Source organism: Natrix helvetica (genome assembly GCF_964273705.1).
Source record: "Natrix helvetica genome assembly, chromosome: 1".
Taxonomy (NCBI): domain Eukaryota; kingdom Metazoa; phylum Chordata; class Lepidosauria; order Squamata; family Natricidae; genus Natrix; species Natrix helvetica.
Window position 1 is genome coordinate 340503875 of NC_138548.1, and position 117546 is coordinate 340621420.

The following is a 117546-nucleotide window of genomic DNA, read 5'->3' on the forward strand; positions in this document are numbered from 1 at the left end:
CCACTGCACCATCATGGCTCATCAATGCCATACTATATCATGTTGTTCTGTAAATTTAGAGTGTATTATGTTAAGTATACTCAGAAATGAGGACATTCTTTGGGAATATCTTTATTTGCCAGGTTCCTGTGACATTGGCTACTTCTTGTCCAAATCCATACATAAGACAGCTGTCAGCGTTCCAAATATCATGCAGAATTAAATCAGAGTCCAAGGCAGCTCCTTAAAGTTCCAATTTAATAAAACAGACATGTTGGCACATCTGTGAATCCCAATTCTGAAGAGCTTTCTGGGATTCCACCCAGTTGAAAGTTCATGATCTTATGACCACATCCATAAATCCATCACATGATCCAATCTTCTTCTTCCACGCTGGCATCGCTACCTCGCTGGTTCCGGTCAGGTGTCGAGATGCAGAGACAACAGATGACCTTGGCTTCTATAAAGAAATGACAACAACACATTCCACAATTGTACTCCTTTCTATTCCCCCCTCCCAACTACTACACTAATGAAACAGCATAGGAAAATAATAGAAAGTGTGGCAGGCCAAAGATCCTAAAAGGAACATACAGGCCTGACAACAGCCTTAAACTGTCTTTAGATGTAGCAGTGTCATACTGGTGATACAGAAACATGCACCTGTTTCAAGGTGTATAAAATCTGATATTATCTGATTTGCCAACCATTTTTTCCGCTTGAAGGAGAAATTATGTTGTGGCCCACCAGCAGCCAGCAGAGCTGGCAGCAAATTCAGACAGTGAGGAGGTTGGGGAGGAACATGGGCCAGTCCTGGAGTCTGGGGAAGGCTCTGATGAGGGCTCTGTGTCGGAGGCAGAGAGGGGGCCAGGGCCGCATGCCAGTTATCAGCTGCCTTCGGAGTCAGACATCAGTGAGGCAGACAAACAGCTGGAGCCTGTTCCCAGTGTGTGCATGCACAGAGTTGCCAGACAAAGGGAACAGCTAAAGGAGTCAACTTAGGAGTAAGGCCACAGGTAGATGATGAATGGCCCCTCCCAGAGGAAATAAAAGAAGAGCGAAAGGGGAGTGGAGTTTGCAGGAGACAATTAGTTTGCTTAATTGGTTCCTGACTCTTTGAGACTCCTTGCCAACTCTTGCAGATATCAGCCTGTCAGCTCTCCAAGCCAGATAAGGTCTGTGACTGTAAATCCTCCCTTAAAAGACTTTGCTGGATATGAATGAGCAGAATTCACAGTAAATTAATAAAAGGTTTTTTTTGTCGGGACAAGGAGTTTGCTTCATGCTCTTGGGAAGCCTCAGTCAGAACAGGCTGGTTTCTTCCGTGCTGATAACCACCTTAAGAGAGATTTCCCGAATATAACATTTCACTGGAGGCAGAGTCATTTCCCGATCCCAACTTGTATTGAAGTCGCAGATAAAGAGAGAAGCAGCAACATTAGCCACAACAATGGCTAGAATATGAACAGAACAATTCACATATTCAGAATACAGCTGTGAACGCTTCAAAATGACTTGGAGGAAATACTTCAAATGTCAGGCCGTTAAGAGTCACATTAATTTTAATGAGCTGGCTCCATAAAGAAGTCACAGCAATATTTTATGCCCCCTGCAGAAACCTGAAAAAGGTCTGGTGGCTTTAATGAACAGGAGAGAGGTGCAATTCCTCCTCATTGTTTTTAAAGGATGCTGCTCAGCTTTATTTCATAACTTTCCAAGTCCGGAAATTTCCAATCAAGCTGTTAAATCTACAGAAATTTAAGCCCCTCTTAGCCATGACCGGCGTTCCCTTTCAAAGGTCACATTCAGCCATGTGTCTTGATATCACCGAATTATTTCTGGCTCTGCTTTCGACAGTGCAGGCAACTATAGAACTCTAGAGTAGACAGCTGCAGTCTTGGGAAGAATGAAAACAGACTCTCTTCTTGATCATATAAAGCAGGGGTGTCAAACTCAATTTCATTGAGGACTGCATCAGGGTTGTGTTTGACCTCAGGGGGTGGGGCGGGGTGGCCAGGGTGGGAGTGGCCAGTTCAACGCTACTCATACTGGGGGCACGCGGCCTCCCAAGCTCCATTTTCACTGGCAGAGGGCTGCAGGTGGCTGTCGTGGCCAGAAACAGAGCCCAGGAGGCATGCATGTGCCTCCCGAGCTCCGTTTTCACTGGCAGAGGGCTGTAGGAGGCTGTCGTGGCCAGAAACAGAGCCCAGGAGGTCTGCATGTGGCCCTCCCAAGCTCCATTTTCACTGGCAGAGGGCTGCAGGAGGCTGTCGTGGCCAGAAACAGAGCTCAGGAGGTCCACATGGCGTCCAAGCTCGTTTTTGCTGGCAGAGACACCACGGGCCAGTCCTTTGCTGTTTCCAGGGTGGACCAGTGGGCCAGATCTAAGCACCCTGCAGCCTGGATGCAGCCCGCGGGTCTTGAGTTTGACACCCCTGATGTAAAGGGAGGAACATCAGAAGGGTGGAGAAAGTCCACCTTTCCTAAATATCTATGGAGCTTCTCGGTCATCCAGGTCATGGTGGTCCCAAAGGTGCTTTTTCAAGAGGCAAATGTACTTTGTGTTGTTTTTTTTCTTTGAAGAGGTTTCGCTTCTCAACCAAGAAGCTTCTTCAGCTAAACAACTTCATGTTCTGACCCAATCTTAGCAGAACCAAGAAACAGACTCCTTCTCCCTTGACCCCCTCTTTATTTAGCTACTGTGAATTCATGGCATTGACACACAGAAGTCCAGGCAATAATTCTTCCAAGCAGTGGTGAAATTCAAATTTTTTTACTACCGGTTCTGTTGGTGTGGCTTGGTGGGTATGGCAAGGGAAGGATACTGCAAAATCGCCATTCCCTCCCCACTCTGAGGTCAGCCAGAGGTGGTATTTGCCAGTTCTCCAAACTACTCAAAATTTCTACTACCGGTTCATCAGAACCAGCTGAATTTCACCACTGCTTCCAAGGGTTAATTGTAGTAACAGACCTTATCAGTCCTTGGATAATTGCTGAGAGCTTCCAGTCACAAAGCTGTAAATTCCTGTCAAGCAGTCTCTGAGGCACGAACCATGATAAGCAAATCTTCCAAAAGAAATACGAACTGTTGTCTCCTGCAACCCCCACTCGTTTTTGCTCCTATTTATTACCCAGCCAGGGAGGGGCCATTCAGCATCCATGTATGCCTTTCTTCCCACGTCAGCTCCTGTTCCTCAGTTGTTCTCCTCTCCTGACAGCTCTGCACATACGTGCATCTGGAACAGGCCCCAGCTGTTCTTCTTCCCCACTTATCTCTGAGTCTGAATGCAGCTGGGAAATGTCGAATGGCCCTGGCTCTATCTCTGCTTCTGACACAGAGCATCCATCAGGTCCTGCCCAAGTTCCTCCCAACAGGGGTGGGATTCTACCGGTTCGGACCGGTTCGGGTGAACTAGTAGCTCTGACAATCAACTGGGAGCGAACCGGTTTACTCCAACGATCAAGTGGGCCCGCCCCTGCGCTATACTGACCTACATTCCCTTTTTTGAAGCCCAGTTGATAGGCGCGGCAGAGCGGATTGCTGCGCCTCAGCTGTTTTGCACCGAGGCTACAGTAGAAAGTATGTTTTCAAATGCACTGCGCGCGTGGGGAGCAAACCGGTTGTTATACTGGTTGAATCCCACCACTGCTCCCCAACCTCCTCATCGTCCAAGTCTACCGCCAGCTCCGCTGGCAGCTTGCGTGCCACAACACTTCAAAGCAGGGGTGGGTTTCAGCCAGCTTCATTGCCGATTCGCTTGTGCGCATGCTTTCCGCGCATGTGCAGTTCAATTAAATTTTGCATGCTCAGAAGTAAAAAACAAGATGGCGGTGGTGGCGGCAACCAAGGAACGGTTCGGTGGCATGGCAGGCCTAGGTTGCTGCCAGTTCCAATGACCCAGGCCACCATACCACTACCAGTTTGGCTGAAGCGGGCCGAACCGGTAGGAACCCACCACTGCTTCAAAGAAAATAAACCAGAAAGTCCAGTTGCCTCTTTGGTCCATCTTTCCTAGAAAAGGGATTCAGGTAGTCTTTGACTTACAACTGTTTGTTTAGTGACTGTTCCAATGGCACTGAAAAAAAGTGACTTATGACCTTTCCTCAAGCTTATGACCACTGCAGCATCCCCACCGTCATGTGATCAAAATTCAGCTGCTTGGCAACCGGCATGTATCCTACAGTTGTAGGATCCTGGGGTCATTCAATCACCATCTGAGACCTTCGCAGCTTGTTTCCGGCAAGCAAAGTCAATGGGGAAGCCAGATTCTCTTAAAAACAGTGATACATTTAATACTACCACTTTATAATGCCTTGGTAAGGCCACACTTGGAATACTGCATACAGTTTTGGTCGCCACGATGTAGAAAAGATGTGGAGACTCTAGAAAGAGTGCAGAGAAGAGCAACAAAGATGATTAGGGGACTGGAGACTAAAACATATGAAGAACGGTTGCAGGAACTGGGTATGTCTAGCTTAAGAGAAAGAAGGGCTAGGGGAGACATGATAGCAGTGTTCCAATATCTCAGGGGTTGCCACAAAGAAGAGGGAGTCAAACTATTCTCCAAGGCACCTGAGAGTAGAACGAGAAGCAATGGGTGGAAACTAATCAAGGAGAGAAGCAACTTAGAACTGAGGAGAAACTTCCTGACAGTTAGAACAATTAATCAGTGGAACAGAAGTTGCCTCCAGAAGTTGTGAATGCCCCAACACTGGAAGTCTTTAAGAAGATGTTGGATAGCCATTTGTCTGGAACAGTATAGGGTTTCCTGCCTAGGTAGGGGGTTGGACTAGAAGACCTCCAAGGCTCCTTCCAACTCTGCTATTGTATTGTGCAATAACTGTGGCAAGAAAGGTTGTAAAATCAAGCACGACTCGTTTATCAGCCGCCTTACTGAGCAATGGAAATTCTGGTCCCAATTTTGGTTGTAAGGCAACGACTACCTGCACAGATGCTACATTATGTCATGTGCTCAAATTTGAGATTTTACATGAGTTCCACAAATCCCTCTTGAAGCACAGAAGGGGATTTTTATATAGAATATATAGCATACTGTATGGTATTTTCAGTACCGTTGATGGCAGGATCCGTTTTCTCTTTATTTAGACTCTTTAGATGGGCTTCAAACCCTCTACTGGGAATTGAACTCATGGACCTTCATACTTTAGATGATGGTACACAATGCATTAGCTTTTAAGAGACATCCAGGACCTGTGACTCAAGCGGCCACAGAAAAGGATATCCACAAGCTGTTCAGAATTGTACATACAGTCCAGAGGTGGGTTCTGGCAGGCATTACTGCCAGTTCGCTTGTGTGCGCGCCCATGCGCAAGTGCTTGATATGCAATGTGTGCGCTTGATGCACACCATGCATGCGGTGCAGTAAAAAATGTTCTGCGCATGCACAGAAACGAAAAACAAGGTGGCGGCGCCTAAGGTGCTGCCCGGAGAACCGGTTTGGGGGCATGTCAGCTCTGGGTCACTGCTGGTTCCAGCGACCCAGGCTGCCAAACTGGTCCAAATCGGTAGGAACCCACCACTGATACAGTCCCACCTTCTTGTAAGCTCCTGGAACAGAGAGATACAGATGTTACAGAGGGGCCAAGCCCAGTGGTGGGTTTCAAATTTTTTTAGAATATCTTCTGTAGGTGTGGCCTGCTTTGTGGGAGTGGCTTGCCAGCCATGTGATCGAGTGGAAGTGGCTTGGCAGTCATGTGATTGGGTGGGTGTGGCCAACTTGTAAAATGTGGTGAAACTCACTTAACAATGCTCTTGCTTAGCAACCAAAATGTTGGCTCAGAAACTCTGGCATTTGAAGTAAGCAAGTCTTAAAGCTGTCAAGTTACAAGATCCTTGCACCCCAAACCCCAGGGGTGTTCAAATTTAACAGCTTTAAGACCTGTGGACTTCAACTCCCAGAATTCCTCCTCTCGCTCTTCATCTTGATGTTGTCTGGAAAGGCAGGGGAAGGGAGCTGGAACCGGTTCTAAACGGCACTGTAGATTTGTGGAACCTCTTCTCTAGAAGAGGTTAGAACTGGCAGGAACCCACCCCTGGTCAGGCCGCCATATAGGGGTTTTTACGTGACTCTCTTCATCTGAAGGGGATCAATAAAGATGAAACCCATCATGCAGTGCCTCCTGGTGGTCAATGTAAGTGAAAATACCACATAGGACAGCAATGGCAAACCTTTTTTGGCTTGCGTGCCATAAGTGGGAGGAAGGCAGGGGGGTCGTGTGCGGGCGTGCAGCACCCATAATGCGATGTGCGACCCCCAGTGCGCATGTGCGCACTACAGGCGCGACCCCCCATTTTTACATGCTTTTTTCAGGCTCCCCAGGCTCCAGAGGCTTTATAGGAGCCTGGGGAGGGCGAAAACAGCCTCCCCTGCCCCCCCCCGATGCCCTCCGGAGGCTTCAGGGACCGTCAGGAGGCTTTCCTGACGCCTTCGGAACGCTTAAAACGACCCTCTGAGCAAACCAGAAGTGACTTTTTAAGCGGCTCCCCTGAAGCCTCCGGAGCAGTCAAAACGACCCTCCGAGCAAACCGGAAATCCATTCCTGAACTTCCGGTTTGCCCGTAGGGGCAGTTTTTTGCTGTCTGGAGGCTTCACGGAAGCTCATGACGCCTCCAGAGGGCCTCGGGGGGGGGGAGGCTCTTTTCATCCTCCCCAGGCCCCTATAAAGCCTCTGGAGCCTGGGGAGGGCGAAAAATGGCTTTTAAAAAGGGTGAACTCAGCTGGCCAGCACACGCATGCGCGCTGGCTAGCTGACAGGGCAGCGCCTTGCGTGCCCTGACAAATGGCTCCACGTGCCACCTGTGGCACACGTGCCATAGGTTCGCCATCACTGACATAGAATATGCAATGGGTAAAAATAGAGAATTTCCACCCTGCTCTGAGAGGTACTAGAGTGTGACAGTCATGTAAAACAGAGAATAGAAAATGAACAAATCCGTCCTCCCCACTATCAATGTAGCATATATAAAAGTGAAATTGACTTTACATAGGAATAGTCATTCTCTTCCTTCAACTTCATTCTCAAAGTGAGCCTTCCTGGAGCCCCAGAGATTGCCTAAATCTTTTAAATATGACTTCCGATTTGTATCCAACTTCTGTTTGCTCAACTAATGTTGTTTCACATCTGTCTAAAGATGGGGGGAAAGCCTATAGGTCAGTGATGGCTAACCTTTTTGTCGTCGTGTGCCAAAAGCGCACAAAAGTGCATGCACCCATAATGCAATGCACATGAGACCCCTCCGTGCTTTCCCTGCCCCCTCGCACATGTGCAAGTGGCCCCCGGAGCTCCCCAGCCCCCCTGTGCATGTGAGTGACAACCCTCGTGCCCCATTTTGGGCCTAGTAGGCCTCCCTGCAGCCTTCTGTGAGGAAAAACAGGCCACAGGGGACACCCCGCACCTCGCGCATGTGCACATGGCCTCCGCGCATGCACTCTTCCCCCGGGCATGTGCGGCAGACCCAAAAATTAGCTGATCGGCACGAGGCACGTGGACATCAGCAATGGAGCTGAGCTGGGGGGACAGCTTGCATGCTCGTACGGAGGGCTCTGTGTGCCGCCTGTGGCATACATGCCATAGGTTCGCAATCACGGCAATAGGTCTTCTCCAATGAACCCATACAGCCTTCTAAGATGTTTGGAGGAATCTTAAGCCATTATTTTTAGCTCCACAGCTGCTACACACATCGGAGCCCTTTGTGTGACTTCGTTTCCACTCTGCTTGGGATGCCTCTGCCAAAGGGTCAGAGAGGGTCAACTATAGGCGCCAGCACTGGCCAGCCTCTGCTGAGGGACTTCCTGATGCCATTTCTCTTTTGTTTTGAGGAATATGGAGGGGAAATGCCACGGCTAGGATACCCAGGCATAGGGCTAGAGGGGAAATTCCTGCAGGGTAGCAAGGCATCTTCTCTGTGCTGGCTAACAATTAGACACTCGGTGACACGAGACTGTGAATAATGTATAGTAAGGCGAGCCTTTATAAACATCCTTCTGTTCCAATTCTGGCCACTTTTATCTACTTCCTGCAAAAACAAGGGCAAATCTATCCTGTCTGTCTGTCTGTCATTCTTTCTCCCCATCCATCCATCCATCCATCCATCCATCGATCCATCATCTAGCTATATCTATCTGTCTGTCATCCCTCCAGCCAACCAGCCAGCCAGCATCTAATAGCTTTCAGCTGCACCTATTTTTCACTGGTGTCTCTTCCTGCGACTTTTTACCACTGTCAAGAGAGCCAAACTTTTACTCCCCTGTTTCTCAACCTTAGCAATTGTAAGCTATGTGAACTTTAACTCCCAGAATTCCCCAGCCAGTTTTAAGGAAATGAGAGCCATCTTTGTTTTTTTTCCAGTATTATGGTAAGAGCTGAGCTCCAAGAAGTAAGTAGGAACAAACACCAACTAGATTTAATTTCAATTTCATTAATATTAAATTAAGCACAACTTGTACTCTTGATGGCATATATTTTATAACCTTTAGCAATTTCTATCACACTGAAAGCAGGGGTGGGCTTCAAAAATTTTAGCAAGGGGTTCTCTGTCTGGTTGTTGGATGGGCGTGGCCATGGTGGGAGTGGCCTAGTCAGCCTCCTGCACCACAGCAGCGGGGTGGGGGAGTTTGCCCTCCCCGGGCTTCAGAGGCTTTCCTTGAGTCTCCGGGAGGGCAAAAACGGCCTCCCCAGGCTCCGGAGGCCGGAAATGGGCCCATTTCTGGACTTACCAAACTTCCTGTAGACCCGTTTTTCGCCTTCCACGAGCCTCCGCACACGCCCTGCACTTACCTGCATCCAAAACGGACCGCGTGGGAACTCCTGGGAGGGGCAGGGTGGGGTGGGCAAGACCAGCCACGAGTGGGATTTGGGGGTTCTCCAAACTGCACAGAATCTTAGCTAGAGGTCTGAAAGACACTATGAGATTGGTGATAACTTTGCAGTGGCTTTGTGCCTTAGCTTTGACTTTTGCCGTTTCCCAACCTGCACTGAGGCATCAGCTGGCCTTGTAATCTCCCGAGTGCAGTGAGCACCTAATGCTATTGGCTTTCACTTAACCATGATATGAATGGATTGGGGGGGAAATGTGATTGCTTGAAACATTCTGAGCAGTCTGGAAACCCTGGCCAGCATGGAACGTTTTCGGCTGTTCCTGCCAAGGGGAGAATGAAACATTGGCTCAAGTACCTCGTTCTTAAATTAATGGCCTGAAAAATGCCTAGGCTGGCTTTTTGATATTCTAGAAGTTAAGAAGTGGAATCCATAATATGCGTGAGTCAATGCTAATTTTATAATGCAATGCTTATAGATAAGTATTGTGTTGCGTGTTGTCTGAGCTCCTAATGATCTCGTAAGCCCGACAGAATTGAAATTAGTCTTATACTAAATTGGAATTGCTCCTATATATCAAAAGGGCAAAAACTGTGTTTATAATCAATAATATTTCGATTATATAAACAAGGTTTACAGCATTTAAAAAAAACCCTCACAAAACGGATGAAGAGAAAAATACACTGATAAATGTTATCAAAGAATTTGTCTTAAAGTGGTTCAGAACTCACTGACTTGAACAAATAATATACGCTAATTGCAGTGTGTATATGTGTGTCAGTGGTGGGTTTCAAATTTTTTTAGAATCTCTTCTGTAGGTGTGGCCTGCTTTGTGGGAGTGGCTTGGCAGTCATGTGATTGGGTGGGTGTGGCCAATTTGTAAAATGTGGTGAAACTCACTTAACAACGCTTTTGCTTAGCAACCAAAATGTTCGCTCAGAAACTCTGGCATTTGAAGTACGCAAGTCTTAAAGCTGTCAAGTTACAAGACCCTTGCACCCCTAACCCTTTAGAAAAAAAAATCCAGGGGTGTTCAAACTTGACAGCTTTAAGACTTGTGGACTTCAACTCCCAGAATTCCTCCTCGAGTCATGTTGGTTCAGGAACTCTGGCATTGAAGCTGTCAAGTTACAAGACCCTTGCACCCCTAACCCTTTAGAAAAGAATCCCAGGGATGTTCAAACTTAACAGCTTTAAGACTTTAAGGTTTAGATAGGACTCTTAGAGTTGGGTGGGGCGATTGGTGAGCCAGCCAATCAGTGAGCCCACCGGGGCAAGCATTTTTAGGATCCACCACTGTGGATTTTTTAAAAATGCAATTTAAATACAGTACAAGGAGCAATTATGCTAATACAAGCTCCCCACTATCAGTGGATATATGTCCTCTCTTGTTGACTTTACTTCCCACAGAATAATAGAGTTATGGAAGGGACTTTGGAGATCAAGCAGGAGACCCTATACCTTTTCAGACAAATGGCTATCCAACATCTTCTTAAAGACTTCCAGTGAATGTTGGGGCATTCACAACTTCTGGAGGCAAGCTGTTCCACTGATTCATTGTTCTAACTGTCAGGAAATTTCTCCTCAGTTCTAAGTTGCTTCTTTCCTTGATTAGTTTCCACCCATTGCTTCTTGTTCTGCCCTCAGGTGCCTTGGAAAATAGTTTGACTCCCTCTTCTTTGTGGCAACCCCTGAGATATTGGAACACTGCTATCATGTCTCCTCATGTCCTTCTTTTCATTAGAAGATGAAACAGGAAGATGCATTCTCCATCAAACATCCTAATTAGGGTCATCTGTGGGGAGGGCAAAATGGTTGAGGACAGCTGTTCCTGCATGATGGAAGTCCAGCCTTCTTTTTATTTTTGATCGACCCCTAAGAACACCCCTGCATCCTGTGTAGTGAAATGGAGCAGGGGTCTCCAACAGGGGTGGGTTGCTGCCAGCATTATCGCTGGCTCGCAACCCGTGTGCAACATGTGCATGCGCTTCGCACACGTGCGCTCTTCAAGGTCAATTGTTCTGCGTGCAAGCGCACAACAATTTACAGTGAGCTGCGTACGCGCAGTCAACGAAATCCAAAATGGTGACGGCCAAGCAGCAGCAATGGAACCAGTTTGGGGGTGTGGCAGGCCTGGGTAGCTGCCAGTTCTGCGACCCAGGCCTAAATTCCACTACCGGTTTGGCCGAACTGGCAGCAACCCACCTCTGGTCTCCAACCGTGGCAACTTTAAGCCTGGAGGACTTCAATTCCCAGGGAATTCTGGGAATTGAAGTCCTCCAGGCTTAAAGTTGCCAAGGTTGGAGACCCCTGAAATGGAGGTTCTCTTCAGTATTATTCAGAAGCCGAGCAAGTCCGTGCTTTACAAGATAACATTTGTTTTATGATATACTGTTTGTTTGATTGTTTATATATCAAATTTCCTAACCGCCCATCTCCCTCACAGAGGGGGTTCAGTTGTTACATTCACTTGATTCTCCTTGCTATCCTGGCTGGTTAATTAAAGATGCAGATAATTAAAGTGGTGGGCAGAGGACATGCCGATGAATTGAGGAGTATCCAAAGATGTAACTTCTCCAGCCTGAGGTTCAGACCTCTTCCTTGGGAATCTCTTAATTGTTTATCAAAGTGGGTTGGGTATTATGTAGCTTAAACCTTCCTGAAAGAAGAAGGCCACATATATCAGGGATCGGTGTCAGATAAAGCAGGGGAAACTGTCTGTTTATCCAAAAAAAAAATCAATATGAGCTAGGAATGAGTTATGGCCACCACTATGTGATTAAGGGAGAACATTGGCCTTGCCAAGACGTTCTGGCAACATTGCAAACAACAAATGAGAAAAGCACCAAAATTCTCTTTACCAAGGAGATCTCATGGTTTCCTTCCTTCCCTCCTTCCCTCCTTCCTTCCTTCCTTCCTTCCTTCCTTCCTTCCTTCCTTCCTTCCTCCCTCCCTCCCTCCCTCCCTCCCTCCCCCCTCCCTCCCTCCCTCCCTCCCTCCCTCCCTCCCTCCCTTTGACTTTGAGTCAGTGTTGACTCTTAGCAACTGCCTGTATTGGTCCCAACACTGGGATTAAAACAAATACCTACACTTAGACATTTTAGCAATAGCAGACTTATATACTGCTTCAGCCTGATGAGATTCGAACTGCTAAACTGCTGGCAGCCGGTGATCAGCAGAAGTAGCCTGCAGTTGGAAAGAGCATTCTGAGGTCATGTGATCACCATTTGTGACCTACCAATGGTTGAAGCTGAACTCACTTAATGATTGCATGATTCATTCAGCAACGGCAGTGACTCGCTTAACAACCATGGCAACTGATCGTAAATTCAGACATGGCTCACTTAGCAATCACCTCACTTAGCAATGAAAATTCTGGCCCCAATTATGATCTTCAGTCAAGGAAGGTGGAGTAAGGTCCAGGTGGAGGACCTGAACTAGATCGATGGGGGAAAGTTATTCCAAAGGGGAGGTGCTCCCATTTTCCAGGTAAAAGCTACTTGCATAAGGCTTCCTTGAAATGAAGTCAAGCGCACTCCTGTGCCCATAAGAAGGGCACCTACCTACATTCTGATCTGGAGGGAGTCACTCAGTAAATTAGTCTCTTCCCTTAAAAATACTGAGCCTTTTAAATATGACTTCAGATTTGTATCCAGCTTCTGCTTGCCCAACTACTGTAATGTTGTTTTAACATCTATCTAAAGGTGGGGTGGGGGGAAGCCTATAGGTCAGTGATGGGTAACCTTTTTGTCATTGTGTGCCAAAAGCGCACACACGCACAAAAGTGTTAGCACCCCTGCACCCATAATGCAATGCATATGAGACCCCTGTGCTTTTCCTGCCCCCTCGCACATGCGCAAGCAACCCTCAGTGCTCCCCAGTCCCCCTGTGCATGCGCGCGACACCCCTCGCGCCCTATTTTGGGCCTAGTAGGCCTCCCTGCAGCCTTCTGGGAGCAAAAACAGGCTGCCGGGGAAGTGGGGGGTATCCTGCACCCTGTGCATTGGCACACGGACCATTTTAACCCCGCTAATTCTTCCAAAAGACACTTGGAATGCAAGTTTTGAGAAAGCTGGAAGCTTGAACAAACTGAGCAAGGTTGTGTCTCTAATAAAACCTCAGGCCAAAGTAAATGGGCTGCCTTGGTGTTAATCTCATGAGATATCTATCAGCGTTCTCCTTCATCCAAAGTCCTGGTTAGAAATGTACCTGGAAAGAAGGGATAGGAAACCTTGTCTTGGCTGGTGGAACTTGGGGATGTCTGTTGTTTGCAGGACTGAGCTTACCTTCCCCCTCTTGGATGGTCTCCCTCCTTGTCTTTGGGAAGTTAAACAGAAGCTAGACAGAAATGAATCAAAACGTAATTTAGGATTTTGTAGCTCATCCCCTCCACACTTTGGGGAATCTCCAAAGTTCAAAATAATGCAAAGGGAAATATAAGGGAAGATGATCCCCCAAGATAAACATATGGCTATTTTCAGTTGTTTAAAATATTGAATGTTGCCAAACAAGTTTTAATTCAGACGCTATAATTAAGACACAGCAGGAGACATCAGAGCAGAGTTAGCGCTACAGAGATGGGAGAACACTTTGCAAAATCATGCAAATTGTGTTTGGGTCCTCTAAAAATCAGAGGACCAACATGCCCAGTTGCCAAGAAAGGTCTCTGGTTTCAATGGGGGCGAGGAATGATTGAAAGTCATGAATGCAGCAGAACTGGGAAATAAGAAGTGCCCAAGTTTGATGTTCTTCGTTATTGTCAGGGTTCCCTCAATAAAGGAAAAACAAACAAGACTATTGCATCTGAAGGTAAAGACTGCCTACGGATATAAGAGTTGCACAAATATAGCCTCTTGTTTCCAGAATAAAGTATGGTAGTTTGCTAGTTTCTCCAATATCTGATTGAAAGCCCATTGAGAAGTTTATTGTCCAAATGGGGAGGGGGTGATGAATAGGAAAAGACTTTAAGAAACAAACCACTGATTGGAGAAGGTAAATCCCAGGAGAAAAAGGCTGGATAAAGATTGACTAGTGATTAGGAAAGTGTGTGCCCAACGTTCTCCCAAAAACACCCAGTCCCATTTACAATAGGCCACTGACTACACCTACAAGAGAATGGGTGGGAAAGTGTTAGAGATTTTCACGTACCTTGAAGCTGTGAAATGACATTGTTAGATTGAAGAGATCTACTACGACTGGTAGGAAAAGGTCCCATTTGTGAGTTTCACCTGGCAGGACGTGGGAAAAGTGAAGAATATGGCTCCGCCTTCTGAGTCCTTTGGGAGAAGGGCGTCATATAAATCCAATAAAACTCAAACTCAAACTAAACTCTGCCACCATGTTTGGCGGTCCAGGAATGGTGAGGAGATTTTACAACAATAGTGTTGAGTTGATGTTGAGCTAGTATGGTTTAGAGCGGGAGTGGAAAACTATGGCCAAGAAGTCTGGGAGTTGAAGTCCACAGATCATAACTGGAAGACTGGGAGTTCTAATCCCATTTTAGGCATGAAGGCAACTGGGTGACTTTGAGTCAATCACCTGACAGGGTCGTCGTTATGGGCCAAATAGGAGGAGGAAGGAGCATTACGTATGTTCACTGCCTTCAGTTATTTATAAAGTAATAAAGGTGGAACAGATAGCTCATAAATAAAATGAAATAAAATGTAAGAATGGATTGTGCTGCTGACCATTGTTATTGTTGTTTTAAAGGTTTGGTATGTTTGTGTGTTGATATAACAGGTTATGACAATAACCTTGAGAGGCAGGAGGAACAGCCACAGCCCAGACAACGGTCCGATCAATGAAATCTGAGCTCAAGACGGAAACGTCATTTTGAGAAAGCATCTCAGAATTGGCCAGAGTTGAGTTGCATAGATGAGATGAGCAGCCATACAAATTGAATCAATAAATTAATACAATGAGAATACAGGTAGCCCTCAACTTATGACCGCAGTTGAGCCCAAAATTTCTGTTGCTAAGTGAAGACTCCTGCGAGTCCCTTGGACAGTCCTAGAGGAGATCAACCTTAACTGCTCTTTAGAAGGCCAGATCCTGAAGAGGAAACTCAAATACTTTGGCCACCTAATGAGAAGGAGGGACTCACGGGAGAATAGCCTAATGCTGGGAAAGATTGAGGGCAAAAGAAGAAGGGGATGGCAGAGAATGAGGTGGCTGGATGGAGTCACTGAAGCAGTAGGCGTGAGCTTAAATGGACTCCAGGAGATGGTAGAGGGCAGGAAGGCCTGGAGGAAAGCTGTCCATGGGGTCGCGATGGATCGGACATGACTTCTCAACTAATAACAAGTGGGGACATTTGTTGAGTGAGTTTTGCTCCATTTAACGGCCTTTCTTGTCCCAAGTACAGAATCACTGCACTCGTTAAATTAGTAATACGGTTGCTAAGTGAACCTGGCTTCCCCATTGACTTTGCTTGTCAGTAGGTTGCAAAAGGTGTCCACATGACCCCAGGACATTGCAACCATTGTAAATATGAATAGTTGCCTAGTATCTTAATTTTGATCCCATGACAATGGTGTTATTATAATGGTTGTAAATATGAAAAACAGTCATGTCACTTTTTCAGTGATGTCGTAACTTCGAACGATCACTAAACGAACTGTTGTAAGCCGAGGACTACCTGTATAAGGCTGCAACTCAACAGCCTGGAGGAACGTTGTCCATGGGGTCGCGATGAGTTGGACACGACTCTACAAGTCCTGTGTAGAACTCCATATCCTCTGAATTGTTTACAGAGGGACGCTGCCAATTTCTTTTGGTTTAGAAAGCCACATTTATTTTTTGTACAAATCTGGCAGACAAAGCAAAAATCATCCATGTTTGAAATTAAACTGTAAAAAAAATCCAGAATTTTCCTTTAATGAAGCAAATTTTAATAAATGTGTTACTTTGTAAGATGCAGGTAGAGTGCTGTTTTTGCCCCATGTCGTTTATCCAGTTTGTGGTTGTTTGACTGCAGGGGAAACTTAAAGTCACATTATTATTATTATTATTATTATTATTATTATTATTATTATTATTATTATTATTATTATTGCATCAACAGAATTGTATCACAGCGGCCAGTTGTTTCGCCGGATTTGGCATTGATTACTAGTCGGGCTCCACCCAGGGGCCTAGGACGTCGTAACGTATTTTCGTAATATACGTGCAGATCCAAGCAGTGCAGCTTTTTGCATTTGACTGATGGTGGTTTTGTCAAGTTTTAACTGTTTTAAACGTAATTCCAGTGCTTTTGGAATAGCACCCAGTGTGCCAATTACCACTGGAATTACCACTGCTGGTTTGTGCCATAATCGTGGAATTTCGATTTTTAAGTCCTGGTATTTTGCGATTTTTTCATGTTTCTTCTCGTTGACCCTGCTATCACCTGGTATTGCAATGTCTATGATTGTAACCTTATTTTTCTCAACCAGTGTGATGTCTGGCTTGTTATGCACCAGCATTTTGTCCGTTTGTATATGAAAATCCCATAGGATCTTGACCATCTGATTTTCGGTGACTTTTTCAGGCCTATGTTCCCACCAGTTTGTTGTTGTTTTAATATTATAATTTTTGCACAAATTCCAGTGGATCATTTGTGCTACTGAATTGTGCCGCAATTTATAATCAGTCTGTGCAATTATTTTTACAGCAGCTGAGTATGTGGTCAACAGTTTCATCAACTTCTTTACAGAGTCTGCATTTGGCATCATCATCATCATCATCATCATCATCATCATTATTATTATTATTATTATTATTATTATTATTATTTTAAGAAGAGACTAAGTGGCTCAGTGGCTAAGACACTGAGCTTGTTGATCAGAAAGGTCGGCAATTTGGCGGTTCGAATCCCTAGTACAGGACTGCTGCATGAGTAGGGGGTTGGACTAGATGACCTCCAAGGTCCCTTCCAACACTTACTGTTACTTATTTAGATTGGACAGCCATTTGTCGAGAACGGTATAGGATCTTTTGCTTGAGAAGGGAGGGTTGGACTAGAAGATCTCCAAGGTCCCTTTTAACTCTTGTTGTCCTGCAGTGCCTTAAATGCCAAACTGATCCCCGTCTTATGTGCTCTGCTGAAAATTAAGCTTCCCCGTCATGGAATGCGTTTGAGGGTCGTTCCTTCCAGGGCTCACTAGAGGGCGCCAGTGCTTCATTTAGCCTAAGACATTGCCCTAATTTTTCCAAGCTATCGCCCGAGTTCTCCCGCTGAAACAGAAGTAATTGTAGACTCATCAATAATGGAAGGAAGTAGCTTTTGTCGTTATCTTGCCCTTTCATTGCAAGAACGTTATGGCATTTCTGACTTGCTACAAGGCACAGTCAGACATCCCCCCCCCCACCTCCCACCCGCTTAGCGCCTCACTAAATTGACACCACAGCCATAGAACATTGCTATTTTAAAATGTTTATTTATCTCGTTGATTAAAGTTTTGGATGTCTGAGTGGGACAAGTGAAAGGTGGTATTTACAGTGTGTGTGCGTGGGGGGGAACCGCTTGGACCTGTCCAGGGGAAAAAGTGTCCACACGTCTTAGTTTGCAGAGGATTGTCTTCTATTTAAAGCATCCTCTGCTGGAAGAATTGTCCAGACCGAGGCAGGTGGAAAAGAGAAAGCCAGAAGGAAATGCAGAGACCCTTGAAGGTGACTGTCAGCCATTAGCATTTGCACATCTTATTCAAAGCTGGGCTTCTGATGAATTCACTTTCCAAAATCACCCCTCTGGGAATGTCATTGTCGCTCGTCATTGTTGCTTCCATCCAAAAGGCATATTCTATGTGTTCCTTCCACATGCTGCCAATGCTGTAAAAGGAGGGAGTCGGAGTACGTAACCAAGAGAGCAGGACAAGCACGTAACTCTTTTCCCAATGACCACAGAAACCCTGGAAGGCAGCTTGTCTCAACCATCTTCCTTGACTCCGTAAGAAGGAGTCCTCTACTTATGACTTGGAATTGAACCTGGAATTTACACTTGTAAGGTATGTTGGTCATTAAGTAGGTCATCATGTGATGTGACCGATTTTATTTATTTATTTGCAGTGGTCATTAAGCAAATAGGGTAGGAAACACATTGTCCACAAGGGTTGTTTTTTGCTGGAAACAGGAAGAAAATGCCAGTTTCCGGCAAAAAATGTCATAAAAGGTTGGCAGGGCTGCAAATGGCATTAAATGCAAAATGGTTGTCGAGTATCAAAAATTCAATCACGTAATTGCAGGGTTCCCATCCACTGGAACTTCGTATCTGGCTCATAAGTATTTTTGGTGGGGGAGATCCATTGTTAACTTTTAACTAAACCAGGGGTGTCCAAACTTGGGAACTTTAAGACTTGTGGACTTCAACTCCCAGAATTCTGGGAGTTGAAATCCACAAGTCTTAAAGTTCCCAAGTTTGGACACCCCTGAACTAAACATATGTCCCAAACATAAATATGCAGTGAGGTATTGGAAATACACAGGTTTTATTAAACCATTACCAAATGGAAAGTAAGGTGTTGTTTTTTCCCTTCCTAAAATTTACCTGTGAATTGTTGGGAACAGACATCTGTACCGGTTATGAATAGAAACTAATCAAGGAGAGAAGGAACCTAGAACTAAGAAAAAAATTCCTGACAGAACAATTAGCCAGTGGACCAACTTGCCTCCAGAAGTTGTGAATGCTCCAACACTGGAAGTTTTTAAGAAGATATTGGATAACCATTTGTCTGAAGGGATGTATGGGCTCCTGCTTGAGCAGGTGGCTGGACTAGAAGACCTCCAAGCTCCCTTCCAACTCTGTTATTCTATTCTATTTTAACATTTGCTGACCAACTGGTGGTAAATCAAAAGCTACCAATTCATCTGAGCAAAATGGTGTCCCCCTATTCCTGTTCCACCAGTTCTGTCTCTTTACCCATTTCCTAGTCAAATGAAGTTCTACTTTCTTCCTTGCTAAGCCCTAAGAATCTTTTGGCCTGCAGTGTCTGCCTTCCCTAAATGATGAATACTTGAGACGAGAAGCCCTCCCCCCTCCACCTGAGAGACTTGCTCTTTAGCTTCTCTCTCATTCATCTCATTTGATGAAACTAGGGGCAACAGGACACGGCGGAAAGCATTCTGTGCCACCTACAACAGGTGGGTCCTTAGGGGAGAGATCAACCTTAAAACTGTATCTCCCCTACAGTATTTTACACTAGCTCAGAGTTCCCCAACCTTTTTGCTGATCGGGCAGGGCTGGGGAGGGGGGAGTGGATTGCCCACATGGGCAGCTGGCAAGCATGCGCAGGTCCATTTGTACAAGCAGTGGGCACACTTGTCTGTTGCTCATGCAAATGGAGTGCACACACTCGCACATATGGAGGCGCTCATCCACTACTCACACAAGTGGCGAAGAGGCATACTCACTCACTACTGTTGCGGCCTGGTTCCAAAGAGCTCACGGCCCAGTAGCGGGCCGCAGCCTGGGTGATGGGGACTCCTGCTCTTGATAATCTTAAAAAAGGCAAATAAGAAGGGAGGGAGCATGTAGTACGGAGAAGGTGAATAACAGGGTAATTATTATTATCCTAATACCACTTTACCCCACAAAGATGAATGGTGGATGATTCAGGCCATTGGAAAAATAGCTTAACACCTAAGCTAGTGAAAGTGTGGGATTTGTTGCCTCCCGCTGTAGAGGTGGCTAATGTAAAGAGCTTTAGGAGATGTAATTCAGCTGTTGGTGGCTATGAGCTCTGATGACTGTTTATCAAAGAGACAGCAAGACACTTCTGGATACCTGTTGCTAAACATAGAAGAGTTATCGTTGCCCTTTGGGCTTCACAAAAGGCCTGCTGGCCACGGTGGGAAACAAGATGCGGCAGCCCCAGACTTTGGTCTGACCCCAGCAGGGCTCTGCTTATGATTGCCTTCTCCTTCCCATCCCCATCTCTGCACTTCCAGGCGCAGAGTGCAGACGAATTTGACTCAAATGACTACCAGAGCTACGGGAGCAGTTAATTCTGCTGCAGTTGTGCTCAGAACTCAGAAGTGAAGGCATCAGGATAGAAGCCAGGAGACCGGGAATTCTAGTCCTGCCTTAAGAGCCGAAGTCAGCTGGATGACCTTGGGCAGGTCACTCGCTCTTAGCTCTAAGAAGAAGGCAAGGATAAACATTTCCAAAAATATTGCTAATAAAAGTGCATGCATTTCTCCAAGCAGTTGCCAGGAGTCAAAACTAACTCAAGGATGCGCTCACACACACACACATAGGTCTCCTGAGGTCTTTCCCCAAAGCTTTAGAGATGGTGTATGTATCTGGGGGCTCTGGGGATCCATCTTGGCCTCAAAGAACTGACTAACAGACTGACATCTGTCTTTGTAGAGGCTGAATCCATAGTGCCAGTCAAATGCCTGGAAGGAACGGAATACAAGCCCAGTCACTCAGATGCAGAAAGCACATAGCTCCAAATTACAATTAACTGTTCCCACTTTCTTTCCTTAAATAAGAAACCTTTGCAAACCTCTCCATTTGAAACTTCATAATGAGCAGTCCAAAGCAACATGGACTAATAATCTGCAGACTCAAAACCAGGTGGCTAAGAAGAAGGAAGAGCCCACCCGATGAGATGGGGAATGTCTCACAAGCAATTTCTAGGACATCAATTTGAAGGACTGAAGACCAAGATTGTTAGAACTAAAAGGAAGAAATATAAAATGGGTTTATTTAAGCAAAGTTAAAACAGATATGTTGTTGTCTGTGGCAACCCCTTAATAGACTTTTCCTGATATCAGCACTGAAATTAGGGTTCTATTTGTTTATAAATAAGAGATGGACTATAGGAGGAAGAGAACATTTGTTGTATTTTAAAAGGTGGTAATTTACTAAAATTGTTAATTTTATATTTTCATGAAGGGGAAAGTCACTTCTTTATATATTACTTTCTTTACTATATTCTTATTTTTCTTTTCTATTTTTCTCCCCCCTCTTCTGCACCTTCTATTGTTTCTTTTTATTCTTTCATGTTTTGAGCTTGTATTAGTTTTTATTGCAAATTGTAATCTTTATTAAAACTACTATATACACTGTAAAAAGAAAAAAACCACATCTGTATCTTAGAATGTTTCACAAAGATGATATTTTCAGTGAAGATTTAAGAGCGGGAAGGAAAACAGAAGCCTACAAAATGAAAAGGCATCAAGCTAAATCTTCAGACTTTGAAAAGCTTTGCATCACCTCCGAAAGATTCAAGGATTTATTTTTCTCTGGTGGAAAGGAATAAATGGGGTCATCCACCATGCTTGGCCCGCTTGTACACAAAGGGAGCTCAGAGAGGATTTTCATCTATCAGTGGAATATAGCAGAAAAGTAGAGAGGTGAGAGGGCTTGATAATTGTTTCTGCTGCTTTCTTCCTGTGCAACTCTCCCTGAGCAATTGTTAAAAACAATCCATGATCACCAAACTGATTAAGGTATGTCCTATCAGGATAAATCAATACGTTTCAACTTTATCCAAAGTGGCAGCGACTAATTCACATGGCAGCATCTGGTTCTTTCTCCAGAAGTTCCCTTTGGTTTGGACAAATTCAAAGGTTTAATTTATCAACTACAGTCATGTGACTTTTCAATTTCCAGAATAAGACGATTACAGCTAGACACACACACACACACAGAGACAAGCACTGCATCATCTTCAAACTCTTGAAAGCAGAAATACAGATGCACTGGAAGGTAGGATATCATAAGTAGTTGTCTCCAAAATGGAATATTGCAATTTGTTTTATGTGGGCTGCTTGTGAAGATAATTTGGAAATCTCTACCATGTGGTGGATCAGAGCAACTGGCTATCGGCTCGTTACTAGGCTAAATGCTAGTTCACTGAATCGTGTGAGGTAGGGCCTTCTCAGCAAATCCACTTAAAATAATTCCTTCTACCTGGTTTCTGTTAGCCTCTCTATCAACCTGTACATAACCCTGGGTGTAGTTTCTGTCATTCACAACCATTTCCGTTAGTAACAGTACACTTCCCTGAAGTATCACATAGAACAGTGTTTTTCAAACTTGGCAGCTTTGCAGACTTCAACTCCCAGAATCCCGCAGCCAGCCATGCTTGAAAAACACTGACAGAGAATCTTCCAACTTTCCATTGTGTATGCCACATTGTGAAGCTTTGCCCTGAAAAGCAGCTTATAAACACTTTCAGTGACTAATTATTTCTGACATCATCTTTGTCAGGTGCATATATCCGGTATGTCTAAAGGGAGACCTTTGTAAGGAGACAGACTACTACTAGTGAATATGTATGTCCATGTGGAAGATTGCTATAGTCTACAGTGCTTTTCAGTTATGGTAGAATGGCAGCTCTGAATATTTCTACCTGAAGGGTGCCAAAGGAAAGGAAGACTCATCTAGAGAATATTAAGCTCAAACCAAAAGAACTGTCCTAAGCACCCATTGACCCAACATGACTGAAACCATCACTGGTTCTTTAAAAGAGGTTCTCAGAGCTCTTCTGAAGGATGACCTTGAAAGAACAGAGTTGCCTGTTGGGTGACCTTATTATTATTACTTATTATTACTTACTACTGAAGCACTTTCGGTTACCTGTTCAGACTACTCTTTTCCTCTCCTACTTCTACCCCAGTAGGCCATCTTCATGCAGATGAAGTAGCTGTGAGGCAGTGATGTGCGGTGAGGTTTATGGATGGTGAGGCTGGTGACGTCATCAAACCACGTGGTTGCTCCGATCGCACAGGCGCAGCCCGACCGGAGAAGTTTCTCTTCTCAGAAATGTCAGAAATGGACAGGCAGGCTGCCACAGCTCCACTGAGAAGACATTTCTGAGAAGAGAAACTTTTCCTTTCTCCTCCTTCCCCCTCCCCACTCCCTTGTAGCACTGATGATGTTACCTAGGCATTTTTTGCATCGGGCGAGCCTGGGATCCTTGCAAGGGGAATGGGACCACATGTGCAGGAGGCTCCTCAGCGCACAGCCTCAGATCAGTGCGAGCCGCGGTCTCCTTCCTCTGCACACGTGGTCCCATTCCCCTCCTTCCTGAGCCAACATGAAGGGGACCGCGGCTGCACTGATCTGAGCTGGCGCTGAGGAGCCTCCTGCACATGTGTTCCCATTCCCCTTGCAAGGATCCCGGGCTCGCCTGATGCAAAAAATGGTGAGATTGGCGCACTTGGGGCTGCGATGTCCAGGGAGGCTAAACCAAGCCACGCGCCTCTCCCAGCCACTTTCGTGGCTTCCCAGAATAATTTTTTTTATTTTCATGATGAGAGCTGTGAGGCTCTGCCTCCCCTGCCTCCCCTGACTGCACATCACTACTGTGAGGGTACCTATCACTTGGGCTCCTTGGGAAGGCTGAGATTTTGAAAAAAAACAAAACCTGTCAGTGCCATCCTAGGTATGTCTCCCCTAGGTTCTGGGTGAGATTTACTCCTTATGGCTGCAGCCTAAATCTACTAAGTGTTTGAGGAAGCCCAGACAAAAATGGTAATGAAGGATGGGCCTCCTTTGGAAAAAAGCTACCTTTTTCCTCTGAGGAAATTCTTATGGTACTCCAATTCTCTTCTTATTCAGCGGAAATCTAAATATCGCAAAATCATTGGACCGGATCCAATTTTATGATTTTTTTTTTGAGACGGTCATTAAGCAAACACAGCAGTCACGAAGCGAACCCATTATTCATTATGGGATGCTTTTTGCTGGAAACTTGGAAGTAAATGTGGGTTGTATGACAAAAAAAACGTCATAAATTGGGGTCACGTGACTGTGAGGCATTGCAAACAGCCATTAATGCGGACCGGTTGCTGACACCCAAAATGCGGACATGTGACCAGGGGATAGCAGAACTTGGAAACTGGGTCTCAGGCAGTGGTGGGATTCAAATAATTTAACAACCGGTTCTCTGCCTTAATGATTTCTTTCCAACAACCAGTTCACCAAACTGCTCAGAAAGTTAACAACCGGTTTCTCCCGAAGTGGTGCGAACTGCCTGAATCCCACCACTGGTCTTAGGTACCTTTTGGGGGAATCTGTTGTAATTGTAACCAGTTGCTAAATGACTGGTTGTAAGCTAAGGATTACCTGTAAGGCAGGTGTGTCCAAACTTGGCAACTTTAAGACTTGTGGACTTCAACTCCCAGAATTCCCTAGCCAGCAGAGCTGGCTGGGGAATTCTGGGAGTTGAAGTCCACAAGTCTTAAAGTTGCCAAGTTTGGACACACCTGCTGTAAGGCAAAGAACTCTAAAACGTTATGCTATCCCAGCCTTTCCAAACCTGCCTTTCTAACACATTTTCTTGGCCTTCTCTAAGACGGAGAGCTTATTTGAGCCACCTTGGTACTTACTCAGCATTGCAATGAGCTAAACTGGCCTTCTGGAGTGCTGACTCGTTTAGTGTTGACTAAACGTAACGCCTTTCCCCAAACACGTGTAAGCACTCACCGGCTTGTTACAACTCTTGGCATTAAGTAATTAAATAATTGTCGTAATTCTAGTGGTCTTAGTGCAGCCAACAGGCCAACGTCAAGAGTAGGTTTAAGCCTTCATATTTTACCTCAGATAGGTAGGAGGTTTTGCCATTGGCTAAGTGGAGGCTTTGTGAGGAGAAATGGTTATTTCTACAAGGTGTTGATGGTGGCCTCTCTCTGCTCGCTGCGATACTGCTCACCTCTAGAACTTTGCACTTTGGTCAGAGGGTTAGCACCAAGCTGTAGTTTCTGGTGATTTCAATAAGGGTCCTGTATCTGCCTCTCATTCGTCATTGTTTTCAGTGTTTGGCACTCACCAGATTTGCTATGCAGTGGATTGCTACAACCCATCCCAGCTTTCTTGCCACCTAGTCTGAAATTCACCCCTACCCCTTACTCTTTTGTGGCCTCCGTCAAGCAGTGCTCAGCCCCATCGCTACCCCGTGGCCGCCCCTTGCAGCCTTTCCGTGGTGGCTCCACCCAGGAATTGTGGATGATTGTGCCACCAGGTGCAGGATCAACTTGCAGCGCTGACACCACTCGTTTCTTCAGCTTGCTGCGGAGTACGTTGCGCAGTTTCTGGCGGGTAAAGGCATAAAGGAGTGGGTGGAAGATGGTTGTACCATAGGCCATGGCCAGGAAGCAGATGCGCAGCTTGCCCAGCAAGGGGCTAGGCCCGAGGCACAGAATGAGCAGGTTGACAACGGACAGAGGTGCCCAGCACAACAGGAACGTTGAGATGATTAGCAGGGACATGCGGAAAACACGCCGCTGGCGCTCCCTCCGGTCACGGTGGCGCTTCACCGCCCGACGCAGTGCGATGATCACAGAGACAGAAGCCTGCACACCCATTGGGGGCGGAGCTTGGAGCGTGGGCATTGGCTGGGACAGCCTCTTGGTTTCTCCAGCACTGATCATGCTGCTGCTGCTACTCAGCTCTACTGCTTTCCGTCGCTTCCTCTTTTTTGTCTTGCGACGCTGGCTGCGCTTAAAGGTGCTGCCAATGCTGATATTGAGAGCTTGCAGGATCTTGGCGTAGGTCACCAGCATGACCGCCATGGCTGCAAAGAAAGTGGGGATCTGGATGGCAAGGTGGTAGGAGGTGCCGAGCTCAGCGTGGAACTCTTCCGGGCCAACACACAGCACAGTACGGTTTTGCCACACGCTGGCATGTCCAAACTCGCCTTCAAGGAAGGGTATAAAAAATACAGTCAGGGATAGCACCCAGACTCCAGCCAGGAGTAGAATTGCACGGGCTGGAGTGAGCACACGCTGTGCGGGACGAACCGAAATGTCGTAACGGTCCAAGCTGATCACCAGGACGTTGCTGGCTGTCGCCACGCTGCTGAAGGTGATGCAGGCCTCGTGGAAGCAGCAGAACAGAGTGGCGGCACGATCGGGTGGCACCAATATGACCACCATGGTGAGAGGTGCACACACTACACAGATGAGCACATCTAGTACATGCAGATTCATGGTCACCATGTTGCTGACTGAGTCAACCAGGCCAGCTTGCAGGCAGTAGAGAACCAATACTGTGAGGTTGCTGCTGACCCCAAGGACAATTTCCAGCATCAGGAAGCCTGTCAGGGACACCTGGAAGCCCAGTGGGTAGGGCAAGGACCAACTGGGGTCAGGGGTTACCCCGTCTGTTGTCTCCAGGATGGTGTCAAACATGGGACTCTCCATGGTTGAAAGAGGCAGAAGCACATGGGCATAGTCCTTGGGCTGGGCTGGGCTGGGCGTTACAGACAGCAAGCTTACCTACGAAGGGTGTGGGGGGAGAGAGAGAGAGCGGGAGAGAGAGAGAGACCATCAGGAATCATAAACGTAGCAGTATTTATTTTTTCAACAACGAACCTTGCACTAAGCCCACAAACCTGCCTTGAAAATATAATCTTAAAGCATCACAAGGAGGCCACGTTCAGGCAAGATTTTATTCCTGGTTGTGGTATCAATTCATTTTCTGGCTTCCTAGGATACATGAAGCCACAAGATGGATTGGGTTCGCACAGCGTACTCAATAATGGAAGAAGAAACAAACACCCAATATTAAAACTAATGAAGCTTAGCCTGTTGTACACAGGTGGTTGCTAAGGCCTAACAGCCTGCTTCCATTTCTTGTGTGAATCGAACCAATTAATCCTGCAGAAAGGTGAAATTAAAAAAAAATCTGAAACATTTCAGCACCATTATCATTTCAAAAGAAGATGCAATCTGTGCATGTATGTTTCACTGCACATGTATGCCTTTCCTGCAGAAGAACAGGACAGGGTCAAGCATTTTTAAGTTTTTAAGTTTCTCTATCATTCAGGATAGCTTGAGCTCTTTTTTCAAGGAAGAGGTCATCACCCGTTTTCCTTAGCAAGACTTCACCTACCAGTGTCCACTCATAACCAGTGAACTAATGTGCTGAAGCTGACCAGGTTGTTTGCTAAGGACACCAGCCAGATGAATACCGATAAATGCTGGAAGGCAGAGGCAGATTTTTTTTCTTATTTTCCTCCCCAAAAATTAAGGTGCGTCTTATACTACAGAGCATCTTATACTGTGAAAAATATGGTATATTCTTTTGGAATATTTTTTATAAACCTATTTGGGTAACCTTAATATTTATCCCTTCCTCCTAGGTCAGTATCTATTCAGTAATCTTGTCTCACACAATCCTGTCATTGATGAGAGAGAGGTGGGGGAGAGGGAGGGAGGGAAGGAGGAGGGAGAGAGAGGGAGGAAGAGAGAGAGAGGGAGGGAGGGGGAGGGAGAGAGAGGGAGAGGGAAAGGGGGACGGAGGGAGAGAGAGAAAAGCACTACTTATTCTTAAGTAATCCAAGTGGGTTGAAACATTGAGAACCTTACTGAACTTAATTAATATTAACATTACTAATTTATTATTACTGAATCTTATTAAAGGTCAGCATGTCAGCTTGTACAAGTTTTATTTATTTATTCCAGTCCTGAGGCCAGATACAAACAAGATATTGAATAAAAGAAGTATTACATCTATGTATATCTGTTTAGGGGAGAAAAAGAATAAGTATCAAGGAGTCTAACAATAATTAAAACATAATTACTAAAATCAATCAAAATAAAATACTGTTATAAGAAATCCCAATCCTAAATAAGGGTACGGTGTATAATACAAATGGTGGCACAGAACTCGGCGACTTGAGAGGTTATTTTCAAGTACTTGTCTGAGAGAAGGAGCGTTACATAGAAATCACACTCCTTACTTGGACATGTCTTTTTTTTTTTTGAATTTTTTTAAATTGATTTTTACAAATATTTTGGGGAAAAGGGTACATAAGTATGGAGAAAAATTTTGACAGCTACATCATACGGAAGGTGGTGCTCCCCCGGGATCTCCTCTCTCTCTCTTACTTTTGTATATATCAAAATATCATTATTACATACATATTAGCAGTTAAAGTTTACCTCAAATTCTTTAACATCTTCAATCATTTACTTTGTATCACTTCTAACCATTTCATTGTATCAACAATTGCAATGTAATTTCAATTCACTTCTGTGACCTGAGCCTCATTGCTGCCTCCTCTCCCCTGTCTGCTGGCAGAGCCATGGCCCCTCCCCCTTTCATATCTTGCGTACTGTCTCTTGTTCCGTCTAGAAGAGTCTTGTGTTTTTCCATGAAGGCTTCCGCCTCCATCACTGTATTGATTCTCACTCTACCACCCTCCCAGAAAATCAACAACCCTTCTGGTATTAGCCATCTAAACCAGATATTTCTTTCATACAAGTTTTTAGCTAAAGAGGAGAATTTTTTCCTCTTATCTCTTATTTTCTTTGGTATCTGTTTTAGGATGGTTATTTCTTTATCCTTATATCTTAAAGATTCCCCCCTTTGAACCCTCAGAATCTCATCTCTTGTAGTCTTTCTAAAAAATTTAACATGAACTTCCCTTGGAACATTGTGTGTTCTAGCATATGCTGAATTAATTCTATATATCAGGTCAATATCCCACCCTAGCTGTTGTTTATCTCTTTTAATATAGTCAGCTAACATTGTTATCATAGTCTCCCTCAAATCTTCACCATCCGTTTCAGGTATATTTTAAAATCTAAGAAAGAAAGACATCCTTTCAAATTCCATTTTTTCCATATAGTTTTGAATTCCAATGTTTTCTTTTTGTAATGCCTTCACCTCCTCTCTCATCCCCACAGCACTCTCCTCCAGGACGTCTATCTTCTGTCTATTTTGTGAAGTTTGTTGTTGGTTTTCTCTGAGTTGTTCATTTAAATCCACCAACTGCTTTTTAATTTCATCCTGTCCCTTTATGATCGTCTGGAACATTTGTTGAAACATTTCTTGAGACAGCTGTTCCTCCTCAGAAGCTTTAGGTTGTAAAAAAGAAGATAGTTGTGTTTGTTGGGGAACAGGGCTTGAGACAGAAGATGTTGGGGCCGAAGCCGGTTTGGGGGGGGGGCTTCTTAGCAGGCATCACGAAACTCAGAGGAAGTTATAAGTCTAGACAAAGAAATGGCGTCTGTAGGAATGCACCGTCCGGCAAGATCCACAGGCAGGCAAAGTCCAATGTGGGATATTAATCTTTCAATACAGCTCCACGCCAGTTGAAATCAATTTTTTCCAGTCCAAGGAAGAGTATACTAAGAGATGCCTCTAGGATTCACTGTGGTATAATAATTCCAACCCAGAAAATTTTTCAAAAGAGACAGTTCATTTGTAAAGGCAGTAGAGAAGGGGGAAGAAAGGCCATTTTGGCTCAGCCCTCCCAGAGGATCAGAGAACAACAGTTCAAAAAGTTTCCATGCATAGTTTATAAAGTCAGCTCACATTCTTTCTTTCGCAATTGTTCTAGAAAGTCATTGTCCCATTGCTTGAAAGAAGTGAATATCAAGAGTTTTTTTTCCCAATTCTCTCTCTCTCCTCCGAGAGTGAGATCGTGTAAAGCCACTTTTCCGAGAGGGGGGGGAAAGAAACCCCCCTCTCCAATCTTAACACTTTTCCAAGATCGAAGAGTCTTAAGAAAGCTGCTAATCCTTATTTACTTATTTGTTCAGAAAAAAAGGAGACCCCGGGGGAACTCCATCTCACCGCACTTCAGCTGTAGCCTTCACGTGTAATGTTTCTTCCGATCTCCTCAGGATGAAGGCGCGCGCAGACATTGTGCACCCCCTACGCCTCCCGGCACCTAGGGCAATGCTGGCAGCCCCCCTGCGGCCGCCGCCGCTCCAGGGGGCTCCAGCAAGCAGCCCCTTCAGCAGGACGCCCCTACGAGGCACCCTGTGCTCCCCCCTAGACCAAGGGGAGCCCACCAAGACGGCGAATGGCGGACGACATGTCCGTCGTCCTCAGAAACCGGAAGTCGAATCCTTACTTGGACATGTCTTCAAGACACGACATATAAAGGGTATGGTAGCTATACATGTAGTCCTCGACTTACAACCATTCATTTAGTGGCCGAGGTTACAATGGTACTGGAAAAAGTGACTTACAACCGTTCCTTGCACTTACAACAGTCAGAGCAACCCTGTAGTCATGTGATCAAAATTCAGGCCCTCAACAACCAGCATCGACTTACAATAGTAGCAGCTTTCTGGGTGTCAAGTGATTGCCATTGCCAGCCAGCTTCCGGCAAGCAAAGTCAATGGGAGAAGCCTGATTTGGTTAACAACCGCACGGTTCACTAAACAACTGCAGTGATTCATTTAACAACCATGGCAAAAAAAGGGTGTAAAATGAGGTGTGCCTTATTTAACAACCTTCTTGCTTAGCGATGGAAATTCTGCTCTGAACTGTAGTCACCTGTATTGTATTTGAGATATGGCCAGTGAATACAAGCCATTTAGTGCAGGGGGCTCCAATCTTGGCAACTTTAAGTCTGGTGGACTTCAACTCCCAGCTTTGCTGGCTGGGGAATTCTGGGAGTTGAAGTCTGCCAGGCTTAAAGTTGCCAAGATTGGAGACCCCTGATTTAATGTACTCGGTCCCTAGGCCCTGGCTGATTTCTCCACCTATACTAGCAACTCTGGATCAATTCAGCTTGCTGTGAATCTTTTCTTACAAGGGCAATTTCGACAATTTAGCTTGGGGACATCTCATAGGTTTGGTATTGAATGCAGCTCACATGTGCACGGAGGGGAAACCTTTTAGCACTACAATAAGGTCCTCTTAAACGGAGGTCAGGAGTAGCGGATCAGACAAGACGCCTCCAAGACTCCTTCACCCTCCTCTTCCCCTTGGTTTTCAAATGCACTGCCTGTACATATTCAGCAATTATGTCTTCAGTGACCATGAAAGCCCAGGTTTGTAGGAATTGAAATTCTACACACACCCAGACGTGCACACACACCTCAATAAACTCTGAAATGACACTTGAAGGAAGAAGTGAGAGACAGAAAAACACGTAGCCTGCAGCCTGAAGTAAGAGAATGTGTGGATTTAGAAAGCGCTTGGCTACAAGTACTTTCTAAAATAAAATCTGTCCATTGTGTGGAATGTGTGTCTCTGTGTCTGTGTATGAGAGAGAGAAAGGGGGGGGGGGATTATTTCATAAGAGAGTAGCAAGGATAATTCAATGTGGGCAGAAAAATCCATCCTGGCCCCATAAATCAGGAAGTGCAGAGAAGACTCAATTAACCAGCAGTTTCACCACCAAGGGGATTTATTTTAACCCCCATTCCTTGATCTTTCTACAGCACAGGCACACAAGACTTCATGAATTTTTAAACTATTTTTTTAAAATCACCAAGGTATGCAAAAGAGAGAGAACGTGATAATATGAATGAAAGAGGTTATGTTTTGCATTTCACCCCATTTTATGATTTCCTGAGGAAAGTTTTTGTTTTTTACTAAAATAGATGCATATTTATTATTATTATTTAAAAAAAAGAAACTCCAGAAGCTACAATTATGGTAATATAATAAGTAATGGGGGTTGAAAGAACTAGGTGGGAACATAGGAGATGTGGCCATTTTACAGCCCCCTTTGGCTGTCCCAGTCCAGCCTACATGAGATCAATCGGAAATTACAAATCATATATACATAACTGTATGCCATGCTTTTATTTTGAAGGTGACTGCTATTTTTTTTAAAAAAAATATGTATGTGCCTATGTGCATGCCTTCACAGCCCTATAGGTTCGGCCCTCCACAACAGTCCCAGTTTCTCATGTGGCCTATTGGGCAAATTAATTAAAATAATTAATTAAAATAATTAACTCAACCCTGGAATACAGAGTACAGTCTTTTAGCTATAGGCCAGGGGTGTGCAACTATGACCCCTTTACAGCCTGTGGACTTCAACCCCCAGAATTCCTGAGCCAAGTGTGCAACTACCACCTCTTTACAGCCTGTGAACTTCAACTCCCAGAATTCCTGAGCCAGGTGTGCAACTACCACCTTTTTATGGCCTGTGAACTTCAACTCCCAGAATTCCTGAGCCAGCATGGCTGGCTCAGGAATTCTGGTAGTTGAAGTCCACAGGTCATAAAGGGGCCATATTTGCCCACCCCTGTTATAGACTGTTGTTCCAGTTCTACTCTATACAAAGAGGGAAGGAGAATTTGACAGAAATTAAATGGGAAAATTAAACTTTTTCCTTGCCTCTTTTTCCTTTGACCAGCAACTTACAGCGGGCCAGACATATCTGCCCTGCAAATGTACAACCTGAATTCTAAGTAAGAGACATGCTAGTTGAAAGGAGGGATCTTTGGTTGGGGTGGGGATGGGGAAGGAGTAGGATGACAGCGCAGGTATGGGAAAAATTCAGCACACAGAAAGATCCATTTGCCACTTTCTGCTAAAAATCTCCTTCTCCTGAGCGAGCACAAAGAAGCTGCCATTGTAATTTAAATACCCATTTTTTTTTAGCTTTGGCCTACTGGCTTGGCTCCCTGAAAAAGGAGAGGAAGAAAAAAAAAGGAGGGGGGGAACTGTTGATGCAATCTGCCATCTACTAAAAAAAACACCCTTCCGCATGAAACATTCATACAGATCCTGAATCACAGCTTCTGCCAACATATTGTGTGACTATTGATTAGCGTTACTCCAGAAGGGGAAAGAAAAGAAAGAAGCACAACACAAGGGAAAAATTAGCACAAACTGAGGGAGATGCCAAATGACACCAATTCCTAGCGATTTTTTAAATGAATGTGAGCCAAATCATCCCAATCAACATTGTAAACGACTAATGGAGAACCATAAAGGCTAAACACTTCCAATGGAAGAATGAAAACAACAGATGAATCTGTCTTAGAAACCAGACCCAAGATAGCTCACTAGAAAAAAGATCTATATTTTAAAAAGCAAAATAGTTATCGAGGCCATTCTCTGGTAGAAATAAACATAGGTAAAGGTAAAAGTTCTCCACGCACATATGTACTAGTCGTTCCTGACTCTAGGAGGCAGTATTTATTTATTTATTTATTCTTCGCACTTCTAGACCGCCCCCTCTCCCAAAGAGGACTCGTGCTCATCTCCATTTCAAAGCCGAAGAACCAGCGCTGTCCGAAGACGAGACGTGGTCATATGGCCGGCATGACTAAATGCCGAAGGCGCACAGAATGCTGTTACCTTCTCACCAAAGGTGGTTCCTATTTTTCTACTTGCATTTTTACATGCTTTTGAACTGCTAGGTTGGCAAAAGCTGCGACAAGTAACAGGAGCTCATTCCATTACGCGGCATTAGGGATTTGAACCGCCTAACTGTTGACCTTTCTGATCGACAAGCTCAGAGTCTTAGCCACTGAGCCAACACAGAAACAGGTAATTGTTGTAGAAGAAGAAAACTGGCAGTGGCCCATCCTGTTTAATTTTTTCTATACCAGGGACTGGTTGGAATGACAATGTAGGTAGTCCTTGATTTACAACTATTCGTTTAATGACCGTTCAAAGTTACAATGGCACTGAAAAAAGGGACTTAGGATCCATTTTCACATGGCTGTTGCAGCATTCCCATGGTCATGTGATTAAAATTCAGATGATTGGCCACTGGCATGTATTTATGATGGTTGCAATGTCATGTGATCACCTTTTGCGACAAGCAAAATCAATGAGGAAGCCACATTCACTCAACAACCATGTTACTAACAACTGCAGCGATTCATTTAACAACTGTGGCAAGAAAGGGTCAGAAAATAGGACAAAACTCCCTTTACGACTGTTTTGCTTAGTATTTTGGGCTCAATTCTGGTAGTTAGTGAATACCTGTAAGCAATTTTGGAATTTAGAGAATATTATTCTCTTACCAGAATGGAAAATGGTTGCTTCCCACAACCTTCTCTAGCCTTCCATTCAGGGGTGGGTTCCTGCCAGTTCTAACCTCTTCTGTAGAAGAGGTTCCACAAATGTACCGTGCCGTTTAGAACCGGTTCCAGCTCTCTCCCCACCACCCATATTCCATAGGAGTTCTGGGGGCACAGTGGTTAGAGTGCAGTATTGCAGGCAAACTCTGCCCACAGCCAGGAGTTCGATCCTGACTGGCTCAAGTTTGACTCAGCCTTCCATCCTTCTGAGATTGCAAAATGAAGACCCAGATTTTGGGGGGCAATATGCTGACTCTTAAACCACTCAGAGTGGGTTGTAAAGCACTATGGGGAGATATATAAATCTAAGTGCTATTGCTATTCCCAAATGAATGTTGTCTATCTAAGAATGCCTATTTATATCTATGAATGCCTTAGGCTGCTTCTGAAGAACCCAGAAGCTTTCTCAGAAATAAAGATTATGCTTGAATCTACCCTGTTTCCTCGAAAATAAGATCTCCCCGGATAATAAGCCCAGTCGGGCTTTTGAGGGCATGTGCTAAAATAAGCCCTCCCTGAAAATATTGCAACATAGCAGCAGTCGTGAGATGACCATGCTCACTGCCTCCTACACCTCAAAAATAATAAGACCTCCCCGAAAACAAGGCCAAGTGCTTATTTTGGGGGTCAAAAGAAAATAAAAGACACGTGGATGTCATGTTAGAAACCTGGATTCTACACTGACCCAACTTTAGAGCCTTTCAAATTTGAGTTCTTCGTAATGTTACAGGTATTCCTCAACTTACAACAGTTCATTTAATGACGATTCAAAGTTACAATGGCATTGAAAAAATAACTTATGACCATTTTTCACATGTACGATCGTTGCAGCCTCCCCACAGTCATGTGATCAAAATGTGGATGTTTGGCAACTGGCATGTACTTATGACAGTTGCAGTGTCCCAGGGTCACGTGATTTACCTTTTGGGATCTTCTGACAGGCAAGGTCAATGGGGAAACCAGATTCACTTAACAAATGTGGCAAGAAAAGTCATAAAATGAGGCAAAATTCACTTAATGTCTCGCTTAGCAACAGAAGGTTTGGGCTCAATTGTGGTCGTAAGTCAAGGATTAGGTACTTGGAGAAGACAAGGTGAACCTGGGTCCTTGACGATGCCAAGCATGCACTTCACTACTGGGATACTCGCACGACCAAGCAGCTTTCACCATAAAAGCAAGTTGAGAAAGGCTGAACTAATAATGAAGTAGACTGCTAGAGACACTTTCCCATAGCTCTTGCATTGATAACAATAGCAATAGCACTCTTAGACTTATATACCGCTTCATAGTGCTTTTACAGCCCTCTCTAAGCAGTTTACAGAGTCAGCCTATTGCCCCCAACAATCTGGGTCCTCGTTTTACCGACCTCGGAAAGGTGGAAGGCTGAGTCAACCTGGAGCCTGGTGAGATTTGAACTGCCAAATTGGAGGCAACCGGCAGTCAGCAGAAGTAGCCTGCAGTACTGCATTCTGACCCCTGTGCCACTGCAACTCTTACCGATGATTTCAGTATGGTAATAACATGTTTGCATCTCAAAATACCTAGCTCAAGGAACTCCAGACATAGAGTTCGGCTCAATTTTTAGAGGAGAGATGAAAGGTGGTAAAAAAATTGAGAAACTGCCAATCAGGCAGGGAGGAAAAGTCAAGTAGGGAACTAGCCTTGAGCCTTTTCATAGCCGCAAGAGGCAATGCAAGGAGCCCGATTGCCTGCCCTCTCCCCCCCAAAAAAAGTTCCATGGAACATGATCTGACTGTTCCCAAGGGAAGACAATCAGGTTGGGGAGATTCTTGCAATATAAGTAAAACACAATAAAGTTGCCCACAGGACTTTTAATCAGTGTGTCTAATTGCTTGCACCCGACAAGAAGTTTAACATTGACAGAATCTGTCAGGGTTCCAAGTAATATACCCATAGCAAACAGAATTCCGAGGCAGGTGAATTCCTTAAAGAATAGGTTTATTGGATATAGCATATTGGTACGGACTGGTGAAAACCGACTCTTAACGGTTCCCGCGGTTTTCACCTAATTAAAAGTAAAAGGTTTCCTGTTTTTCCCAAACAATCAATCACATGGTCCAATCAAAGTGCTGCCCGGTTGCTTGGTAACTTCACTCCTCCCGTCTCCTGTTACCTGTGGGAATGTCCTTGGTTCCAAGAGGAAACTATTTTGACTTGGCTACAAGCCTGCCTAGTGATCTCTATTCCCCTCTCCCTAACCCTCATCTCCATTGTGGCAACGCTGAAGCCTCAAAGATGGCCTCAGTCAGGCCAGCTTCAGAGTAACTGAACCCACTCAACCTTCTCCTTGTCATATGCTCAGTGATTGCTCTTACCCTCTTTATTTCTGACCACCGTCCTTGCATTCTTGTCCTTGATTATCTGTTCTGGGTTGTTTCTGAGTGTGGTGAAGTGATTAGAGCGCTCCCTTGATAGCGGAAAGAGGGAGAAATACTGTAGCTTACCTACAGAGCTCACCGGGTGACCTTAGACCGCACATTTTCTGTCTTAATGTATTTCATGGGCTTATAGTGAAGGTAATGAAGAGAGACAATTATGATGCATGCCATCCTTAATTCCTCGGCTAAAGAATGGGTTAAAAGGAGAGCGAGCCCCTTTCTATCATCTGCTCTTCATTCTCTGGGTGATTGCCACCATCTAGTTCCAACTTCAGCCCCACTCCAGACTGTCATTCGGGAAAGGAGGGAAACAAGAGAGGGGGATAAAAATAAACGTGAATTAGGTTGCTAAGCAACTGCAGGAACACTTCCTAGCCACTCCAGTTGGCCTGCCCTCCTCCAGTAGTTCCTTGATGCTCACATTCAGGAAGGCTGAGAAGACCATTCACAGAGCAGACTAGATTTACAAGGAAAACGGGGCTGCCTAAGTTTAGGATCAGCAGCATTCTGATCCTGTGCCAGATTGGGCTAAGGATGTTCAAGCAAAATATCTGAATAGTTACAGGTGGACAGCAAGGCCAGGGGGTCACAAGTCCATCAGTAGACCTCCAAAAAGCCATTTATTTTCTGACCGACTCTAAAAGCCTTCATTGTCATAATTGATTCTTCTGGCCCTGCTCTCTGGCTCTTTACATGTCTGATTCTGACACGCACTATGTGCCTTTCTTGAACTATTGTTGCCCTCTTGGGATCAGACCCTCTTGGGCTCACACCTTTTCCTTTCGGCCAAGTGGACAGCTTTTGCATCCTTGTCTTGGGTCCCCTACATTTTTTCTGGATCTCCAGATAAGATCACCAAAGCCAAACTACCGTATTTTTCAGAGTATAAGACTCACCTTTTCCCCCCTAAAAGAGTGTGGAAATGTTGGTGTGTCTTATACCCCGAATACGGCCATTTTTGGCCTCCCAAAGCCCCTCCCCCGCATCCCAGAAAACGGCACATTTTTCGCAAGCACTGAGGCATTTTTGCCTTCCCCCAGCCCCCAGAAGCACTCTGCGGGTTTTATCAGGGCAGGGGAAAGGCAAAGGTTCCCCCATTTTTGCGAAAAATTGCCTGTTTTCTGCCCGTTTTTCACAAAAACGAGGGTGTTTTTGCCTACCCCCAGCCCTGCTGAAGCCTGCAGAGTGCTCCTGGGGGCCAGGGAGGACAAAAACTTAACTCTTCTAAAACTTTTCTTAACTCTTCTAAAACTTGGTGTGTCTTATACATCGGTGCGTCTTATAGTCCAAAAAATACGGTAACTTAACTATGCCAAGTGTCAAGTGAATTTATCCTGCATGTTTTTAAGCTGAAGAAGCAATGGGTAGCATTGAACTGGGAACAGACAAACAGGAAAGTCTATACTTTTTCTTATTATTTTCTTGATAAAATTCCCCTTTCATATAGCTGCACCGGGAGGACAGGAACCATTGCTGAAGGAATTAATGAGTTTCCTTCCAGTAGAAACAATAGCAATTTTAAAAAACCAGCAGCGTTGATCTCCCTCTCTTTGCTCGTCTCCGTCTCAATCTTGTCACAGCAGCTATTTTTAAAAATGCAAACTGTTCCTTACCTGCATAAAAAGTGCTCCTGCTTTGCACTCCAGCTAACATTGCTGAGAGCAGTTTGGTGGTGCAGGAAATGTGCCAGCTTGAGCAAGTCAAAAAAAGGTATAGTATGTACTCCATAATCTGCCCAGTTTTCCAAGCATAGCTCAAAGCAATGGCCAAAAGCTATGAAACATTAAATTATTTAAAAATAAGAGTCCAACTAGAAGAACCCAAGGACCATCCTATATAATTTTTATTGCTCTGCCTTTTTGATGAGGCAGATAGGTTTTTGCATTGTCTGCCTGCTTGTCTGTCTCTATCTACATACCTACCTACTTACCTACCTATTTTTCAAGTTTAGGTACTGCTCATTTCACTCAAAGAGCGACTCTTTAATGCACTTTTCGATAAAACATTTCTGCCAAAATGAAAAAGAATCTTGTTGGAGAAAATCTTAGATTTTTCCTGAGCATACATGCTAGGCAGTGTGTGATTCAAATAATTTAACAACCAGTTCTCTGTCCTAATGACCAGCTGGGTAGGCGTGGCTCGGGGGGGTCATGTGACTGGTAGGCGTGGCCAACTCAATGTCACTCACGTCGATGGGCACTTCGCCTTAGGTGTTATAATGTAATAAGGGTTAACCGGAGAGGCAGTTTCTGTAAGCAGGGCAATAAAGATTAGGCTAGAAACAACACCAGAATGTTTCCTTCTGCCTTCCTTACAGGATTAGCCCTGTAAAGTGGGAAAAAACAAAAGGAGATTTCTTTCAACAACCGGTTCTCTGAACTGCTTAGAAAGTTAACAACTGGTTCTCCCGAATAGGTGTGAACTGGCTGAATCCCACCACTGATGCTAGGTCTCTATATACATGGAGCAATCTGAACAGGGTTTTGGAAAGGAACATGAAAATACATTTTTCCCATCTGTAGTCTGAATCAGTCCATTTTACTGAAAAGTGAATCATGTGATTCTTCCACCAAGGTAAGTGGGCTGTGAAATCTTCTAAAATCTGTCAGGACAAATTGCAGAAGATGTCACAACTAGTTTAGATATTATTTTGCTCTAGTGTAATAGCTTTTTCTATTTTTATCTTTCCCATTTCCGGAATAAATGTGTTGAAATTCAAACCCTCATGCTTTCTGATAATATTATATTTCAAGACATTTGACAGGCTATATACGTGTTCGGCAATATTATGTGAAGATTTGGTACCCTGTGACCCAACACAAACGTGTATATTTTGTCTTTTCTTTTATTACTAACAATATGTTTAACAGAGTGAATACGGTATGCCGGGAAACCTTTTCTCTGGAAAGCTTAAGCAAAATTTTGAACGTACAACAATTTACCACAATTATCCCTAAAGAGAAAGAACGTTGGTCTTACCTGAATGTGTCTTTTCAGTGGGGGAGAGGGAGTGGTCACGTGTGGGTATTCTCAAAGCCTGATTGGTCCAAAGACTGAGAGTAAACTTCTTAAATCCTCCTTCCTTCCATTCCTGCCCAGTTTCCTCGAAGACGAACAATCCAATTGAAAACAAACACAACAACAATAAACTGGGAAACTCCCGGTCCTTCCCTTGGCCCCATAACTTGACTAGGGTGGGTCGTGACCACTCCCTCTCCCCCACTGAAAAGACACGTTCAGGTAAGACCAACGTTCTTTTTCCAGTGGGAGAGAGGGAGTGGTCACGTGTGGGACATACCCAAGCTTAGTCCCAGGGAGGGATAAAACCACCAACTAAGGCCCAAGGGGAGTCTCAGCCACCACTCTCTGTAGGACCCTCCGCCCAAAGGAAGCATCCGCCGAAGCGAACGCATCCAGGCAATATTGACGGATGAAGGGAGTCGGCGATGCCCAAGTCGCCGCCCGACATATGTCCTCAAAGGGGGTCCTAGTGGCCCAAGCTGCCGTGCTAACGGCACTCCTAGTGGAGTGGGCTGTTATTCCTGGTGGGGCAGGCTGCCTTGCCACCCCATAGGCCTCCACGATCGCCTGCCGAATCCAACGGCCAATGGTGGCCGAGGACACCCTGGTCCCTAATGTCCCAGGCTGGAAAGAGACGAACAAGGCCGCTGACCTACGGAGCCCCGCAGTCCGACAGAGATAAATGCGTAAGGCGCGACGGACATCCAGACGGTGCCAAAGTCTCTCCCTATCCCCAGACGGGCCCGGACAAAAATCAGGCAAAATAATTTCCTGGACCCTATGGAAGGGGGTGTTCACCTTAGGGAAAAAAGTCGGGTCAAGACGAAGAACCACCCTATCCTGGTGGAAATGGCAAAGATCATCCTTGGATGATAGGGCCCCTAGTTCCGAAATGCGACAGGCCGAAGTAATTGCCACCAGAAAGACTACCTTAAGAGACAAGAACCTCAAATGAACCGACCGGATAGACTCAAACCAAGGCCCCGTTAAGGCCCTGAGAACCAGTGGCAGATCCCCAGTGCGAAACCTGTGTATGGGGGGAGGCCTGAGGTTGGCCGCCCCCTTAAGAAAACACTTTATTAAGGGAACGTTGGAAAGGGAGGAAGCCCCCACGCCCTCCAGGACTGAGGACAGAGCTGCCACCTGACGCCGCAGGGTGTTGTGCGATAACCCATCATCCAGCCCTTTCTGCAGGAAGTCTAAGACATTAGGGATCATGGCTCTGGCTGGCAAGATGCCAAGAGGAGAACACCATCTAATGAGGGCAGCCCAGATAGAGTTGTAAATCCGAGTTGTCGATGGGCGCCTAGAAGCTTCAATGGTGCGGATGACCCCCGAGGATAGTTTGGCCTCCCTCAGGAGTCACCGTTCAAGAGCCAGGCGGTTAGATGGAGCCATTGGGGCTCCGGGGGAACCAGGACCCCCTGGCGCAAGACAACTTCCTCCCGCGGAATCCTCCACGGAGGGGCTATTGACAGCTGAATGAGATCCACGAACCAAGGCCTCCTGGGCCAAAAGGGGGCCACTACTATGACTAGTGTCCTCTCCACTACCAACTTCCTGTCAGTCCCTGGGATGAGGGGGATGGGAGGAAAGACGTAGAGCAGGCCTGCTGGCCACCTGCTTCTGAGGGCATCTGTGCCCTCCGCCGTCCATGACTGAAAACGTGTGAAGAACTGGGGCAGTTGTGCATTTGTCGGAGAAGTGAAGAGGTCTACCAGAGGGGTGCCAAATCTCTGACAGATTTTCCAGAAAATGGTCAGATGGAGTTGCCATTTGCCATTGTCCAGGGTTGCCCGACTCAGCCAGTCTGCCTGGTGGTTGGAGAGGCCGGAGATGTGTTCTGACACCAAGGACAACAGGTGTTTCTCCGCCCAGGTGCCCAGTCTCAGAGCCTATAACCAGAGGGCCTGAGAGTGAGTCCCCCCCTTGACGATTTATGTGGGCCTTGGTGGCCACATTGTCCGTCAGGAGAAGCATGTGCCGGCCCTCCACCGAGATCCGGAAGTGCCGGAGAGCGAGACGGGCCGCCTTCAGTTCCAGCCAATTGATATTGTGCCGGAGATCCTAAGGTATCCATCTGCCCTGCGCTAAGCGAGAGCCCACCAGGGCTCCCCAACTGAACAGGCTCGCATCCATGGTCATGGTCACCCTGTCGGGTTCCCAGAAGAAGCAGCCCTGCTGAATGGCCAGTGAGACCCACCACCTGAGGGAAGCCTGGACCCCTGCCGGGAGGCGTAGGATTCATAACAAGTTGCTCATCCGTCCCCTCTGGAATGGGATGAGCTCCCATTGAAGCGGCCGGAGGTGTAGCCTGGCCCACGGAACTATCCCTATGCAAGACACCATCTTGCCCAGTAACTGTGACAACGTGAGGACTGAAACGCACCAATCTCTGTGGACCTTTCCTGCCAGCTGCCGCAGACTGGTTTGGCGGTCCTGGGACAGACAGACCACTTCCGACGCGGTGTCTATGATTGTCCCCAGATGAAGAATGCATGTGGAGGGGGAGAGCTGCCTCTTGGGAAAATTTACTGAGAACCCCAGGGTCTGGAGACTCTGAATGGTAAGACGAAGGTCCGCAACCGCCTGAGGAAAGGAGCCCGCCTGAACTAACACTTCGTCCAGGTAGCATTGGAGCCGCACCAGGATGGAGTGGAGGTGTGCTGCCAATGCTGCCAGCACCTTCGTGAACGTGCGGGGGGCAGAAGCTAACCCGAATGACCGTTGTCTTACCTGAACGGTCGTTCTCAGGGCGCTGCGGGAGAGTCCAAGGAAGGGTTAACACAGCCTGTTTGCCCAAGGACTGAGTAGATTTTTCCCCTCTGGCCACGCCTCCTTTGCCTCTTCCGGCTCAGTTTTAAAAACGAGGTCTTGTCCGACGAAGACGCCCTCAGCTCACACCTGTGTAAAAATACAATCTCGGAGCTAAACAATTACCCTGGGTGGGTCTTGGACTCTCCTGCAGCGCCCTGAGAACGACCGTTCAGGTAAGACAACGGTCATTCTCCATAGCGCTGCTTGGAGAGTCCAAGGAAGGGACATGCCCAAGCTATGGTGCCCCAGGGCGGGAAGAAGTGACATTGTCCGGAGCCTCAATAACCTTCTGTAACACTCTACGTCCAAAGGAGGCTTCCGCAGAGGCAAAGGAATCGATTTGTAGTTTCTAATGAAAGCCGTGGGTGACGCCCACGTGGCCGCTCTGCAAATGTCCAGAATAGATGCTTGAGTTGCCCAGGCCGCCGTCGTGGCCGCACTTCTGGTGGAGTGTGCCGTTACACGTGCTGGGACCGGCTTGCCCTGAAGGTCGTATGTCATCTTAATGCAAGCCCGCAGCCACCGTCCTATGGTTGAAGACGATACCTTGCGACCCAGCGAGCCTGGTTGAAAAGACACAAAGAAGGCCTCGGAGTGCCTGATGTCCTTAGTTCGTTTCAGGTAAATGCGGACTGCCCTTCGCACGTCCAATTTGTGCCACCTGCGCTCCTTGGAGTGTTGAGGGCTGGGACAGAAATTCGGGAGGATCACCTCCTGAGACCTGTGAAAATGAGAATTCACCTTCGGCATGAAGGCAGGGTCTAACCGTAGGATGACCCTGTCTGGGTGTATGATGCACAATTCTTCCTTGGCCGAGAAGGCAGCAATCTCAGATACCCTTCTGGCTGAAGTAATGGCTATGAGGAAGGCGGTCTTAAGGGTCAGATGTCGAAGAGAGACCTTCCTCAAGGGTTCGAAGGGAGCCGCTGTCAATGTCTGCAGGACAAAGGGTAGGTTCCAGGTCGGGTACCTGTGCACCACCTGGGGTCGAATGTTGTAAGCCCCCTTCAAAAAACTCTTGACCTGAGGATGGTGACTCAGGGATTGAAGTTGGTGTCTGGCTAAGATGGTGGATAATGCAGCAACCTGGCGCCTGAGTGTGGCTGGCGCCAGTCCTTTGTCCAAGCCCTCTTGTAGGAAGTCCAACAACTGAGGGATGGACGCTTCCACACTGTCAATGTCCCGTTGGCTGCACCAGGTAGAAAAGGCAGCCCAAGTCGCGTCATAAATACGAGTAGTGGCCGGACGTCTGGAAGCTTGGATAGTCTTAATGACGCTGTCTGAGAGGCTCTGGTCCTTCAGAAGCTGCCCCTCAAGCGCCAGACGGCTAACTGCAACCACTGGGGCTCTGGATGGTTGATGGCCCCCTGACGCAAGGATACCTGGTCTGGAGGAATTTTCCACGGTTGTTCCACAGACAGATCGACCAGGTCCGCGAACCAGGATCTCCTGGGCCAATGTGGAGCCACCAGAATGAGCTCCGCCCCCTCCTTCAGCAGCTTGTAGATCACCTGCGGAATCAGAGGGAGGGGTGGGAACGCGTAAAGTAGACCTGGAGACCAGCTGGACCTCAGGGCATCCGTCCCCTCCGCTTGTGCTGACTTGTAGCGGGAGAAGAACCGCTGGAGCTGTGTGTTTGCCGCCATTGCAAACAGGTCGACCTGTGGGAGACCAAACCTCCTTACCACCTGTGCGAACAGGTCCGGATGAAGTTGCCACTCCGAGTTGTCGATGGTCTGACGGCTCAACCAATCCGCACTCACGTTGCTGGTTCCGGAAATGTGATCCGCCCTCAGCGACGCTAAGTGGATCTCTGCCCATCGTCCTATGGCCTCCGCCTCTGACATGAGCTTTTGTGGCCACATTGTCGGTCAGTAGCAGAACGTGGTGCCCCTTCAGCTGTTCTGCAAATCTCCTCAGCGCAAGCCGGGCTGCCCTGAGTTCTAGCCAATTGATGCTCCGTGCTGCCTCCGTGCTGGACCACCTGCCTTGCGCCAACTGACCCTGGCAATGCGCCCCCAACCGTAGAGACTGGCGTCGGTCATTACCACGATCCTGTCGGGTTCTCTGAATAGGCAGCCCTTCTCCACTGCTCGAGACTGCCACCAACTCAGAGACCGTGTCACTCTTGGTGGGATGCGAACTTTCCTGGTGGAGTTGCTGATCCTTGCTCTTTGCATCGGAAGCAAGAACCATTGCAGCTCCCTTGCATGAAGACGTGCCCAGGGAACTATGTTGAGACAAGAAATCATGATCCCTAACAGTTGGGATAGTTGTACTACCTGCCAGGACCTGTTCTTGCGACACAACCGGATTCTGCTCCTGAGGTTGCGGATTCTTTCCGGAGACAGGGACACCTGGCAAGATACCGAGTCTATTATGGCACCCAGGTGCTGTATGTGCATGGCAGGAGTCAAGTTGCTTTTTTCCATGTTTACGGAAAACCCATGGTCCTGTAAGGTGTGAACTGTGATGTTTACATCTCTCACCGCTTGTTGATGAGTCCTTGAGTGGATGATGATGTTGTCCAGATAGCACTCCAGGCGGACTGGAAGCTTGCGCAGGTGGGTCGCCACAGCTGCAAGAAGCTTCGTGAACGTTCTGGGTGCAGAAGAAAGTCCGAACGGAAGCGCCCTGTATTGGAAGTGCTTTCCATTGTAACACAGGCGCAGGAACTTCCTGTGTGCGGGATGGATGGGCACATGCAGATACGCCTCCTTGAGATCGATGGAGGTGAGCAGATCCCCTTGTCGCATGCAGCTTAGGATCGACTGAAGAGACTGCATTTTGAAGCGCTTGCAGGCCAGATGTCTGTTCAGGCACTTCAGATCTAAAATGGCCCTCCACCCCCCTGAACTCTTGGGGACCAGGAAGAGAATGGAATAGAACCCCCTCCCTTCCTGTTCTGGAGGAACTGACTCTATTGCGTTGATCTGCAGAAGATGATCTATTTCTGCCTGCATGAGAGCCCTCTTTACAGGGTTCCTGGATAGTGGGCAGCAAACAAAGGTCCGCGGAGGGGAGGATAGAAACTCCAAGGTTAGACCCCTCCTGATGGTATTTAAGACCCACTTGTCCGAGGTTGTTTCCTCCCAACGGTCTGCATAGAATTGCAGGCGGCCCCCGATGGGAGGAGACCCCAGACGGTCACTTCCCACGTCTAAACTGACGGTTGTGGGAGCCCCCACGAAAGGGTTTCCGAAAGGACCCTTGATTGGATTGTCTGCCCCTGGAAGAAAAGCTGTTTCGTTCCTGGGACCTGTCAGAGGACTGGTTAAACTGTCTCTGGGAGGAATAGGAAGAGGTGGAGGCCTGGGCACCTTCCTGTGCCCGAAAGGCCTGTTTCCTGAACGAGCCCTGACCTTTTTTGTCATGCTTCCTGAAGGTGGAAGGAAGGACCTTCCTCTTATCCTTCGTCTCAATTAGGAATTTCTCTAGGGAATCCCCAAAGAGATTGTCCCCTTTGAATGGAGCTGAAGCCAGCTTCCACTTCGCCTTCATGTCCGCCTGCCAGTGCTGGAGCCAAAGCAGGCGGCGAGAAGTGATGTTAGACGCTAGAGCCCTGGAAGCGAATTTCGCTGCATGCAGAGAGGCATCAGCGGCATATTCCACAGCCGTAATGATCTTGTTAAGATCATGTCGCCAACGAGATGCTTCAGATGGGGGCTGAGATCTGAGTTGGCGCAGCCATAATAGGGATGCTCTCGTAAAGAACGAGGCAGAAGTGGAAGTTTTGATCGCCCAGGCAGCCGCCTGGTGCGTTTTGAGACAAGCCTTTTCTGCCCTCTTATCCTCTGCCTTTAACCCTTCTAATAGCTCGGCCGGGAGATTAGAATTAGAGGTCAGAGAGACCACAGGGGCATCCACCTCTGGAGGTTTCAAAACATCCTCCAACCTAGGCTCTAAGGGGTACAGTGTTTTGTCTGCGCCACTGGGGTTGGCCAGGGTACCTGGCTGTGCCCATTGGCGCTGGATAACTTCCATGAACATATCAGGGACTGGTATCAGTTCTGGGTCAGGGGTTGTTTCGCTGAACAGCCCTGCCATGAGGTCCTGGAATGTAGAGGGAACTTCCTTGTCCTTAGGTTTGGCACCAAGCTCAGTAGAGGCTCTGGCCTTGTGTAAAATGGCCTTGAACAAGGATGGCTTAAAGAGACCAGTGAAGGAGGGCTTGTCTGGAGGCATATCCTCATCCTCCGAGAGAGCAAATTCCTCAGCAGTCTCCTCCTCCCATGTAGACACCTCTGTGGTGACAGAAGTGCCCGGGGAATCGAGGACTCTGGTCCGCTTTTCCCCCAGGGGGCGAACAGGCCTAGAGGCCTTGCCACCCCTGCCTTCCTGTAGCCTCATGGCCTCTACCACACCCTGGGAAATAGCCTGCGTGATGAGATCCCTCATTTCTGCTGACATAGCTGGGCCCTTGTCCTCTACAGGCCTGGATTGGTCATAGGCCTGTCCCTTGGCACCCCTAGGAGGATCTCTCTGATCCTCTGCATGAAAACAACATTGAAAGGAGGGGATATCCTCCCTGACTGAAGAGCTAGGAGAATCTGAATAACCCAGAGAGGCTGCAGGAGATCCTGACATGGAATCCCTATCACAGAAGGATGGAGATCTATCCCCCATTTCCTCCCCCTGCTCTATCTCCCTCTGAACGGGTGGGGAAGGAACTGGCCCAGCCTCACTTGGCAAGGATGCAGAGGGAATCTGGGGCCTAACAGACTTGTCCTTTAGGGAGTCCTGCCCCTTGTCCCCTTGAATTTTGGGGGCCTTGCTCCCAGCTGAAGAGTGGGAAGCTTTCCCCCCAGCGCCCTTATTTCCCTTTCTCCCTTGGCCTGAGGGATCTGGCCTACTGCGCTTTGCAGATGGCCCTGCCAGCTCCTCCCTTCGCTCCAAACCTTCATCAGCCATCCTTGGTTGAGCTTGATCCGAAGGGGTCGCTGCTGAGGGAAGGGCAGTGGACGCTGGCCCGACGGCTCCAGAAGCGTCTGCAGATTCAGTTGGGAGGCTGGATCAGGCACCAGGACACTCCTTGCCGCTTACCCTTGGGTGGCTGGGGAACTTCAGGCTTGCTGGAGACCCAGGCAAGCCCTCGCAATCCTCCGCAGCTGTCTGCTTGAGGCGGAGAGGCTCTGCTGCTTGCTGCTGCCGTCCGGTAGGTAAAACGCTTCAAAAAAATGGCCGCCGGCTCTTTTGCGTGCCAAAAGCCTCACTTAAGGTCCAGGCGCTCCCTATTGGCTGCAGCCGAAAAGCGCGCCAAAGCAGCGCTTTTCAAAATGGCCGCCGCTCTCCCGATCGGCAAAAGACGCCGCTTGGAAAAGCAAGGGCTTTTTAAAAAGCCTCTTCCCCAAAGCGACCAGGGAAACACGGGGATTGCCGTCTTTCCCTGCGCTCGCCAGCAGACGCCGGACGAGCGGCCTCGCTTGTTCCCCCAGCTGCGACTAAGCAGCTGTGGAACCTATCGCTGCCTCAGCCTTACTCTTGTAAAATCTTCTTCTTGGTAAAAAATGAAAAAGGAAAATAAAAAGCCAAAATAATAAAACTTGGGGAAAAATCCTAATAACAACTTAATATTAACACATAAAATACACTAAAATCACTATTGGAGAACCCAGTCTATTTACTTAAAAACTGAGAGTTCCCCAAAACTAGTCCTATCGGGCGGACTGAGTTTTTAAAACTGAGCCGGAAGAGGCAAAGGAGGCGTGGCCAGAGGGGAAAAATCTACTCAGTCCTTGGGCAAACAGGCTGTGTTAACCCTTCCTTGGACTCTCCAAGCAGCGCTATGGAGAACGGAAAGGCCCTGTATTGGTAATGGTGGACCCCATGGGAAGACCTCAGGAACCTGCGATGAGCTGGGAAGATTGGGATGTGAAGGTAGGTCTCTGTCAGGTCTACCGAGGCTAAGAAGTCCCCTTTCCTGATGCCCTGAAGGATAGATTTTAGGGATGCCATTTTGAATCATCTGTACACCAAGAAGAGGTTCAAGCGCTTGAGGTCCAGAATCGCCCTCCAGCCCCCCGAACTTTTCGGGACCACAAACAGGTTGGAGTAGTGGCCCATACTCCGTTCCAGCCGGGGGACTGCCTCCACCACCTGAATGTCGAGGAGGTGCTTGATCGCCTGATCCATCAGGTGGCGGCGCTCCAGGCTCCGGGACGGAGGGAACGACCTGAAAAGATTTGGGAGGATGGAGAGAAACTCTAACCTGAGCCCCTGACGAACTGTGGACCTGACCAAAGTGTCTGACGTTATTTCGTCCCATTGATCTGCATAGAGGGATAGGCGGCCTCCTATGGGACGACTCGGGTTCGAGTCACTTCCCTCTGCAGTACGGACGACCGCCGCCCCTTCGAAAAGGCCGCCGGGACCGATGGTGGAACCTATTCCGGTCCTGATAGGCCGGTCGAGAAAACTGTCTGTTGGATCTGAAAGAAGAGAGACGTTGTTGATTATCAGACTCAGGAGCCCTGTAAGATTGCCTACGGTAAGGGTGCGCCCGAGCCTCAGGCTTTTTGGCGTTAGACGGGAGCACCTTCTTCTTATCTTTATCCTCGACTAGGATGGGGTCGAAAGCCTCCCCAAAGAGGTTAGGGCCCTTGAACGGAGCGGCCTCCAGGTTCCACTTGGCCTTGTTATCTATCTGCCAGTTATGCAGCCATAAAAGATGGCGAGAAGTAACTGAGGTGGCCAAAGCGCTGGACGCAAATTTTACAGTGTCCAAAGTTGCATCAGCGGAAAACTGAGAGGCCCCAATAATTTTTGTCAGGTCTTGGTGTAACCGCTCATCCTGGATTGGGATGCGATCCTGTAGCTGGCGAAGCCACATGATCGTAGCACGGTTGAAATGTGAGGCTGTGGCAGCTGATTTTATGGCCCAAGCCGTGGCGTTAAAATTTTTTTGTAAGGTAAGCTCTGCGCGTTTATCCTCGGGTTTTAATTTATCCGCTGCATCTCTGGACACCACTGGAGAAGTGGAGACCAGGGTAGCCACCGGGGTGTCAATGGAGGGCAATTGAATGGCCTGGGCAAAGGTCTGCTCTACATTGTAGAAGCGCTGGTCATTACTCCCCGCGTTAGAGAAATTAGAGGGGCAGGCCCACTGGCTGGTCAGGACCTCCATGAACAAGGGCGGGGCTGGAATCTCCTCCTTGTTTGTGGCTGTGTTGGAAAACATGGCCATATCTGGGTCCCTAGGTGGGGGGACTGTGGGATCCCGTCCCCACCTTGGTGGTCTTCCTCGCCTTGTTCAGGAGAACCTTGAACATGGCTGGAAGAAAAAGACCCGAGGAGGAAGGAGAATCAGCCTGATCCCTCTTGCCAAACCTGGAGAGGCCGAAGGACAGGGGGAGGGAGAGCCCTTCTCCTGGAGTAGCTGTGGGACCTGGCTGGGGAGACTGAAGGGGAGGAGGGACTGAATCCCCTAGGAGAGTATTGCACTGACGGAGGCCTGATAGGAGATCTTGATCTGCTGGCAGGGGTAGGCCCTGCAGACCTGGACTGCCTCTCAGCCCTGGCAAAGGTCTTTTCCAAGGCATTATGCCTCCTGGCCTCTTCCCTGGTGGAGGCCCTAGAGGGGCACTGTGCCGCAATAGGCCTGACTGAGGGATCCCCAGGTCGAAACCCTTGCCCCAAGTCCTCCTCCCCCTTAGCCAGGCCTTCTGCCTGGCCCTGGGGAATCTCCGGATGTGTGGATGTAGTAGGAATTCAGGCCACTGTAGGCCCCACCGGAACCTGGAGTGGCACTGGGAGCTGAAACGACTAGGCCCGAGGCCTCCGCCTGGCCCCTCCAAACGGCCCTGCAGGCCGACCAAGGCCGCACGCATGTGGCCTATTCAAAATGGCTACCGGAACTAGTGCGAGGCCAAGGAGGGCCGAATTTGCGCGTCCCGGCTCTCCTGGCCTCCTGCGGTAAAAAGGAAAAAGCCTCGTGGCGCTGGGGGCCTTGCGGCAAACTGCGCACACTCCCCCCTTTGCGCCTCTCTTTCTCTCTCGTAAAATTCCTCGTCGGAGCGTGCAGAAGCTGCCCGACCAAGCCGCGGCTTCTCCGGCAGCTCGTGCGCATCTCGTGGCGCCGCCACCGCTCCTCCCGGCCCTGAGGAAAGGCACAACGCAAGGCCCTCCCCAACCGCCCCGAGGCAGAAGAACTGTCCCTTGGGCCACAGCTGCAAATTTAGAATTTAGTATACTTTTAAATTGTTCAATTAGCCAAATCCTAAAACCAGATTGAGTTAAAAAAAAACAACTCCAAAATAATTTCCTACCTAGACACAATTCTCAACAGTGCTTGGACCAAGAGACTGAGAGGGAACTGGGCAGGAATAGAAGGAAGGAGTATTTAAGAAGTTTACTCTCAGTCTTTGGACCAATCAGGCTTTGAGAATATGCACACGTGACCACTCCCTCTCTCCCACTGGAAAAATCTGCATTTCTCATTTTATGGATGTGTGATTGCGGCAAAGGAAATCCTTGTTCCCACATGATTCTTCCAGAATATCCTGGAGAACCCTTAGATATCCTTTTTATGTTATTATTCCTTCTACGTTTTGCTCTACAGACAATTTCAAAAGCATTTATTTAAAATTCAACTACCAGTAGGAATAAACCAACACACAAAGAAAGGCATGATGCTGAAATGATTTTTTTTTTTAAGTAGTGGAATAATAAGCTGAAGAAGCAGCTTAATAGCTCATTAAATATTGGCCGGTCTTAAATGGAGTGAATCCATAAATTGCCTTTGCCAGGACCCCAGTACTAAAAGAGAATTGGGGGGGAGGTTATTATAGTACTCTTTTTTATAAGAATGGGGGAGGCCCACAATCTCAGCCCCCCCCAACAGATGAGGCCTTTTCTTCCATTGGTTCCCCACCTGCAGACAAATCTGAACCTCAGAGAGAATTAATAGTTTGTCTCCCAGAATTGTGGATGTTCCATTGCTGAAAGTTTTCAAGAAAAGATTGGAGAACCATTTCTCCAGGATTTAATAAGGTCTCTTGCCTGAGGCAGGAGGTTGGACTAGAAAACCTCCAACATCCCTTCCAGCTCTATGATTCTATAAATTAAGTCATATAGGTAGGATGAAAACAGAATCACTCATACACATGAAAAATTTGAATCACTGCAATATCCAAGATGCTCTCTAGACCAGTGGTTATCAACTGGTGGTCCATAAGAAAATTTTGGTGGTCTGCAGAAAAATCTTTGCATTTTTCATATTACACTAAATCAGGGATCCTCAAATGATGGCCTCTGGGCTGGATACAGCCCGCCAAAACAATTACTCCCACTCGCTGATGGGATGGGGTCCTTCAGGCACTTAGCTTGGCTGCTTGTTTAGTAGCTTCAGCTCTTCCCCTCCCTGGGAGTCCAGGCGCTTCAGTGAGTGGTGTGCGAAACTTCAGCCGGGCTCCTCAAAAGGCAGAGTTTGCAGGGGTCGATCTAACGCCTGGGTTGGCTACAAGATAAACATTCATTCTTGGCTGTATTTTAGATTCCTAGCTGCAATGGACAGCAAAGCTAGGCGTTGACCCCGGGCACTTCTGCCCGCTAACAGGCAGTCAAGCTAAGTACCTGAAGGACCTTATCCCGTCACTAATTCATATTAGTGGTCCACGAGATTTAAAATTATGAATTTAGTGGTCCCTGAGGTCCGAAAGTTTGGTGACCCCGGTCCAGACAAAGGTACAATCCCAGAATCACAGCAAGATCAACTCCCCACTCCCCATCCCCCTGGTGACTGCAAAAAGTTGTCGCTTGGAGTTTACATTGAAAGTAATTTCTGTATCTTTTAATGTTTGAAGGACTGGTATGCACCAACCAGGCCATTCTGTTTCAAGATACAGAATGCCATCTCACAAATGAAGGGAAACAAAAGGCTTGTTTCCAAAAGGAAGTTTGTGATCTGACTGAAGGGAATTCTTGGTGTCTCCTACTTTCTGGGATTGCAGTGTGGAGCTAGTATGACTCCATTATTAAATCGTAAAGTAGATGATCCATAATAAATAAAGCCCAAACCAGTGCACCATCACTAGGAATTCTGAAGGACGTGTACATTTAATGGCTAAAACATACAAAGAACGGTTACAGGAATGGAGTATGTCTAGTCTAATGAAAAAAGGACTAGGGGTGACATGGTAACAATAGTTGACCTATGAAAACAAGGGACTCAAACTATTTTCCAAAGCCCCAAAAGGCAAGACAAGAAACAATGGAAGGAAACTAATCAAGGATAGAAGCATTCTAGAACTAAGGAGAAATTTCCTAATGGTGAGAGCAATCAACTATTGGAATAGCTTGCCTTAAGGCATTGTGGGTGCTCCATCACTGGAGGCTTTCAAAGAGAAGACAACCATTTGTCTGAAATGGTATAGGGTTTCCTGCTTGAGCAGAGGGTTGGACTTCGGTGGTTTCCGGCACCTCGGTTCAGCCAGCTGACTCCATCGCTGGCCATAGGGGACGAGCTACTGCCCCCTGTGGAACGGGCGTGCAATTTGGGCATCCTCCTTGATGCCCGGCTGTCAATGGATGACCATGTGGCAGCCGTGGCAAGGGGGGCGTTCCACCAGGTTCGCCTGGTGCGCCAATTGCGCCCCCTACTGGACCGGGATGCCCTACGCACAGTCACTCATGCGCTGGTGACGTCTCGCCTAGATTACTGTAATGCTCTCTACATGGGGCTTCCCTTGGGACGCGCCCGGAGACTGCAGCTAGTCCAGAACGCGGCCGCGCGGGTTATCATGGGGAGGTCTAGATACTCCCACGTAACACCGCTCCTGCGCGAGCTGCACTAGCTACCTGTGGTTTTTCGGGTGCGTTTCAAGGTCCTGATTACTATCTTTAAAGCGCTCCATGGCTCAGGACCTAGTTACTTGCGGGATCGCATCCTCCCACATACATCCCTGCGGCCAATCCGCTCTCACAGAGAGGGCCTTCTCCAAGTGCCGTCCACTAGGCAATGCCAGCGGGCGGCGCCGAGGAGTAGAGCCTTCTCTGTGATGGGCCCAACCCTCTGGAATGACCTCCCCCCCGACATTAGAACCACCTCGGACTTCCGCTCCTTCCGTCAAAAATTGAAGACTCACCTGTTCCAACTAGCTGGCCTGGCATGATTATAAATGTTATATCTATGAACTCCTGGTAGTATATTCTCATCTGGTTATTTTAGGGGTAATGTTTTAGTTTTAATTGTTTTTAGGGCTTTTAGCCTCATATTTATTTATTCTTCTGTACAGGACTCTTAATTTTAACCTCCTCCACACACATACATACATACATATATTTATAGCCCTATTTATATTTGTATTTTATCTGTGATTTATTGTGGACTGTACACCGCCCCGAGTCCCTTTTTGGGAGAGGGGGCGGTTTAGAAATGTGAATAAATAATAATAATAATAAAATAATAATAATAATAATAGAAGACCTCTGAGGTTCCTTCCAATTCTATTCTACATTCTGTGCATTCTCTTATGTTTGTGAAAATGGGGGAAAGATACTTGTTTAGAGAAGGACACAGTACTCAGTTATGGTCCAGCAAGGGTGGCAATTATACTACCGGGGCCCTAGACCGGGTGGCGCCTTTGCGGCCTCTCCTGCGGCGACGAACCACCCTGGCCCCTTGGTTTACCGAGGAGCTAAGGGTGATGAAACGCCACAAGAGACGCCTAGAGAGTCGTTGGAGATCCTCCCGTTCCGAATTTGACCGAGCACAGGCACGAGCCTATTTGAGGACGTACCTTGTGGCAATAAGAGCGGCCAAACGTCAACATTGCGCCGCTCTTATTGCGTCCGCAGATAACCGCCCTGCCACCCTGTTTCGGGTGACTCGCTCCCTCTTGTTTGAGAGACCGCGGGAAGCCCCTTTACAGGGCAGAGCAGAGGAGTTTGGGAAATATCTACAGGACAAAGTCGCTCAAATCCGGATGGGATAGGCCCCTTTCAGTGGTCCAGTTGAGACGCCCGAGGCGAGTCTTGAGGGACCGTTCTGGGAGGAGTTTGACTCGGTTGCCATCGAGGATTTGGACAGGTTGCGTGGACGTCTGTGACCTACCACATGTTTATTGGACCCGTGTCCCTCCTGGCTTGTACTGGCATCCTGGGAGGTTACGCGCGACTGGCTCCTGGGCCTAGTGAACGCTTCGTTGGGTGAGGGGTTTCTGCCGGCCGCCTTGAAAGAGGCAGTTGTGAGGCCCCTGCTCAAGAAGCCTTCCCTGGACCCAACGGATCTAGTCAATTATCGTCCAGTCTCCAACCTTCCTTTTTTAGCGAAGGTTGTAGAGAGTGTGGTGGCACAACAGTTTCCACGTCACCTGGAGGAGAATGATTATCTAGACCCGCGCCAGTCCGGCTTCCGACCCGGGCACAGCACGGAGACGGCCTTGGTCATGTTGGTTGATGATCTCTGGAGGGCCAGAGATAGGGGTTGTTCCTCTATCCTGGTCCTATTAGATCTCTCGGCGGCGTTCGATACCATCGACCATGGTATCCTGTTGCACCGGCTAGAGGGGCTGGGAGTCAGGGGCACCGTTTTATGGTGGTTTGGCTCCTACCTCTCTGGCCGGATGCAACGTGTGTTGGCAGGGGAGCAGAGATCGACCCGGAGCCCCCTCACATGTGGGGTGCCACAGGGGTCGGTGCTCTCGCCTCTCCTGTTCAACACATACATGAAACCGCTGGGCGAGATCATCCGTGGTTTTCGGGTGGGATATCATCTGTATGCTGATGATACTCAGCTATACATTTCCACCCTGAACCACCCCAACGAGGCCGTTGAAATGATGTCCCGGTGTTTGGAGGCCGTACGGGTCTGGATGGATGGCAACCGACTAAAACTCAACCCTTCCAAGACGGAGTGGCTGTGGCTTTCGGCCTCCCGGTTCAACCAGTTGCTTCCATCTCTGGCCATTGGGGGCGAGCAACTGGCCCCCATGGAACGGGTGCGCAATTTGGGCGTCCTCCTGGATGCCCGGCTGTCCATGGATGACCATGTAACAGCCGTGGCAAGGGGGGCGTTCCATCAGGTTCGCCTGATGCGCCAATTGCACCCCTTATTGGACCGGGATGCCCTACGCACAGTCACCCATGCGCTAGTGACGTCTCGCCTGGACTACTGTAATGCTCTCTACATGGGGCTTCCCTTGAGATGCACTCGGAGACTGCAGTTGGTCCAGAACGCGGCCGCGCGGGTGATTATGGGGAGGACTAGATACTCCCCTGTAACACCTCTCCTGCGCTAGCTGCACTGGCTTCCTGTAGTCTACCGAGTGCGTTTCAAGGTTTTGATTATGATCTTTAAAGCGCTTCATGGCACAGGACCTAGTTACATGCAGGATCGCATCCTGCCCCATAAATCCCTACGACCAATCCGCTCACACAGAGAGGGACTTCTTCGGGTGCCGTCCGCTAAACAGTGTCGGGGGGCGACACCCAGGAGCAGAGCCTTCTCTGTGATGGGCCCAGCCCTGTGGAATGACCTCCCCCGTGACATCAGGATTACTTCCGATCTCCGCTCCTTCCATGTACAGCTGAAGACCCACCTCTTTCAATTATCTGGCCTGGCTCAACCGTAAATTATTTTTTTTTCCTTATTCCTCCTGACAGTCCTTTTAAATTTTTAAATTGTGTTATTACTAATGGGGTATTTTAATGGTGATTTTTAACTGTCTAAATGTGATGTAATTTGTTACCTCCTCCGTGCATGTATGTCTTTGTATATGTGTGTATTTGGATGTTTATGTGTTTGTACATATGTTTTATTGTACGCCGCCCCGAGTCCTGTCTGGAGAGGGAGCGGCTAATAAATTCAAATTTATTATTATTATTATTATTATTATTATTATTATTATTATTATTATTATTATTATTATTATTATTATTATTATTATTATTATTATTATTTGCACTCAGCTATTGGCCAAGTGAAGCAAGTATTGATTGACTGGTGGGCACCCATAAGCATTGTAGATTCCCAATCATGTAAACAAGTTATGTGCTCTTGGCATCTTGATGCCTGAGAATAATCAAATCACAATCTCAAATCCATTTTAAACTTGATTTAGAAGATTTGGGAGACAAAAACTAAACCGGCTGAAGTCTGTTCTTTCTGGTCATATTTCAGCAGCGCTTATCAAAGAGGACAGAGATCCCAAGGTTAGAATTACTAAGATGCAGCCAGTTAGCAAATAGAGCTGCACTCCCTCTCTTGCCCTTCACTTGAAAATCTAATCTGGAAACTGTCAATCACATTTTAATGCATGACGGCTAATTGTGTTTAATGTCTGGGAGAACAAGCCACCAACTACATCTGTAAGGTACAATTGCTCATTATCTTGTGTGTAAAAATAACAATGTTTGTGTGCTTCACTGATTGCCCCCCCCCCGAAAGGGAAAGTAATACCTTCCCTGAACTTTTAACGACAACATTAATGGAAACAGAAAAAAACCCCAATCTCATCAACCATCTTTCCATCTCTTTACAACAACACATAAAAAAAATATGGTATCCTCTTAATATAAATAGGAGAAACACGGCAATGTGTAAATTTATTGTTTAAGTTTTCTCTCCCTCATACAATACTACAACTTGAGGGGCAGTGTATCAGGCAGACTCCAGATATGACGAACTTATTGTCCTCCAGCTGTTGAACTGTAACTTCCAGTACCCCTCTCTCACCACTGGCCAAATTAGCTTAAACAAAGTTCAAGAAACTCTGAAGGACTGCAGGTTTATAAACCAAAGTACAATGTTGGAGTTGCTGTAACAATGCAACTATGATGGCAGTCACTAGGTTTAGCAGGATGTCAGACCTATTAATACAAGATACATTTATGATATCTTCCTAAAGAGGTAGGTCGGGAGTAGGTGATCTCAGAACCACTGAACCATATTTTTCAAAGATCCTGGATTATCGGGGAACTATCAGATGACTGGAAAATGTGGTTTCCATCTTCAAAAAAGGGGAAAAAAATGGTTCCACGTGTCAGCCTGACATCAATACCTGGGAAGATTCTGGAAAAGATAATCAAACAATGAATTTGCAAACACCTAGAAACAAACAGAGTTATAACCGGAGGCCAACATGGGTTTGTCAAACAGATCATGTCAGACAAATCTTATTGCGTTCTTAGACGATTAGTGGACGATGCTGTGGCTTAGTTTACTTGCTTATAATTTACATTTGATAAAGTAGACCACAACCTACTATTTGATAAGATAGAAAAATTGGATCCCACAACATGCTAAGTATGATGATTTCAAATCTCAATTTGCTTATTTTGCAGCTTAGCAAGTTTGCAAACCTCATTTGTTTGGTTAATTTATGGTTCAATTTACTCTGCAAATCCATAAAATGATTTAATTCAGTAACTGGGTTAAGCATGACCTGCAAATACGAGCACAATGTCCTCTGGCACAGAGAACCGTTTTCTGGGCTTCAATGCTCATAGGTTTTTTTTAAAAAACCAACACAATTTAGCTCTCTAGGGTTTATCAGCTGTTCCAGGTCCCCTGCCAGCATCTGTCCTTTGAGGAGGTCTGCCAAATGGCATGACTGGACCTACCTCCTGCACCAAAGATGCTGCATTTTAGGGCTGGTCTCAGAGAGAAAAAAAAACATTTTCTTCCATGAAAATTAATCAGTCTAGCAGAACAATTGAACAATCTATGCTTCTCCATCTCACCACTGGGAAATTCCTCACACACACACGCACACACGCCATGTAATTCTTTGTTGTCGGTCATCAACCAATGTGTTTCAGATGCAAAACTACTTTGATGAAATTGTTAGAATGCAGTTCAAAAAATACCAAAAAAACAGAGGCATCTCTTAGGAAGGATAAATCCTGCCTAAAGCACCAGGGACTCAAATCAACGCCGATCCAGCTTATGACTTGTAAATGCATGGAAGCTGCAAAGCTAGCATCGCACACAGGCAAATATTATACTGCAGCTTTATGCAACAGGGTGTTGTTTAAACACGTTGGATTACACCTCCCACCGCACACTGTCGTTATTGCCATCGGAAGGGAACAGATCAAGAAACAGGAGGTTTGCTATTAAGAAATCTACTTTGACTCTCACACTCCTATTCTTTCACCTAAGTCATTGTTGTTGGGGGAGAAAAGTTCCCCATTCTGTATAATGAAATGCTAAAATAAAATACATAGAGTAAGCCCTAGGAGTGTGTGTGTGTGTGTGTGTGAGAGAGAGAGAGAGAGAGAGAAGGGGGGAGGGGGAGAGGGAGGGAGGGAGGGAGAGAGGGAGAGAAGAAAGAGAGAAGTGGAGAGAGGAGAGATTTTAAACATATAAAAAGAAAATTGAGTTTTCAGTGCATTAAAGAAGAAAGCCCTCTAAATGTTTCACACTTTTCTTCCATTCAATCATATCATCCTTGGAGGTCCCTGCAATTTTTTGGGCAAGTGGTTTGCCATTGCTTCCTTCCTAGGGCTGAGATAACCGTAACTGGTTCAAAGTCACCCCGCCAGCTTTGTGCCTAAGATGGGACTATAATTCATGGTCTCCCGGTTTCTAGCCTGATGCCTTCACTGTTTCACCACTACACCAAACTGACTGTCCATTTAAGAAGCCATTACTTAGATATCGTCCCATTCATTTGTTTGTTTGTTTGTTTGTTTTATTGGATTTATATGCTGCCCTTCTCCCAAAGGACTCAGGGCGGCATACAGAATTAAAAAAACACAAATTTAACACAAAAGTTAAAAGGAAATTAGAAACAATCCAAAAAATAAACCCAATTAATATAACACTAATGTTTAAAAAAATAGATAAAATTAACAGGCCAGGCCGGCTTGCTGGAAAAGGCAACTTTTTAGAGCGCGTCGGTAGGACCGGAGGTCGGGGATTATGCGAAGCCCTGGGGGAAGCTCATTGCAGAGGGAAGGCGCTCCCACAGAGAAGGCTCTCCCCCTGGGGGTCGCTAGCTGACACTGTTTGGCCAACGACACCCTGAGGAGGCCAACTCTGTGGGATCGCACTGGACGGTGGGAGGCTACTGGTGGCAGTAGGTGGTCTTGCAGGTCCCCTGGGCCTAAGCCATGGAGCGCTTTAAAGGTCATAATTAGTACCTTGAATCGCACCGGAAAACAACTGGCAACCAGTGCAGGCCGCCTAAAAGGGGTGTAACATGGGAGCACCTAGGTACCCCCATGATAACCCGCGCGGCCGCATTCTGGACCAGCTGAAGTTTCTGGGTGCTCTTCAAGGGCAGCCCCATGTAGAGAGCGTTGCAGTAGTCCAGGCGAGAAAGGACAAGGGCATGAGTGACTGTGCACAGAGCATCCCGATCCAGGAAGGGGCGCAACTGACGTACCAGGCGAACCTGGTAAAAGGCCCCCATGGTCACGGTCGTCAGGTGTTCTTCGAAACTAAGCCGCATGTCCAGGAGGACTCCCAGATTCCGGGCCCTCTCTGATGGGGCTAAAATTTATCCCCCTATCATCAAAGATGGAACAAGATGCACAAATTGGGATAACGGAAACCACAGCCACTCAGGCTTGGAGGGATTGAGCCTGAGCCTGTTCCTCCCCATCCAGATCCGCACAGCCTCTAGGCATTGGGACATCACGTCAAGGGTATTGTTTGGGTGGTTTGGGGTAGAGATGAAAAGTTGGGTATCATCAACATATTGATGATACCGTACCCCAAAACAACGGATGATCTCGCCCAGCGGTTTCATATATATGTTGAACAGGAGGGGTGAGAGAACCGACCCCTGGGGCACCCCACAAGTGACGCGCCTCGGGGTCGATCCCTGCCCTCCAGTTAACATGAACTGTGACCAATCCGACAGGTAGGAGGAGAACCACTGTAAAATGGTGCCCCTCACTCCCAACCCCCCGAGTCGTCGCAGTAGGATACCATGGTTGATGTATCGAAAGCCGCCGAGAGATCTAATAGGACCAGGACAGAGGGCAGCGACCAATGCCGTCTCCGTGCTGTACCCGGGCCTGAAACCCGACTGAAACGGATCCAGATAGACAGCTTCATCCAGGTACTGGGGAAGCTGACGTGCTACCACACTCTCGACAACCTTTGCTACAAAGTGAAGGTTGGAGACCGGACGATAGTTGACTAAAGAAGCTGGGTCCAGGGAAGGCTTCTTGAGGAGGGACCTCACCACTGCCTCCTTCAAGGCGGTGGGAAAGAACACCTCTCTCAATGAAGCATTGGTAATCGCCTGGAGCCAGCCTCGTGTCACTTCCCAGGAAGCCGAAACTAACCAAGAGGGACACGGGTCCAGCACACAAGTGGCTACACTGAGTCTCCCCATAATCCTGTCCATGCCCTCGGGGGTCACAGGGTCAAACTCATCCCAGATTGTCTCCAGAAGTTTCATCCGCGTCGACTCGCCCAAATCTACCCAGTCAGAGTCCAAGTCTGTCCGGATCTGAGCGATTTTACCCTGCAGATACTGAATAAATTCTTCAGCTGTACCCTGCAAGGGGTCTTTCCCAGTTCCTTGATTAAGTAAGGAACGGGTCACCCTAAACAGGGAGGCTGGGCAATTATCTGCGGACGGGATAAGAGCGGAAAAATGTTGCCATTTTGCCACTTTTATCGCCACTAAGTAGGATTTAATATGAATTCTTACTAGTGTTCGATCAGATTTGGACCGGCTGGCCCTCCAATCACTCTCTAGGCTTCTTTTCCAGTGTTTCATCTCCCGGAGCTCCTCGGTAAACCAGGGAGCTACCCGGGATCGACACCGGGTCAGAAGCCGCAAAGGCACAACGCGATCCAAGGCCTCAGTGGCCGCCCTATCCCAGGCTTCTACTAGGGCTTCGGTCGAGTTGTGAGCAAGGGATTCAGGAAAAGTCCCACGCTCCATCAGGAACCTTTCAGGTGCCTGGGGCGGAACCATCTAGTTAGTTCCGCCTCCCTGTGGCAAGGTGTAGCAGTATGGAAGTCAAGCCTGATGAGGAAATGATCAGACCATAGTCTATAGTTTTCAGATAGATTTTGGCTCCTAGGAGTAAACAATCCTTTAGTTATATTGTTAGTTATTGTAATTTATTTTAATCTGGTTTGAGGAGTTATTTCTGTTGCTAGTTTTTGATTGATGGCTTTATTGCTTGCTACCCAAAATTAGGGTTGAATAAAAATATCCCCTAAATCTAGGTCATTCATCCACTGCCGAGACAAAAATCAGGTTGAGCGTGTGTCACCCATTATGGGTGGGGTCTTGAATTAACTGAGTTAGGTCCATAGCCGTCATGGAAGCCATGAACTCCCGAGCTGACTTGGATGTCTCGTCAATGGAAGGCAGATTGAAATCCCCCAGGATCATAAGCCTGGGGAAATCAACCGTCAATCCAGCTAACACATCCAGCAGCTCCGGCAGGGCCAATGAAACGTAACAGGGAGACAGGTATGAAACAAAAAGGCCCACCTGAACTCCAAGGCCCCATTTCACAAAAAGGGACTCACACCCGCCTATCTGAGGCACAGTGACCTCCTGAGGTCTGAGACTTTCCCTAAGGGGGTGTTCCCCTTAGTGAACTATGCCCAACTAAGTAGTCAGATGCCCCCTCCCCCCCCTCTGAAATCAATTCCGCTGACATGTAGCTTGCAATTTACCTTTCTGGAAGCAAGAATCTTTGTTAATTGGCCTCCCATGATATGTTCAGCAAGTCTGGGTGTGTACGTGTGTGTGATTGTGTGTGTGCACAGCATTAAAAAAGCACAGCTAAGATGCATTTGCATTGTTTCCATATCCTATCCAAGACCCGTTGCTAACCAAACACACACACACACACACACACACACACACGTTACTTCCAGGTAGTGGTTGTTAAGGCTCTAATGAAGTTTCATTAGTAGGGGTGATGAAATCAAGAGTCATGGTGGCGCAATGGTTAGAATGTAGTACTGCAAGCTGCATCTGCTGCCTGCCAGCTGCTTACAATTTGGCAGTTCAGATCTCACCAGGCTCCAGGGTGACTCAGCCTTCCAATTTTCTTACCACCTTCCATCTCTCCTCTAAAAATTGAGCCGAACTCTATGTCTGGAGTTCCTTGAGCTAGGTTTTTTGAGATGCAAACATGTTATTACCATACTGAAATCATCGGTAAGAGTTGCAGTGGCACAGGGGTCAGAATGCAGTACTGCAGGCTACTTCTGCTGACTGCCGGTTGCCTCCAATTTGGCAGTTCGAATCTCACCAGGCTCCAGGTTGACTCAGCCTCCCATCCGTCCAAGGTGGGTAAAATGAGGACCCAGATTGTTGGGAGCAATAGGCTGACTCTGTAAACCGCTTAGAGAGGGCTGTAAAAGCACTATGAAGTGGTATATAAGTCTAAGTGCTATTGCTATTATATACTAATGCTCTCTCTATCAGAATCTGAACTATAGGCAGTCCTCAACATTCGGCCAGAAACTGAGCCCAAAATTTATGTTGTTAAGTGAGAAATTTGTTAAGTGAGTTTTACCCCATTTTACGACTTTTCTTGCCAAAGTTGTTAAGTGAACCACTGAAGTTGTTAAACTAGTAACAGCGTTGTTAAGTGACTTCCGGTTTGCTCGGAGGGTGGTTTTAAGAGCTCCGAAGGCGTCAGGGAAGCCTCCGGACGGTCCCTGAAGTCTCCGGGGGGAGGGGCGGGGGAGGCTCTTTTCGCCCTCCCCAGGCTCCTATATTTTTATTTATTTATTTATTTATTTAAACTTATTAGTCGCCCCCTCTCCCCACAGGGACTCGGGGCGACGTACACAAGCAACAGTCAGCACAGTGTCATACAGAGGAGGTAAAAAATAAATAAATAATTACAATACTGAAAAAGGTTAAAACCCCAATAACATTAATAGTTTAAAAACTAAAATTGACAATTAAAAATGACCTAGGGGTGGAAAAGTTGTCGAATTATGCCAGGCCGGCTAGCCGAAACAGGTGGGTCTTCAGTTTACTGCGGAAGGAGCGGAGATCGGTTGTTGTTCTAATGTCTGGGGGGAGGTCGTTCCAAAGGGTAGGGCCCGCCACAGAGAAGGACCTACTCCTGGGCACCGCCCTCTGACAATCTCTAGAGGACGGCACCCGGAGGAGACCCTCTCTGTGTGAGCGAATGGGTCGCAGGGATGTATGGGGCAGGACACGATCCCGCAGGTAACTAGGCCCTATGCCATGGAGCGCTTTGAAGATGGTAACTAACATCTTGAAGCGCACCCGGTAGGCCACAGGAAGCCAGTGCAGCTCGCGCAGGAGCGGTGTTATATGGGAGAACCTCGATCTCCCCATAATTACCCGCGCGGCTGCATTCTGGACCAACTGCAGTCTCCGGGTGCACCTCAAGGGGAGCCCCATGTAGAGAGCATTACAGTAGTCCAGGCGAGACGTCACCAGCGCGTGAGTGACTGTGTGCAGGGCCTCCCGGTCCAAAAGGGGTCGCAATTGGCGCACCAGGCAAACCTGGTGGAACGTCCCCCTCGCCACGGCTGCCACATGATCTTCTATAGCCAGCCGGGCATCAAGGAGGACGCCCAAATTGCGAGCCCGTTCCACCGGGGCTAATTGTTCATCCCCGATGGCCAGCGATGGAATGTGCTGGTTGTACCGGGGTGCCGGAAGCCACAGCCACTCTGTCTTGGAGGGGTTGAGCTTGAGCCTGTTGTCACCCATCCAGCCTCTGGAGCCTGGGGAAGGCGAAAAATAGCTTTTAAAAAGGTGAACTCAGCTGGCCAGCGTGCGCATGCGTGCTGGCCAGCTGACAGGGCAGCGCCTCGCGTGCCCTGACAAATGGCTCCGCGTGCCACTTGTGGCACGCGTGCCATAGGTTCGCCATCACTGGTATAGAGTTTCCTGCCTAGGCAGGGGGTTGGACTAGAAGACCTCCAAGGTCCCTTCCAACTCTGTTATTCTATTCTATTCTATTCTATTCTATTCTATTCTATTCCATTCTATTCTATTCCCTGCTCTTGTAGTGATAAGGAGGGCCGGTTCTACCATTAGGCAGAGAAATAATTACCTCAGGAGAAAGATGCCAATGTTCTTATCTCTTGCTCCCGATCCTGTGGTCATTCCTCCTCCTTAAAGGGCAAGATGTGTGTCCATACACTGGGAGCCTAATGATCTTGGATGTAGTGGAGGACTTTTTCTCACAGCTTGGCTTGAAGAGGAATTGCCTGTTATACAATCTGTGTCTGTAGATGACACAGAGCTGGATGGGGCAAGTAGGGCCAACTTGTCCTTTGACAGGCTGCGAAATGGCTTGGGACAGCCTTAATATCAAATGAAATCCTTTATACTTAATAGTGCCTTCATTCTACTACTGCTCTTTCCAGTTTGGTTTCAATACATGTTTTTGTTGTTGTAGTAGAAACACTCATTATCTACTATATCTAAACAGAAAAGCAACATAAAAACACTTGCACAGGAATCCCTTCCCCAACTCATGTTGTGATTTCTCTTCGTAACCATCCATCACATTGTCTCACTTACCACCCTGCATTGCTTATGGGGCATTTATCGCTTTAATTTGCAATGCAATTCATGATCTGGATATCATCCATCATTTCCATTCACAGGGAGGGGGTGGCGAGGACTGAAACTAGAAGTGACTCATTCAGCCTGGCAGAGAGCATGGAAATGTATTGAGACATCGCTGCTTGCTGGCAGTTCAAGAGAGACTCCATCTCATTCTCAGAGGTAGTAAACTGAGGAACCTTGGGGCAAAACTCAGACACAGCTGGGGAGGAAGCCTTGTTCTCTGCATATTTTGTAGGAGCAGTATTATTAGATTAGAAGAAGCAACTGAGAGCCAAAGTGGCGCAGTGGTTAGAGTACAGCAGTGACGTGCAGTCAGGTGAGGCAGGTGAGGCACAGCCTCACCACTCTCATCATGAAAAAAAAAGTAAAAGGAAAAAGCTGAGCTAGTTGCTGCCTCACCGTGGATGACTCTGCTTAACCTCACTGGTGCTCTCCCTCCCCAAGTGTAGTGACTTCCTCCCCAGGCCCCCATTCATTTCTCTCTCTCACACACAGAGCTGGATAAAACTATATAAAAATCTAGCCTAGCTTCACTGATTACAAGTTTGAAAAGGCAAGTGGCTCCACCTGCAATCAACTCTGCTTAACCTCACTGGTGCTCTCCCTCCCCAAGTGTAGTGACTTCCTCCCCAGGCCCCCATTCATTTCTCTCTCTCACACACATAGCTGGATAAAACTATATAAAAATCTAGCCCAGCTTCACTGATTACAAGTTTGAAAAGGCAAGTGGCTCCACCTGCAATCAAACTACACTTGGGGAGGGAGAGCACAAGCGAGCACTGAGGAGACCACAGGAGGAGGCAGGAAGCCAGGCAAAGAGCCATGCTGTAGTACACACACTTCCCCCCAGCCTCTTTCTTTTGGAAGGCTCGGCTCCCCTCTGGCTTCTCTGCCTCTCCTCTCACCCCAGCCTGCCAGCAGGAGGTGGTGGGTGGGCTTTATTGTGTTCCAGGCATTTCCCACCCAGACAGCAGGCTGCATTTGCAATGGTGGAGGTGTTTGGGAAAGGCAGCAGGGGAATGGGGGGGGGGGGGATGGCAGAGGAGCTGCTTTCAAGCCACTGGAAAAGATATCCAATCCAACTTTTGTGTGTGTGTGTGTGTTTGTTTGAGAGTGAGTGAGAGAGGGAAGGGGTAGGAGAGATAGTCCAATCCAACTTGTGTGTGTGTGTGTGTGTGTGTGTGTGTTTGAGAGAGGGGGAGGAAGGGAGAGAGGGAGGAAGGAGGGGAAGGAGAAGAAAAAGAAAAAGAAAGAAGGAGCAAAGGAGAAAAACAAATGCTGTCACTTTAAATTGGAACTGAGCATGCCTGGCTGTGGAATTCTGGGAGTTGAAGTCCACAAGTCTAAAAATATTTGAAACCCAGCACTGTGTCAGTGCCTCACCAGTCATAAACCTCACCGCACGTCACTGGAGTACAGTACTGCAGGCTACTTTAGCTGACTGCTTGCCGAAGTTCGGCAGTTCAAATCTCACCAGGCTCAAGGTTGACTCAGCCTTCCATCCTTCCGAGGTGGGTAAAATGAGGACCCAAATTGTTGGGAGCAATAGGGTAACTCTATAAACCACGTAGCGATGGCTGTAAAGCACTGTGGAACGGTATATAAGTCTAAGTGCTATTCTATTGCTATCTGATTGTGACGCATAGCTGGGGGAATTGGTTTGCTGCTAAATGGCCTTCCACTAGAGATAAAATTAATAAATGATACTATGATGCCCATGGAAAAGTTATCACTGGAATAGCTGTCAAACTGATGGGCCTCATCATCAAGCCTTGAGTAAGCTTGACCTAACATCTTATGCTTGCTTAGGAGTTCTACCTAGCGTCATGTCTCTGAAGGCTGTGGTGAGAGTGAAAAATATCTAATATCAACTTCCCCCCTCCAACTACAGCAGTCAATCAGAACAATATATGTCTCGTGTCTATGGAAATCTACAGATATATTTCTCCAAATCCTTTTATGGTGATCTGGAATGATATGAGTGAAGTTGTAGCAGTATGCACACATTATGATATGTAACAATACCATACAACTCAATTTCAATTGGATTGTATTTATTTTGGGAAGGGAGGGAGGGAGGGAGGGAAGGAGGGAGGGAGGGAGGAAGGAAGGAAGGAAGGAAGGAAGGAAGGAAGGAAGGAAGGAAGGAAGGAAGGAAGGAAGGAAGGAAGACAATGCAATAAGATCTCATTTCAGTTGTCAACCTTCAGTTCAGGACAGGGAATCTACATAGGAAATACTTTTCACAGATGGCTATCCAGCCAACACGTCTAATGCAGAGGAACTCATAATCTCACTGTATAATTGTTAAAATAAATATTTCTTGAGTTAGCTAGACTGCCAGAAACTATATAGACACATTTATTTATTTATGAAATTCATTCCCAGGGCCTCCAGACTCCAGAGCAACTCTGGATGGTTACACATTTAAAAAGAGAAAAATGTCAAGGCACTGGCAGAAGTTATTTATACAGTTTGTGGAATACCAAGCTTGAATATTGTATCCTGACTCACCACCTGAGAATTATTTTAAACAACATGGAATCTGTTTCCCAAGACAACATCCAAAATCCCTATAAATATTGGATACTAGAGAACAGTAGCACATGTTGCTACAATTATCTTGCAGTCAGAGATGTTACTTCAGATGGAATATTAACTCATATGATTTGGTCTTGTTCTATCCATACATTTCACAGACTCTGGGAATTGTTAATAAGGTCCCAGATTGATCATTGTACAAATGATTTTAGGTTGCCTTTTTCAACAAAGAAGAAAGGAGGAATATTTTTGAATATATGGCCCATTTGGAGGAGTTATATAGTTTTCCAATCCAATGTTTTATTATCATGATTATTGATTTTGAAATTGTATTAATTAATATATAATACAGGTGTACAAACAAAAAAATAATGTGTCGGCTTTATGATTGTTTCTCTTTTGAATATTGTAATTTGCCTTGATAAACAAATTAAAGATCCATTCAGGATTTTCACAGAGCTCTTAAACTGTAGATTCACTATGGTCTTTAGGATGTTGGTAATTTAGAGCTTCTGTACCCATTTGTTTGATGTGGTTTTCCTTTTTAAATTGGGTTCAGAATATAGTGTAAGTTTACGTGATGTAAAATTATCTGACCACATCAAATTATGAGTACATCTGGATATTACAAGTATTTCCTAGTTGAGGAGATGCAGTCAGCAGCTGCTAGCCTACAAATTAGTATTTAAATTAGATAGTTTTATCTAGCTTAGAATATTCCATGAGTAGAACTGGGCTTTGACTGCACTTGTGACGTATTTGCAAAAAAAGTAACTGAAGTGACTAGAATTGTGCAGTGATAGATAAAACAGAATATTGTGGATGATATGGGCATGTAGAAGGCTGGGACTTTATTTAAAAGCTATTAATAAGGCTCTAAGAAGGGCAATGGAAATCAGTATTTCTGGACCCAACTCGTAAGGGTTGATAGAGAATGAAAGCTGCAACTTGGAGTAGAAAAGGAATACATGGTAAAATTAAGAATTAACAAATGAAATGAAAAGAATAAAAATAGATACGTTGAGCATTTCTGAAAATAAGAGAAAGAGAAAAGCTTTAAGAGATCTGAATGAAAGTGGCCTGATCTTTTGTCAAATGAAACTGATAAATATGTGCATAGAAGTGAAGGTTTAGCTTTAATTATGAATGTTAGGGCTTAAATGGATGCCAGAAAGGGTAGGTTGGTGACACTTAAGATTGCTGTGGGTGTGAATAAAAATAGGAATTCATGAAATGGTTATAGTTGTATGTTACACTCCACTGAATAGTGATAATTAAAGATTCACATTTCGGCAAAAAAATGTGCAACGTGCTGAATGAATGAAGCCCAAGAGAACAATTATTCTCATAGATTATTATCAATGGATAGTTGGAAACAAGACAGATGAGTATAGAAAAATATGTTTGGTCCATTCAGAGAAACAAGAATAAATGGGAATAGTGATTTGAGGGTATTTCATTTTTTTAATAAAATGTTGCTTGTTTCAAATAAGTGGTATCTATGTTTGTAAGCCGCCTGGATGAAATGGGCAGCACATAAGTCCAATTGATAAACTAAATAAACATAAGCCTATTCATAGTTGCCACCCGATTTGTTTGACCAGTGTGTCACCTGAGCCTGACCTCATGAGCTGAGAGAGAGTGACTGGCCCAAAGTCAATCAGCTGGCTTTCATGCCTTTGATGGCACACAAATTTACTGTCTCCCAGTTTGTAGTTTGGTGCCTTAAATGCTTGCCAGATGCAAGCAACCAGAGCCACTCATGAATAGCAAAATAACTTTATTTTTTACCCCCTGTGATACAAGAATCTCACCAGGTTGCTTGCCTTCCCCTGGGAACAAGCAGATAAGGCTCCATGGATCTTGGGGGAAGTCAACCTTGAGGCTACGCAAGGACTCCAAGCTAGGCCCTTGCTTGACTCTTCCTTCCAGTCTAGCCGGCAGTTTCTCAACATCACTAGACCAATCTTGGTCTCAGTATTAAGAATGGACCCTGGGGAAAAACTGACACAGAAGAAAAGAGCTGACAAAAACTAGATGAGTTTAGAATGACTGCAGAAAGAGAACATTATGAGTTGTTTAAATGAAAAAATGTTATGAAATAAGATTAATCCCCCTATAGAATGAATAGAAAGTGTGTACCATAATATATTTAATGATTTATATCTTCAACTCTCCTTCAGAAGATGGCATACATAGGGTCTCCCATTTTCTCCCACAACTTCCCTATGAGGTAGCCTTAGCTGGAAGAGAACTTGGATCTGGGTCTCCTTGATGCCATTTTAGCATCTTAAAAACCTACGACACGAAGAGAATGGTTGCTGCAAAATGAGGTTAGGAAAAAGTTATTTTATCAGAAGAAAAAAGATAGATAGGAATATTGTCAAAGAGGACTTTGAACAATTACATTATTTTTTTAAAAAAATAGAGAGTGTGTGTGCAGAGTATTTTGGAAATTTAAAAAAGTAGATTTGGAAATAGATGAAAAGGACCACAGGATCTAAGATAAGAATTTAAAAAACAAAAGTGATGACATTATTTAGGAAAAAAATATGAAGTGGGAGAACCTTGGAAGGAATATTTTACAAATATATGAAAGTGCCCATTCATCCAGGTCTTGGTTGTCCCAAAGGTGCTTTTATTTTAAAGGCAACCGAACTTTTTTTATTTTCCTCTAAGAGTATTTTAAAGATTTTTAGAGGAATAACTGTGCTCTGTTGAATAGGAGAATTGAGATGAACAACTGTTAATGTACAAGAAAAAAAACTGAGGGAATGGGAATAATAAATGCTGTGAGAATGCTGAAAACTTGTAAGGCTTCAGAAACAAAATGTTAAGTTTGAAACATGAACAGTATATGGTTTGCTGATGGAATAGCTGTAGGGCTTGTTTTAATGTGTGGGTGACAACTGTACATGTGCCTGAAAATTATTATTCCCTGGTATACATGAAAAAGTAACAAGAGAAAAATAATAATAATAATTACAAAACAACAACAGGAGCCCTGATTTTTTTCAGATTGCGTGGAAGGATTCTTTCTTGAAGCAACCTAGAACTAAGAAGGAATTTCTTGACAGAACAATAAACCAATGGAACAACTTGCCTCCAGAAGTTGTGGGCGCTCCAATATCGCAGATTTGTAAGAAGAGATTGGACAGCCACTTGTCCGAAATGATATCAGGTTTCCTGACTGAGCAAGGGGTTTGACTAGAAGACCTCGAAGGTCCCTTCCAACTCTCTTATTCTGTTATTGAAAAAGTCAAGAGGCCCCAGAGAGCGCAATTTGGAAAGTCTCCGCTGCAAAAGGAGGCAGAAAAGTTCAGCTACGGTAAGTCTTCTAGCGTTCAACCCGGCTGCTTCTCTCTGCTACAACATTCAACCTAGGCTGGCATTGGGTATTATCATGTGACTGTGCCCACCTTGTTTGTCCGTCTAGAGAAGGTCAAGGGGGAATAGGTCACCCTATTCTCTGTGGTTCCTTTAAAACATTCCCTCAAATGTAACTTGGCCTCTTCTTTTTCTTTTGGCGTTCTGGAAGGCATCAAAAACTATAGTTTTCAGATAGATTTTGGCTCCTAGGAGTAAACAATCCTTTAGTTATATTGTTAGTTATTGTAATTTCTTTTAATCTGGTTTGAGGAGTTATTTCTGTTGCTAGTTTTTGATTGATGGCTTTATTGCTTGCTACCCAAAATTAGTTGATTTGGGCAGCACAGAAAGGTTATAAATGAATGGATGAACAAATAAATAATTCATAATTATTTATGAATGCCAATACCGAATAAGTAATTGGTAAATCGGGGCAGGTCTTTCATGCAGGCATAATGTCATTTTAGATTTTACGCTAGTTTGCAGTTTAACTAATGCATTTTATATTTATTTCAACCTCCACCATTTTCAAGGGCAGCTCCACACAGAAGGAAATGTAACACAAGCACATCTCTCTGTCTCCAAATTAGACTAGTTCAAGATGGATCAATCCAGAGATGTTATATAGGTTCTCTGTATCTGCCGTTTTCAGGAAAATGCATCTCCATCCCCCTTGTCTTGATTGAATGCCAGCTTCTCCTCCTTCACCCAGCTGATTATTAAAGGTAAGCAGCATTTAAAGATATTTATGGCTTCCTTGGATCCAGATGGTATGGAACAATTCAGCTGGATGCTATCTTTGTGATGGCACTCCAATCCAAAACTCCAGATGGTCTCATAGTCGTTTCGTATAGATGCTGAACCAAAGAAGGGAGGGGCTAGGACCCCATGGGACACATAGAACAATGACTCATATCTTGAGAAGTTGTCTCCTAGCATCACAGTCCAGACATAATCCAGGCTGATCAGATGGTTCAAAAGGTTACCAATCTTGACAGATGATATCAAAAGGCTCAGCTAGGTATGTGCAGTAGACACCACTGTCCTGTTACCAGCATTAAATCTTTCCTCCAGCCAGCTTCTACCATATGCGGATAAGTCATCTTGTCCTTCTGGGAAACTATAATGTCTTAGGCCCGAGATATAATTATTCCAGCTTCTTAATGAAAAATCACAACTGGAAGATTCTTCAGGGTGTTAGCATGAACATTTATTTCATGGGGATAAGAAAAGGATAAAATTTGGTTCATGGTTTCCAGAGAGAAGTCAAGAGGACACTGGCTGTGAAGTACTGATACTCAGACCAAGTGTAAAGGGTCTATTAGTTTTATTTCCCCCCCCCCATTCTGCTCTTATGTTAGAAATGATTATCTCAGGATGCTATACATAAAATTATGAGAGAGGGGAGAGAGGGGGGGAGGGAGGGAAGGAGGGAGAGAGAGAGAGAGAGAATCATAAACTTGGCTTGCTTGTGCTATATTTATGGAGAAAATGTCTTGCTACAATCTTGTTTCCATTAAGGGAAGGCAAAACATTGCATTCACTCAATTAAAATGACAACAATAATTTTTCATTCTTGTAACTAAAACAATTGAGAATTCTTCTATTCCAAAGCCACAGATAAGTAAAAATAAAACCAATGTTAATCAAAACATAATTTAGTGATATATACTATACATTTAATTTCTGTGGATGTCAACAACTCCCAGATCTGAGACAAAAACAAGGCAGCAATCAAATCTTAAAAATGCTCACATCACATCATATGACCTGCAATTAAGATGGCAATTCCTGAATCACGGAAAGAAATAAATCAAAGCTAGTATTAAATTTAGAATGCTGCAAAAAAAATTTTTGCTGCATTGGCAAGTTATTCTGCAACAGTGATGTGTAAAAAACTAAAACAAGCTCATACCTACTAGTAACAAAATAATGGTAAACTAAAGGCAGAATAAAACATATTTTCAAACCTGTGGCTACATCACTAGATAGAATGAGTGCATGAGGATAAATGGGGATAATTTTTTTGGGGTGAATTCAATGGAATCTCAATGGTATTAACTGAAGTCATAAGCTTGAAAAAGAGAAGTGTCCAAACTTCTGGAAAAAGTTTCTGGATCTCATGACTGATTTACCCAGGCTGAACTTCGCGCTGTCCTACTTCTCTCCCTTCCAACCCCATCAATGTCTTAAAATAGCTGGAATTAGAGATTGCACAATAACGTTTTTTGATGTGCAGCTTAAGGAAGAAGATGATGATGACAACATCATCACACCACATAGCCTTTAGCTGATGGCAAAAGACATCTTAAACATCGGATCTGACCCATCTGGACTGTATTCCTAGCATTACCCTGACAGATTCCAGAGCAATCTATCTCCTTAAGATTTTGGCAACAACCTACCTGTCTTCTTCTGCAAATAAAGTGACTTTGACATTAACCCAGAGGGGAATCTAATTTCTTAGTCATGTAACAGCAGGAAGTGATGGAGGCAATCAAGCAAGGTAGGCTACCACAGAGCCATCTTCCTGGGATACTAATTGCAGAAGGACATTGGACTTCATTGCCAAACGTCCTGGGCTAAAAATTGGAACTAAAGGCATTTCCATATAATGTATATGGCATATTCCTTTGAGGAAAGGGGCATCATTCATAATTTTTTGGATCCTGTGATGAGGTCCCCAAAAATGTCCACTCACATTACATTCTTCAGCAGCTAGATTTGTTAAGAACAAGATTTTTAGGATTTGTCTCGGGATTTCCTTTAATTTGGCATTAAAAGTAAAAGTAAAGATTCCCCTTGCACATATGTGCTAGTCGTTCCCAACTCTAGGGGGCGGTGCTCATCTCTGTTTCAAAGCCAAAGAGCCAGCGCTGTCCGGTCTCTGTGGTCATGTCGCCAGCATGATTAAACGCCAAAGGTGCACAGAACGCTGTTACCTTCCCACCAAAGGTGGCTCCTATTTTTCTACTTGCATTTTTACATGCTTTCGAACTGCTAGGGTGGCAGAAGCTGGGACAAGTAACAGAAGCTCACTCTGTTACGCAGCACTAGGGATTCAAACCGCTGAACTGCTGACCTTTCTCATTGACAAGCTCAGCGTCTTAGCCACTGAGCCACCGTGTCCCTATAATTTGGCACTGAGAGATGTCTATTAAAACCTGGCAAAACTGAATCTATCTCAATAAGTTGCATATTGGTCTTTCCCATCTCAAGAGTCTTCTAAATGTGTGATACTTCAACTCTCACAATTCTCACCCTTCATCATGCAAAACTATCAATAGTGCTCTAAGACCAACACTGATCGAAATAAATCTTTACAAATCCATGAAAACAATCATGAACACAATCAGTAACAAACAAGGCAAAACAAAGTGAGGTAGATTAGAATGGTTGGAAAAATATATATGACATTACAGAAAACTCAATTGTGTTTTTATAACATCCCATTTCAGTCTAGGCGTGCTGGCTGAGTCCAGAAAATTGAATTAGCTGAATAAACTGTGATGCAGTTAATCATGTAATCAAGAGGAAAATGTCAAGCAAAGGTGACCAGTGAATTAAAATTTGAAATATTCCAGCAGATTTCCACAAACCAAAGACAAAAGAGCATGCAAGTATTCCTCATCACTAATAAGACAAACTAAGTATCAAGCCAAACCCTTGTTGTCTCCTAGCTAATCCTTGGAATGGGGCAGAGATGTAGGACCAATTGAACTGTCAATTGAAGAAGACAGTTGCAATTGCAGGCCTGCCATCAGTTCACACCCTGCTGATGAAAGCCCAGACATGCTGGGCAGGCCATGTTGCAAGGACGTCAGAGCATCGCATCCCCAAACAGCTCCTCTATGGTGAGTTGTCTCAAGGAAAGCGATTTCACGGGGGACAAAGGAAGCGATACAAAGACACATTGAAAGCCTCCTTCAAGTCCCTGGATATTGACACCACTTCCTGAGAACCGCTGGCACAAGATCGATCGACATGGCGCATGCTGATCCACCAAGGCTGCCAGACATCAAAGGACAGAAGAATAACTATAGCACATGAGAAGCAAGTCCTCTGCAAAGCCAGAACTGCAAATGCTGCAACAATGGTGCCCACACATGTCTGCCAGACATGCGGCAGAACATTTCATGCCTTTATAGGCCTTACCAGCCACCTGCGGACACACCGTGGACAGCCCCACAACCTGTTAGATGTCAAGGTCGTCTTCGAACACGATGGACGAAATCATCAACATCAATTGAAGAAGAGAACTTTAGGACTGGAGAGGGAAGCTTTTAAAATAAGGCGAAGATTGAATGGATAATTATATGGCTTTACAGAAAGAGAGAGATAAAAAGATTGCTTAATATCTGAATCAGTTTTTGATGTTGAGTATTTAAGAAGAAGAAAACTGCAGAGAACAGTCACATATACACAAGAATGCAAAATAAACTGTCAGGTGGCTTACTTCCAATACTGTACTGTGCAAACAGAGGAGATGTTTAGCCAAAACTGTCAGGAAAAGTAGGTCACTGTTGGAAATCAGCCACCCAACTCAGTCAAAGGATCCACAAGGATTTGGCTTATAAGTGACTCCAAAAGACTATCCTTGATCCTATTGAATTCTATAGAGACTCCATGAAAAATGTAAATAAAGGCTCTGAGCTGTGAATGGGTTTCTTAATTGCATCATCTGCAAAAACTGTTATTGAATGTATTCCACACCTTTCTGTTTATGCCAATACTCAGAAGCAGCTTACAACAACTTTAAATACTTTTCCTAGATGCAGGAGGAGGATGGGAAGGAGGATCTCTGCTTTCTCTTCACCTTCATCAAATTGTGTCCTGAAGTTTCCTGCCTCAATCTTATTTTGAAGGCCATACCAATGAAATTAGAATTTGTCTTTAATAGTTACATTTGCTCAGGTAAATATTCCTAAATTCCTAAAGCCTATGGTTGAATTACTGAAGCCTATGGTTTTCCCAGTTGCAATGTATGGCTGAGAACGTTGGACCATAAGGAAGGCTGAGCACCAAAGAATGGAGGCCTTTGAACTATGGTGCTGGAGAAGACTCTTGCGAGTCCCTTTGACTGCAAGGCGATCAAACCAACCAGTCCTAGAGGAGATCAACCCTGACTGCTCTTTAGAAAGCCAGATCCTGAAGATGAACCTCAAATACTTTGGCCACCTAATGAGAAGGAAGGACTCACTGGAGAAGAGCCTCATGCTGGGAATGATTGTGGGCAAAAGAAGAAGGGAACGACAGAGAATGAGGCGGCTGGATGAGGTGGAGTCACTGAAGCACTAGGCATAAGCTTAAATGGACTCCAGGGGATGGTAGAGGACAGGAAGGCATGGAGGAATGTTGTCCATGGGGTTGTGATGGGTCAGACACGACTTCGCAACTAACAACAACAACAACAACGGTTGAATATGTCCATATGAAGGGAAATCTACCTCTTCTATTGGTAATTGTTTCTGGGGTCAAACAACTCTTATTGTTCAACAGTTTTTACTAGATTTTGTTGGAACCTGCCTTTCTATAACTCAGTGCTTTATTGCATGTTCTTCACTCTGAAATGAGTGGGAACAGATTTTAACTTTATTTTATTGGGCAAGCTTGGAGGTCTTTAAAGAATTGTATCATTGCTCCTTCAAAGCTAAATGTTTCCTTTCATCTTCCTTCACAAGATTTAGAAGTTAGACATATCTATGGAGATTCTTAGTCATATGGGTCATAGTTGTCCCAAAGATACTTTTTCAAGAGTCAACTGGACTTCTTTGTCTTTCCTTGAAGATGTTTTGCTTCTCATCCAAGAAGATGAGAAATGAAACGTCTTCAAGGAAAAACAAAGAAGTCCAGTTGACTCTTGAAAAAAGACCTTTAGAAGTTAGAAAGGAAGGAAAACTGTTTTGACCCTGCCCAACCAAGCATGATTATTTAGAAGAAAGCTCCACAAAACTGTTGGGTTGCTATTAATTTAAAAACTCTTCTAGGGGCAAGAGCAAAAGAAAATCCTTTCCCAGATTAAAGGCCAACGAATTCATTTGGAGTCATGTGAAAATCCTATGGAATCCATGAGAAGATCAGCCTTAATTGCTAGATCCTATTTAAGGGATGACATATCTAATTAATGCTAATGGAATCTTTCATCTTAGGAAAGTGATTCATATTTTGCACATTTTCCTTTTCAATATTATTTTATAAATGTTGGTTTTTCCGTAACTTATAATCAGAAAACCACACGTTCTTATTGCTGCTGCTCACTTTATGTTAAACCACATTTACTATGTTCCAAAATTATTTCCCGTTATTGAATTGACAAGGGAACTGGTGGATAACACCCAAGCCTCAACAAAGATTTATTAAGAGCAAGGAGGTTATTTGAGTGAGTAGAGTTCAAGACATATAGATCTGTGGTTCTAGTCTTAGAGAGAGAGAACTGGCATGCCCCTATGACTTCAGAGATGATATAACTCCCCCTTAAGCTATTTGCTATTCCTTCTCCTTCTAACATAGAAGATAAATGGATGAAGAGCTAAGTCAAATGGGAAGTTCTTCAGAATTGTAATCAAAGTTGAAAACCTCTGTAATTTGAATTCGTAGACACTGTGGACAAAAACTCGTGCAAACCACAGCTCCCTCCACAGCTGATGAGCACTTGTATGGTCCAATCTACCCTTTCTGGAATTATCTCTGATGACCAACTTTCTCCAATCAACAGGTCAGCATAAATGATCAAGCTGGGCTTGAAAATAAAAATGGTACAATTATTCCCCTTGGATAAGAGGCAGGATGAACACAATCAGCTTATTCTGTCCTTTTGGACACCAGGGACCGGTTCCATGTAGAGAGGTTTTTCCACAGACTGGAGGGGCGTCGTTAAATGTGCTGACTGCATCCCACAGATAGGGATGCTGACTGCTGGCTGCCAACAGTTCGAGTCTCACCAGGCTCAAGTTTGACTCAGCTGTCCATCCTTCTGAGGTGGGTAAAATGAGGGCCCAGATTGTTGGGGGGCAATAGGCTGACTCTGTAAACCTCTTAGAGAGAACTGTAAAGCACTGTGAAGCGGTATATAAGTCTACGTGCTATTGCTATTATTATTTATATTTACAGAAACTTTGTGAGATACAATGGGCTAAAACAGTGACTGGTCCAAAGTGAGGCAGCAAGCTCCATGATTGAATGAGGACTTGAATTTGGATCTCAGCTGCCCAGTTCCATCACTTTAAGTTATTAAACTTCACAGCTCTCTAGCTTTGTCCAGTTAGCATGCTGTATATTCAAGTTGGCAACAACTTTTAGAGACATATGTGGGAGGATGTCTTTTCCCTCATGCTTGAGGCTTAGAAGTAGAATTGAATTTGTGGCCAGAGCATGCCACACATCCAGTGGTGGGATCCTGCTGGTTTAACAACTCGTTCGGTGATTGTGTGCTTCACTCCACGCATGTGCTCAGTTTTAACAAAACTTACCTTCCACATGACTTTTGGGGAGTAACACAGTTGAGGCAAGGCAATCCACTCTGCCGTGTGAATCAGCTGAGAGGATATCAGTAAGTAAAGTGCAGGGGCAGGGCTACCTGAATCAGAGTGAACTGGTTTACTGCCCAGCTGATCGTTGAAGCTACCAGTTCGCTTGAACCGGTCCGAACCGGCTGAATCCTACCTCTGCACACATCTAATTGTGTCTTGCCCTGCAATGTGCTTCTGCCAGATTCCCTATGCTCACATAGACATGTTTCATAGATGATGTGTACAATCGTCCTAGTAGCACCTATTAAAAATGGAATATGACTGTCATATTCAACCCTCCCTCCCCTCTATTAATTTTATGTTGCTAGGAAGACTCTTTTTAGGAAAAGCTTTCCTACATGTCAACTTGTCTTGGGGCTCAATTTATTTGCTGTAGTCCCAAAGGTGCTTTTTTCAAGAGGCAACTGGACTTTTTGGGTTTTCTTTTGAAGACGTTTCACTTCTCATCCAAGAAGCTTCTTCGGCTCTGCTGGATGGTGGGGAATGGAAAGATTTAACTCCTTGCAAACAGCTGGTAATTTGCATTCTTTTAAAGCCACTTGGAGGTTTATCTGAGTCCTCAGGGCGACCTGAGTGGTGCAAATGGGCGCGGAGCCTTCTTGGAACTGTTGAAAGAACTGTGTTGTAGATTGGAGATATATAATATCCCTCCTCTCTGTCAGGTTGTTTGATTTTGACATAGATGGCCTCTTTCACCCCTCTTTCAAACCAATGGTCCTCTCTGTCCAGAATGTAGACTTTGTTGTCTTCAAAAGAATGGCCTTTGTCTTTTAAATGCAGATGGACTGTTGAATCTAGTCCTGAGAGGTTTCTTCTATGTTGTGCCATGCATTTATGAAGCGGCTGTTTTGTTTCCCCAGTGTATGACCTGGATGACTGAGAATCTCCATAGGCATTTACTGTAGGGATATTAAAGATATAAATCTCCACAGAGCTAAGTGAGATGCAGGCAGTGGTGGTTATGGGCCACTAGAAATGCTCATAGACTCATACATGGCAGCATGGAACAAGGAGAGGGGGTGTAAGTTGAGGGTTGTCGAGGGCAGAACAGGCCCATGGCTTTAGACATAGAAAGGAACAATTGCACAACTATTGGAGACAGGTACCTCCTGAATCACCCCAAGAACAAAAAAGGGTGGAGGAAGCCACTTCTGGGGAAATGAGAAGAACTTGTACATCAGAGGTGGGTTCCTGCTGGTTTGGTCTGCTTCGGCTGAAACAGTACTGGAAGTCAGGCCTGGGTCGCAGAATGGGTAATGACCCAGACCTGCCATGCCCCCGAACCGGTTCCCTCACCGCCGCTGGTCCACCGCTATTTTTTATTTCAGTGACTGCACATGCACAGTTCACTGTAAATTGTTCTGCGCATGCACACAGAACAATTTACATTGAATAGCACATGCGCGCGCGCAGGTTGCGAGCTGGCCGCAACCCACCCCTGTTGTACGTGGTCCCAGAAGAGACTGTTCTAAGTTGCTGCCTTCCAACTATTGGACAATCACTTCCATAATTCCCAGCCAATTCAAATATTGGAGGTGATAGTTTGGGATTAATAGCAGTTGAAATCCAACACGTATGGAAATCAGGCCAAGAAAAGTTGACTTTCTTTTCAACGTCTACCCTGAAACTTATTTTCAACACTTTAAATTCACAGCTGTATCCAAAGAATAAAAAAAATGTAGTTAGGAGAAAGAATGCATGCATTAATTATTGTTATTCATAGGTCCCTTCACAGAAATGCAGAGCCCACGTCAAGGAAAAATGTCTATTAAATGAATTTGTCTGTAGAACAATCTTCTCTTGTAAAATTTAGGGAACAGCTCTGTCTGCTTCCGGAATAGAAAAATCCCTGCTCTCATAATTAAATAAGATATGCTACTTGCATCTTGCAGCCTTGGATGGAACAAGAACAAGAGAGGCAAGATCCAGATAAGACAAGTGTCTGATTTAATGCTTCATTCCCACCACAATTCCAGTTTGTGTGAACTCCTTCCCCCATAAACCTCCAGAGCAATAAACCTCCAGTTCTTGCCATTTGATACGAAATGCTGTGGAGAGGAGAATTTTGATGGAGACGTGGGCAGGGAGTGAAGAATAATTCCTTCTCTCTCTGCATCTTGGTTGCAGGCGCATGGGCTATTTATTTTAGAATTAAAAATCAGGACTTGGCTTCTATTTTCCCTCGCTTTCGCTTTCCCAAAGATTTCCAGTGACTTTCAGGCATTGGCCCTATATCTTACTAGCATCTTGTCATGCAAAAAGTAAGCAGCTTGCGGAAGATAGGAAATTTGATGACTTCCACAGTCTCAGCCCAATAGCCACCCAATCCGTATTTGCTCCATCTCTGGGACACAGCTGTCCTCGGATCAATAATTGAAAGAAGGAGAAAGGGAAGGAGGGCTCAGGGTAAGAGGATAAAAGCAGCTTTCTAGTTCCCCCATCCTAGCTCTTGAGAGCAGAGTATATCCACCAATACTTGTAGATATGGCAGTTTATACAACACTCAAGGAGACTCTCGCCCTGTTTCTTCCATGACCCAATTAAATAGAGATGGAAATGGGCTGAAATCCTTGCTCGGCCATTAATTTATAGCTTGAATTTACATGAACAAGCCATTTTCTCTCCCTGAGTTTGCATTTCCTGTCTGGAGTGGCTATTTTCACATAATGTATTAACCCTCGGTTTACTCAACAAGGTTTACTAAATGAAACCAATTGCCTGGATCTTATGATACATAGGCCAGTTACACCTTTGCATAACAACTTGGACTAAAATATGGAAGCTTAATTTTGTGGTTCAAAGTGTGATATCGATGCAAAATCCACGATCTGTGGTCAGAATTTCCCATCTGGTTTTTTAAGTTAGTGGTGATTCGTTGCGTCATTCAGTTGTTCTCAACCAGGGGTGGGTTCTGGCAGACACTATTGCTGATTTGCTTGTGTGCGTGCTGCGCACTTGATGCACACTGTGTGCACATGCGCAGTGCAGCTAAAATTGGTCCGCGCATACGCAGAACTGAAAAACAAGATGGCGGCGCCTATGGCGCTGCCTGGAGAACTGGTTCGGGGGTGTTGCAGGCCTGGGTCATTGCCAGTTCCAGCAACCAGGCCGCCAAACTACTCTACCAGTTCAGATGAACTGGTCCGAGCTGATAGGAACCACCCACTGTTCTCAACTCTTAGTGATGACACAGATTTTTGTCCATGACAATCTGTCCCTCCTAAATCTGCTCTTTAGAGTGACAGAGAGAGAAATTAAATGGAGAATGAGAGGATCTTTAAAAGCTTTTGAATCCTTCTCTTCAATTCTGTTTAAATTGGTCCTAAAATGGCTAGTTACTAGGTGGACAGGTATATATTTAAATAGAGGGATCTTGTGGATTTATTTCGCAGGGCTATTGTTGAGCTAAAAGTTGGACTACCTTTTTGCATTTGCAGAGAACCATAGGTGAAGCATTTCACAGCAGTGGTTTCACACCGTGCATTGTTAGCAGTGGCTGGGTGAAAAGCCGGTGCCCCTTAATGAGGGATTACAAAGCATTATATGTATTTAAAGGGTGTTAAAGAAAAACACCCAAAGTCAGAGATAATGGAGGAGGAGATAAAACTGAACTGCTAAAAATGAAACCTATAACCCTGTTCCTATTTAATCATACATAAATCCGTAAGACTCAGCAACTTACTTCCTAGCATCAGAGCCCAATCCTAGAAATTGGGCTACCAGATCTGCCATGCAAAAATTCAGGTAATCACTAGTTGGCAGCAAAGAGGTGCAGAAAACTTAATTCTTTATTATTATGTAGTGGTTTGCAAACTAGAACTGGTAGCTTTATTACAAATCGTAACTCATTCCAGGTGAAATTGGCTGTTGTCAAGATCAGTTGGAATAGCAATCTCTAATGGCTCGTTATTCTTGCTTCTTTTACATACCAAATTCTTATCTCATATTTTTTTTACTACAGATAAATTTTTTTAAAGACAATGTAAAAAACAAACAAACAAAAGTGATACCATTTCTGGAATTTCTAGTGCATTTACAGTTACCTGCATACCCACTTAGCATACATTTTACCTAAGCAAGACTATGCAAAGAGAAATAAACATAGTTAAAATTGCTTTAGGCCAAGAACAGGCATGTTGAGTAGCACTAGATACTTTTCTTCTCTTGTAAACATGCTGCTTCATATATTCTCTCTTATTCTATAAACTTTTCTCTTTTTTTTCAGGATCTCATCTGCTCCATCTAATCACATTCAACCATTGTATATTTGTTTGGTGATTCAGTTCTCATTCATTATTCTTTATGTTAGCTATTTCAGTACATTTCTTTCATATCAAACCCTCACTTCTCTGTTGTATCTATGTTCATTCACTGCCTAGTCATTTTTAATCTTATTTCCTGCTTTACATTTTCCTAAGTAACCAACTCTCACTGAATTCAACTTAAATTTCATTTTAGCTTGTTTGAACGAGCATTCATTCCTTGCGATAGTCTGTGCACTACTCACAACTCTGCTACCAGCATTATGGTGTCTAAAATTTCTTTGTCCACATTCTCAACTTTATTAAACACTCTACGAAAGAATGCACCATTTAGTTTTTATGCCATTTACATATAACTACCGGAACTTGTTAGAATAAAATAGAATATGCAAGCAAGGTATTAAACTAGGATATTAAACAAAGATAATTAGAGGACCATACGCTAAAACGTATAAAGAATGGTTGCTGAAATTGTGTATGTCTAGTCTGATGAAAAGAAGGACTAGGGGAGACATGATAGCAGTGTTCCAATATCTCAGGGGTTGCCACAAAGAAGAGGGAGTCAAACTATTCTTTAAAGCACCTGAGGACAGAACAAGAAACAATGGATGGAAACTAATCAAGGACAGAAGCAACTTAGAACTGAGGAGAAATTTCCTGACAGTTAGAATGGTTAATCAGTGGAAGAACTTGCCTTCAGAAGTTGTGAATGATCCAACACTGGAACTCTTTAAGAAGAGATTGGATCACCATTTGTCTGAAATGGTATAGGGTTTCCTGCCTAAGCAAGGGGTTGGACTAGAAGACCTCCAAGGTTCCTTCGACTCTGCTATTCTATTCTATTCTAGTCTATTCTAGTCTATTCTATTCTAGTCTAGTCTAGTCTAGTCTAGAATAGTCTAATCCATTCCATTCCGTTCCATTCCACAAGGAATCTTGCAAACCAACATATTGTTGCCTACTCTCCTCTAACTAGGAGGCATATAAAATGTACAGAAACAGACTTTTAAAAAACCAACCCCCTCCCCAAAAACCAGATAGTTCTTCTCCCACGGCCATTTGAAGATTGGTGACTGGAGAATTTCACAGTCCCCCTCCCCCCCCCCCAATCAGCATCACAAACCTCCTCTACTTAAAGGTCAAAGAAATCACATCCCAGCTGCTTAGCCATCTTCACACCCACTTTGGTAACTTACTGGTGCACCACACACCCTCCCATATGTGTTTGCATGTAAATTAATACAGGCTTTTAAGAGCCCGACATCACAGCAACCCGCTATCGAAGCTAATGAAGCAATGTCAACTGTCTGCTCCGAGGCTAATGAGCTCGGTGGGTGCTCTTGAAGCCAGGCAGGCCATTAGGACACAGATGCTTCAGAGGCTGGGCAAATAAAGCAGGACAGTGGGCTGGAAGAAAGCATGGAATTACTGTTTATTCTTGACACCCTTCCCCTCCTTGGAAAGAACCAGAAATAAGGGAAATTGCTGCTTGCATTATCTTGGTCAGTCTCGGTTTCTCAGCAGACGATGAGAATTAAAGAAGACTGCAGAGATTGTAGTTATTTAGGGTGACTATGGACAGACTCTGCTAACATAAGGAAGAGTGAGAAGATGACCTCAGGCAGCAGATGCCAGGCAATGAAGTACTCGTGGCCTCCCTGCTGTTCATTCCAGAATCCCTGCTTAGAGGTCAGCGAGAGGAACACTCTCCATTTAACAGTAGTAAATTAAAGTTTGCTGGCTGGTTGCACCTGGAATATCACATCCAGTTTTGGTCACCATGATGTAAAAAAGATGTGGAGCAGGGGTGAAATTCAGCAGGTTCTGACAGGTTCTGGAGAACCGGTAGCGGAAATTTTGAGTAGTTCAGAGAACCAGCAAATACCACCGATTTTGCAATATTCTTCCCCTGCCACGTCTACCAAGCCACACCCACAGAACCAGTAGTAAAAAAAATTGAATTTCACCACTGATGTGGAGACTCTAGAAAAAGCGCAGAGAAGAGCAACAAAGATGATTAGGGGACTAGAGGCCAAAACATATGAGGAACGGTTGCAGGAACTGGGTATGTCTAGTTTAATGGAAAGAAGGACTAGGGGAGACATGATAGCAGTGTTCCAATATCTCAGGGGTTGCCACAAAGAAGAGGGAGGCAAACTATTCTCCAAGGCACCTGAGGGTAGAACAAGAAGCAATGGGTGGAAACTAATCAAGGAGAGAAGCAATTTAGAACTGAGGAGAAATTTCCTGACAGTGAGAAAAATTCATCAGTAGAACAATTTGCCTCCAGAACTTGTAAATACTCCATTGCTGGAGAGTTTTAAGAGGCTGAACAGCCATTTCTCTGAAATGGTATAGGGCCATGATGGCGAACCTTTGGCACGCGTGCCAAAAGTGGCATGCAGACCCCTCTCTGCTGGCACACACGCCATCGCCCCAGGTCAGATCTCCATGGCGTTTCTTTTGTGAGCACCTGTTTCCCTGCAAATGATGAAACAGAAGCTCATGAAAGAAAAAGGTCTCACCTCTTGCCACACTGCTGGTGTTGGGATCCCCCACCTCCCACTGGCCAGCTGGCCTTCAGGTCTCTGCTACACATGTCCATGCATGCACGCATTCGTGTGTGTGCGTGCACCTTTCAGTTTGGGCATGCATGCACAGGCAGTTTGGACTCTTGATGTCTAAAAAGTTTGCCATCGCTGGTATAGGGTCTTCTATTTGAGCAAGGGTTGCATACCTCCAAGGTCCCTTCCAATTCTATTATTCTGTCACAACTTCCCAAACAAGGTAAGGTATAGAGCCGTGATGGCGAACCTATGGCACGCAAGGCTCTGCCCTGTCAGCTGGCCAGTGCGCATGCGCGCGCTGGCCAGCTGAGTTCACCTTTTTAAAAGCTATTTTTCGCCTTCCCCAGGCTCCAGAGGCTTTATAGGAGCCTGGGGAGGGCGAAAAGAGCCTCCCCCGCGCCCCCCAGAGGCTTCAGGGACCGTCCCTGAAGCCTTCGGAACGCTTAAAACCACCATCCGAGCAAACCAGAAGTGACTTCCGGGTTGCTCGGAGCGTCATTTTAAGCATTCCGAAGGCTTCAGGGACCGTCTGGACGGCGGAGGGAGGGAGGACTCTATGGCTTTCCTGCCATGTGTCCCGCACAGGAATCCGTCCCCTCGGGGCTTTGCGCGGGTGTCGCAAGGATTAAGCCGAAAGGGGGGGGGACGGGGAAAGCGAAGGGGGCTTTGTTGTCCTCCTTCTCCTTCTCCTCCTTTCCCCCTCCGGCTCGAACGCGGTGCCAGGGCCTGGCAGGCAGCAAATGAATCGGAGCCTGCCGACTGGAGGAAGAGGGTGAGGCGGGTCCTGTGAACGGCGGCAGCAGCGGCGGCAATAGTCGCAACTCGGCGGCGGGCCGCCCCGGCTGGGAGACAAAGGAGGGGGAAAGTGGCAGGCAGCTGAGTTGCGACTATTGAGCGTGGCGCGGCGCCGCCTAAGGCCGGGATCGAGGCGGCTGCGCGGCCTGCCTGGCGTGGTGCGGCTAGAGGAGGAGGAGGAGGCGAGGGCGGCGCAGCCGAGGCCTGACGGCCGCACAGCCACCTCTATCCCTTGCGCCGCTCCGCCCAGCCTCTGCGCGCTCGCCCGGCCTTCACATCACTGCCACCGCCACCGCCGCCAGGACGGGCTCGGCCAAAGGGAAGTCCGTCAGGCCGATGCCTGATGGACTTCCCTTCGGCCGAGCCCGTCCTGGCGGCGGCGGCAGCGATGTGAAGGCCGGGCGAGCGCGCAGAGGCTGGGCGGAGCAGCGCAAGGGATCGAGGTGGCTGTGCGGCCGTCACGCCTTGGCCGCGCCGCCCTCGCCTCCTCCTCCTCCTCCTCTAGCCGCGCCATGCCAGGCAGGCCGCGCAGCCGCCTCGATCCCGGCCCTAGGCGGCGCCGCGCCACGCTGGCAAGTGCGCAGAGGCTGGGCGGAGGGGTACAAGGACGCCGGGCCCGAGGCGCCGCGCGGCGAAGGCAATCCGAGCCCGGGCGATCGAGACGCACGTCTCGTGCCTGTTCAGGGACCGTCCCGAGGCTTCCCTGAAGCCTTCAGAGCTCTTAAAACGACCATCCGAGCAACCCAGAAGTCACTTCCGGGTTGCTCGGAGGGTGGTTTTAAGTGTTCCGAAGGCTTCAGGGAAGCCTCCGGACGTTCCGTGAAGCCTCCGGAGGGCCTCCGGGGGCCGGGGGAGGCTCTTTTCGCCCTCCCCAGGCTCCTATAAAGCCCCTGGAGCATGGGGAGGGCGAAAAAAGCATGCAAAAATGGGCGCGTTGTGCGCGCATGTGCACTGGGGGGCGCGTTGCATTATGGGTGCGGCACGCCCGCACACGACCCCCCTCGCTCCCCCCACTTATGGCACGCGAGCCAAAAAAGGTTCGCCATCGCTGGTATAGAGGAAAAGGAGGCAGAATTACAGCAATTATCCCACTTGAATAACATGGTTTTGCCTAAGCCAGAATTCCAAGGCTATTTGATTAGGAGCTACCTTTTTCTTGCTTTTAAGAGTGTGGCCAGACCCATACTCCCAAAACAAAGAGCATGTTTTACTGGAAGATACCATTCTGGGACCCACAGACTCTGCCCCTCATTTAGATCCCAGGACTGCAGTGCAGACGAATGAGAGGCGAAATAAACTGAAGAAAGATTGAGCTAAGTGGGTTGCAGTCTGATAGGACTCACGGCACGTCTCACAAACAAATAAATCTAACTTGTAAAATAAAGTGGATGTGACTGAAGTCGCTCATCATTGAAACATTTTGTCCTAATGTTTCTTAAAGGTCTAATTCTCTGTTCTATAAATTTTTCATAAATCCATCTATTTCAGCCATCTCTGACTTGGCACCCACCGCATCTGTTACTGTGGTTCCCCAAAAATAAGATAGAGTCTTATTTTCTTTTGACCCCTGAAATAAGAGCTTGGCCTTATTTTTGTGGAGGTCTTATTATTTTTGAGGTGCAGGAGGCAGCGAGCGTGGTCACCTCATGGCTGCTGCTGTGTTGCAATATTTTTGGGGAGGTCTTATTTTCGGGGGAGGGGTTATTAGAGCGCATGCACTCAAAACCCTGATAGGGCTTATTATCATGGGGAGGTCTTGTTTTCAGGGAAACAGGGTAGAACTACAGCCTTCAGCATTCCCTGGCAGCTTGGCCAATTCTAACAAATGGGACGTAGAAGATGACAATTCTGAGGAGGTTTGTTTCTTGTCCAGACCGAAGTCCTGTTACATCAACCTCATTTTGATTTGGGGAAATAACTTTTTTTTTAATCTGTCTGTATGCTTGTGCCATACTCTGAACCCAAACCAACCAACCAACCACATTTTAGTCTAGTATGTTACATTCCTCCAACCAGTGTGATTGGTTGGTTTATGGCTCGATGTATCATAAAAATCCAAAATTGCAAAAATCAATGGACAGTTATCAAACTATAACGGGCCATCAAAGCCAACTCTCCATTTGGTGAAGGACTCCCTGAAGCAACTTTTGTTTATTTGTACAATTTATCAGCTGCCCAACTTGCGGCATGATAACTGGGTGGCTGACAGTATTAAATTATAAATCTGTATAATTTATAATAATATAAATATAGTACTATAAAACCAGCCTAGCTAAAAAGATGGGGGGAGGAAGAATGATGACAAGGGGAGGGGATGGCTGTTCTGATCTGTGCTTCCTTAAAAAGCAAGAAGCAGAGCCTTGGTACTGGCAAAACTTTTATTTACACAACTGTAAATTCCTTTCATTCACAGTCAGCAAGGCTTAGCAAACAGTCTTTCAGAGGAATATTTATCAACACGAACCTTATCTCACTTGGCGAGCTGACAGATAACTAGTTTCCAAATGCAGGGCAAGGCAACACTTGGCACAAAGTCTCTTATAGTCACAGAACTTTCCATTCTTGAAACAACTGAAGGAATGAATTGTTTCCTGCAAAAGCCCCCTCCTCGTTTGCTCCTCTTTTGTTTCCTGTGGGAAGGGCCAATCACCTCCAAGTTGTGGCTTTATTCCAAAGTCAACCCTGCTTTCTTGGTTGTTCTTGTCTTCTGGCAGCTCTGCACATGCGCACACTGGGAACAAGCTCCAGCTGTCCTCTGCCTCACTGCTCTCTGGCTCCCTCTATGCCTCCGACACAGAGCTTTCCTCAGCCCCCAGGACTGGTCCATGTTCCTCCACAACCTCCCCACTGTCCGACTCTGCTGCCAGAGTCTCCGCTGGCTGCCGGCGGGCCTTAATAGTGGGATCTGTTGTTAATCTATCAAAACATCCCCATTGTGAAAACCCTCCATTGGACCCCCAAGGCAGCTGGTAGAGCCAGGTCTTTAAGCTCTTGAGGAAGACTAGAGCTGACCTTACTTTGGTTGGGGGAAACAGCAGAGAAGGCTCTTCTGGACCCCACCAGCTGAAATTCTCTGGTGGAAGGAGTCCACAGTATGCCTCCTCTGTGGACACAGGTGGGGCAAGTCAATCCTAATGGGATGAGATGGCCCCTCAAGTAGCCTGGACCCATGCCACAACAGGCTTTAAATGTGATTACCAACACCTTGAATTGCACCCAGAAGAAGGCTGCCAGCCAAGGCAGCTTGTGAAGCAGTGGTGTTACATAAGCCACTCTTGAGGCCCCAAGAACTGCCCACATCGCTGGTCTCTGCATCAGCTATAGCTCCCAAGCACTCTTCAAGAGTAGCCTCATGTAGAGAGCATTGCAATAGTCCAGCCTTGAGATGACTACCATGTTTCTCTGAAAATAAGACAGGGTCTTATTTTCTTTTGAGCCCTGAAATAAGAGCTTGGCCTTATTTTGGGGGAGGTCTTATTATTTTTGAGTTGCAGGAGTCAGCTAGCATGGTCACCTCATGGCTGCTGCTATGTTGCCATATTTTCAAGAAGGGCTTATTTTCGGGGAAGGGTTTATTTTAGTGCATGCTCTCAAAAGCCCAATTGGGCTTATTATCCGGGGTGGTCTTATTTTCAGGGAAACAGGGTAGGGATTGAATGACTGTGTTTGATAGCTAATTGCTCAGTTAACCAGGAGTAAGAATGTTCTTCAAACACAGACCACGCATTCATTATTCTCACCACTTTATGTCACCCTTATGGAAAGAGAAAGGCGTGCCCTCTCCGAACAGATCTAAATATTGCAATGCTTTGTATGAATCCATGGCCTGGAGCACGATGAATATTCGTGACATGAAAATGTACTTCTTTCTCAACAGCTACTGCAGCTGATACTATTGGTTTTCTGTTAAAAATAGTGTGTAAACATTACTTTTAAAAAAGAACGCCAATAGTATACTTCATTGTTCATTTTTCTCACCTTCTAAATTATCTATCAGTTCTTTGTGTTACCGAACTTGACAGAAACAGTATATGCAATGCAATGCAATGAGGGAGGGAAGCAAATGGTATTTTAATTCAACGAAAGTAATTATGCATAGAAAGATTTCATCAGTAATGACTTTTTTTAAATACTTCAAACTAGGTGGAGTACTCTATTTCTTTGTGAGATAAGAACGTTCCTTTCTGGAGTGCCAAGGTCACCTTGTTTGATACACCACATCTCCAAGAAAAGAGTCAGTAGGTGATCAAAATTTGCTGCAAGGCTGCAAAGGAATGGAAATGAATGGAACTATGAAGAGTAGAACGGGGAATTCATCATAGCTGCTAAGCTGAGCTGTGAACATGTCAACTCTCCCAGGTAAACCAGGCGGGAAAACACAACTCGATGAATTAATTCTACTTCTTAGGATGGCATTAACAGAACCTTGCAAGTTTGAAAGTATAAACTTCCCGCCACCACTTTTAAATGCATCATCTGTTAGGGTGGGTCCTTCCGAGGTTTCTTTCTCTGGTTGGAAAGCCACTAGGGGGCCTCTGCCTCTCTTGTCTGATTGCTTCCTAGGCCAGGGGTCATCAACCTTTCAGACCTCAGGGACCACTAAATTCATAGTTTAAAATCCCGCAGACCACTAATATGAATTAATGATGGGATGGGGTCCTTCAGGCACTTAGCTTGGCCGCCTGTTAGCGGAGAGAAGCGCCTGGGGTCAATTCTAGGTTTGCTGTCCGTTGCAGCTAGGAATCTCAAATATGGCCAAGAATGAATGTTTGTCTTGTAGCCAGCCCGGGCGCTAGATCGGCCCCCAGCAAACTCTTTCGAGGAGCCAGGCCAAAGTTTCATGCACTGCTCACTGAAGTACCTGGTCTCCCATGGAGCTACTGAAGAGGCAGCCAAGCTAAATGCCTGAAGGACCCCATCACATCAGCGAGCAGGAGTAATTGCTTCTGCGGGCCATATCCAGCCCAGGGGCCATCATTTGAGGATCCCTGATTTAGTGCAATATTAAAAAATGCAAAAAATGCAAAGATTTTTCTGCGGACCACCAACATTTTCTCGCGGACCACCAGTTGGTGACCGCTGTCCTGGGCAGCATCTCTTCCCCTCCTTCCCAAGGCCATCTACACATCCCATTATAGAACAGTTGGATGTGTGCAGATGCATAAACTCTTATTGTCCAGATGTGGAGTAACTCCTCACAGAAAGCTGCACAGTGTGGATACACCATGATTGTTCTCCCCCCCAACTTTATTTTGTAAAAAAATCCAATGTACGGAATATCCATGTCCAAGATACTACCATATTACATTTTCACTCAATAAGTGCCCTATCAAAACCCTTGAGATTCACATTAAACCATTTTTCCCAACTTCCTGATCTCCAAATGTGTTGTATTTCATTACCTACAATAGCAGGTTCATGATTCTTTGGAGAGAGGTTCTGTGAATTGCAGTATAAACCTTGGGAGAGGTTCGGATCAACCATTAAGAAATCACTAAGCTATGTAATGCAAATCCCCCTCGCCCCCAAATCTATTGTGTGTTAAAAAGAATTAACATTAGCTTGAAGAAAAAAGAGCACTGGATAATATGCTGAAAGACCTTGGGCATAGAAACACTTGTTTAAAAAAAGGGTCACCAAGCACTACTTTCCACACTTCATTTCTGCCATAAACTGAATCATACTCAAAGATCAGAGTTTTCAGAGAACTGAATTTACCACAATCTTGGTAAATCCAAATTTACTTCTGGGTTGTTATCAAAGGCCTTTCTTGATTCTCCATTATTTAACACAAAAATACCAAAAGAGGGACATAAATCCTTAAAGTACAGGCAGTTTTTGAGTTATGACCATTGAGCCAGGCCTTTATGGTCATAAGTCACTACAACAGTAAAGCAGGTCATCCTGTAGCTGGACCTGATTTTACTACGGAGGGCAGACTAACATGGGGATTTTGAAACTGGGTCGTAAGTAGCTTTTTGGATGCTAAGTTACCAATTGTAACTCGAAGATTCCATGTATTTATTTATTTATTTATTTATTATTAGCGTTTATATACCGCCCCCTCTCCCGAAAGGAAGAAAAGAAGAAAAAGAAAGCTTAGGGGAACAATGTGTAAAAGGACTACGTGCTTAGTATTAATAAATTCGTTAGTAGAGGATGTGCTCAGAGTCATCTTTCTCTTTAATTTTAAATATTTGTCCTCTAAACTTCATTAAATGCAAGAACTGTAATAAGGTGTAAAGCACAATGAAAACAGTAGAATTGAGATACTTAAGTTTTGCCCACGATGGTCTTGGACTTTTACCAACATGGCAGTTCAGCCCTTCATCATCCCATATACAGTAGCATCTCTTTTCACTTTGTAAAAAACTAGTATCAGGTAGAGGTTCCACCTGGATTTCATAGTCTCAACTTCCAAAATTTTAAGCCATGCGGTTACTTCCTTCGATAGGACCAATTTTCATCCTTATGAACACTGCAGCAACCCCACAATCACATGATCAAAATTCAGATGATTGACAACTGGGATCACCTTTTGCAACCTTCTAACAAGCAAAGCCAATGGGGAAGGCAGATTCCCTTCACAACTATGTAACTAACTTAACGACTGCAGTGATTCACTTAACAACATGGCATAGGTTCTTCCGCTTGAGCAGGAGCCTAGACTAGAAGACCTCCAAGGTCCCTTCCAGCTCTATTCCTCTTCCTCTCCCTATCCTATCCTATCTGTGGAAAGACAGGTAATAAAATGGGGCAAAACTCATTTAACAACTGTCCCACTTAGCAACAGAATGTTTTTGGCTCAACTGTTGTCGTAAGTCGAGGACCACCTGTACTAAAGCCTAGGTAAACCTCCATTTAGACATGAGGTCTCTGAGATTAGTAACCTCCTTAAAGGAAGGCGAAGCATGAATGCAATGAACAAGCGATGGTCTCTAGGTCTTGCATAAAATGGTGGCCTCATTGAAGATTGTCTTTGGCACTCCTCTCCATTCGTGTTTGGTTTTTGAGCGTTGCATTTCCATTATTTTCTAATGGAAAATTTACATGCGTGATTGTCTCGCTACCCTCTCCAAGATAATACATTTCTGTGCAAGGAAATGATCACCAGCATTTGCACACAAAAAAGATGCTGATGCTGAATTTTCCCCTGAATATTAAAAAAGGAAAGAAATAATGAAAGCAATTCTGGTCATGGAAATCACAGTTGAACAGAAGGGCAGTTGTTCACACCAAGCAAGGAGAGCAGTAATTATCCCCTCATATTTATTCTCAGCTGCTATCTGTTCACATCCACACTGGTCTAAGGACACTCAACATATTCAGGATCCTCTAGGAATTTGACTTATTCCTCCTTTAAAGCTATCCAGATCAGGAACAGTAAACACATTTTGCAACCCAGAATTTCACTGGCTGACTATGTACTCCTTGAAGACCTTCATTTAACCTGGTTTGAATCTCCAAGCACAAATCTGTTGAATGCCCTGGGTTCTAATTTCATGAGTAAAGAAGAGCCAAAAACTTCCATCCATTGTTTTAATGCATGGTGTTTGGAGCCATCAGGTAAAGAATAGTTGTTGCCATCAACACTTCCCCCCTTTTCCCCAAACGTTAATGTAAAACGTTTGTTTTCGTCTCGCATGTAAAAATAACTATAGTTCCTGAATCCTTTACATTGCCTTTTTTAAACCCTTTCGATTTCCAAGGAAAGATGTATGGATCACACCACTTGTTTCAGATGTTCAGTAGATAATTGTGATAAGAATATAGGCTATGTTTCAAGAATGATGATGGTCCATCAGTCAGACATCCCTGGTCCCAACAGAGAAATATTTGTAGCTCAGGGTTGAACTGTTGAGTCCTTGGTGCCCTCTGATCTTGGTTGTTTTAACAGATTAACAGAGTTGGAAAGGACCATGTAGGTCATCTAGTCTATCCCCCCGCTCAAGCAGGAGACCCTACACCATTTCTGACAGATGGCAGTCCAATCTCTTCTTGAAAGCTTCCAGTGATGAAGCTCCCACAACTTCCGAAGGTAACTTCTGTTCCATTGGTTGATTGTTCTTCTCACTGTCAGAAAGTTCCTCATTATTTCTAGGTTGAATCTCTCCTTGGTCAGTGTCCATCCATTATTCCTAGTCTGGACTTCAGGTGCTTTGGAGAATAGCTTGACCCCTTTCTCTCTGTGGCAGCCCCTCAAATATTGGAGCACTGCTATCATGTCTCTCCTGGTCCTTCTTTTCACTAGACTAGCCATGCCCAGTTCCTGCAACTGTTCTTCATGTTTTAGCCTCCAGTCTATTAATCATCTTGGTTGCTCTCCTCTGCACTTTTTTTTAGAGTCTCAACATCTTTTTTATAGTGTGGCGACCAAAACTGGATGCATTATTCTAGGTGTGGTTGAGTAATGAAATGTCTGGAAAAAAACAACCAAGCTCAGAGAGCATCAAGGACCTGTAATTGCTTGGTCACTTATTCCCAAACGTATTTTAATTTTTAACACCTCCACCTCAACTGGAAGAGTATTTCTGGAGGTAATAAAAATCCACAATACAGATTGTGCACTTTGAGGACAGAAAAGGGAATCATAAAATCCAGCCTTCTCTTCGAGGTGAAACCCTCCACAAATTAATATTCCCTCTGTCATTTCCATTCACAGGTGTGATCCAAAGGACAGAAGGTTTGATGGAGAAGGGTAACAATTTAGCCAGCTAACCTAACTCTTGAAGTCCCCAACAATGCTAACATTGTTTCTGGGCACCTCACCACCCATCATTTATCCTCCCAGGCTCTGCAACTTGGCAAAGAGACATCGCTGTCTTCATTTTATAAGTGGAGCAGGAAAGAGACTGGCTTAGCTACCGTCAAGGCATGAGTCTGTTTAGAGTTGTTAGCAATAATAAATCAAAGGCAGACAATCTAAGGAAAAACACAGACATTCTCATGGGACTACACTTCATCCACAGTAGACTAGGATAACTAATTTCCTCAATTTAAAACCCTCCTGCCAATTCATTATTTCATGTCATTATTTCCTAAGTCCATTGCTGTCAATCTTTTTTTTTTTTTAAGATTCCAATCTTATAGCAAGATGAAAGTATAAATATATGTCAGCCCAAAAAAAACCCCAACTCTGTCCTCTCTACCCTTTCTGGCCTAAAGTCCACTGAACAGATTTTGGATGCTCTACGCTCACATCTGAGTACTTAATTTCCATGCAGAAAGTAAAGGGAAGACTTCTCACATTGCCCAGGGGAAGAAGAAAAAAGACAAATATAGATCACTAACAATTCAATTGTGCATTTTGTGTTTTTTTTTAGTTTTTTTTTAATTTTCAAAACAAACAACACATCCTTCTTTACATACTGTAGAAAGTGTATCAGTTGGTTACAAAAAGGCTTTCGTGCATCTCTTCCACAGTCAACAAACATAATTCATATTAACTCAAGTATTTTAACTCAGATATTTATACATGTTACCATCATCATACCTCCATTTTCATTTGACTATAATTGTTTAAATGTCCTTCATCATAAATATACCAAAATTTAACACATAATCACATACTGGCATTTCATTTACTATTTCTAAATTCCTCCAATAACACTGAATCTTTTTATCCTATTCTAGCTAAACATCCATAATATTTAATAACAAAGTTTTCTAATCCTCCTTTCCAAATCACTGTTTACAATTTACATCCAGTTTCCTTATGTTGTACCCATACCTGTATATACATTGTTATCATTATCCCTCCTTTATTTAACTATATCCTGCATCATAACATTTCCCCCCTAATAATCAAGACTTAACTGTATCTAACTTAGTTCTTTTTTTATTAACCTTTATATATAATCCAAAAGGATTTATAATCTTCCTTTCATAGGTTCCACTCAATATTCATATCCAATTATTACTTATCATAATACTACACATTGTATACATTATTATCATTATCAATTATTTATTTAACTATGTCTATTTTCACTAAATTTCATTAAGTTTAACTAGTTTTAAATTATACTCTTCCATCTATCAACCTGTACCTTTCCAGTAGCAAAACAGTCTCATATCTTCTGCCATTTGTGGTGTCAGTCCTCTAATCATCTCCTTAATCAACTTTGTATGGACTCCTCTTATCAACTCCATGCTTATAAAATCTCTCATGTAATTTTGATGCCCTTCTTCTGTTTCCTTAATCAGCTTATCTTTAATTGTCAGTAGTGTTATCAATGATATTGCTAATAAAATTTCTCTCTTTAAATCCATAAATTCTTTTGTTTTTTCTTCTTCTGTATCTTGCCATCTGGGGTAGATTTCCCCTCCATTTAATTCCTCTTTCAGTATTCCACTCTTTCCATTTTCAGAGACAAACCAATCACCATAAATATCAGCAAATTTAATTTCTTTATATTCATTTTCCTCTTCGATTTTTAGGATTTTAACCGCCACTTTTTCCATTTGATAAACATCTCCAACTTCTTCATCATATTTTACTTAGATACTCTAAGTCTTCCAACTTCTTCTCTATCCTCTCATATGTGTTTGATAATTTCTGTATTTCTGAGAATATCTTTTGCAGACTTAAAATTTCTTTCTGCTGTTGAAATTGTGCCATTATCTCCAGCTAACAAACACTGCTGCTCTAGCTTGGAAGGTTTTAACAAGATTAAGCATAGATTCACAATAACGTTTTATTTTCACCTTTCTCTGGTTAAAGATATACTTCAAAGGGACATTTGTATGCTTTTCTTATCACTCTCTATAAACAAGCAGTGAAACCTTGGAGTGCCAAGCCAGGATAATCAGTGAGAAAAGTGTGTTTCATTTCCAATACACAAACCACCAGCATCCGAGTAGCAGTGTTATTGTTGCAATTTTCTTTGTTTCTTTTTGTATCTTTTTTTGTGTTTCAAGTTTAAAACAAGTCAGATTCCTGAATGAGTTAGAAGAACACCCAGAGTAATGAAAGAGGAGAATTTTAGTCCATAGGTTACAAAGAATAATAAAAGAAAAAAAATAGAAGAACACTTAATCCATTCGTTTTAAAAGGCTTGCATAAATTACATCTATAAAGATAGCATTTAAAAAGTAAGATAACCCACTGTCCAAAACCATTCCAAGTTTAATTCCGCCGCTTATTTCTTCTATTCTCCAATTTAAATTAGTTTTAAACTTTTTATAGGCAGTCTCTTTTAAAACGGTAAAAATTCCTCAGCAGCTGGAAACACTTTCTCTTTCTGTATCCTTCCATTTTGGAGCCGCCCCAACTTCATCAGCCTAATGGCTGGATTTTTTGTCGCCGGCTTGAAGAACTTCTCTTGGATTGATCAGGGACTTTTCGATGTCCCTGAGATCAGCAAGATGTATTCTTCCTGTTCACCATCTCTGCGGGACGGTTTAGGTCCGTTTGGACCACCCAGTGGCAAAAGTATCAACGGCAATCTCAGAGCATTGAGATTGCACGTCGTCTCGTCGCGACATTGGCTCCTCCTCTCCCCTTCAATTGTGTATTTTTGTTATGGGAACTCTTGGATGACTTAGATAAGAGTAAAGGTTCCCCTCGCACATAAGTGCTAGCCGTTCCCGACTCTAGGGGGCAGTGCTTAACTTTGTTTCAAAGCTGAAGAGCCAGCGCTGTCCGAAGACATCTCTGTGGTCATGTGGCCAGCATGACTAAATGCCGAAGGCGCGCACAGAACCTGTTGCCTTCCCACCAAAGTGATTTCTATTTTTCTACTTGCATTTTTTACATGCTTTTGAACTGCTAGGTTGGCAGAAGCTGGGACAAGTAACGGGAGCTCACTCCATTACACGGTGCTAGGAATTTGAACAGCCGAACTGCTGACCTTTCTGATTGGCAAGCTCAGCGTCTTAGCCACTGATCCACCACTCAAGAGTCATGCATAATTGAGTGGCAAAAGGTTCATCAAGTCTCCTTAATAGGTGTGTGACCCATATGACACTGTGTATGCCAAGGACATGTGTTGCATTCACAGCCTTCCATTAAGATGTCCTCTTAAAATTACTAAATGGACCCACGTACATTTGTAAGCTGTCTTCCAGCAAAAAAATCCCCTCAAAGCATAGTAAAGTTATAGTAAAAATACATTAAACAACCAGTTATGGGTCCAGAAATAGCAACCCCAAAAACAACCAAGTCCAGCAAGCTGTGCCACAAAATCACGTATACAAGCCCAACAAATGATGTCCCAGACGACTTATCTGGGTATATATTGGCTATCCCAGTATTTCTCAACCTTGGCATCTTGAAGGTGTGTGGAGTTCAGCTCCCAGAATTCCCCACTCCAACACATCTTCAAGCTCCCAAGGTTGATAAAACATTGGGGTAGACTGAGGGCCACAGTCAAAATATCCCCCTTCTCAATACCCTTTTCACGAACAGTCAGATGGAGGGGAGAACCTGCAAGAGGCTTTCTGGTAAAGAATATATCAATATGTAATGTAAGCCACGCTCTGCTTCTCATGCAAAAAGTGTTGGATACTAATCCTATTTTGTATTTGCGTCACTTCTTTTTCTTCCCTATAGTTCTTTGCAAACACCCTGGGCAAAGGGTGAAATTTTTGCCACGGTGTGGAGGCGGTGGTGAGGAGGACAAAGACAGTGAAGCAGATTGTTGTGGGTGTCAGAGGAGGGCAGGCCATACTGTACACCCAGAAAAAATGTGGTGAGTTGTCTTTTTTTCTCCCCCCAATAAGATGATTGGGCTGGAATTCTTAAAATTTATGGCATTGTTCAGGCTTTGCAGTCCGATTGAGTGTTTGCCCTGTTCAGAAACCAAGCAACCCGGATCTCCTCCCTAAACAAATGACGGGGCCCATCTCACCCCACCAGGAACCCTGATTCTATACCCCCCCTCCGCAATTTCTCAACCTGGAGTTTTAGGGGTGTTTTGTACTGCAATCCTTCCCTTTGCTGCTGGTTATGCTAACGAGCTGATGGGAAGAAGGGGCTAGGTTGCCTACTTCGGCCCCAGATGCCCAATTCAGAAAACCCCAAGCTTCCCAAGAAAGGAGAAAGTGTACACACACACACACACACACACACACACACACACACACACACACACACACGGCCACCGCACAACCGTGACCACCCCCTACCACACAACCCCGTTGGGACGTCGAGGACGCTAACCCAGCCGGCCTTTCCCCGCTGTCTCTCGGCCCGAGTGGGCAGCGCAGCGCGCTCTCCCAAACGTCGTCGGCTTCCCCAGCCTGAGCCCCTGAGGGTGGGCAGCCCAAGGTCAGCCAGAAGCCGAGGGCTGCCTCCCCGGCTCGGACCGCTGCTGCAACTGCGGGGTCCGGTCAGTCTACTTCACCTCACACAAACACACACACACACGCCCGAAACGCCAGACTTATTCAGACAGACCAGGCCGGGCGGAGAACGACCGAAACCCCCAAGCCCCCGTCACAACTACCATGCGGGGTCGGGTCGGGTTGACACAACTGCCGTGTGTGGGGCGCCTAGCCTCGGAGGCGTGGGGTCGGCTTCACACTTTTTCCCCAGCGTGGAGTCCTCCTGACAGACGGCTTGGGCTACAAGTCCCATCGTCTTCAGGCGGCTATCGGAAAAGGCGCCGAGCGAGGGCCGGCAGTCACGAGGGTCTGCCTTCAAGCGCGAGGCTCGGCCCTCTCCCCGCCCTCCCAGAGGACACCCCCAAACATTTCTCTCAATCGGGAAGGCACCCCCCCCTCCACAATCACACGGAACCCCGGAGAAAATGACCCGCGTCAACCGAGGGAGGCGCCCCTCGAGGCTGCCGCTTACTCGTGCGGTGGGGGTGGTGAGGGTGGTAGGTGGGTTTCTCCTCGCCTCGCCGTCTAAAAAACTCCGTGGAAGCCGCAACCCGGCTTGGTTCAGCTCGGAGGTTTCCCTCCTGTCCGCCGCCGTCTCCGGAACGAGGCGTGAGGAAAGGGAGCGCGGGTGGTGGGGGAGAGGACTACTCACCTGGGGCCGGTGCTTGGCGTTTCAGCGGCGGTGGTGGTGCGAGCCCGGCTGCCGCATTTCCTTGGAGCAGCAGCCCGGGGACTCCCGTTTGCTCTCCTCCTCCTCCTCAGCAGCAGCAACAGCATCGCCGTCTTGCCGTCTCCTCCTCCTCCTCCTCCTCCTCTCGGCGCCACCTTCCAGTTCGTCGGGCTTCGTTGTTCCCGCTCGGTCCAGAGACAGACCTTGCAGCCAGCGACGGGCTCGTAGCCGCGCCGCGCGCCACTGCTTGCCTCCACATCTGGAACCTGGACGCGCGCGCACGGTTTTAAAAAAAAAAGAATGGGGGGGGGGGGGAGGGAGCGAAAGACAGACCGGGAACCCGTCGCGCCTCTCAGGTGGAGGGACCCTGGGCGCCCCGTCGCGAATTGACCTCGCTCCTGCTTTTAGCTGGGGGGGGGGGGGGGCGAACGAAGCCCTGATTGGATAAGGATTCCAGCTACGCACGTGCTGCCCTGCAACCCTCACCTCTGCCATCCTCCCCCGCCCCCCCCCCCCCGTTCAATGAGCGAACAGGGAGGCACTCTCCCCCCCCCAAGAAATGCCCAGTGGATACATCTGCCTGGGGGGTATTAGAAGGATCTGGAGGGCTCCAGGATTGTGTGTACAGGTAGTCCTCGATGTACAACAGTTTATTTAGTGACTCTTCAAAGTTACAAGGAAGGACTCCTTGGAGAAGAGCCTAATGCTGGGAACGATTGAGGGCAAAGGCGATCCAACCGCTCAGTCCTAGAGGAGATCAATCCTGACTGCTCTTTAGAAGACCAGATCCTGAAGATGGAACTCAAATACTTTGGCCACCTAATGAGAAGGAAGGGCTCACTGGAGAAGAGCCTAATGCTGGGAAAGATTGAGGGCAAAAGAAGAAGGACAGAGAATGAGGTGGCTGGATGGAGTCACTGAAGCAGCACGCATGAGCTTAAATGGACTCCAGAGGATGGTAGAGGACAGGAAGGCCTGGAGGAACGTTGTCCATGGGTCAGACATGACTTCTCAACTAACAACAACAACAACAAAGTTACAATGGTTCGTAAGTGACTTATGACCTTTGCAGCATCCCCGTGGCCATGTGATTTACATTCAGATCCTTGACAACTGACTCATATTTATGATCGTTGCAGTGTCCCTGTGTCATGGGATCCCCTTTTGCAGTCTTCTGGCAAACAAAGCCAATGGAGTAACCAGATTCACTTAACGACCGGATTACTAATTTAACAACTGCAGCGATTCACTTAACAAAGGTGGCAAGAAAAGTTGTAAAAGGGGACAAAACTCACTGAACAAATTTCTCACTTAGCAACATACATTTGGGGCTCAGTTGTGGTCGTATGTTGAGGACTACCTGTATGAAGCAGAGTTTTCTGCCCCTGTAAAAGCCGGGTCCACCCCCAAATCTGTTGAGGATGGAAAGACCCAATTGTTGCATAGAGTTTTGAGAAGTTTGGACTATGGAATTGACCCACTTCGATCCAGATCTGCTCAAGAAGCGAGCTGAGGCTCAGGACCTTTCAGCCTAAAAACCATTGCTATGTATTTACCATTGCAGATGATCCATAATTCCTCCTGCGACTGAAGTTTTGGTAAACCACAAAGTGCAGTTTGCATGGATTGTTGCAGCACAGGCAGCTGCCACATTGTCATGTGTGCATGGCAACTGGGGGAGGTGCCCGGGCTTCACCCAGCCCCAGTTTTGGTTATCTCACAGTGATAGGATTTGGGCATGATTACATACAGGCCCCAACACAGTACCGTCATGTTAAGGCATCCTACAGCAAGCACAGAATCAACAAGCTTAAGAGTGTATTCTTCTGAAGGAAAATGGGAGGATTACCACTTGGTATCGAACTGAAGGAGTGCAAAGGATGTTTTTGTGGCTGGTGGATGGATAGTTAATGGCAGAAATATTGTTTTGCTCCTCAGTTGCCCAGAAAGGGCAGTCTATCAGTTCTCTGTTGGTTTGCAAATGCCTGTTCTTATTCTGTCCTGCTATTCTAAAGCATTAGTAGAGCCTACTCAAGTCTTGCTTCACTTGGTGAGATCAAAAACATGGGTGGTTTAAAACAGTGGATGATCTGCAAGTATCCTGTGAATTTTAACTCTCTAGAATATGATGGCAAACCTTTTATCCACTGAGTGCCCAAACTGTGTGCGCGCACATGCCCAAACTGAAAAGTGTTTGTGCACGCAAACATGCACATGTGTGGACATGCACACATGCATGCATGGACGTGTGTGCATGGGCAGCAGAGACCCGAAGATCAGCTGGCTGGGGGGAAGCGGGGCATCCCAACATTGGCAGCATGGCAAGAGATAAAATCTTTTTCTTTTGTGATCTCTTTCTTTGTTTGCAGGGAAACAGAAGCTCACGAAAGAAACGCCACGGAGATCTGACCTGAAGATCTGAAGGAAAGTATTATGGATCACAGAAATTACTTCTGGGGTTGTGAACAGGTTGCACTTACTGGAAGTTGAACTCCACACATCTTAAGTTTGCCAAAATTGAGCAACACGGTTCTCGAAGAACCGTGGGACAATTTGCTGACGTTTTGTCCTGGGTTCTGAGGGGAAGATGTTTCCAGGAAAAAATTGTAATTGTGCAAATTGCCTTTACAGAATTTCACAGGAGTCCAAATAATTATTCCTTCCTTGCCCACTGCTTCTTCCCTTTCCTCTCTCCTTGTGATCAAATAATTGTTAGGGTTGAGAAGGCAAAACAATCGTCTCTTGAGCAGCACAGGACTCCTCATTGCAACCACAGCAAAAAGCAGGGAAGAAAGGGAACAGAACAGTTTTTGAGAGGGCCACAACAGAAAAACCATTCCTATCCCCTTTGACCAATTTGTTCCTTGCAGCATCTCCTGAAAGGATTGTGGAGCATCTCAGAAAGGACTGCAGAGCAGTGGTCACCAATCGCGAGAAAATTTTGGTGGTCCTCAGAAAAATTATTTGCATTTTTTATCTTGCACTAAATAGTATTTATCTTTTTGTTTAAAAAAAATCATAGTGGTCAGCGGGATTTAAAACTATGAATTTGGTGGTCCCTGAGATCCAAAAGGTTGGTGACCCCTGATGTAGAGATCCACAGCCATCCAGGTCAGGGTTGTGCCAAAGGTGCTTTTTCAGGAGGCAACTGGACTTTGTTATTTTTTTCTTGAGTCTTGTTTTTTCTTGATTCCCCACTATCCTGTCAGAACTGAAGAAGCTTCTTGGAGGAGAAGCGAAACGTCTTCAAAAGAAAAAACACGTTGCCTCCTGGAAAAAAAAAAAACACTTCGGGGTCTCAGAAAGGAGACGACAGCTGGAAAGATCTGGATTCTAATCCCCCACTCAGCATGACCTCCCTTAGGTGACCTTGGGTGAACAGTGCCCAAGTGAACTCTTAACATCAAATGGGCGTGGAAAAGTATGCGTGCCCCCTGGAAAGATATGAAATCATCTAACGAATGCAATTTGTAGGCAATGCTGTGTATTTCTTCTTGGTTGATATAATGGGCAGAAATAACACTGCTGCAGTTCTAATAAAAGCCAATCCCCTTAAATGTAATACATGAATTCTGGCTGTACTTCTCCAAGTAATGTCCTAGAAAGAATGGAGAATTTTTCTTTCTTAGGAAAATTGCTTCTTAATGGCTTCGTGGAATGTCTGGTTTATGTCTGTATTTCTTTATTGGGAGCTAATGATTTGGAAAGATGTGCAGCCGTGTTGGACCGAAATGCTTGGGAGGGGAAACCCATCCATCTTTGGAAGGTGATGTATTTTCTTCTTTCCCAGCCTTTGCAATAAGGCTGGCGTAGAACTGGGCCTCTGCAAAGAAAGCAATTGTGGAAACAAATTAAAAAGGGAAAAGGGGATGAGAGACACAGAGCGAGAGAGAGAGCTTCAGGGATGCACTGAAGATACATCTGTGGAAGTTTGCTGGGTAGCAGATGCACTGCCTAGTAAGGATGAATTTTTATTTATTTGTATTTCGTATTTCCTAACCGCCCATCTCCTTCAGAATATCTCTGAGAGTGAGAGAAGTTAAAAGAGGGAGTGTTTTTTCCAGCTGAACAGAGATCGTTAGTGGTCAGATCCAGTGGTGAAATTCAATTTTTTTTACTACCGGTTCTGTGGGGAAAGATATTGCAAAATCTCCATTCCCATCCCACTCTGGGGCCAGAGGTGGCATTTGCTGGTTCTCCAAACTACTCAAAATCTCCACTACCGGTTCTCCAGAACCTGTCAGAACCTGCTGGATTTCACCCCTACTCAGATCAGTAGGGCTTGCTGAGAACTGACAGACAATCGGAATACGCTCTTCCTCACCAATAGCGAAGCAGAGATGTCCCATCCAGGAAGAGCCAAGCATTTGTCCAGAATTGGTAGTCCTTAACTTACAACCACAATGGGGACTAGAACTTCCATGGCTAAGCAAGGTGGTTGTTAAGAAAGTCCCTCCTAATTTTATTACCATTTTTGCCACCGTTGTTAACCAAATCACAGCAGTTGTTAAATGAATCATGAAGCTATGAAGGGAATCCAGTTTGCCCCATTGATTTGGCTTGTGAGAAGCTGGTGGGGGGGGGATCAATAACAGCAATCAGTCGTTATTGATCCCCAATCAGTCCCCCCCCCCCCATATCCTGCACCTGTCATAAATACATGCCAGTTGCCAAGTGCCTAAATTAAGATCATGTGAGTGTGGGGATGTTGCATTGGTCATAAGTGTGAGGACCAATCGTGTCATTTTTATCAGTGCCATTGCAACTTTGAATGGTCTCTGAGGGGTTGTAAGTCAAAAACTACCTATGCAGGTAGTTACAACCGTTCAATTAGTGACCGTTCTAACTTACAACAGCACTGAAAAAAAAGACTTATGACTGCTTTTCACACTTACGACCCTTGCAATATCCCCATGGTCATGTAATTTACATTGGAATGCTTGACACCTGGTTCACCTTTATGATGGTCGCAGTGTCCCAGGGTTACGTGATCTCCTTTTGTGACCTTCTGACAAGCGAAGTCAATGGGGAAGGCAGATTCACTTAACAACTGTGTTGCTCATTGAAGACCTGCAGTGACTCACTTAACAAATGAGGCTAGAAAAGTTGTAAAATGGGACAAAACTCCCTTAACAAATGTCTTACTTAGTATATACTTTGGGCTCAATTGTGGTCGTAAGTTGAGGACTGCCTGTATTGTAATTCATATGCCAGAAACCAACCTCTTTTCCAAAAGTTAAAAAAAAAACAAGCTCTGAAGCTTCCAGAGGGCAAAAAACAACCCAACGTGCAAACCGGAAGTTCGGGGAGTGACTTCTGGTTTGCCCATAGGGCCATTTTTCGCCCTCTGGATCCTTTCTCCCAAGGGCCTCGGGGGGGGGACATTTTTGCCCTCCCCAGGCTCCTAGAAAGCCTCTGGAGTCTGGGGAGGGGAAAAAAACCTGGTCCATTGCACGCCAAAAACAGTGGGGGAGGGTGAGGGGCGCATGCACATGCGTGTGGGGGATCTCACACACACAGAATTATGGGTGTGGGTGTCAGGGGAAGTTCCACCCTGAACTAATGAGGTGTGAATCGTCGGCTTTCCAAGCAGCATATTTCCAGATAAGCAGAAAATAAAACCCGAAAACATGTTCTAATAAACAACTTTAATATAAAATAAAACAATAATACAAATCTTACTATCTAAATCCTACATTTTGGCAAGAGCTATGTTGCCCACCTCCTTCGGCAGGCGAAATGGAAGATCAGAAAGAAAGGAAATAATGTGTGACATATTATGAGACATGTGCAGTAAATCATTGTCAGATAAGATATAATTAAGTCTACTGTATAACTCAGAATGTAAGCACAAGTTGACAAACCAATTAACGCAGTGACAGTGGGCAACCCCCCCCCCCCCCGACCTCCCCTGCACTCCCCCCCCCCCCGCTTTTGGCAGGCGATGGGAAAAAGTTTAGCCGTAGTTGTTCTATTCTATCATTACCATGAAGCGGAAACCATGAGTGAAATGCAGCATCGTTAGGTGATACCATTAGAAATTTCCTCCCTTGCAGAAATACATCTTGGTTACCAATGGCTCCTGGACTGGAAAGCCCTAACTCATGCCCCTAGTAATAGTATCAAGACGATTGCAATATGCTGCACATGGGGCTGCCGTTGGAAACCTACATGGCAGCTGCATTGGATCCAAGTAGTTATAGATGCAGGTTGATGCAGCCATGTAACACCACTGCTTTGAGATCACACCGGTTCCTTATACATTTCTGGGTGCAATTCAAGGTGCTGATTGTCACCTATAATCTCTTCATAGCACAGAGCTGGTGTCGCCGATTGGCTTTGTTCTGTCAGTGAAATCTGGCATGCTTCACAAAGGAGTGCCGCCTGGTGAGTCCAAGCAGCTATGCCTTCTCTGTGGCAGTGCTTGTTCTCTGGAGCATCATCCCCGGCTCCCTGCATCCCCCCCTACCCGAGATTCAGATAACCTCAATTCTTCTGTCCTTCCTCAAGAGCCTCAAAACCTGATGCTTTCCCATTGAGCCAGATCTTGGAGTGAGCCAGTCTAGGATCCAAGACCCTTGAATCAGCTATGTTTTTGGTTGGTTTCAGTTCCTTTTGTTATTCTTTTTATTACTCTATTGTTGTTTATTAGATCACATTTTAATTCCCCATTTCCATGTTTTCTTTCAATTATAAATATATACATATATATATATGTGTGTGTGTGTGTGTGTGTGTGTGTGTTGTATTTGTACTGATAAATAAATAAAGGGAGACTAGTATAGATCTATTTCGAGCTAATTAGCTCTCATCAGCTAGCCATACCCTTACTGGGATATGAACCTGGGCTGTATTATTCTTAGGCAGAAGTCTTAGCCACTAAGCCACAGGCTCGCCTCCTTATCAGTTGAGCAATATATATATGCAAGTCCTCTTCTTCAAAACTTGTAACTGCAGCAATTCAACAATAAAGCATTAAGTACAATGGAAAAGATGTAATAAGAGTGTTAAGTGGTTGCTGAGTTCATTTTGTTCTTTGAGAAATTGGAATCCATGTCTGATAGTTGGTGTGTGTGTGTGTGTGTGTGTGTGTGTGTGAGAGAGAGAGAGAGAGAGGGAGGGAGGGAGGGAGGGAGGGAGGGAGGGAGGGAGGGAGGGAGAGGGAGAGGGAGCGCCCAGTCCCTGTAATCATCTTGATAAGGTTTTCAGAAGTGGCTTGCCTTTGCTTTCTTCCTAGGGCTGAGAGAGAGTGACTGGCTCAGTCACTCAGATCACTCAGCTGGCTTCATACCTAAGAAAGAATTAGCTGTTCTGGTTTTCGTTTCAAAACTAGTCTCTGACATTAATGTAAACTCACTTAGTGCCCTTAAAATGCAAAGAGGAGGAGGATACATATCTGATATGGCTATCATAAAGATTAGAAAATAAGCAATTGAAATGCTTTCAATCCTTATGCAAATGTTAACTGTTATTAACGTACAATATAATGGCTGAGTGCATATTTGAATATAATTATACATTTAGCCATTATCTTGCTAAGGCATTTAAAATGATAAAGCTGCAAATGGTTTTTTAAGGGCTTACTGTATTAGGGACTGGGTTTATTTAAACCTGGAGAAAAAGATGATATTGTTTATGTTGTTTCTGTATGGATTGATTGCTGGCCAGAGGTATATATCTAACATAGGTGGATATATCTCCGTGTGTGTGTGTGTGTGCGTGTGCGCGCGCGCACACACACACACACACACACACATACACACATGTAACAAGGCAACATAAAAAAATGGCTTTCTGCCTGGATGGCTCCTAGGGTGATCCGAAAGACAGAAAAGGGAAGCATTATGCTCCCTCCCATATTTGGGCATACCAGGGGTTGTGACACAATACATACATACATACATACATACATGCATGCATGCATACATACAAACATACAAACATACACACACACACATACATACAAACATACACACACACACATATATATGAAAAAAGCACTGAAAAAAGTGACTTGTGATCGTTTTTCAGTTAGGACCTTTGCAGCATCCCCATGATCACATGATCAAAATTCATATACTTGGCAACTGGTTCATAGTTCATACTGTACTTATGACTGTTGCTGTGTCCCAAGGTTGTGTGATCACCTTTTGTGACCTTCTCTCAAGCAAAGTCAATGAGGAAGCCCGGTTCATTTAATAACTAGGTTACTAACTTAATCAACTGCAGTGATTCACTTAACAACCGGGGCAAGAAAAGTTGTAAAATGGAGCAAAACTCACTTAATAAATGTCTCACTTAACAACAGAAATCTTGGGCTCAATTGTGATCATAAGTTGAGGACAATCTGTGCTTAAGGGGCTGCACTGATCTGGTGTCTTCCAGATGTGCTTCACAGATATTCCTGCAATTACTGTACATCTAACAAGGCTGTTCAAAGGCTCTGTTGGTTGGGGATGATAGGGGCCAGAATGGGTCAACTTGCTGCTGCCAACTCACCACAGCCAACTTGCCATGGCCGACTTACTGTGAGACAACTCACTGCAGGACAATTTAACAATTCTATTTAATTATTTAAAATAATAAAAAAAATACTTTATTTTGTGCCATTCGGATTTCTTTTGCATCTTTTCTTCAATGATTCTATTCCATGATTTCTTGTTCTGCAATAGTTAGCTGTGGCGAATTGGCCATGGTGAGATGCTGCGGGGAATGGTCATAGACCTCTGTCCACACTGGGAAGTTTGATCTCTTCAACACGCGCGTGCAAATTGTTGGCTTTGTAGTTCTATCCTTCTATCTTAAGAGGGACGCGGTGGCTCAGCGGCTAAGACGCTGAGCTTGTCGATCAGAAAGGTAGGCAGTTCAAATCCCTAGCGCTGCGTAAAAGAGTGAGCTCCCGTTACTTTGTCCCAGCTTCTGCCAACCTAGCAGTTCGAAAGCATGTAAAAATTGCAAGTAGAAAAATAGGGACCACCTTTGGTGGGAAGGTAAGAGCGTTCCGTGCGCCTTCGGCATTTAGTCATGCCCGCCACATAACCACGGAGATGTCTTCGGACAGCGCTGGCTCTTTGGCTAAGAAACAGAGATGAGCACCACCCCCTAGAGTTGGGAACGACTAGCACGTGTGTGCAAGAGGAACCTTTACCTTTACATTTTTACCTGCTATAATCAAATTGTTGGAACATTTATTATACCCTCATGCTTCATCTACTCTTAGTTGCTTTTCCTCACTAACCTGAATGGTAGTAACTAGAAAAAGCATAAGACTATTAGGGCTGCAAAGGGGCGTGCCAAGTAGCGGCATTCATCAACCTTTTTCCTTCAGCAGGTTTTAATCTCTCACTCCCTTTTTTCACTCTAACAGCCAGCCTGATGAGCTCAACATTCTTTCCTTTGCCTTGGATTACAAGCTGTGGCGTCCCAACATCACAAACATGCTCCTTGTGCATTTGACAACTGGGCTGATGGGAGCTGCAGTCCAGGGAATCCAGAGGGAGAACAGGTCGAGGAAGGCTGGGTTAAAGGGAGCTGCATTTTTTTGCAATCCAGCCTTGCCCTTTGCCGTCACAAGTCAATGCAGAATTATTTAGATCCCCTCCCCCACCGTTAACGTGCCACCCTCCTGCTGTCCCTCCTCAGCCAAAAGTGAATACAACCAAGTAAGACGGCAATACACCTGACTGATGTGCTTTGCGTGCTTATTTGTTCTGCTTGGCAAACGGAGCTGTTGCATTATGTAAGGCGGCTGTAAAGACATTGTGGTTAGTGGGGTAGAAGCCTTGTTGAGAGCTCGGCTGTAAAATGGCACAAAAATGCAAGAGAAGGCAGAGAATTCCCCTTATGGATGGTATGTCAGCTGAGTGTGGAAGCCAGCAAAGAAATAGCTGCAGATACAGCTGTATTCAATCACTAGGGATTCACCACAGTAAATTCTAACCACAGAATTTACTTTGGTATACCCAAAACTTGGGGATTGCCCACCTTTGCTATAGAGGAAAGACCCCGCAATTACCTAAAATGCTGAAAATACCAAGGGTGCCTTATGCTAGGTGCAATCTGGGCATCCAAGCCCCCCTATCCCCACGTTTTTGGTGCAATCCTCACTACCTCTCCAAAAGTCTCTGCCAAATAAGGTTATTATTAAGTACACGGGGAATAGCCGTATTGATGTAAGTTACAATTATTTTTCTCCCTCGTATCGCCTGGTTCAGTTTTGAACTGCTGCCTTTGGTTTGTTACTCTATAGCGGGGGTGGGAAATTATGGCCTCTTTATGACTTCTGGACTTCAGTTCCCAGAATTCCTGAACATGGCTGGCTCAGGAATTCTGGGACTTGAAGTCCACAGGTCGTAAACGGACCATAATTGTCCACCCCTGCTCCAAAGTGCTGCCTTGAACTACATCTATCATTAATTTGGTTTTTGTTGTTAAGAAGAGAACAAACTTTAATTTTCTTAAAATCACGAGACATTGCCTGTCTTTAAGGCTGTTTCCATTAGCATGAGGTTTTCTGGAACTGAAGACTAAAACATGTGAAGAACGGTTACAGGAGCTGGGCATGGCTAGTCTAGTCAAGAGAAGGACCAGGGAAGACATGATAGCTGTGTTCAATATTTGAGAGGCTGCCACAGAGAGGAAGGGGTCAGGGTATTTTGCAAGGCACCTGAAGTCCAGACAAGGAACAATGGATGGAAACTGATCAAGGAGAGATTCAACCTGGAAATAAGGAGGAACTTTCTGACAGTGAGAACAATCAACCAATGGAACAGAAGTTGCCTTTGGAAGTTGATTTTGGAACTCCATCAATAAAGGCTTTCAAGAAGAGATTGGACTGCCATTTATCAGAAATGGTGTAGGGTCTCCTGCTTGAGTGAAGGGTTGTACTAGATGACCTATAAGGTCCCTTCCAACTCTGTTAATCTGTTAGATGCTGCTCACTTTGATGGGTGTGGAAGACTGAGTGCCTAGAACCATCATTCCTAACCTGACTGCACTCCAGATAGGATAAGACTGTAATTCCTTAAATTCTCAGTCTTTGGACCTATTGGGAGTCGCGGGAATAATAGTACCCATCCATCTGGAGAGCACCAAAGGAAAAAAGTTTCTGTAGGAGGAATAGCTTACGAGCTGAAAATCACGGCTTCTGCTGCCATCTTGTGCTCATGGTCTGTGAGAGCCATGTGGTTAGCTGTTTTACACTTTCTTTGTTGAATTGCCTGAGAAATAAAATATTGGGGATCCCTTCCTAAAGACATCACTGATGGATCATTTGCTTTTAGCCACCCACTTATTTCTGACATTTTTACGCTTTTCAGTTTTTATCTCAATATTGGTACACACAAACACACACATTTCTGACCCTGGTGTAATTGCTAATCCAGGCAACCAGTAAAAAAACTATATAGGTAAAGGTAAAAGTTCCCCTCGCACATACAGCATGTGCTAGTTGTTTCCCGACTCTAGGGGGCAGTGCTCATCTCTGTTCAAAGCTGAAGAGAGCCAGAACTGTCCAAAGACGTCTTCATGGTCCTGTGCCCAGCATGACTAAACACCGAAGGCACACCAAACACTGTTACCTTCCCACCAAAGATGGTACCTATTTTTTCTACTTGCATTTTTACATGCTTTTGAACTGCTAGGTTGGCAGAAGCTGGGACAAATTACGGGAGCTCACTTCGTTACGTGGTGCTAAGGATTCGAACTGCCGAACTGCCAACCTTTCTGATTGACAAGCTCAGCGTCTTAGCCACTGAGTAATAAACTATTAATGTCCTGTCATCTCAGCATATTTTCCTTCTGTGGTAATCAAATGCTTCCATGGAAGCTGGAACTCCGCACGATCTGATTTCTAACTGATCAAAGCCACTGTGGGTAGGTGGGGAGGCAGGGGGGGGCTCCCTACTTGCAGGCAAAGGCTTTTTCTTCCTTCATCCCCTCAGTGTGATTTGTGCAGGACCTAGTCACCAATTTTCACATGCAACTAGAACAGAGGGCTGGAGCAAAATTAGAAGGAATTTTTCTTGCAGCTACAGAGAGCCCCTGATTTATAACCATTCATTTAGCTACAAAGTGACTTACGACCGGTCCTTGTACTTATGACCCTCGTAGCATCCCCAGAGTCACATTGATTGAAATTCCGATGCTTGGCAACTGGGATGTGTTTACAAAGTTGCAGTACAGATAGCCATCGGTCTATGTAAAGGGCAGCCAGACTAATAATTCCCAAGTCCCTCTTGGTGTGTTTGTATGTGTGTTTGTTTAGGGATGTGGTGGCTCAGTGGCTAAGACGCTGAGCTTGTCAATCAGAAAGGTCGGCAGTTCGGCGGTTCGAATCCCTAGTGCGGTATAACAGAGTGAGCTCCTGTTACTTGTCCCAGCTTCTGCCAACCTAGCAGTTCGGAAGCATATAAAAATGCAAGTAGAAAAATAGGGACCACCTTTGGTGGGAAGGTAACAGCGTTTCGTGCTCCTTTGGTGTTTAGTCATGCCAGCCACATGACCACGGAGACGTCTTCGGACAGCCCTGGCTCTTTGGCTTAGAAACGGGGGTGAGCACCGTCCCCTAGAGTCGGGAACGACTAGCACATATGTGCAAGGGGAATCTTTACCTTGTATATGCAACTTTATGGTCTAATAACACAGCTTGAATATTGAGAGCATGTTTGCAGATGGACCTTTACGACAATTGAGCCCACATTTTCTGTTCCTAAGTGAAACATTTGTTAAGTGAATTTTGTCCTTTTACAACCTTTCTTGCCATGATTGTTAAGTAGTTGTTGTTAGTTGTTAGGTTAGTAACATGACTGTGAAGTGAATCTGGCTTCCCCATTTCTTTGCTTGTCAGAAAGTCGCACACACAAAAAATGATTCTGTGACCCTGGGTCACTGCAGCGGTCATAAATGTGAGTCAATTGCCAAGCTTCTGAATTTTTTTGATCATGCGACCAAGGGAACGCTGCAAAGGTGGTAAGTGTAAAAAATGGTGATAAGTCACTTTTTGGGGGGTTCCGTTATAATGGTCACTAAACAAACTGTTGTAAATTGAGGACTACCGGTATGCTGGTTGGCATTTGTGACCTTTCCAGCTGGCTTCCAAACACAATGGGAGAAGCTGATTTGCTTAATGTCTGATTCACAACTGTAATGATTCACTTAATAACCTTGGCGAAAGAAAGGTCACAGAATTGAGTGTGGCTCATTTAACTGGTCTTGCTTAACAATGAGAATTAATACAATACAATACAATACAATACAATACAATACAATACAATACAATACAATACAATACAATACAATACAATACAATGGTAGAGTTGGAAGGGACCTTGGAGGTCTTCTAGTCCAACCCCCTGCCTACGCAGGAAACCCTATACGGTTTCAGACAAATAGCTATCCAACATCTTCTTAAAGACTTCCAGTGTTGGGGCATTCACAACTTCTGGAGGCAAGCTGTTCCACTGATTAATTGTTCTCACTGTCAGGAAATTCCTCCTCAGTTCTAAATTGCTTCTCTCCTTGATTAGTTTCCACCCATTGCTTCTTGTTCTACCCTCAGGTGCTTTGGAGAATAGTTTGACTCCCTCTTCTTTGTGGCAACCTCTGAGATATTGGAATAATGCTATCATGTCTCCCCTAGTCCTTCTTTCTCTTAAGCTAAACATACCCAGTTCCTGCAACCGTTCTTCATATGTTTTAGTCTCCAGTCCCCTAATCATCTTTGTTGCTCTTCTCTGCACTCTTTCTAGAGTCTCCACATCTTTTCTACATCGTGGCGACCAGAACTGAATGCAGTATTCCAAGTGTGGCCTTACCAAGGCATTATAAAGTGGTATTAACACTTCACGTGATCTTGATTCTATCCCTCTGTTTATGCAGCCTAGAACTGTGTTGGCTTTTTTGGCAGCTGCTGCACACTGCTGGCTCCTATTTAAATGACCACAGTTGAGACAACAAATTGTTCTCTCAACTGTGGTCATAAATCAAGGAATACTTGTGACTTTTGAAGGCAGAGGTAGATCAAAGCTACGATGGGCCCTGGGCTTAACGGACTTCTTTTTGCACCCCAAACACTACTGATGCACCGATACACCCACAGATAAGACTGCAAATGTTCATCTTTAGCTCCTCCTCTGCTGCCCCAAAGATAGGATGAGCCCCAACTCTCACGGGCTTCCACAAGCTTGTAAGAACATAGTAGCTTTGGAAGGCTTTGAGAGGTGAAACCACCAGAATAAAAGCCACTTTGGATTTTATCACCGTTGTCTAGTTTTACAATTCTGCAGTTGTATTATTTTGTGTATTTGCAACTGCCTACAACAGCGATGGGGGAACCTTTCCGGCACCGAGTGCCCAAGCTGGAACACGTGTGTGTGCGTGCCAGAGCGCCAGAAACCCAAAGACCAGCTGGCCGGTGCCCATGTGCGCGCCAGGCAGATGGTCTTATGGTTCCCAGCACTCACATGTGCTCCCGCCCACTAGTCTTTGTACATGCCAGGACACCGGAAACCCAATTGAACAGTTGGCTGGGGTGCACATGCCTGTTTTTTAGCCACCTTTGGGATGTTTTCAGGCTGTTTTGGGGCCATTTTCGGGCTGGATTTTTGGGCCAGTTTTTGAAAAACAGCCTGTAAACAACTTGGAAAATGGTCTGGTTTTTTTTTACTGGTTTTGGCCATTTTGGGGGGCATTTTCAGGCCATTTTTCAGGCTGTTTTCAACCCAAAAACTGCCCGGAAAATGGCCTGTTTTTTGGCCATGGTCTAGTGCTTTGGTGCCTATGAAGACCAACTGGCTGGAAACCAGAAGAGCAACTGGTGACTATGCGCATGCCTAGAGAGGGCTCTGTGTGCCACCTCTGGCCTGCGTGCCATGAGTTCGCCATCATGGGCCTACAAGCTGCTCAGGTTGAAGCAGCAGATACATCAGTGTGTAATGGTTTATGTACGAACACATCAGTGACGTGCGGTGAGGTTTTTGGCTGGTGAGGCTGGTGACGTCATCAAATTGTCATCATGAAGGGAGGACTGTGACAACTTTGATCCTTGCAAGCGTGCAAGCAAAATACCCCAGGATCACAGTGGCGGGGACAACAACTCCTTCCGCTGCACTGCGGAGAAGAGCCACGCTGTGCTCCTCAGTGCTAGTGTTAGGGTTCTAAATACCATGCAGAAATAAATCATTGTCCAAGGCAAAACATCCTTAATGGTGCAATTTATTCCACAGGCATGTTAGTACAGCTATGGAAATTTCAACTCTGGAAGTACATTCTCTAAGTTCAACCAGTTGAAAGTTCATGATCTCTCCCCACACCCACAAATCCATCACATGTTCCAATCATCATCTTCCACGCTGGCATGTACACCCATCTTCTTCCGGCCAGGTGTCGAGGTGCTGAGACAAAAGATGACCTTGGCTTCTACAAAAGAATGTCAACAATCCATTCTACAATCCTACTCCTTTCTATTCCCCCCTCCCAACTACTACACTATTGAAACAGCATAGAGAATTATTAAAAAGTGTGGCAGGCCAAAGATCCTAAAAAGAATATAATTACAGGCCTGACAGCTAGCCTCAGATCAGCGCGAGCCACGGTCCCCTTCCCCTGCACACACGGTCCCATTCCCCTCCTTCCTGAGCCAACATGAAGGGGACCGTGGCTCGCGCTGACCTGAGGCTGGTGCTGAGGGGCCTCCTGCACACACGGTCCCATTCCCCTCCTTCCTGAGCCAACAGGGACTGCGTCTCGCACTGATCTGAGGCTAGCGCTGAGGAGCACAGCGTGGCTCTTCTCCGCAGCGCAGCGGAAGGAGTTGCTGTCCCCGCCACTGTGATCCTGGGGTATTTTGCTTGCACGCACAAGAAAGAGATGAAAGAGAAAAGGGGAGAATTTTTCTTTTTTTTCTTTTCATGATGAGAGCTGTGAGGCTCTGCCTCCCCTGCCTCCCCTGACTGCACGTCACTGGAACACATTCACACAAACACACCAAGAAGCACTTGGGAATTAGCCTAGCTGCCCATCACAACACAGAACGATCACCAGCGTGCGGCCAAAGTGGGATTTCCAGGCCAACAGGCAGTGAACGGGCCATTCTCCTTATCTACGGATAGTTCTCAACTTAGCAACAGTTCATTTAGAGACCATTTGAAGTTACAACAGCACTGAAAAAAGTTACTTCTGACTGTTTTTCAGACTTACGACCATTGTAGCATCCCCATGGTTATGTGATCAAAATTCAGACAGTTGGCAACTGGCTCATATTGATAACGGCTGCAGCGTCCTGGGGTTGTCGATCGGCTTTTATGAGCCTCTAACAAGCAAAGTCAACGGGGGAAGCCAGGTTCACTTAACAATCACCTTACTAACTTAACAACGGCAGTGATTCACTTAACAAGAGTGGCAAGAAAGGTCGTAAAATGGAGCAAAACTCACTTGACAAATGTCTCAGCAACAGAACCTTTGGGCTCAATTAGTCGTATGTCGAGGACTATCTGTAAACATGCTCTCAATAGTCAAGATGTGCCATTAACCCATAATGTTGTATATACAAACACACACACACAAACACACCAAGAGGGACTTGGGAATGAGTAGCCTGGCTGCCCTTTACGTAGACCAGTGATGGCAAACCTTTTCAGCACTGACTGCCGAAAAGGGAGCACTTGTCTGGTCTGCGACAAGGAAGAGGATCTGCCAGAAAAATGAACTTCCGGTTTCCGGCATGCCTGCCACTTACTTCAGGTCACCGCCGCGCATGTGCATGCACCATCAGCTGGCTGATGCGCATGCTCACACTGGAAATCGGAAGACCAGCTCTTCTAGTTTCTGGCACTGCCGCATACATAAAGGCCAGCTGATCGTTGCATGCGCATATGTGTCAAAAACCCAGAAGAGAAACGGGCAACGCTGCACATGGCTCTGTGTGCCACTTCAGGCCATAGGTTCGCCATCACAGTCCTAGGGCATAAGATGGAGAACTGCCCTTCCGGGTTCTGGTGCTCCCACCGTGCATGAAGACCAGCTGACTGGCGCGCATGTAGACAGAGGAACCCGGCAGAGCAACGGGCGACGGCTGGCATGCAGGCCTGGAGAGATGGCTCCATGGGCCACTTCCGGCACACGGAGATGACTAGTAAACTAGTGTTCAGCCAAAGTGGGATCTCCAGGCCAACAGGCAGTGAATGGCTGTATTCCCCTTACCTATTCGTAGAGAGCTCTGGAAAGAACAAGACCGACAGATTCAGAATCTGTATCCAGTGCTCGGTCCTTTCGAGTTCCAAAGCACCGAAGCTATGTTGGTTGATATTACCCAGATGAAAACAGTTCCCGTGGGATGATTTAACCGGACTGGACAGAAAAGAAAATAAGTGTATACATGGGGGAGAAGAGACTAAGTGAAGCAAGTGAGAACAAAAGGGTGCCGAGAAATAGGATGGAGATTCGAAGTTGATATTCCTCATCTCTTGACTAACCCATGTGCTTTCACTCAACCTATCTCGTAAGTCTTGCTAGGAGTATTAAAATAGGGCATGTTAGGGTGGGATAGGGTGGGATTTAAACCATATACATCTTGGGGAAAAGGTGGGATATAACCTTAATGAACAAAAAACATAGATCGTAATATTTATGCATCTCTTGTATTTTGAGCTTAGCCACACAATTTCAAATTTCTGGCTTCGCGGGTTGGATTTGCCCAATCAGATATATTCATGTTCCAGCCTCAGCTAAACTCAGGAGCTCCCTGGGTGGTTTGGGGTAGTTGACACTACCTTCCTCAAAGGGCCCTTGTAGAGAAAAAATAAGGAAGAACTATTGACGCCACCCCAAATTCACTAGAGGAAGAATTCATTAGAAGTATCTAGAATGTTGGCCTCGGGTATGCTCTTCCTCAGTTTCTAACCAGGCACAGAAGTGGATCTCTAAGTAGGTCGCTTACTTTCACCTGCTCACAGTAAAATTTGATCCTTGACAGCCTGTGTAGGTGCAGGCAGGGTGAGTCACCCATTACTTCAGAATCAGTGAAGTCTCAGACGTTGTCTTTCTTGTTCTGCAGTGCTAGACTTTGTGAGTGAAGTGGGACTGACAAGGATGAGAAGGCATTTCTCCTAACTCCTTGATAAAGAGACTTCTGTTCCACATTCTTATATGTAGCAATAGCACTTAGACTTATATACCACTTTACAGTGCTTTATAGCCCCCTCTAAGTGGTTTACAGAGT

At 45.5% G+C, this 117546-nt stretch overlaps 1 protein-coding gene across 1 annotated transcript; it reads right to left on the reverse strand.

The window, feature by feature from the left end:
- Window positions 1–24651: 24651 nt before the first annotated feature.
- Window positions 24652–99426, reverse strand: LOC309383671 (G-protein coupled receptor 22-like; the record flags this gene model as incomplete). Its single annotated transcript, XM_081936477.1, has 2 exons — window positions 99312–99426; window positions 24652–26022 (listed from the first exon to the last, which is right to left on the reverse strand). The coding sequence occupies exon 2, from the start codon at window positions 25945–25947 to the stop codon at window positions 24652–24654; it is 1296 nt and encodes a 431-aa protein (XP_081792603.1). The 5' UTR covers window positions 25948–26022; window positions 99312–99426.
- Between the last annotated feature and the right edge of the window lie 18120 nt (window positions 99427–117546).